Raw genomic sequence first — 126,380 nt, forward strand, 5'->3', positions numbered from 1 at the left:
TGTATTTGGCTGCCTTTAATTTTTCAGGATAATTATCACGCTTGTCCAATTTCTTTGAGTTCAGGTATTGGGAGGAGGGGGAAATCATTCCCAGTGGGTGCACCATAAAAACTCAAAATATTGCTAAATATTAAAAAAAAAAGTTTCAAAAGTCGTATTAAAATTGAGATTTAGGATTTAATTTGCTAAAGCGGGATCCCCACTCTTCTCCGTTTTCACAAGTTTCTTTTCAAAATATCTCCAGATGTTATTTTAATTCGGAAACAACCATGAAGACATTATTCCAAGTCTTCTTGTAACCGCTTACAAACACGAAACATGCTTGGAAAATATCCTTATGTTTTATTATGTTTTGATGCTGGAGAATACGGGATAATTTTAACAAGTCTCCATCGGCTTCAGCAAAATTTCTCATAAACAGATAAGTACAATGGGCTGACAAGTGGACGACACAAAGTCAAATGTCGGCATGGCGTGACCTTCAGAAAATGGACATAAAATAGGATAAAATGAATATTTATGACACGTTAAAACCATTGCACTTTCTTCAAATGAACAGTAATATTTATATTATTTTATTGTTTTTTTTAAATATGGTTTTTTTTAGACGAGGCTCTGTCGAGACCTCTAGCTGTGATCTGCAGGGAAAGTCAACCACAGCTATTCTGTTTTCCTGCAGTGCCTCCGCAGGAGAAATGAAGCATTACAAGCTAATTAACTTAATATCTTTATACACATAAAAAAAATCCCTATGTGTGCAATAAAAAATAATTAGAATGTATTTATTTCTATAAATTATAATTAACCATAAATTTCACCTATAGGACTTACATCTGTTTAAGAAAAACAAGGCCTACTTCTCACCTCCAGGAATAGAGTGTGGGAGTTTAAACCCACTCACGCCTCATTTCACTACCCCCTAAAAGTTCAATAGGATACCAGGGCCCCTCCTAATGTTAGGGTATCCCAGTGTCATTCATTAGAAAATTCATAGTTTTGGTGGAGATATGCCAATTCTTCTCGGAGCCCGTGACGTTTCGTCCTTGTCTCGGAGCTGGTTGGAGGTTCCGGGAAGGCTGACACTGGACCAATATAATAATATGGCGGCATCTTCCTTGGCATGGGTGTACATATAATAGAGGCAAACCATGAGGCCCTTGCAGACAGGAGATAGGGAACCAACTTTGGTTGACCCATTCCCTTTGCTGTTGGGTAATGAGAACCTCTCTTCTCTTGGAATTGGCCCAAGGGTCAAGGAAGGGTAAAAAAATCGAGATCTTCTGCCTTGGTTAGTCAAACCTTACTATGGCGTCCCCTTTCCTTTAAGTCATCCATAGTCATATTTTGTTAAAGTTTCCCCTGTTGACATTCGCTGTCCTTGAAAATCGAATATCAAACATCTTTCCATCCAAAAATGACTGATGAAGAAAGAACACAATTAAAAAGAAGGAATTTATCAATGTCATTTTTTTCCCCCCTTCGGCTAAAAATTGGGAGTTCGAAACAGCTTACCTACGATATGAGAAACACGTCCATTGCCGGCTACGTGTGATTAACAGGCGCCACTTTAAAGGAGAGAATTTCTTTTATTCCACATCCAACATTACAGCATGTGCTCAGCAACGACAGAACCCAGAGCCAGGAAAATGAATTTCCAGAAACTCAGGACTTTAGCGATATTTATACATTTTTATTGGTTGGAAGTTGATGTGTGAGAAAGAAGTCAATGCCACATAGCGGGGAGATGGTTGGTTAGGAAATAGGATACACGTAGATCTCAGTACGGGCATAGAGAACATGGTGCCTGATTCTACAGGACAAAGGTCATGGAAGGGGAAAAAAAACAAACAGCAGCCCCCCAAAGTTCAAGGTGGTTTAAATGGGCACCATAGCATGGGGGTCTATGTTCCTGTCCCCTGTCCATATGTGAATGGAGCAATAGTGCTGATACGTTACCACTGATCCATCTAAAGGAGAGGTGGTCAAGCATGCCCAAAATCATTCCCGTAGACCCCTAGAAGTGAATGAAATCCTGGCCAGGTCACACATGCACACTGCCACTCCATTCACATTGGACATTGGGATGGTCGGGGTTTCAATCGGACCCCTACTAATTATACATTTAGCACCTAACCTGTGGATAATAAATGTTACTTGTATTTACGAGTACTTCTGTCAATACCCATTAATCAAGATAGCAATAACTCTCTAAGAGCATTTACGTAAAAAAAAACGTAGATTAAAAAAAACAGATATAATTGCCAGAAATCTCCTATATATGTGTCCTGAGAAATCAGCTATTTTATCACTCTTACTTCCAACAATCCTGACTCTGGCTGTAAGGCAACTTGCTGCAGCAGAAGCTCTCCCCCACTGCTTTGGCCGAAAGACAACTTACTACAGCAGAAGCTCTTCCACACTGGTCTTGCTGTAAGACAACTTACTGCAGCAGAAGCTCCTCCCCACTGGCCTGGCTGTAAGGTAACTTGCTGCAGCAGAAGCTCTCTCACCCTAGTCTGGCTGTAAGACAACTGGCTGCAGCAGAATCTCTCCCACACTGTTCTGGCTGTAATACAACTTGCTGCAGCAGAAGCTCTCCCACCCTAGTCTGGCTGTAAGACAACTTGCTGCAGCAGAAGCTCTCCCACCCTAGTCTGGCTGTAAGACAACTGGCTGCAGCAGAAGCTCTCCCACACTGGCCTGGATGTAAGACAACTAGCTGCAGCAGAAGCTCCCCCACACTGGTCTGGATGTAAGACAACTAGCTGCAGCAGAAGCTCCCCCACACTGCTCTGGCTATAAGACAACTTGCTGCAGCAGAAGCTCTCCCACCCTAGTCTGGCTGTAAGACAACTGGCTGCAGCAGAAGCTCTCCCACACTGGCCTGGATGTAAGACAACTAGCTGCAGCAGAAGCTCCCCCACACTGGTCTGGATGTAAGACAACTAGCTGCAGCAGAAGCTCCCCCACACTGGTCTGGATGTAAGACAACTTGCTGCAGCAGAAGCTCCCCCACACTGGCCTGGCTGTAAGGTAACTTGCTGCAGCAGAAGCTCTCCCACCCTAGTCTGGCTGTAAGGCTACTTTCACACTAGCGTCGGATTCTCCCCGTCGCAATGCGTCGGGGAGAGATTCCGACGCTAGCGTTTAGCGCATTGCACAATGGAGGCAGCGGATGCATTTCTCCGGCGCATCCGCTGCCCCATTGTAAGGTGCGGGGAGGTGGGGGCGGAGTTCCGGCCGCGCATGCGCGGTCGGAAAAAGCGGTCCGTCAGGAGCAAAAAACGTTACATGTAGCGTTTTTTGCTCCCGACGGTCCGCAGAAGCACGACGCATCCGTCGCTCGACGGATGCGACGTGTGGCAATCCATCGCAAATGCGTCGTCAATACAAGTCTATGGAGAAAAAACGCATCCTGCAAGCACTTTTGCAGGATGCGTTTTTTCTGCAAAATGACGCATTGTGACGGATTGCAGAAAACGCTAGTGTGAAAGTAGCCTAAGACAACTGGCTGCAGCAGAAGCTCTCCCACCCTAGTCTGGCTGTAAGACAACTGGCTGGAGCAGAAGCTCTCTCACACTGGCCTGGATGTAAGGCAACTTGCTGCAGCAGAAGCTCCCCCACATTGGTCTGGATGTAGGACAACTTGCTGCAGCAGAAGCTCTCCCCCACTGCTCTGGCTGTAAGACAACTTGCTGCAGCAGAAGCTCTTCCACACTGGTCTTGCTGTAAGACAACTTGCTGCAGCAGAAGCTCCCCCACACTGGCCTGGATGTAAGGCAACTTGCTGCAGCAGAAGTTCTCCCACACTGCTCTTGCTGTAAGGTAACTTGCTGCAGCAGAAGCTCTCCCACACTGCTCTTGCTGTAAGACAACTTGCTGCAGCAGAAGCTCTCCCACCCTAGTCTGGCTGTAAGACAACTGGCTGCAGCAGAAGCTCTCCAACACTGGTCTGGCTGTAAGACAACTTGCTGCAGCAGAAGCTCTCCCACACTGCTCTTGCTGTAAGACAACTTGCTGCAGCAGAAGCTCTCCCACACTGCTCTTGCTGTAAGACAACTTGCTGCAGCAGAAGCTCTCCAACACTGGTCTGGCTGTAAGACAACTGGCTGCAGCAGAAGCTCTCCAACACTGGTCTGGCTGTAAGACAACTGGCTGCAGCAGAAGCTCTCCCACACTGCTTTTGCTGTAAGGTAACTTGCTGCAGCAGAAGCTCTCCCACACTGCTCTTGCTGTAATGCAACTTGCTGCAGCAGAAGCTCTCCCTCACTTCTTTGGCTATAAGGCAACTGGCTGCAGCAGAAGCTCTCCCATACTGACCTGGATGTAAGGCAAATTGCTGCAGCAGACGCTCTCCCTCACTTCTCTGGCTATAAGGCCACTGGCTGCAGCAGAAGATCTCCCACACCACTCTGTATGTAAAACGAGACTAGGAATGTCCCTCTCAGAAGATCCCACTGAATCAGGAAAAAGTAAAAATTGGAGGGAAAGGTAGTCAATAGAAGTTTGGCTTTTTCCTCTGCTATCAGGTTGGCCCCAGTACATGGAAAGTGGGGGACATATCAGGGAAAATCCTGCACCATAATGCTATGTAACCATATCTTTCAAGCAATCCCATTTTTACAAAAGGGGTAAAATGTAAAAAATATCTAAAGGGGCGTTTTCTGGTGGGAAGGGGTGGTGATCACACACTGTCATTTCGGGTCCAAAATTTTGATAAAAATTACATATGGGAAAAAGAATAAGATCCATGGAGTGGCTATAGTGGCTGCAGGGGTTGCAGTGACATCAGGAACCTGGAGACATTTTTCCCTATATTAGACCATTATTATAGAAAAAAACTTAATTATTGGGGGTCACAAGTTTCAATTTATGACATTGAGAAGGGCAAATGGTAGAAAAAATGCTAAAATGGTGCAATCTATCATTTCGTAACAGTTATATGACTTTTTCATAGGATAGACAAATAATGTCTTGAAGTAACACTGACAAAAATTCTATAAATAAATAAATATATATATATATATATATATATATATATATATATATATATATTTATAAAAATGGCTTTCCCCGAAGCTCCTAGGCGCCATCTTCTTTTTCTGTGGAGTTAATCCTCTTATTTACAGAGCGATCGTATAATAAATGTCTCATTAAACCGGCAACTTGTCCAATCCTCCCTGCCAGGTTGTGGGATTATCTATCAGGATTTTACAGATTTGCATAAATATTTAAACAATTACATTTATGTATATTCCTCTTCAGGTGGCTCAGATGTGTTGTTTCCTTCATGGTGGGGTATGGAAAGATCAGGAATAGGATTCACGGTGGTCAGATCGACAGAATTCCAGGGTTTCCTTCAGACCTGTAATACCTAAGGTCCCCTGCGGGGGCACTGCAGAGAAATTGAGCACTTGCTCTTTGTTCCTCTGCTGACAATCTTTCTGATCATCGAAGATCCCATGATCAGCTATCTGTTTGGATCGATTCTAACAAAAAAAGAGTTTGTCCAAATTGAACAGACCCTTTAAGGGAATTATACTGATAATTTTTATGGCAGGGAATAGCTAGATAAGTAATTTACTTATATTTTATATTAAGAATTTACGGATATTTTTTTAAAACAGCTCTGTGGGTGCTGGTTCGGATTAAGGAGATCTAGGTGAAGTGGTGATCCATGGGAAAAAGTATGCAAATTAGTTTTCTATAAGGCAGAAAACTGTCTCTCTAGTGCCACCTATTGGAAGTAGATGGAACTAGAGGCATTTTTTTCTTCTAAAATGGAATTTTTTTTAAAGGGGCTTCTAGTCTTTAAAAGGATTTTCTAGGCCATCAATATATGAATTATTTGGGTCTGACCCTGAGGACCCCCCTCCTTATTAGCAGAATAAATGGCGGCAGCGTTCACCATGGCTCGCTAAGAAAAATGGTATATCATCCAAGTGAGGATAGACCACCATGTTCCTTCTGCTAATGTGCTCAATAAATGCCCCATTTGAGTTGATAGGTGGAAGTTCAGTCCAATTCACAAAGTAGCCATTTAGAGCAAATGTACACCTTCTACCGCCATGTCGTTGTACAATCGAACATTCTGTGCTAATAAATTTCTTGATCTGTCCTTATTGTGGTCAGAACTCTCTATTTCTGGTACAAAGTTCCAAATCTCCTAAATAGATGTAGAGTTAAATAATAAAAATTCAGCTACCCTCAGCCGCCACTAGAGGGAGCTCATTGCATACTGTTAATACATTGAACTCAGTGATAAATCTGTATGCAGTGGACTCCCTCTAGTGGTGAGAGTAGGAAACCAGAATTTTATCATATAACTCATATAATGTGTCTTTCATTGAACTGAGATTAAAAAAAAAATGAGAAGGTTTTACATCCTGAAGATGACCATCAACTTATGTCCTCTTTAACTTTAAACTAATGTGATTCTTATGAAGACAAGTTAATCAGTACTGAGCTGTGTTCTGTACTCTGTGTGTCAGGGACCTTTCCCGCTGGGAATAGTGTGCTATATATGAGCAGTTTTATGCTTTTTATTGTAAATGTGTATTGTAACAAAATGTATGGTTTTTGGATTATTATTACTATCTATCAGCAAATGAATCTTAGAAAGTGGAAACAATTGGTCTGTGTTTTTATTTCACATTTCACACTACATCCGTGTATTATATTATATTATATAATTCTATTACAGTATATTACATAATATATCATCTAACAGCTCATCTATCTATTATCTATATATTTATTATCTATCTATTATCTATCTATCGATCTATCATCTATCTATCTATATATTTATCTATCTATCTATTATCTATATATTATCCATCTATTATCTATCTATCTATCTATTATCTATCTATTATCTATCTATCTATCTATCTATCTATCTATCTATCTATAGTCCAGAATTCTGTCTTTGAATCCTAAATTGTGTGCTGCTATTTCAGAATTAAAAAATACAGTGGGGCAAAAAAGTATTTAGTCAGTCAGCAATAGTGCAAGTTCCACCACTTAAAAAGATGAGAGGCGTCTGTAATTTACATCATAGGTAGACCTCAACTATGGGAGACAAACTGAGAAAAAAAAAATCCAGAAAATCACATTGTCTGTTTTTTTAACATTTTATTTGCATATTATGGTGGAAAATAAATATTTGGTCAGAAATAAAATTTCATCTCAATACTTTGTAATATATCCTTTGTTGGCAATGATAAAGGTCAAACGTTTTCTGTAAGTCTTCACAAGGTTGCCACACACTGTTGTTGGTATGTTGGCTCATTCCTCCATGCAGATCTCCTCTAGAGCAGTGATGTTTTTGGCTTTTCGCTTGGCAACACGGACTTTCAACTCCCTCCAAAGGTTTTCTATAGGGTTGAGATCTGGAGACTGGCTAGGCCACTCCAGGACCTTGAAATGCTTCTTATGAAGCCACTCCTTCGTTGCCCTGGCGGTGTGCTTTGGATCATTGTCATGTTGAAAGACCCAGCCACGTTTCATCTTCAATGCCCTTGCTGATGGAAGGAGGTTTGCACTCAAAATCTCACGATACATGGCCCATTCATTCTTTCATGTACCCGGATCAGTCGTCCTGGCCCCTTTGCAGAGAAACAGCCCCAAAGCATGATGTTTCCACCACCATGCTTTACAGTAGGTATGGTGTTTAATGGATGCAACTCAGTATTCTTTTTCCTCCAAACACGACAAGTTGTGTTTCTACCAAACAGTTCCAGTTTGGTTTCATCAGACCATAGGACATTCTCCCAAAACTCCTCTGGATCATCCAAATGCTCTCTAGCAAACTTCAGACGGGCCCGGACATGTACTGGCTTAAGCAGTGGGACACGTCTGGCACTGCAGGATCTGAGTCCATGGTGGCGTAGTGTGTTACTTATGGTAGGCCTTGTTACATTGGTCCCAGCTCTCTGCAGTTCATTCACTAGGTCCCCCCGCGTGGTTCTGGGATTTTTGCTCACCGTTCTTGTGATCATTCTGACCCCACGGGGTGGGATTTTGCGTGGAGCCCCAGATCGAGGGAGATTATCAGTGGTCTTGTATGTCTTCCATTTTCTAATTATTGCTCCCACTGTTGATTTCTTCACTCCAAGCTGGTTGGCTATTGCAGATTCAGTCTTCCCAGCCTGGTGCAGGGCTACAATTTTGTTTCTGGTGTCCTTTGACAGCTCTTTGGTCTTCACCATAGTGGAGTTTGGAGTCAGACTGTTTGAGGGTGTGCACAGGTGTCTTTTTATACTGATAACAAGTTTAAACAGGTGCCATTACTACAGGTAATGAGTGGAGGAAAGAGGAGACTCTTAAAGAAGAAGTTACAGGTCTGTGAGAGCCAGAAATCTTGATTGTTTGTTTCTGACCAAATACTTATTTTCCACCATAATATGCAAATAAAATGTTAAAAAAAACAGACAATGTGATTTTCTGGATTTTTTTTTCTCAGTTTGTCTCCCATAGTTGAGGTCTACCTATGATGTAAATTACAGACGCCTCTCATCTTTTTAAGTGGTGGAACTTGCACTATTGCTGACTGACTAAATACTTTTTTGCCCCACTGTATATATAATTCGGGCTACCTGCATCCAGTGTAATAGAGTGCAAGGTAGAGTATGTCACTACGGAACAGACAGACCAACTGTTGAGGGGGGTTTATTAACAGGAGCAATATTCTCCTCGCAGGGAGAAAACAGTAGAATATAAACTGATAAAATAACAGTGGAAAAATATGGGAAGCAGTATAAATTCCCAGACAGTCAAACAGTATAACAGTAATAAACGGAATTTCTGGGGAAAACACTTATCAGTCTGATGAGGACTTGCTTGTAGGGTCTTATTCTCCAATGTAGGCGCCGAGAAACAGTGGCACTTGTCGTCCCTCTGTTATCCGTGGGCTGTGTAGTCTCTAGGAACCTGCAACCTGGGGTTTAAGGGGTTACTGTGGTGGGCAGAGGGGATGCTAGGCACACGGGGTCCCCTGTGCTCTGAGTCTTTTGCTTCAACAGTGCAGCCTATCCCGGGAGAATGATGCTCAGTCTATTTTTGGGTTTCCCAATAGGAATTAGGGGCTATGCACTAATACCATGGGTACTAGGGGCCACTGTCTCTGCACGGGCCACAGTCTCTGCACGGGTCACTGTCTCTGCAAGGGCCACTGTCTCTGCACGGGTCACTGTCTCGGCAAGGGCCACTGTCTCTGCATGGGTCACTGTCTCTGCATGGGTCACTGTCTCTGCACAGGTCACTGTCTCTGCACGGGTCACTGTCTCTGCACGGGCGTCAGGGTGCACCTTTCCAGTCACAGCAGAGTCCACATTCACATACTCACAAGATGCAGTCTTTCTGGACAATCTCCCTGTATCAGTCCTCCGACCGGGAGCTCTCTCTCTCCTCCCTGGAGCGCAGCTGCGTGCTGTTCTGGCCGCTGTATCCGCTGCTCTCTCCACTGCACCCGCTGCTCTCTCCGCTGTGCCCGCTGCTCTGTGTCCAGTATATGCTCCTCTAGCCCTGGAAAGCGCGCCCTTTCTCTCCCTCAGCCCGACTTCCTTCCTGTCCCGGTCTCTAAGTCTGCCCCCAGGGAAACCTGCTGCACAGCTAAGTGGTTCCAGGCACGGAGCAGAGAAGGTAACCCCCTTACACCACCACTAGGGGAGCCCTCTGTATATGAATTAAGGCTGCAAGAAGTCACCACTAGGGGGCGCTAACTGTATATGAATTCTGGCTGCAAGAAACCACCACTAGTGGGAGCTCACTGTATATGGATTGTGGCTAAATGAAGCCACCACTAGGAGGAACCCTCTGTATATGAATTAAGGCTGCAAGAAGTCACCACTAGGGGGCGCTAACTGTATATGAATTCTGGCTGCAAGAAACCACCACTAGTGGGAGCTCACTGTATATGGATTGTGGCTAAATGAAGCCACCACTAGGAGGAACTCCCTGTATATGGATTCTGGCTACATGAAGAAACCACTAGGGGGAGCTCACTGTATATGGATTCTGGCTACATGAAGAAACCACTAGGGGGAGATTACTGTATATGGATTCTGGCTATGTGAAGAAACCACAGGGGGGCTCTCACTATATGTGGATTCTGACTACATGTAGTCACCGCTAGGGAGAGAAAACTATACAGTATATGGTTTCTGGCTTTATGATGTCACCACTAGGGGGAGCTCACTGTCTATGGATTTATGGCTACATGTAGTCACCACAAGGGGGAGATTACTATATATGGTTTCTGGCTTTATGATGTCACCACTAGGGGGAGCTCACTGTCTATGAATTCTGGCAACATGTAGTCACCACTAGGGGGAGATGACTATATATGGTTTCTGGCTTTATGATGTCACCACTAGGGGGAACTCACTGTCTATGGATTTATGACATGGTTTTAACAGTGGCCGTAGAAAATTGTCTTCAGTGAGCTCCCCCTAGTGGTGAATGCAATGTCATAGCAAGAAAGAGAACCAGTCCGATGCTCTCTCTCTCTCTGTGGAAGGTACAACACTGAAACATCAGCTTCTTTCCCCATCTGTCAATCCTCCTCAGCCTCAATTAGTTTAATCCAAATCTTCTTCTTTTTCTCTTTTGAGAACTAACGAGCAGACGGTTATTTCATCTCTGACAAGTTGATAACGTCTCTTGCATTTGCTGTTCCATATTCATGATTTGTCACTTTAGATATAAGTTCAAAAAGCCTACTTGTTTCCCTCAGAAGACGCATTAATATATGTTCATAGCTATTTATACCATTCACAACGTGTGCAGACATTAAAAACACAACATAATTCATCTAACTGTTCACTCTTTTCCGAAATTTGATACAAAATAGTGTTACAAAAATGCAAATTCTTCAAAATTTAGGAGTTTTTGCGCAAAACTTAGAAATTCTCCTCATTTTTGTTTTTCCCCCCTTTGTGACTTTTTAGAGCAAAAAAAGTTGCATGTTCCGCTAAAATTTTGCAATGCCAGGTGATAAGAGAGGGGGATACTGGAGCACAATTGTGCAAAAACTTGGCAATTTTCTGAAAAGTGAACCAGCTGAAAATATCTGGAAATCTGAAATCTCAGTCGTAATGTCGTACATAAAAATAGCAACACAGTAGGACTCGTGAAAAATGGTAAAAAAAACACCAAAAACTAGATTAAAAAAGGTACATATGCCATAATGAATTGGGTACTACATTTTCAAGACAAAGTTGTGGAACCACTCACTCGAAGAGTTTTGATCTCCATGTGGAGCCAACCAGAGGTGCAACTTAGTGTTCCTGGGCCCTAAAACAAAAATCTGTAATAGGACCCCAGCTACCTTGGGCCTTACTGGTGTCTTATATGGCACATGGGATCCGGCATGTCCAATTTAAGCAGTTGATCCTATTGTTCTTCATTAGATTGGCCACCATCAGATGAGTTTGTCACCGACTCTCCTTGAGCAAACAGAAGCGCTAAGGTCAAGCGTCCTTGAGTATGTGGAAGTTGTGATAGATAGCTGTCAGCCAAAACATTTCTCAGCCAACAGCTATCTAATGAGTATAGGGTCTTTAAGCTTCACTTCAGGATTCTGGATCCGATGACTTGCGTTTTAGTACCAAAATGAAGTTGGGACACGTGCCGTTCTAGGAATCGTCTACTAAAAAGGGCCGTCACGTTTGAGTTGGACAAGCATCTTGACCTTGAGGAGAAGGCCATTTGTCCTCACCTCTTCTTCATCTTCTGTACCTTACCTTACTTTTATTCCAAGTGTTAAGAAGAAAAACAAACGTCGGCAGTATTGTCCATCAGACCTTGCCACCTATAGGCTTTCTGATGGTCCATGGGATGTCCACCACTATGCTGTATGTTCAAAGGGACCAAAAGTTGGAGCCAATGGAAAATGATGTGTGTAGATCAAGAATCGGGTATGTTTTAAGGTTTCATTTCCTATCAGGTGAGTATTTTAGCACCAGACTCTCCAAATTTGTACATGGGCAATCAATAATATGCCTACATTTATCTGATCTAGAACCTTCATTTGCCACCATAACTCTGTAGCTTTGATTACGGACATGGCAGAAGAGTCAAGTCCTGTAATGATGACCCGTATATCAAAGAGCAAAAGTTGGGCCACCACTAAACATTTACTCCATTGGCAGTAAAGCAAACATGCCAAATATTTGGCCAAACTCTGTTTCTCCAGACTAGAAGAGTCTTCTAGAACTTGAGTAAAACCATTTATGACATTTCGATGTTCTTCTTATACTCACTTGAGCTTGGCCACGCGCTACAAAATTTCTCTTGTTTCATGGTTTCTTATGGAACTGACTAGGGAGTTAAGGAGAGCAGAGGTAGCAGTCATACTCAGGTTCTGGTGCCTCAAGAGGTCCAAAAAGCTCCTCGACCACATTTAAAGGCACCAATATAATAAATAATATATGTAAATGGGGGGACCCTATTTCACGTATTGCACTAGCTCCACAAAAAAGTCTAATTTTTACATCTTGAATTGCCCCTACTATTTTTCTCCATTTGTCTGGAAAATAAGACTAAATCCAATATGGGCAAACTCCACATACAACGTTGCGGAATATTTTGGAGCTTAGTCCATGATATTCCACAGTGGTACACTCATTTGTAGAGAAGAAAACTTGCAAAATAACTTTCCAGGAAAGAGGAAAACACTGTAGGTGTTCAATAAGCTGACGAGGAGCCAGGGGACGGATCAGCAGAGCAGGCATCTGTCTGAGAAATTGAACATTTTTTGGCTCCATCGCTCTGGACGGACTGCAAAGGAGAAATTTCAAGGCAAGGAAAACGTACGAGCAGTCAATTTAAAATATTCCAGATGTGAGAGGCTGAAAAACAGGATTAACTGCATAGTGATATCAGACACGTTGGGCAAAGCGATACCTTCTGCAATAATTAATATTTGATGGAGTAAGAGACAATGAAGACTTCATTGATTGATTTTTAGATGACTCGGTAATAAAAATAAATAAATAAATAAACACAGCCTAAAATGCCCCCGGGAACAGATTGGATGAATGAACTGTCACTCACACAACCAACAGTCCAGCACACTACATATTCCATAGGACGGCTGAGCTGTCACTCACAGCGTCCCAAGGCCACGGTCAGTTATGAAACCGTGACACATACACAGCAAAAGGGCCATGATGAGATGCCACATAATAAAGTGCAAGTGCAAATACATACATCACAGATAAAGTGCCAATAGTGCTTAGATTGTGAAGGTACCTGTTTCAACGTGAGAAAAAAACCCTGCTAGGTCCAACAGGCAGTTGTCACTTATAAGTAAAGGATCCCATACAGCTACAAATTCACTTTTTCTGTGATGTATATAGTACTTGCACTGGCACTTTATTATATGGTATCTCCTTGTGGCCCTTTTGGTGTGTATGTCTATGCACATGTGTGGTTCATTAATTGCATCTACATTTAATCACGTATGACCTCCATTGGGTCCTCTAGGAACACACGACGGTGAGGGGGAGTGCCACATCTTGCGTACTTTATTTAGGGTGCCAATCTCCGCAGACAGTATTAAGTCTTCCTTAGCCTTGTATCCTGACCTACTCAGTGCTGTAGTTTCATTGGGGATATATTAAAATGGATATAAAGCACATAGTTAAGCTGTCACGAAATACAACGACCCAACGGGGGGGTCGGTCAGCGGACGGCAGAACAAACACACAATGGGATGGTATAGGGGAGAGGTAGGCCCTACCAATAGGGAAAGAGGGATGGTCACCTCCTGCTCAAACCTGAGCCTGTCCCTGAACTCCCCTAACACCCTAACTGGGTCCTTCCCCCCACTGCTGCCAGGAACCTTGTCCCTAGCTGTCACCTCACACTGCCCTGACTAGTGCACTGGCTGGCAAGGGCGCTAGCCTCACCACTGCAGATGGAACAACACAGGGGACAGTGACAAATGCGAGACAGACGAGGAAAAAATATCACACTTAGCTTCTACACTCCGCTGCCAAGCTCCACACCACAGATTACACAGAAACAGGACTCCATCTCCATAGTATAACTCTATCACCAACAGTAAGCTGATGCATCAGGTGACTATTTAAAGGATGATGGGAGTGGTCACCACCCACATCAACTGACCTAGTCACTCTGCAGTTGCAGCAGGCTTCCAGCAAGGGAAACTGACATTAACCCTCGCTGGTCCTGAAAGGAAAAAAGCTACATTTAAATAATAGTGGAACCAGAGCTGCCACGCATCCAAAATTGGATTGTGACATAAGCCATATTAAACATGTCAAAACACTCCAAAGGAAGAATGAGTAGATAATTTACATTACATGTGTATATATGTAAAGTAACCATGATGAATAACAATATAAGAGATTAGAAAGACAGTGTAATTATCAAAATGAAAGTGCAGACAAAGTGAATCTGACAATCCTGAATAACATGATACAACATCAGAAGAGTACACATCAATAGACAAAAAAAAGTAACACACATAAAATAGTTATTACCGATATAGAAGGCGACTGCCCAGTCCCCGACGCGCGTTTCTGTGTTAATGTCTTCTTCTGGGGGAGTGGATTTTTTCTTTTATATTTATTGTCATTTTGATTTTAATTGCACCATTTTGTATATGATTCTCTAAATATTTTGTGCATTGCCATTTATTATTGATTCCATATCGGCTAAGTACATATGAATTCAGACTTTTAATTATTTGTTCCTTTGCCTATAGTGTGTGTAGACAAATCGCCAACTTTTGTTTAGTCTTGTAGTTTGCCTGGTATAGTAGTGGATAACCAAATTCGCTCAGGCCAATATTATTTGTATATTCCAGGAATAAGTGTGATATTTTGTTTTAATTGTGATAAATAAAAGTTACGGTATCTTTTATTGGGGGGAACTTTTCGGATAGTTAGAATAACCGCGTAGCAGATTTAAAAAGACAAACAAAAGTGGAATAATCAGGGGAGGAGAATGAATAAAATAAGAACAATAGTCACTTTAGACTTGGTGACAGGTCCTCTTTAAAGAAGGACCTATGATATAACTATGGTGGCAGTATAATGAAACCGTCTATGGGTATGGGCGATGCCCCAATATTTTATATGTTCGACGCCCCAATATTTTAATCTTGATACGTTCCTCTCTAGATATGAATTTTGGCCTCCTGACATCGGTTTTTCAGCTGCCACCGTTGGTTTCTAGATAAAACTTTTCCACCAGACTGAATTTCGCAGAGAAGTCTGACAAGGATCAGTACATCTGGCAGCGCCGTTACGAGGGATTGGAAAGGCTCAGTCAGATCAATAAGCAGGCGCCAAGTTCATCTGGTTCTGCGGAGAGAAAGCTGTTTTACTTCCAAACTTCACTTAAATCTAGTTAATCACTGCGCCGTCCTGCCCTATCAATTCTCCTCTGGGTTTTCAGTCAGGTCTTAATGGAATTGACGAAACCAAAGACCGAACACATCAATAGGCATTAAGGCAAAGCTGGAAATAAATCAAAGCTATCAATCATCTGACCATAATGGCACTAACGATGATGGCAGCAGAATCGGATCGCCATCGTGTCGTTTTATATGTCAGGTTGCATGATCTCCATCCTAAGCACAAAAAAAAAAGGTCCTTCAAAGGTCCTTGTCTGACTGTAGATAAAACATCTCAAAAATTAAAGATGTCTGGGGAATGAAGAGTTAGTAGTCGCGCCTGGTCCTTGTCCTTAACATTTCTACCATCGATATGATTAATGGCTTGCTTATGAGGGGGATTCACTAAACCTTAGGACCGAATGAACAGCGTGGAGCAGAGGCGTTGGTGCCATGACATACAGCGGAGCAGGACTGATGGACAACATGTAGGACATCAGAATTGGATGGGTGGTGTTCACCTGGAGCGGCATGGAAGCATAAAATCTGAATATGCAGACAGGCAGAAGAACCAAGTGTGTGACAGCACTTGGAAACGGCAGAGTGAAGTATGCATAAAAGCATCTTAATACAGCAGAGCCGAGTGTGTAGAAAGCACCTTAACGCAGCAGAGCTGTGAAAGCAGACAGGCACTTTAACACAGCAAAGGCAAATGTGCGAGCAGCACATTGAAACCGACAGGCATCTTGATATATTAGAAACAAGGTTGGCAATAGCACCTTGGAACAGCAGAACTGAGTATACGGATAGGCACATTGATATATCAGAGGCAAAGGAGCGAATAGCACATTGGAACAGCAAAGTCCAGTATGCAAATAAACCCCTTGATACAACTGAGCCAAATATGTGGACAGTACCTTGGAACAGCAGAGCAGAGTATGTCAAAGGGTAAAAGGAGTACAGAAGTCCAACAAAGTGGTAGGGACATAGATGACCAACTACCTGAATACTCAGGCAATGCTGAACTGCCTAAGCTAGCCTAAAAAGGCACAGGAAAGTGAGGTGCACACTGGGTTAGCAATGGCAAGGCGTTACGCGCAAAACTAGAGGAGCCAACTGCCTGGGAAGGAAGAGGCAGAGAATGGAGCTGGAGCCAAGGTCAGGAAAGTGCTCTCTCATAGCCAGTATCTGACGGTATCTGGCCAGATGAACCAGCAACAAAATAAGGTGCTCCTCCTATATATCTTAAGTCTTCTTCAACTCAACGGTTTGGTCTAAAATTAGGAGGAACTCAAAATCATCTCCATATTTGAGAGACGTCTTCAGATTAAAAAAAGAAAGTTTGTCGCAAGATTAATTGACTTCAAAAACCAACATAATCATTACAAAAAGAGAGCGAGAGTATTGTTCCAGAAAGGAAAAAAACATGTTATCATTTCAATGCCTTGAAGGATAAATAGCCAAAAACAGAACTGGGTTTCAGGTTTCATTACATGTTGTAGAAGATGTCAAGGTTTTAATGAATTTTATCTCGGGTGCAAAAAAAAATTTTTTTTACAAAAATTTGGGTGCAATTTTGGAATTCATCGGTCCCGGCTCAGGTGCCGGGCTTTGCTTCCTTCTGTCTGTGCTGAGTTACAGATAGAAGGTTTCAGTGCCATAAATGTGAGGACATCGTGTGACGTTGCTATCTTGGCATAACATACGGAAAACGTTTTTGAGATTTGCCAACGGTTCTCGGAGTCCTTCAGATCTCCCCATTTTCCAGCAGCTTGCGTGATGTTCCGGGGGAGTTGTCAATTATGCCTAAAAGTAGATATATACAGCGCAGGTCTTAGGTATTTTAGCATTCTCCAATATATGTTGCTTTCCGTAAAGGTTTTGTGAGGGGTGCCAGGGCCGTAGTCGTGGCTGACATGTATTGCTCAATCATGCCCTGGTTCCCCGTCACATAAATAGAATGTCCTCTTTTTAGCATACCTTCTGCTTCACCCTCTGCGCCGTCAGGGTCCCATCGGGGCTGCTAAAGTTCTGCTGCTGGCGCTGTTACGCATAAAGAGACAGAGTCCAAGTTCAACTTATAACATAGAACTTTACTTGTTTTCAACCGCAGCACATCCACATCAGTTACAGCATCAACACAGAGTTCTGCACCGTTCACATCCTTCACTTTCCCTGTGCTCTTCCCTATGTCCTTCAGTTTCTTCCCGGTTCGTCCCATCACTACCAGTACCGCAGCATCCTCCCTGTACAACTTCACTATGTTCAGGTGTTCCCTTGTCTATTTCACCCCAGACATGAGGGCATCTGCCAAAGTAGAAAGCTGCCACATCTTGGAGTCACCTTCTTTCTTTTCTTCAAACGTTACGGAGCTGACCGCCCTGACTGGGCTCTATGTCCCCTACTGACTAGGAACCCTATTTCTAATCCACGTTTAGCTCCTCCTATATAAATTATGCGCACTATTGTACCCCCATCTAGTGTCCATCTTGAGGCAGTATACTTTCCCTATCTACACAACATATCAATATGTGTAGATAGCAGCATCATAAACATATATATCTAATTATATACAATAGTACACTTAGCAGCATTAAGAAACATACAGTGAAATACAGTCAACATTTGACGGTTGAACAGGACGTGCTTGGGGCATAAGACAGTCTCTGCGACCCCTTACAGTTTCATCCCGACAAAATCCATTTCGTAACCATAAAATGGTTTCTCGCAAACCAAAAAAAAATGTGAAATTTACAACAACAAAAAAATCTCTTTTGTGCTTGTATAAAACATAGTTTGTGGTTTCCTTTTTGTAATCATTTTCTCGTTAAGGACCATACCGCTGCCTTGTTCTTTAAATGACCTCACCCCTCCGGTCTGTACCTCAGATGGATCGCGTGATAGGGCAATGGAGGTATTCTATTGAAAATGTCAGCCCGAAAAAAGTAGACGAGCCATAAAACTGATCAAAGGGCCCCGTCTGGCTTCTTCGTGTTCCTTTTAAATAAACACGAAATGACTGATTCGTTTGGGAGCGTCTGGCTATTTATTCTGAATCTGGTTCACATGTAAAAATCATACTTTTCTTTTTTTCATCATTTTTGGAAAATAATATTTCTTCCTTCCAGTATTGCAGGATTACAGTTTTCTCAAATGACAGGGTTATTGGAAGACAAAACAGAGCGGATTTTTCCCGGTGTTATGGCTGTGTAGGACGTTAATGGAGGGTGGGGGAGGGAATGTTCCGCTGGAGAGTGCGGTGTTGGCAGAGACAAGGTTAATACCACATCTACCAGCAGTTTGCTGAGCTCAGGGGTCAGTGTCTGATCTTGATGGAATAGGAAAGGCAAAGGAAAGTCAAAACGAGATTATTAAGATTGCATATAGCACGGAGGCTCTACGACGGCACTTGGGCAGGGTCATGTAGGTCGACTGGTTCCCCTTTATAGAAAGAGGTTAGAGCAATTCACGTCCTTTTTTTTTTCGTTCTTCACAATAGATAGTTGTTTTTACCACTTGAGGCACATACACTTGGTGGTTGTAGTCACTCTCGGTGGCGATACTGCACGAATGTTCCAGTACTCATTAAAGCAGATCTATGTTGAGCTCACAGGAGAGTTAAGGATAAGATTTTTTCACAACAACCCACAGAACAGACAGTGCCATCTTTGCAAACCAATAACTCAACTTTAACTCCACGACACAATTTACAGAATTACAGATTTTAGGGGTTATTATGACTCTGACTTCTAGATGTCCTCCCGTGAAAAACTCTAACAATAACACCTTCATTCGGTCCAATAGTCTTCCAGACTGAACCAACCAAGGCCTTCAACACAGCCAAATTACCACTACCGGATGTCCTTAGTACCCTTCAGGCCACTGTATAGCAGTAGCCCTCCGAGAGAGAGTCTAGCACCACCCAATCCACTCTGGTTCCCTCCCAAGCTCACATTTCCCACAGCCCCAGTGTAACACCTATGCCAGCTACTCCCATCAGCCACAGGTGATTTTAAGTAGTTAGCTGGTCCATCGTTGCCCCATATATTGTAGGCTTTTTTAGGCAGAATAGATGACATTTCAGGACAGGGACCCAACTTTGAAGGACACCTTGACATGGCAGTTGGGCTCACACATATTGGGCAATCTATGCGCTAAGTACCTTCTTTTTTACTTTATTTTTCACAGCAATTTTGCAGATGAATATTTCATATATACACTATATAGCGGTTTTTTTTTTTGCATTTTCTATGGCAGTAATGCAGTTTCAAAGTTCTAGAGTAATCACTCTTGGTAATTCCTGGTGCAACCTTTATAGTTTTTCAAACTAAAGGAAAGCAGTTCAGTACAGCGACCTGCCACTGACTAAAGGCTCGCGTTATTTATCACTAATCTCAAAAGAGGCGCTTTGGAAAAATTATTACCTAGGGAGACCATTCTAGGTTTCTCTTGTGTTTTTCCTCTCTTCTGTTGTCTCATGTTTGCCATTTATGTAATTATCTGAAGAACAAGAAGACTAGAATTTACCGAGACCCGTAAGACGTCACCATTTCTAAACACCAGATAGTCAGGATAGTGGCTGATACTGGGAACAAAGCCCAAAACTTGACTCAAGCCCACATACAAAGACCGGGCCAATTAGGAATAATTCCAGTAAAGCTTTAATCAAAAAGCCAATTAGTGTCCAGTAAAAGTAATATTTCCCTTTCCCTTCTGTAACATACATAATGGAAAGCCGTTTGTTTTTGGCCATTTTTACCCTCCTTGGAAGATTTTTCTATTTTTTTTTTATTGTTGCCATTAATTGTGACTTATTTATGACAAAAAGATTTAAAAAAAAGAATGGGTTTGTGAAATAGTACATAAGTCTCATATCATGAGGACCAGTGATTCTCAAGAGGCAGGCAAAGAGCGAGGGACACCTGTTTCGCCTCCGCCATCGTCATCATCCTCCTATACAGGTCTGTTCAGGGATACGGGGTAGAGGAGATCTGATTTTGGTACAGCCGCTGCAGTTTTCATTTTTTAGGACATATTGTTATGGGGGTCTTTAAACAGAAAGTTTAGCTGATCTGGGTTGTGTAATTTTACGGGGTCTGGTCTTGGGTCTGCAAATAGGGGGGAGACTGGTTTGGGCTCTGTATGTGCAAGATGATCTAACCTGGGGTTTGTATATACAAGATGGATCTAGTCTGCGGTCTAAAAAGGGTGAGTCTGGTCTGAGGTCTGTATATACAGTACAAGGGGGTTTGTATATACATTGTGTGTATATTCTGGGGTCTTTATATACATGGGTGGCCTTTTTTGGAGTGTATATTAAGTTTTGGCCCTTAAACTATAGAGGGTTCACTTGGCACCCAGCCTTGTTGTCTAGAAATTGACTAAAGGCCACCTTGCTGCTTGAGAAGAAATCAGCAGTATGAAGGCCGAAACTTGCCAACTTTTTGAAATTAAGTTCTTGGAGTTTTTGGAGGAAAGACAAACTGAAGACACATTTTGATTTTTATCTTCTGGTATCAATAAATTTCTTCCTCGAAAATTAAAAAACAGACATGGGCATGTCTACATAGATTGTCAGTTCAGCTAATAAGGTCTAGGAAGTCTCTACGGTTCTCCTTGAGGGCACCATAAAGTTATCGTAGAGAGCTTTATTGGACAGGCAATGCTCTCTAGTACAAAGATAGGCAAATTAGCATAGACACAAGTGGAAGAAATCCGTCTCTTTAGCCCCTATAACTCAATGATTGACCCCTTAATAAGTCTTAAGACCTTTCCTTTTGGAGAAGACTCTTGTTTGTCTACAAATCCTAAGTCATGGACACAGCGGACAATCAATACTACGAGCTGATATTCTTCACCCCACATTTAGGTGTTTCCAACTTTTATGGGTTATGATGAGAACCAGGAAAAATTAGATTTATGGAATTTTTGAACTTTAGCGTTTGAGCACCATCTTTTTTCACTTTCTAAGTTAGGAGTCATCTTCCGGTACGTTCTCGTAGATAAATTGTACCCTGTTGTGAAACCTTTCAAGTGATTGATTCACAAGACTTTTGCCTGTCTCGAGGGAGAACGTGATATATGGCGGCTGATGGGTTTTGAACAGGCAAAAATTATAGTAATAAGTCAATGTGCCGAAACGACTCTAGGAGACTTTCGAGAGGCTGGTGAATTCTAAGAAATCATCTAGTGTTACCACGTCCATCTAAATAATGGATTCAGCCATGGGTCTCCTTGGTACAGTGTGGGTAGCAGATATGACATAGTAGAGATTATTTTGTCCTTTGACATAACTCATGATCAGAAAAAATTAAGCATGACGGATTTCGAGGGAGACCTGTCACAACTTATGCCATGTCTATTTTATTTAATATCTGCGTTTCCAATGAAATATCGATTCCGGAACATCTTTTCTTCTAGGTCTGTGTTATACTATTCCTCTGTTATTCCTCTTGAACATACATGAATAAAACAGGGTGTTATCATCCTGTTTGTAAAAGGGGTGTGTCCTGACACAAATCTGAAACTATCAGCACTGATTGGATAGTGTCAGAGGCGCCTCCCGAAGAAGCATTGTGAAACGCGCGTCGGGGCAGAGGGACGCCGAGGAATTTTTCACGTGGCTGACTGCAAGGTATATTACAAACTATTTTCCACCTAATGCATGCCATCTTTATTGTTTGCTATATGTTAGACCACTAGGGGGACAAGCGTTGACTTACCCACACACCATTATAGAGTGACACCTATGGTTGGGAAACATGTATGCACCTTGATAGGTATTATATGTATACTTATTATGCATTAGGACATTTTATAGGTGGAAATTTGGTAATTCCTTTGTCATTGTTCAGCCTTGTTTTTTGATTAATCCTATGGAAGTATAGTCGCTCGTTTCTTGGATTTTGTACCCTTCTTGTTACGTATTAATTTTAAAGATTTTTTTAATCTGATTTACATCAATAAATTACTGATTTTATGCAAGTACCATAGTGGAGATTGTTATATTTTTGGTCATGCTTTGTGTGAGATACAAAGTTATAAGTGGTACAGTGCCCTCTATATGGAAGGGCTTTAGTAGTATTATTCTGAGCAAGTGTCTGTGAATATATTTATTATAGTTTGTTATGCTCATGTCAATACCAAATATGAATATATTATTTTATTTTTTATAAAGTCTCTTTGATTTTATTGATTTTCTATTTTTTTTTTATTAAATTTTTTCTTTTATTGATTTTTAAAAAAAAACATTCTTTATTCATTCCGACATATAAAAAAAAAAATATTCGGCATAGAATTTTGGACAGAATGATGTTGAAAAGTGGATATTTGGGGTGATTTCCTTTCTTGATTGCGTTAAAATATTGACAATTTTTGAATATTACTTAACTCCATTCATACTAATCGTATACTATTATTTTACCTCAAAAGCATGCTTTAAAGCCGATCTTGGAACGGTCCCAAAATAATAAGCTTTCACCCTAAATCTTACCGTGTAGACATGATTACACATAGGATTAAATGGATAGATGAACAGTTCTAAGCCGCTCGCTATGCCGTTTACCGTGGATTAAGGTTGCAATCAGCTTGCCCATTATCATGCGGCATCGGTCAGAAGACCACCTCATAATGAGCAAAATGACGACGCTCTCAACATTAATTTGTTCCTCTGGGAACCGGTGTTCTGCTAGATGGCAATAAAAAGGATTATAAGCACTTAATATTAGTTTAGCTAAAAAAAAAATAACATTTTGCAGGAATTTTTAGAAAATTTTAAGAAATGTTGAACATCTGCTTAAAACGTGCATTTACAGTTAGGTCCATATATATTTGGACAGAGACAACATTTTTCTAATTTTGGTTATAGACATTACCACAATGAATTTTAAGCAAAACAATTCAGATGCAGTTGAAGTTCAGACTTTCAGCTTTCATTTGAGGGTATCCACATTAAAATTGGATGAAGGGTTTAGGAGTTTCAGCTCCTTAACATGTGCCACCCTGTTTTTAAAGGGACCAAAAGTAATTGGACAGATTCAATAATTTTAAATAAAATGTTCATTTTTAGTACTTGGTTGAAAACCCTTTGTTGGCAATGACTGCCTGAAGTCTTGGACTCATGGACATCACCAGACGCTGTGTATCCTCCTTTTTGACGCTCTGCCAGGCCTTCACTGCAGTGGTTTTCAGTTGCTGTTTGTTTGTGGGCCTTTCTGTCTGAAGTTTAGTCTTTAACAAGTGAAATGCTGCTCAATTGGGTTGAGATCAGGTGACTGACTTGGCCATTCAAGAATATTCCACTTCTTTACTTTAATAAACTCCTGGGTTGCTTTGGCTTTATGTTTTGGGTCATTGTCCATCTGTAGTATGAAACGACAACCAATCAGTTTGCTGCATTTGGCTGGATCTGAGCACACAGTATGGCTCTGAAGACCTCAGAATTCATTCGGCTGCTTCTGTCCTGTGTCACATCATCAATAAACACTAGTGACCCAGTGCCACTGGCAGCCATGCATGCCCGCGCCATCACACTGCCTCCACCATGTTTTACAGATGATGTGGTATGCTTTGGATCATGAGCTGTACCACGCCTTCGCCATACTTTTCTCTTTCCATCATTCTGGTAGAGGTTGATCTTGGCTTCATCTGTCCAAAAAATGTTCTTCCAGAACTGTGCTGGCTTTTATAGATGTTTTCAGCAAAGTCCAGTCTAGCCTTCTTATTCTTGATGCTTATGAGTGGCTTGCACCGTGCAGTGAACCCTCTGTATTTACTTTCATGCAGTCTTCTCTATGGTAGATTTGGATATTGATACGCCGACCTCCTGGAGAGTGTTGGTCACTTGGTTGGCTGTTGTGAAGGGGATTCTCTTCACCATGGAGATTATTCTGCGATCATCCACCACTGTTGTCTTCCGTGGGCTCCCAGGTCTTTTTGCATTGATGAGTTTACCAGTGCTTTCTTTCTGTCTCAGGATGTAACAAACTGTAGATTTTGCCACTCCTAATATTGTAGCAATTTCTCGGATGGGTTTTTTCTGTTTTCTCAGCTTCGGGAAGGCTTGTTTCACCTGCATGGAGAGCTCCTTTCACCGCATGTTTACTTCACAGCAAAACCTTCCAAATGCAAGCACCACACCTCAAATCAACTCCAGGCCTTTTATCTGCTTAATTGAGAATGACATAACGAAGGGATTGCCCACACCTGTCCATGAAATAGCCTTGGAGTCAATTATCCAATTACTTTTGGTCCCTTTAAAAACAGGGTGGCACATGTTAAGGAGCTGAAACTCCTAAACCCTTCAACCAATTTTAATGTGGATACCCTCAAATGAAAGCTGAAAGTCTGAACTTCAACTGCATCTGAATTGTTTTGCTTAAAATTCATTGTGGTAATGTCTATAACCAAAATTAGAAAAATGTTGTCTCTGTCCAAATATATATGGACCTAACTGTATCTAAACGCTGGTAAAGAGTCCAGTAGGCGGTGCTAATCAGTGATCGGCAACCATCTGACATGCACACTGATACGAGAAAGGCTGTCAATTAATAGTTTTATTTCTAAAGGTGTTCTACAGCAAGCAAGATTGAGTCCCAAATAGGGATGAGAAGACCCATAGATGTCCGGATTCTGCCCGATTTTTTTAAAGTCCGGTTCCGGACCCGAACTTGATTCCGAAGCCCAAAATAATTCAGTGCTGTAAAATGGCTCTAAAATGGTTGGAGTAAGGGCTATCAAAGAAATGGGGGGTAAGAGCAGGACAATTGCTCTGAAAACAAATGTGGATAGGGAAATGACTTAAAGGGTTCTGTCACCACAGCAATCTTGGTATATAGGAAGTAAATGAATAACATAAAACATTTTAACAGTGCCCCCCACAGAGACTGGGGCTTGGTACCACCAGTCCAGTTAAAAATGTCACCCACAGAGGATGGGGCACAGTACCCTCACAGAAGCTGATTAAAAAATTCACCCACGAAGCATGTTTTCACCTTTCTCCCGCAGATCAAAAATTTCACCCACAGAGCATGTTTTCACATTTCCTACACAGAGCCAAAATTTCACCCACAGAGCATGTTTTCACATTTCCTACACAGAGCCAAAATTTCACCCACAGAGCATGTTTTCACCTTTCTCCCACAGATCCAAAATTTCACCTGCAGAGCATGTTTTCACATTTCCTCCACAGATCCAAAATTTCACACACAGAGCATGTTTTCACCTTTCTCCCACAGATCCAAATTTTCACACACAGAGCATGTTTTCACATTTCACCCAGAGATCCAAAATTTCACCCGCAGAGTATGTTTTCATATTTCCCCCACAGATCCAACATTTCACCCACAGAGCATGTTTTCACCTTTCTCCCACAGATCCAAAATTTCACCCGCAGAGCATGTTTTCATATTTCCCCCACAGATCCAACATTTCACCCACAGAGCATGTTTTCACCTTTCTCCCACAGATCAAAAATTTCACCCACAGAGCATGTTTTCACATTTCCCCCACAGATCCAAAATTTCACCCGCAGAGCATGTTTTCACATTTCCCCCACAGATCCAACATTTCACCCACAGAGCATGTTTTCACCTTTCTCCCACAGATCAAAAATTTCACCCACAGAGCATGTTTTCACATTTCCCCCACAGATCCAAAATTTCACCCGCAGAGCATGTTTTCATATTTCCCCCACAGATCCAACATTTCACCAACAGAGCATGTTTTCACCTTTCTCCCACAGATCAAAAATTTCACCCACAGAGCATGTTTTCACATTTCCCCCACAGATCCAAAATTTCACCCGCAGAGCATGTTTTCACATTTGCCCCACAGATCCAACATTTCACCCACATAGTATGTTTTTACATTTCCCCCATAGATCCAACATTTCACCCACAGAGCATGTTTTCACATTTCCTCCAGAAATCCAAAATTGTATACTCCAATAGCGTACATTACAGCGGCTGATGATGAAACGCTGGTAGTAAGATTTTGGATCGAGCTGGCGGTCCACCGCAAGGCTTACTACTGGCTGTCCCAGCCCATTTGCCTTGGGATACCTCCCCAATTCTGTTGCCTAAGAGACCCGGGGGCCTGAAGTGTTTCCCTTGAAAAAATTATTGTTTAAAGCAGGCAACAACGCCTGAATACTTCAGCTAGGGATAATGGAATTGTACTCTGTTTCTATTTTCTTGTTTGTTGGAACTGGGGCCATGATTAAGAGGGAACACAAAGCGAAGGAACTGGAACCACTCTCAACCATCCAATCTAACACCTTCTGAACATCTTTTGGACTCACCATTCGTGCAGCGGTACTCGGCCCTGTGAAAGGACTCATAATGTCCTGTTGCTAGAGGGAGGTGTTGTATGTGTGCACGTAGCAGGTACAGAATGACTACATCCTGTCCCTGCAAAAGCTACCCCACCACCACCATCAGCAGCTACACCAGCACCACCACGACCAAGTCCTTGTCCCCTATTTGATGCTCCTATTTGATGCTCTCCTTATTTTTGGAAGTTGTTTTTCTGCACACTACTCACAAAGAGATGGCTGAAGAGTAGATTTATTTTTTTTTAGCCACACTACTCATATAGACACAGCTGTATAGTAACAATTTTTGTTTAGCTTACAAATGACAAAGAGACGGCTGCTGAGATTTATTTATTTATTTGTCACACTACTAGAAAACACAGCGATCCAGAAAAATTAATTTTTTGGCCAGCAAATGGTAACGAGACGGCTGCAGAGTAGAATTATTTTTTATGCACACTGCTCATACAGACACAGCTGCAGAGTACACACAGCGGCTTTTATCACAGTAGTCCCACAGGTGGGGTTGCAGAGTACACACAGCGGCTTTTAGCACAGTACTCCCACAGGTGGGGTTGCAGAGTACACACAGCGGTTTTTGGAACAGTTCTTCAACAGGCGGGGATGCAGAGTACAGACCGAGGCTTTTGGAACAGTACTCCCACAGGCAGGGTTGAAGATTACAGACCAAGGCTTTTAGAACAGTACTCCCACAGGCAGGGTTGCAGAGTACACAAAACGGCTTTTGGCACAGTACTCCCACAGATATGGGTTGCAAATTACACAGTGACTTTTTGGCACAGTTCACCCACTGAGTCAAGTGCAGAGCACACACAAAGGAAATATTGCAGAGTGCGTTACCTAACACTTTCCCTCTCTCCACCTACACCCTGTCCCTACATTAAGCAGAGCAGAATGGAGGAGGCACCCGTGATCCGGCATTTATACAGTCTGGATCATGTAGTGCGCCGGCCAATTACAGCCATGCCAATACAAACCTGTATATCATTCTGCTCAGCTTCTCCTTCTCTTCCATTCATTGAACTGTATGTACAATGTGACAGGTTCCCTTTAAGTGTTTCGAGGCAGCTCTTAGTCACAGTCCCCATGAGCTATGGGCTATGAGTAAAAGCCACATTAGGTCGAATGTGTAGGTGGGTTATATCATCCCTGTTTTTAATGGAGTAACTAAATGAAGCCATGCTTTTAGTGTACAGGAGCCGGGTTTTCTTCTACCATTTGGATTCCGCTTAGAACTGCTGTACGACAAGTGGTTCCGTGCACCCTACTCATAAACTGATGTGAACTAAAGTTTTGAGATTTATAAGCTGTGATCTGCATTAATAAATGTGTTTTTCTTTACCTTTATGTTTAAAACTTGCCCATTATGGCTTGATTGATGTCCCGGCGGATAGGGTATGTCATCTCAACCTCATCTCATTCGCCATTTTCCTCTAGTACCAGCGTATGCGCACTGAACCGATGAAGTTGGGTATGGAAGACAACTCCACACAGTTGTCCAAGAGCTTCAGATGACATACCTTGTCTTCAGTGGTACCAATCAAGACACTGACTGGGCTGTTTTTGGGAATGGCCTCTGGCAGACATAGACTAAAGACGGTCCCTGTCCAATATGGGACCGTTGAAGTAAATAGCTCAATTCCACCTGCTTTCCAGGTGGAAATGGACCCCCTTACCACCCTTGGACCTTTGTGCGGCTACACAGGTTCTACCAATGACCTGTCCGCCCCTGGGAATGGCCATCCTTGACTCTTCTCCTGAGCAGCTCCATCACCTTGACTCTAGAAAGATAATTTAAATACAGATGAAAAACCTTCTTTTATCATCCTGCCCCAACTTATGTGGACGCTGGAGTTGAGCAAAAAGATTTGCGCTACCCAGTTCCATAACACCTTGACTAGGTGCGATCTTCTTCTCCCAGATATGGAATGCCGAAATCCATGACACCTCTTGCAACGGACCGATGTGTTCACTAAACAAGGGTCTGTGAATCTTTTTGTTCAACTCTATTGGACATCGTTAAAAACTGGAAAACTAAAATGTTTTTGTGGTGGTTAAGTGATGAAAAAAAAAGCCTCCGAGTTTCCCTCTTAGTCTTAGTACATGTCGTGCACTCAAATAATCATCCAGAAGATACTCACTACCCAATGAATTTATTTAGCTTATTAACTAAATATATCCAATTATCCATCTTGTTACATACATATCAATTCCTTAATACAACCCAGTCTTAGACGATCTTTGTCGAAAGAAAATTTGAAGCCACCATCTCCTTTTTATAAGAAGCCACAAATATACTGAGACAAGAAGCCAAGATCTCTGAACACCTCACAATCACTAACTGCTATTGTTCTACTTCACTAACGAGCCCCCCCCACCACCACCACCACCTCCATCCAGCCTTGGAATTGGAAATGAGAATTCATTGTACCAGCCGAGTCGGAGAAAGAGTAATGTATGGTGTTATTAGGAACCGGTGCTGGGGGCAGCAGGAGGCTTCTGCTGGAAGAATTACCTCGTCGAGATCTAAAAATACATCCACGACATCCTCAGTTTCATCTCAATGTAGTCTCTGTTCTATTAAATCTCACAGGCAGCTGGTGCAGGATCTCCACAGGCTGACAGCAGGCGAAACGTCACTTGCGTGAGAGAAATTGACTTCTCTGAAAAGGTGTGATGTCCCCCACAAAGCATTGTTACCTATATCAACTCAATTACGAAGGTTGGGTAGTGAGAGCCAGGTCATCACTTTGATAGTTTTGTTCCGTTCCCGCTTGCTTTGGTATATACTGATAATTGGATACGATAGGTCCCTAGATGGTCTATTTGGAGGTATACAGAACACACATTTTGTCCTACTTTCTTTTGCTTGACTTTTGCCCAGAAGAAAAACTTTGCATCAAGGGCAAGTTGATGGATGAACGTTCTGTAGGAAGATTGATCTTGGGCAATTCTAGATAGGTCCATCAGGATCTTCTCCACTGTTATCTTGATTGTATGAAGCCATCAGTTTACTGGGCTTCCTCTTCGACTTGTTCCTTCTATTCTTCCAACCATGATGTCCTTGTCTTTGTATGATGTGTCCAAAGTAGGCAAGTCATAGCTTGGTGATCCTTGTTTCAAGTGACATGTCTGGCTTGAATTGTTCAAAGATTGATTTGTTTGTTCTTCTTGCCATCCATGGTATTGATAACATCCTTCTCCAGCACCACATTTCAAAGGCATTGATTCTTCTTCTTCTGTCTTGTTTCTTTATTGTCCAGGTTTCGCATACGTAACTTATGACAAAAAAAAAAGAGCAAACTACAGGTGCTTCTCACAAAATTAGAATATCATCAAAAAGTTAATTTATTTCAGTTCTTCAATACAAAAAGTGAAACTCATATATTATATGGAGTCATTACACACAGAGTGATCTATTTCCAGTGTTTATTTCTGTTAATGTTGATGATTATGGCTTACAGCTAATGAAATCCCAAAAGTCATTATCTCAGTAAATTAGAATACTTTATAACACCAGCTTGAAAAATGATTTTAAAATCTGAAATGTTGTCCTACTGAAATGTATGTTCAGTAAATGCACTCAATACTTGATCAGGACTCCTTTTGCATCAATTACTGCATCAATGCGGCGTGGCATGGAGGCGATCATCCTGTGGCACTGCTGAGGGGTTATGGAAGCCCAGGTTGCTTTGATAGCAGCCTTCAGCTCGTCTGCATTGTTGGGTCTGGTGTCTCATCTTGATCCTGACAATACCCCATAGATTATGGGGTTAAGGTCAGGCGAGTTTGCTGCCAATAAAGCCCAGTGATTCTGTTGTTTGTAAACCAGATATTGGTACTTTTGGTAGTGTGGACAGGGGCCAAGTCCTGCTGGATAATGACATTTCCATCTCCAAAAAGCTTGTCGGCAGAGGGAAGCATGAAGTGCTCTAAAATCTCCTGGTAGACGGCTGCACTGACTTTGGTCTTGATTAAACACAGTGGACCTACACCAGCAGATGACATGGCTCCCCAAACCATCACTGATGGTGGAGACTTCACACTAGACCTCCAGCATCATGGATTGTGGCCTCTCCGCTCCTCCTCCAGACTCTGGGACCTTGATTTCCAAATGAAATGCAAAATTTACTTTAATCTGAAAACACCTTGGATCACTGACAACAGTCCAGTTCTTTTTCTCCTGGCCCAGGTAAGATACTTCTGGCGTTGTCTATTGGTCATGAGAAGCTGACACAAGGAATGTGACACTTGTAGCCCATGTCCTGGATACGTCTGTGTGTGGTGGCCCGTGAACCAATGACTCCAGCAGCAGTCCACTCCTTGTGAATCTCCCCCACATTTTTTAATGGCCTTTTCTTAACAATCCTTTCAAGGCTGATGTTATCCCCGTTACTTGTGCACCTTTTTCTACCACACTTTTTCCTTCCACTCAACTTTCTATTCTCGTTAAATTGCTTATATTAGTTTTACTAGCTCACAAAAATGTAATAACAGGATCAATAGTGGTTCTGAAAATTTCTAGTACTGATGTTTTTATTATTAAATATATTGTCAGATCAATATTGCAAGTCCAAAAACAAAGGAGTCACGGATAAGTAGCCTTTCATTTATTCCCACTTTATTTTATTCCCGCATATTATAAAAGCCAAATACAAAAATGAAAAAAAAAATAGATCACAGTTAATAAAAAGGGAAAGCCACAACAAGAAATAAAGCTAGACCTAAAAAAAAACATATATAAGGTAGTAGATATGCTGCGATGGAGCCCAGAGCTGGTTTATATAGCTGACAAACCTCATGATAAGTGAAATAATTGTCACATAGAGCATAGCAGGTATGTAGTTCACTTAGTGGTCAAGGTCACAACTTTCAATACCTCTACATCGGTTTCGCCCAGCTTCTTCAGGGGCCATATTGTCAGATCATCAGCAGCACATTGTGTTTGTAGTCTGTAAGCATGGAAACACAAAGGTCTGCATAGGAGCTGTAGGCACAAATTGGAAAAAGATATTTGCAAAATTATTATTCAATGTAGAAATATAGTTCCTGCCACCTTTTCACTCTCGTTATACTCGTTCTCTACACTGGCAAACCATATATTCTAACATTGCTGTCCAGGAAAGTTCCCAAACTGTGAGACACTGTCCACCTTTGGCCAGAATTTTCCTAAGGAGGACAGCTCTGAAGTTTCATGGTTTGTATCCGAATAGTCGGAACAGTTCCTGAAAATTCGGGACTGTTGGCAACTATGGGTAAACCTCATTAATGCAGAGATTTTTACACCTACAAAACTGTCGGGAAATCTGAGACCTAATTACTGTTATCAGTGTTATGTATAAACAGTACATGGGAGTAATATTATGGTACAATATGTCATTAATATTTAGGAATGTATAGCTTTATTATTTGGATCCTCCAGAGTATATTTAGCCCTTAAATAGGATCTGTCACCAAGTCTAAGTGGGAAGATTTTGCTTTTATTTTATTCCCGCTGCTCCCCTGAGTCTTCTGCTTTTTGTTTTTTTTAAATCCGCCATACGGTTCCAGAGATACGAGACATTTTATTAATGGTAATTTTCATATTTTTTTTTACCAAGGGGGCGCTGCTCACACAATAATTACCCAGAGAAGTCTAATGACACGCCCCCAGAGTATCCCGTGAGTCACGCCCCCAGAGTATCCCATGAGTCACGCCCCCAGAGTATCCCGTGAGTCACGCCCCCAGAGTATCCCGTGAGTCACGCCCCCTTCGCAAAGACCATGACAATTTAAAAAAAAGGTCTATATCTCTGGAACCGTATGTCGGATTTTAAAAAAACAAACAGCGGATTTCTCAGTGGAACAACGGGAATAAAATAAGCACAAAATCTGGCAACTTTTTACCTGGTGTCATGTCCCCTTTAACTTCTGCCTCCCATGCGAAAACTTGTAATCTTAGGCTTATATAAGAGCACTATTATTATCTTAATACTATGATGTCCTCATCAGTGAAGATCTCTAGATTGCCCTGTAAATGACCTCCCGCGGCCTCATAAAGGGAGAATCGGGAATAAATGATGCATATGTTTAAGCAATAGGCGATTGGAAAGCATTAAGGTCTTAAGGAAGATCTCCCAGTAAAGGAAGGATTTACAAGGATTGTCCTAAGAGGTAGTGGAGCAATTCAAGAAGAAAATCAATAGAGACAGCAAGGTACAGGAAAGGTTTAATTCTGTAAATGCCAGGAAGCACATGGAATACTAAGATGATTATGTGAGCACTTAGAAATAATAAGTTACTCCTATACCCCAGAAAAGTCTCAATTATTCCTGATAAGCCTTTTTTTCCTTTATTTATTTTTCTTACAAAATGGATAAAAATTCACTTGCCTTGAATATATGACAAAATTGAATCTGCTTTTGTAGCAGCTGCCTGACGCTGGGTGCTCACACTCAAGGAATAGTCTATCTAATATATAAAGCTGAATGTGTGTGTGTGTATGTAATAATAATAATAATAATAATTTTTATTTATATAGCGCCAACATATTCCGCAGCGCTTTACAAATTATAATTATTATTATGTATGTGCGTATGTCCGGGATTGGCATCTGCACCGTCGCAGCTACAGCCACAAAATTTTGCACATTCACACGTCTGGACCCCGAGAGCGTCATAGGCTATGTTGAGAGGCGAAATTTTAACCCCAATTCACCGAACAATTTTGCCCCTATCTACATAATGGGGAAAAAGTGAAAGGAAAAGTGTTGGAGGCAAATTGACAGCTGCCAGATATGTAGAGAATACGAAAGGCTAGCACTCGACTATTCAGGATGTGACGGTGCAAGTGAACGGAACCATAAGTCCCACGCAATATACAGATATATAATCACTGCACTCGTACTATGAAAATGCTTGTTGCAGGTGAAAAAGTTTATTGAAACCAGTGTTGCAGTAAAAAACAGTGGTGATGCGATAGGCATAAATGACGTTTCGGCCAGCTCGTGGCCTTGATCACAGTATCGCTGAAACAAATGACATAAAAACAAAATGAATAACTATATACAGAACATATTTACATATATACAGTTCACGAACACATGTCAGAGAACCAAGATCAGAGTGGAACATATGATGTCAGTGCTCCTAATTCTTGAGGACGAAAAAACGAACAATCGGGAGGCATGGAGATAGATATGGCATGCACTGAAGCTAGAGGATAAGACGATGATGATAATGCAACATACCCTAGTAGGAAAATTCCGTGTTTACTGCTGCACTACAGTGTTGCTAAGCGTATCAGCCAGAGAATGCGTACGGTAGTCCTAAAAAGTGATGAAACATGGAAGGTAATAGGAAATAATCAAGAGTATCACCAGAGGCTAAGATATATCTAGATGGAAAAAGACCATGACATACTTGCCAATCTATGTTTCTACTGCTCCTCATAAAGATATAGAAAATTAATTGATGCTGTACCATGGAGCATACATATAGTTGTGGCTGTAGGAACAGAAAAGAGTGAATTATCTGTTGGATCCGTATGAGGTGGATAGGACAAATGGACTATGGTATACTTGCCAGTTTAGTGCTCCTAATGTATAAAGTGTACCGGGCCGGTCGGCGTAGTATGGAGCGCACATATGGGGCTGGCTATGGGGGATATATAAAATATATATAATGGGTTAAGTCCATATTAAGTCCATACTGGGTATAAATAGGTAACCATAATGTACTTGCCGATTTAATTGTAGTACTATTCAAGCTATAATACACCGGATGTCCCCAGTATGTGGATGGTGCATAGGGATATAGCTGTGGGGACAGACGTATACAGGGTAAGTAGATTGTAAGGTAGGCTTATAACAGGTAATTTTGTAATATATGCGCTACCTGCCAGTATGTAGATTCCGTCCCAATACAACTGTATAGATCCTGTGTTCTGTATGCAATGAGAGCAGTAGTGCACATAGATTTAGCTGTAAAAGAAACTGGTATAAGGGTAAAGTGTAATGGGAAGCCCGAGTAACTTATCTGGTAAATGGGGTCCTCACATCCGTAGTCCGCTGGTAGCGTTTGTGGTAGGGGGGGCCTAGTGGTGGATGCAGACACACACCGGGTCTTTGCAGAGGAGCGGCTGCCATGTCGGTTCTGGCAGCACTGTATATAGCCCCAGCCGGTCAGGTGACCGGATATACCTACTGGCGCCCGCATCTGCGCAGTCAGTGTGGAGCTAGGTGAAAGAGCCCAGGGCCGCCGACGCATGCGCTGTGACTAAAGGGCCATGATGCCGAGGGGGACGCCAGCAGCTGTGTTCTGTACCTCAGAGCTGCAAGATGGCGCCCGCGCCTGCGCAATGTGAAGCTGGATAGAGATCCAATTTTCTATATCTTTATGAGGAGCAGTAGAAACATAGATTGGCAAGTATGTCATGGTCTTTTTCCATCTAGATATATCTTAGCCTCTGGTGATACTCTTGATTATTTCCTATTACCTTCCATGTTTCATCACTTTTTAGGACTACCGTACGCATTCTCTGGCTGATACGCTTAGCAACACTGTAGTGCAGCAGTAAACACGGAATTTTCCTACTAGGGTATGTTGCATTATCATCATCGTCTTATCCTCTAGCTTCAGTGCATGCCATATCTATCTCCATGCCTCCCGATTGTTCGTTTTTTCGTCCTCAAGAATTAGGAGCACTGACATCATATGTTCCACTCTGATCTTGGTTCTCTGACATGTGTTCGTGAACTGTATATATGTAAATATGTTCTGTATATAGTTATTCATTTTGTTTTTATGTCATTTGTTTCAGCGATACTGTGATCAAGGCCACGAGCTGGCCGAAACGTCATTTATGCCTATCGCATCACCACTGTTTTTTACTGCAACACTGGTTTCAATAAACTTTTTCACCTGCAACAAGCATTTTCATAGTACGAGTGCAGTGATTATATATCTGTAAGCTGCCAGATATGAACAAGGGGGACTTAAAGAGTGAGAGCGATGGCGCCAAAGAGTATATACCGTACAGTTGCTAAGGTGGGGCCCCGACATGAGATACTCACCACACACGGGGATATGAACACACACACAAAATGCGCCACACACTACCACGTGCTTGAACACATATCACCCTCAGCACACATTTCACCACACATACACCAACCTCACCACATAAAAGTCGAAACACAAGTCACCGCTCAAAACTCGCCACGCGCAAAACTCGCCACATGCAAAACTAGGCTCACACAAAACTCACCACACTTGCAAAACTCACCTCATGGAAAACTCGCCACACGCAAAACTTGCACACGCGAAAAAATTGCCACATGCACAAAAGTTGCAACACATGCAAAAGTTGCCTCACACAAATATATACTATATGCAGGGGAGATGACACACAGGTATATACTTTATACAGGAGAGATGACACACAGGTATATACTATATACAGGAGGAGATGACACACAGGTATATACTATATACAGGAGGAGATGACATACATGTACATACTATATACAGGAGGAGATGACACACAGATATATACTATATATAGGAGAGATGACACACAGGTAAATACTATATACAGGAGGAGATGACACACAGGTATATACTATATACAGGAGGAGATGACACACACATATATATTATATACAGGGGAGATGACACACAGGTATATACTATATACAGGAGGAGATGACACACTGGTATATACAATAGACAGGGGAGATGACATACAGGTACATACTATATACAGGGGAGATCACACACAGGTATATGCTATATACAAGGGAGATGACACACAGGTATATACTATATACAGGGGAGATGACACACAGGTATATACTATATATAGGAGGAGATGACACACAGATATATACTATATATACAGGAGGAGATGACACACAGGTATTTACTATATACAGGGGAGATGACACACACATATATACTATATACAGGAGGAGATGACACACAGGTATATACTATATACAGGGGAGATGACACACACATATATACTATATACAGGGGAGATGACACACAGGTATATACTATATACAGGAGGAGATGACACACTGATATATACTATATACAGGGGATATGACACACAGGTATATACTATATACAGGGGAGATGACACACAGGTATATACTATATACAGGGGAGATGACACACAGGTATATACTATATGCAGGAGGAGATGACACACAGGTATATACTATATACAGGAGGAGATGACATACAGGTACATACTATATACAGGAGGAGATGACACACAGGTATATACTATATACAGGGGAGATGACACATGTATATACTATATACAGGAGGAAATGACACACAGATATATACTATATACAGGAGCAGATAACACACAGGTATATACTATACAGGAGGAGATGACACACAGGTATATACTATATACAGGAGGAGATGACATACAGGTACATACTATATACAGGAGGAGATGACACACAGGTATATACTATATATAGGAGGAGATGACACACGTATATACTATATACAGGAGGAGATGACATACAGGTTTATACTATATAAAAGAGGAGATGACACATAGGTATATATAGGAGGAGATGACATACAGCAGGTATATACTATATAAAAGAGGAGATGACACATAGGTATATATAGGAGGAGATGACATACAGCAGGTATATACTATATACAGGGGAGATGACATACAGGTATATACTATATACAGGAGATGACATACAGGTATATACTATATATAGGAGGAGATGACATACAGGTATATAGTATATACAGAAGATATGACATACAGGTATATACTATACACATGAGGAGATGACACATAGGTATATACAATATACAGGAGGAGATGACATACAGCAGGTATATACTACTTACAGGGGAGATGACATACAGGTACATACTATATACAGGGGAGATGACACACAGGTATATACTATATACAGGGGAGATGACACACAGGTATATACTACATACAGGGGAGATAACATACAGGTACATACTATATACAGGAGATGACATAAAGGTATATACTATATATAGGAGGAGATGACATACAGGTATATAGTATATACAGAAGAGATGACATACAGGTATATACTATACACAGGAGGAGGTGACACATAGGTATATACAATATATAGGAGGAGATGACATACAGCAGGTATATACTATTTACAGGGGAGATGACATACAGGTATATACTATATACAGGAGATGACATACAGGTGTATACTATATATAAGGGAGATGACAAACATGTATATACTGAGGGGAAAATGAGAGGTGTGAGGTGAAAATGAGGGGTGTGAGGTGAAAATGAAAAGGTGTGAGTGCAAAATGAGAGGAGTGAGGGAAAATAGTGGAGTGATCGGAAAATGACAGATGTGAGGTCGAAATGACAAGTGTGAGGGGGGAATGAGAGGAGTGAGGGGGAAAATGAGAGAAGTGAGGTGCTATAACTAATCACAGATATTTATTATGCCCAGGCAACGCCGGGCTCTTCAGCTAGTTTCTTCTAAAATCTCCTTGTCAGCCTTATTTCTTGAAGACAAAGCTGTGATGGTTGATGAGGAGGAGGCAAGGTATTCACCTCTAAGGAGATTTTTTATCCCCTACTAGGGAATAAGTCACAAAGCGGTAGCTTGAAAACAATGTAACTTATACTTAAAGGGATGAAGTGAAATGTTTTCAGTCACTCTATGGCTGCAGATTGTCAAAGTGAGATACCGTGCGTGCAATGTTCGTGACGCCACCTGTGGTATTCTGTCAGGGTGACCGACGCTGCTTAGGGGTCCGCTGGGATGATAGATGGTCTACCTTCCCACAGGTGAAGTATGTCCCCAGGGCTTCCCAGTGTATAGATGGTGGATGGTGTAAGGCGCAGTGAATAACAAGGACACAAGGTTGCAGTCTCTTTACCTTTACTGAAGGCTTCAGCATCCTCAGTCCAGAGCACCAGATCACAGGGCAGGCAGAGTCCGGCCGGTCTGAAGGCAAATCCAGAGTCCCCTTATCCAGGTGGAAATCAGTAACCTTCCTCTTGTGCCTGGGTGTTGTAGTGCCTTCCTGCTGAGCTTCTCAGTAAGGTCCTCACAACTGTTGTAGGTGTTATGTTTCTCTCTGTCCCACGGATGGATAGGACAAACCCGTATGACTGGTGGCCTGAGGCTTTTTACAGGGACTCTAGCATGCCCCAGCCTCCACAAGTTGCCACCGTGCCTCCTGGGTGTAGGTGCGAACAGGTAACTTGCAATTAGCTGTCCTGCCGGTCTTTGGAGCAAGGCATGGAGACGATTGCTCCCTCGGTGTTCCGGCTACCGGATCCTGCGCCTCAGAAGGAGGCAGCCTGTGTAGGGCAGAACTCCTTCTGATTTCCTCTCCTTTTGCTATGACTTCGTTTCTCACCCTCTACAATACAATTCGCTGTTCGTGTCTCTTTCTTAGGATGCTGCCGCATCGGTAGGCAGGCGCAGCTCCGTGTCCTTTTATCTAGGCCTCTGACAGGATCCCACCCCTGTCAGGGACCCTCTGTCAGCAACTGCTAGATGTTCCTCCTTTCTTCTGTTTGCCTGACAGGTACTGCCTGGGTGAAGCCCAGTCAGCTTTTGATTAACTTCCTATCCAGACCACCAGTTTTACCTAATTGTGAGGAGTGCCCTAATAAATTGGAACATAGCTCCCCCTGGTGGGCTAGAGTGTGAAGTGTGTTGTGTGGTTTGTGATACCTGGTAAAGTGATCTCCTTTATTGCCCTCAGACGTAACATCACTCCCCCCTATAGGAGAATGATATTACTGCAACGACCAGGACCCTGGGGCGCTGCATGTCCCCCATCCTGGGTTTATCCTTGTATATATGTCCCCCATCCTGTGCCCTTTCCTATTACATATGTTCCCCATACTGATATATATATATACGTCCCCAGTTCTGCCACTGTTCTTTAATGCATAAAAAAATAAATTATTCTACTCACCTTCCCTCCCGCTCCGAGTAATGTCCTCTTCAGAAGCTGGCAGCTGACTTCTGTGTGCATGCAACGGGCATTGCGTGACGTCCCTGCCATGCGCAGCCTGTCTGACTGGCTTGCCAGCCAACAGCTGGCCTATGATTGGCTGTTGGTGTGTATTGCAGTGCAGGGACCCGACGAGTCTGTGCGCCGCAAAAACCTTTAGCTGAATGTGCGTTCTTGGACTCACATCCAGATGAAGTATGTTCTGGCATCGATTGGTCTTACTCCTACATGGGCCCGGCCATGATCACAACCTCTGCGACTGCGATGGTTACGCCCCTGCCTAGACACCATTCTACTATATATAATGGGGACCACGCTAGTGACAAGATGAGACGTTTAATGGCACAACGCGTTTCACATCAGCCATTTTAGAGCCCTTTTCTCAGGACCTTCCAGGGTCTCATTACTCAGAATCTCAGCAATCAGCAAGTTCTTACCTATTCAGTGCTAACTTGATACCAACACAAGATAATGGGCGCAGTTTGACTTTCGGCAAGGTCATACCTGTGGTGGGTATTGGGATTAAAGTTGCAACTAGGCCCAGAAGCCAGAAGCCAGAAGCCTAAGGGAGCCCCAAGGGAAGACCATATAAGTTGGCCAAAGCTTTTAAAGACCTATGATAGTTGTGGGACCTTTTTGAAAGATCTCACTGGGGCCTCCAATCTTAAGGTTATGCCACTGACTTTTGGCCTGGTGCCCCCTGGTTGTGCCGACTCGCCCAGCAATGCGCAGATACTCGAATTATTTCACACTACATTTTGCAGTTCATCAGTTTTCCAGTTGAATTCGGTTTTCCTGGCGCCAGTGTCTGTTATAAATACCCAATGTGTGAATTAAGTATATTTTATTCTTGACTGAGAAAGAAACCCGGAGGGACAGAAGGCTCAGGGCAGGATTGTGTTGACATTATATCGTGAGAAGCCGCTTCACAGCCAGTAATAAAAGCCAATCCGTAATAAAAACGTAACGTGATTAAATTACAGATAAGGAAAATGAAAACAGATTCTGATGTTCGGCGGCTGATATAATTATTCACTACTGTCAGGGGTTAACAGCTGTCAACAGAGGTGTAACTGGAGTCTGATGGGACCCGGTGCAATATTAGGACCTGGCCCCCACCTGTATGTTGGTCAGATGTATGGGCAATTGTAAATCCTATAAAGACACACATACCCCCCTCATAATGTAATGATGTCCCCGTCCTGGGCCCCTTCCAGCAATAATGTCCTCCATTCTGTGCCTTGTCTAATAATAATTTCCCTCATCCTGAGGCCCTTGCAGTAATAATGTCAGACATCCTGTACCCCTTCCATTAAGAATGTTCCTCATTCGGGGCCTTTCCTGCATTAATGTCCCCCATCCTGAGCTCCTTCCAGTAATAATTTACTCCATCCTTTGCCCCTTACAGCAATAATGTTCATCCTCCTGTGCCCCTTCCAGTAATAATGTCCCCCATCCTGTGCCCCTTCCAGCAATAATGTCCAACATCCTTTGCCCCTTGCAGCAATAATATCCAACATCCTGTGCCCCTTCCAGTAATAATGTCCCTCATCCTGGCCCCTTCCAGCAATAATGTCCAACATCCTTTGCCCCTTGCAGCAATAATGTCCAACATCCTGTGCCCCTTCCAGTAATAATGTCCCCCATCCTGTGCCCCTTCCAGCAATAATGTCCCCCATCCTTTGCCCCTTGCAGTAATAATGTCCAACATCCTGTGCCCCTTCCAGTAATAATGTCCCCCATCCTGTGCCCCTTCCAGCAATAATGTCCCCCATCCTTTGCCCCTTGCAGTAATAATGTCCAACATCCTGTGCCCCTTCCAGCAATAATGTCCCCCATCCTGTGCCCCTTCCAGCAATAATGTCCAACATCCTTTGCCCCTTGCAGCAATAATGTCCAACATCCTGTGCCCCTTCCAGTAATAATGTCCCCCATCCTTTTCCCCTTGCAGCAATAATTTCCCCCATCCTGCATCCCTTCCAGTAATAATTTCCCCATCCTGTGTCCCTTCCAGTAATGTCCCCCATCCTTTGCCCCTTACAGCAATAATGTCCCCCATCCTGTGCCCCTTCCAGCAATAATGTCCCCATCATTTGGCCCTTGCAGCAATAATGTCCAACATCCTGTGCCCCTTCCAGCAATAATGTCCCCCATCCTTTGCCCCTTCCAGTAATGTCCCCTATCCTTAGCTCCTTCCAGCAATAATGCCCCCTTCCAGCAATAATGTACCCCATTCTTTGCCCCTTTCAGCAATCATGTCCAACATCCTGTGCCCCTTCCAGTAATAATTTCGCCCATCCTGTGCCCCTTCCAGTAATAATTTCCCCCATCCTGTGCCCCTTCCAGTAATGTTCCCCATCCTTTGCCCCTTGCAGCAATAATGTCCTACATCCTGTGCCCCTTCCAGCAATAATGTTCCCCATCCTTTGCCCCTTCCAGTAATGTCCCCTATCCTTTGCCCCTTACAGCAATAATGTCCCCCTTCCAGCAATAATGTTGCCCATCCTGTGCCCCTTCCAGCAATAATGTACCTCATTCTTTGCCCCTTGCAGCAATCACGTCCAACATCCTGTGCCCCTTCCAGCAATAATGTCCCCCATCCTTTGCCCCTTCCAGTAATGTCCCCCATCTTTTGCCCCCTACAGCAATAATGTCAAACATCCTGTGCCCCTTACAGTAATAATTTCCCCCATCCAGGTGTCCCTTCTAGTAATAATTTCCCCCATCCTGTGCCCCTTCCAGTAATAATATCCCCCATCCTTTGCCCCTTACCGCAATAATGCCCAACATCCTGTGCCCCTTCCAGTAAGAATGTTCCGCATTCTGGGCCCCTTCCAGTAATAATGTCCAACATCATGCGTCTCAATACATTTCGGTTGAATGTGCATTCTTGGGTGCGCGTGAAAAAGTCACTGGCGTTGGCGGGTTCCCCTCCCGCACGGACCCGGTCGCACATTCTGCGTCCGTGATCTGAAAGAGAGACCTACAGGGTTATTAGGGATATCAGACTTATAGCTCAATCTATTCCCAATATGGCATCCAGTTAAAGGGAATGTGTCATCAGAAAATGACCGATTGTTCAAATCATAAAATAAGATTTTTTTGCGATATATCTTAGAGAATTTCTTTCTCATCCTGGGCTGATCATTTATATTCAAATTTCTCAATTCACGGGTAAAATGATCTGTTAATGAAGACAGATTTCCCCATTACTGAGATAGGAGATGACAGTTGGTGCTTATGACATTCTATGGAGAATTTTAACTGTCATTTAAAGAGAACTTGCAGCAGAATATCTGTATCTGCCTGTAGCTCCTCCCCTCTCCATAGAATCTTATAAGGACCAACTGTTATCTCCTATCTTAGTAATGGGAAAATCTGTCTTCACCGAGTACAGATTTTACAAATTTTACACATGAATTGAGAGTAAAAGATCAGTCCAGGAGGAGGAAAAGGCAAATTTCTCTGAAAAGATTTATTAAAAAGTTGCTTATTTTTATGTGTACTATTGATTTATGAAAAAAAAAAATTAAAAGAAAGGTTACTCTTTAAGGACCACCTGTCCATCTCTCATGGACCTTCACAAAAAGGAAGTCCATGTTCCAAAATGCCAGCTAATCCCATTATAATCCTTTGATCACCAACTTCACGTTCACCCTAGTGCTAACCGATTTCCAGCGCACTCGAATAAAACTGAATGGCACAGCAGGAGAAGTCAACCGATTGAGTGTCCACCCGGTTCATCCTCTCGGATCCAGCATCCCAACTTCTTCTTAAGTAGCTTCACATTCACAAAACAAAGCATCGGCTTAACGCTCGGAATCTTTAAGAAACAACAGTTCTATCGCCATAGTAACGCCATCTCCAGTTAAATCGCTCTTCACCTTTTTAGTCTAGCCCGCCGTTCTCCAGCATGTCCTCCTCCCCTGCCCCGTGACGCTGCTGCACACCTTCCTGCCAGGATTAGATTTCAATGAGAAGATTAAATTACCTTTTTAAAGGCCGAGAATGGGAATTGTCTTTGCTTCAATCTGATGCATTTCTTGAATGTAAATGCAAAACGTAACATACAATCCTACAGAGGCATTAGGATACTGGATCGGTAGCCGATTTTGAAGTCTGAGGATCTAAAAAAATGTACTGCATGTATGGAGATGGTGTAAAGTCAGGAAAAAGGTCCAAATAGTGAAACTTTTCCTATCCACTCAGAACTCTTATGGAGGGATGGGAAAAACCTTAAGGGCACTCTTTTTGTTAAGTCTACTTAAAAAAACAACTCTATTTGACCATTGGTGTTTGCGTTTCTCCACTATCCTTTTATTTCAATTCGGCCCCTTTCATATTTATTCCTCCTTAGTGGCTATCTCAGTCGTATTGATCATCTACCAAGAAATTGCAGAAGGTCCCAGAAGCAGGATCCTACTCAAGACCTAGATGCAATGGGACCTGTTTGATAGGCCACCAATATTTTTCCATCTTTTCATCTAATGACCTTTAGTTTAGCCACAACCATTGTATATGGTGTATCTGAACTTCAGCATGTGTCTTTGTCTCTAAGGTTTAAACACCGGAAGTTGAAGGCAACATTTTTTTTTGTATCGCAAGCAATAAATATGTCTTATCTAGGTGTCTACTAGACCAAACAAGAAAAAAAGGGCTAAAACTTCCAACGCCAAGATAGATCCCCTCAATCTTCCTTCACCCAATCAATATGGTCAACTGGTTTATCCATATTCACAAATAGGGATAGGCCTAACAATGTGAATGAGTCCGGCGGGGAAAAGACATCAAGGAACCACCACGTGGACACTCCTTCTTTAGCCCAGCTGATACCGTAAGTCATGCTACCCATAGTTGATTGGTTGCGTGTGTTATAGATGAGAAGTATTGGCCGTCAATGTCTATATAGCAACCATGAAGGAGTCCACGTTCCATAGTTATAATTTTTCATATAACATATTATATAACTCTTCCATTCGTTTTAGTTGTGAAGTCTTCTCTATCTTCCAGCCTTGAATATACTACTATAGAAAAACGACTGTATTTACTTTTGTAGCTCTCTGTAATCCCCGAAATCCTCCTGAATTTCCCTCAGGGAAAAATACAATTATTTTTAAAAGTTGATGTAACAGCGGTACAAAGATTTGATTCTGTGCGGAATTATGACCTTGTCTCAGGCTGAGTAAGTTGTTCCGAAATCTATCACGAAAAACAGATTAACGCCTTTCTGAGCCTACAAAGTGATTCTAGTACGTGAGGTTGTAAACTGCTGATTTATTGGATTTCGGTATTCTTGCACTCTGCCGTATTCTAGGAGTTGAGAAGGTGCTAAACTAGAAAGAATACAGATTTTCGTAGCAGTCTTATAACAAGCGAAGAAGAGGAATGTCAAGGTAAGGAACTTCAAGTTCTAGAACTTTCAAAATATAGAACCTTTTTACCTGTGGTCCAGATGTTTCACGGTCTAGACGTTGGGCCAATGGAAAGAAAGATTGGATCAGCAATTCGAAAAACCTTAAGGTAATTCCATTACCTGACCAAACCCTTCCTATTTCCAACCCATACTTTGACAAATTGGTGGATCACTGCGAAGGTTCACCTACCATTAGTACTCCTAAAGGTGATCATTCATAATGATGTCCTGCATTTGACCATAGATAAATGAATTCATCTGCCACCATTCCGTTCCTAGGTCTAGCATACTTGTCGACAGTCCCAATTTTGTTGGACAGTTCTGAAAACTTGACCACCAAAAGGGGCCTGGTTTAACAAAACCATGCCCCAATGTGGCATTTCTGAGAGCATTTCCTTGAGGAAGGCTAAAATGTCCTAAGTTTTGACCTGGTAAATATTGGAGAGTATGGTCTTGGTCTACTTTAATTTGATAATTTTGCACCTGCTATGGTCACCATAGTTTTATGGGTTAGGTTTTTGCTATAAGTAAAACTTTGGACAAAGGCGTTCTTGAGTATATTGAAAAGTGCCGTCTAGCTGGAACCTCCAGTGATCAGCTGTAATCTGTAGGAAAATCTTGCAGTAAGTGTTCCTAATAAAGTATCTGAAAATGTTTTTTCTAAAATGGCCAAACCCTTAAGGAGCTTGAAATATTTGGCCTCTACCTTCTTGGCAAGATATGCTCCTATCTAGAAGACATGACCACCCAATAGTATTTCGAATGGATGATCTTAATGCAGGAGCTGCTACAGATAGTTTTTTTGCTTCTGCAGAAGACATGATTACTTAAGACTTTTTCGAAGGCATAAACTACAGTTCTGGGAAGATGTTCATAGCGGAGTTTCATGACATGGGTTGACCCCTTGGTGAACACAGGGTGGTCTATTGACAAGAGGAAAAAATAATTCATATTTATTGTAACCAATGAGTATGAGAAAATGAAAATCAAGAAGGGGAGAACATTCTCCAGATCTCCTTAAAATTGAGGCTACAAAAATCTGTAAGCGATTAGTATAGGAAAATAAGGGGAGAGCTCTGCAAAAAATACAACCATAAAAACGGAAAATCCCCCTTGTAAAAATAACATATTTCTTGTATTTTGTGTACATTGGCTCATTGATACGTTTCACATCCTTCCCACAATGCAGACACCATCCAGGGTGCGGTGTAGACCCCGGAGCAAGTGCCTCTTTGGCCTTCAATTGGATCCATTTAAAAGATACGTACCTGGGATTAGAGCTTTAATTGGGTTTGTGTTGGAGAAGCTGCATGGAGCTGGTTAGCCACAGGATCCTCTGAAGATTTCTGAGGAACATTTCTGGAGGCCCGAGCCAAAGGAAACATTCCCTCTTCTGACATATGAAACAACTTGTGTTATTATACATTTTTCTACTTGTTGATCTGCTTCATATCTATGATCCATTTTTTTTTAAATTATCGGTCAGGTTTTATTCATCGTTGGACTGGAGTTCTGTCTGGAACAGTGTCATGACATTATCAATAGGGCTTTGAAAAACTCATTCTTGAATGTCTGAAGTAGGATGAAGATGGAAAAACAATACCTCATCGAGCCAAATAGTCTGCTCTAAGGGGAGACAATGTGTAAAAAATAATATCTGAGCCTGTAATTTGTGCTAGTAGGATCTGTCAGCAATCGTCCTTTTTTGAAAGTTGTGATGGAACATATCAATACGTACCACCAGCCCTTGACTAGTAGAAGTGTCCCCAATTGCTTTCTAAAACAACACTGAGATAAGGCACATTTGTGACTAAATAGTGGTCAGGGTCAAACTGGACCATCAAAGAACCCACGGTTGGGTCTACATTTTGGCTTAATAACTCTACAGGTTCATCAGAGTTCACTTTGGAAGATTACTTGGCACCTGAAGGGCTCCTGATGAAAGAAAGAAAGCTGCAAAATGGTTATTATAATCCAGTCTTCTCTAAATCCTAAAGCAAATGTTCCAAGACATCGGAAATGATATGCCCTATATCGAATATTCTCAAACACCAAAAATATGATCAACAAGTGGCCGGTTGGCAAATTGTTATTTATACTTATATAGTCAATATCAGCTCTATAATTATCACGGGACAGCAAATTTTTTTGGTTGTGACTATTTATGAGCGAACGTGCTCAGATAAGTTCTTATCCGAGCATGCTCGGGGGCTAACCGAGTGTCTTCGAGTCCCCGCGGCTGCTTGTCTCCCGGCTGTAAGGCAATCCCGGCATGTGTTGCGTCTGTCGAACAGTCACGATACATGCAGCCAAGGGGACTCGAACATATTTTTTTGAAATTGGGCTTCATTAAAAATGTTGCACTGTTTGTCTTTAATTAATTCTTTGTTTTCCATAACAATGCTGGCTAACAAATTAGGTAACTGAGAATCCTTCATCGAACTTGTTCTGATGGGGAGTGTGTAACTCTTGTATTGCATCTGTTTTTTTTTCAGTCTTATCAAGGACTTAGTCAGTCGTCCAGGCTCGTCGGTCTGATCTCGGACAGCAATGACGGACTGGCCGTAGGTCTCCCGACTGGGGCGTGACTGCTTCATATATTTCTATGAGGCTTTGATGCTCTGATCAGATCATTTGTGGCCAGTACTTATCTTGCAGTCCCAGGTCAGACCGATTTGCACCAAAGTCTGCACGAGCTCTTGTGAAAAGTTGAGTTGAGCTTTGAGGAGGTCAAAAATCAGCTTAAAAGAGCTCAGACAAGACAGATCGAAGAGTTGCAAGAACAAAATGGAGTCTCAGTTAACTCATTCTGCAGCCAAAGTGTAAGATAACAAAATGCCCGTAAAAGCCAAACAGTGCAAAATTTTTAATGAAAATTTTTTTTAGCCCTAAAAACTTGCATTTATGTAAAAATAAGGAGTCCATATTCTCAAGAATTTGGAAGAAAGTTGCCATGTTTTAATGTAATCCTTTATTGAGGCAAGAGTAGTTTCCAACCACTTAATTGAAGACTTCTTGAATCTAAAGTGGCCATCAGGTCGGATGAGCTCAGGTTTGTCATAAGCCTCTTCCTTATCGTCAGTGAAACCACAAACCCACATCATTTGTGGAAGCATCCTACCTAGAGGAACGTTGTACTGGACTCTACAATGTCTGGATGAAGAAGTATTAACATGGAACAAGGGCACATTTTTCAACTTTTTCCATTTGGCGCCCTTAGGGGACCATTCCAAAAACTTACATAACTTTTATGCCAGAAAATGAAAGAGTTAATAGGGTTAATGATCTTCTAGTGGACAGATTTTGTAGGATCCTTGGAGGATTTCCTCCAAAACCAGACCTAGCACTTGAGAAACCCTAATGGCACGAAGCACGAAAACATAATCACATTCAGAAACTCCCTTCACTTTTAATACATTCGGAGTAGAGAATTCCATCTGTTTTCCAGGAGACGTAACGTGATCGTTTTTAACAGGGCTGTAAAAGTCTCAAGTTTTCAACCTGATTTTTTTATTTTTTTTTCAAGTTCTGAAGTAATATTAGATTGATGTGCCAGAAGCTCTGGTCTCCATTACTGGTCCTGCCAAAGAAAAGACCTCGAAGATCCTTTCTTTTTTTTTACTTCTAAACTCCTCAGCCAAAACCCATCCACCGCATCCAAGTGGTAATACTGAATACACAGCGCGCAGGAAAAAACTTGGAAACCGGATCTTTTAATGTACTTTGCAGACAGGAAGGGGATTGTATGGTATAGCTTCTGCTATAGAACCCGATACGACACATGGTCAATAAAAACAGGCCCATCTGGCCGAGTGACATCTTGGAAGCATGTAAATACTTGGAAATTATTAAAAGATGTGTTTGTCTTTCAAATTAAGAAATATCACTACAATCTCCGGGAAAGAAAAGCTACTGCCTACACGACTCCAACCTCATAAAGTAATAAATATGGTGGATATTGAAAAAAGTCAATTATTAGTTACCTATTGGATGCCTTTTGGGGCACTACATTGTGTCCAAAGGGTACAGGAGGAAGAAATAAATTACCAAGCGTTGCACCAAAAATACCAAAAAAATACAGACATAAGGGGTCCAAATATTACTGTTGACAGGCCGTCAGGACCCGTGGTGCCTTCTTCAGTAGTGTCAAGTCGTAGAGCTTTAACCAGCTGGAGATATTCATTTATAATGTAGAGTACATGGCGTAGATGATTCCAGGCAATTAATCCTTTGGATGCTACAGTCAAATTGAATGCAGCATCTAAGCGGTTAGACTGGAGAAAGTTACTTCCTTCTTGAACTTAGCTGGTCCTGATGGGTGTCTGGCAGTTGGGGGCAAAATGAGGGTCATCAGGTCTGCCATCTTTGCAACCTTAATTTTAAAAATTTACCATGCAATCCACACATATAGGGCCCAAATAATACTTCCAGACAGGTCACCAGCACCAGTGGTGCCTTCAGAGGTGACAAGTCGTAGACCTTTATGGTTTAGATGGATGAAAAAACTTACCATGCATTACACAAATAATACAGCCATAAGGGTCCCAAATAGTACTGTCGATATAGGCCATCAGGACCAGTGGTACCTTCTTCAGTAGTGTCAAGTCGTAGACATTTATGGAACAGATGGACAAAAAAAACTTACCATGCATTACACAAATAATACAGCCATAAGGGGCCCAAATAGTACTGTCGACAGGCCATCAGGACCAGTGGTACCTTCTTCAGAAGCGTCAAGTCATAGACCTTTATGGTACAGATGGACAAAAAACTTACCATGTATTACACAAATAATACAGCCATAAGGGGCCCAAATAGTACTGTCGACAGGCCATCAGGACCAGTGGTACCTTCTTCAGTAGTGTCAAGTCGTAGACCTTTATGGTACAGATGGACGAAAAAACTTACACACATAATTCAGCCATAAGGGGCCCAAATCATACTGTCAACAGGCCATCACGACCAGTGGTGCCTTCTTCAGTAGTGTCAAGTCGTAGACCCTTAACCAGCTGTTGACATCCACCGTACATTTGTACATTGTGTAGATGATTCCAGGGAATTAATCCTTTGGATGCTAGTCAAATTGAACGCGGCATCTACACGGTTAGATTGGTAAAACTTACTTCTTTCTTCAACCTATCAGTGCCCAGCTGGTCCTGATGGGTGTCTTTTACAGCCAAGGGGTCAATGAGGGTCCTCAGATCTGCCATCTTTGCAATCCCATGTGACTGAGCCTAATAGGATGACTGTGAGTTGTACATTGACGGGAATAATAAACTTTGACTTGTAGGCAATGCAGTGTATTATATCAGTCATCGAGAAGAAAAAAAAACCTGAAAAAGTGAACTAAAATATATAAAAAATGTTAATGACAAAATGCCAAAAACCTTAAAAGAATAAAAACGTACGTATAATTGATATTTCTGCAACCCTATAAAACTAACGTATTGTTTATTCTGCCCAGTAAGCACAAAAAAAGGTTACTAATTCTACGTACGTCAAAATATTGTCAGTGAAAACTATAAAAGTTGTCCTGAAAAACGCAACCCCAACACGACTCCATTGAGGTAATAATAAAAAACTCTTCAGACTGGGACTGAAAAGTGACTCTACATGTGAATTCATCCTTCCTGGTGCTCTCCGCTCATCTACCGATGGCTCCTCTGCTAACATCGGCTATCCTTTCATCATGCTTCCAAAAATGGCCAATGTAGTGGCACGGGGAGTGCACTGGTAAGCCTGAACCACACCTTCTTTGCCCTGCCTGTGCAGTGACGGTGTGATTTAGGCTTACCATTTTGCTTCCCATGCCACTGTGGCAGCCATTTTGGAAGGAGGAGGAACAAGAGGCCTAACAGAGCTGAGGAGACATTGGGAGACAAACGAAGGGCACACGGTAGGATGATCATACATCAGGAACATATAATGGCTTTTTAGGCCCAGTTTGGAGAGCCACTTTAACATTCGGAAGACAGGAGTTACCTCCAGAATCTGCTGTGACTCTGATGGTCTCTGTTGAATCGGAAGAGAAGAGGCCCTCACCACGCATTTGATCAATGGCCTCTGCGAAAACTGGTGGTCGGGACATCTCTTCCAGTCCAGCTTGAGTGGAGGGCAGATTCTGGTGATAAGCATGACATATTTTTTCTTTTGTAAGATTAACTTTCCTTTCAAGGTCAACCATCTTTATGCCAAGAGCGGTATAACTCTAAGCTACTAAGCCCAAATGCAAATCTGTAACAGGGCCTTCTGAAACTTACATGGCAGAGGAACCCTTGAGACTCCTAAGGCACCGAAGACCAGTTATCGAATTTCACATCTTGGTTTAGGATTCCAAAATTCCGAATCTTCTTGGAGACGAGGGTCAGCCAAGAGGGAGTCCAACCCCACCTCAGTACAGAAGGATATCCTGCTCTTCTGTCCTACAAAAAGTTTGAAGGCCAGTTCAAGCCTAAGTAGTCATGCAGTACAAAGGTGACCGCGCAGAACCCAGATGGCTTTACAACAACAGGAAAATTGATGCTTTTCATCGTCGTTACCAACCAAATAAATAAAGACTTCTGTTTTGTCAGAGCGAATTTTAATATAATGGAGAACAGATGGGGACGTCTTCCTCTCTGGCATGTGTAGCGTTCCACATGTAAATGTCACTGGTCTATTTTTATTCCCTCAACACGTAAAAACACCCCCGGAGTAGCGAGAGTCGCAGGACTGTCTTTTGTCTGCGTTCCATGAACCATGAATGTGAAGTTGATTGTTGTTAGTGGCCGCAGACCTCCTCTGGATTTTATGCTGCATTACCCAACAGAATTAAACATGATCCGTGCTGTCGAGAGCTGGCACACTCCTAATGTTTTCCGTTAGGGAAACTTATCCTTACTGGTTGGGTTATCAGAAGAACTTTCTATCTTGTACATTAAGTAGTGAAGGATTTATCGCTCCTTGGGTACTTTTGACTGGTGGGGGTCTATCAAGGGAATGGAGCTATATGGAACTTCCCTCCTCTTGGCTGAGGTCATATGCAGGGGTTGTCCTATCCCACTATATACAGCGAGCTGGAAAGAGACGCCATAACCACACATCTCATATCACACTGTTTATTGAAGGGAACGAGTGATCAGAAGATTAACTATTTTTTTAAAAATCAGATCTTAGGGTAAATGAATTTTTTAAATCTCACGGTTAGTCTTCTTCACTGGTCTCTGATGGTCCCTGCTTAGTTTGCGAAGCGATCAATTGTTCCCCTTCACCTCTGCTTACCACTGGTCTCTGATTATTTCCTGCAACAAACACTGCTTGCATAGTTAGTAAAGGAGCAAAGTGGCTCAGTGGTTAACACTGCTGTTTTGCAACTTCGGGGTCCTGGGTTCAAATCTCACCTAAAACAACATTTGCAAGGAGTTTGTATGTTGTCCGCGTGTTTGCGTGACTTTCCTCCCACACTCCCACTTTCAGACATACTGAAAAGGATTGGGACAGCGATGATGATGTCTGTACAAATTGATGGTGCCAAATAAGCGAGTAAAATAAACATTGCACTTTAGGGACACTTTAGTCCTACACCAGTCCCAATCATGGAAACTGACCAAAAAAAACCACTTCTTTTCAGCCAGCAGATTTGCCATGACTGTTTCCCAAAAAAAATCAGGACAATCCAGGAACACTCAGGACAGTAGACATACTGCTTTCTTGTCCATCTATATCATTCAAGTGACCACTGCAGCCAATCACTGGCCTTATTGGTGATATAAGTCTGTAGCACATGTGCGCTGCGGCCAGTAATTGGCTCCAGAGGTCACATGGATGATGTACATGGTCACCGCAGAAACCAGCAGAGACCACCAGAGCAGAGACCCTGCAACAACAGGGAATTAATTGGTAGATATCCATACTAGATTGAAAAGCAGGAACTTAATACCTTGAGAAGTGGAAGGAACCACGGAAACTCAATCACAAAGTGGAGACCACAAAGTTACAGAGCAGGGGGCCGGGTGCTGAGGAGCAGAGGACAGAAAAGTCACCAACACTCTGCTGAGTCCATAACTAAGTCCAGACCTCCTCCTCTCTCAAAACACGTCTCTATGGAGGAGATGTGTTCTGTGCAGTGACGGATCAAAATTCTATATCTGGCATCTGCTGGACGAGTCTGGATTTGGTGAATGCCAGGAGAGCGTTATCCCCTGACTGCATTGTGCCTACTTTACTGGTTGGTGGAGGAGGATAATGCCATGGGCTGTTATCAGGGGTCGGCATTGGGCCCTTAGTTCCAGTCATGGGAATTCTTAATGCTTCAGTAAAAGACATTGTAGACAACTGTAGCTTCCGGCTTTGTGGAAACAGTTTAGGGAAGACCTTTTCTTGTTCCCCAACACTGTGCCCAGTGCACAAGGTCCATACAGACATGGTTGGAGATAGTTTGGTGGGAAGTATATGACCGGCAGCACAGACCCTGGACCTCAGACCATCCAACAGCTATAATGGAGATTGTGAGCCCAGCCTCTCCCCAACATCAAGGTCTGACCTCACAAATGCTCTTCTGGATGAAGGGGAAAAAATTCCCACAGACACCTCCAAAATCTTGTAGAAACCCTTCCCAGAAGAACGGGAGCCGTAATATCTGCAGAAGGGCCAACTCCATATTAATGTCTATGGATGTAGGATGGGAGGTCAGAAAAAGTCCTGGAGGTGGGATGTGGAGGCAGGGCCGGCTCCAGGTTTCCGTGGGCCCCATGTGGAGGGGGCATAATCCTTGTATATAAAGTCTATACCTAGACAGCTAGTTATATCAAGGACATGAAGGGAGTAAAAATAGATTTATTTCTTGGAAATGGGGCATATGGAGATGTTTCGTGCTGTCTTACTTGGTTTAACAAAATATATTCTGTTTAGGCCCCTGAGCTATAAACCAGCAGCTCATTTATCACCCAGATTACAATGTCTTTCCATCTCTTGAAGGAAATCATCACCATCTTCCACGTGTTTTATAAAAAAAAAATTGAAATCAAAATGCAAAAAATAAGACGATCTCATCCCCGGCATCAGTTGACGAGACTTTATCCAAAATCCATCTTCAAGACGGTTTTGAGGCTTTTTTATGCTTGAGGAACAGGCTGTACAGGACTCGGAGGGTGGGTTTTAAATCTCCGTTTACAATCTCTGGGGAAACAGGAAGAAAAAGGAAAAAAGAAGAGATTAAAAAATAGCTTTATAATTCAGAGTAAAATGTCAGCAGACGCCAGGATGATAATTCATCTTCTTAGGCCAGATTTTCATAACTTGGATGATTGTGTATACTGTTATAGGAGATCTTCAGAAAATTGTATTGTTCTTAACTTTTTGTGTGTTTTTTTTTATGATGGCTCTATTAATCCTTTACATAAAAATGATGTAATAAAAATTATGGTATTTCTCATCTGGAAACCATCAGCAAGTTGCTGTTGACAGATCTTACTATGGTAGGAGAATTACAGACAATCTGAACGCCCTCATTTAAAAAAGTGTTTCCTAATTGTCTCCTCAGTTGCGAGGGCCACCTCAGGACCCTCAACTGTGATGTGAACGCGGCTCACTGACCCCATCCTACAATTCACAGACGCCGTAGGATTGAAAAGAGAGACGGCTTCCTTCTCCTCGAGTCCACGGGAGAGACGAAAAGAGCAGAGCATTGAGAAGACCTCCAAACAGTCTGATTATCCAGACCATTAACGTGTTTAGAGCAAAGTTGACCTACAGAGCAGTCGCATCAGAGCATCCATGGGTACTCAAAGTACTAAGAAGATATTAATAATAGGTTGGTCAACAGCAGCTTTTGACAGTTTCCAGAAGACATTTTTTTTATAAGAACATTAGGAATATTTATATGTATCCGCTATTATTAGAGATGAGTGAATCCATTTGATGGTATTCACGTTCTTGTCGAAATTTTAGGAATTCACAGAACCCGGAAAATTTGAACAATTTGGATTTGTTTTGTGCAAATTATCTAAAAAGGCCACCACAGAAGATCACATCAACCAGAAAAGACGTACATGACCTCAGGCAGGATTACAGTTATCACATCAAATACAGTGGTACTGCATAGCCAAATAAGGGGATAATGTGATAGCCAGTATAAAACCAGAAGCAGAGAATGCAGCAGCCGTTTTGTGACGAATCTGGATAGTGAAAGAACGTCACAGCACAGCCAAAGAGATAGCAGAAGAAAGCCATAAAACAGTGAAAAAACTGTACAGATAGCTCTTGACAGCCCTGCCATGAAAAAGATTAGTGTGTGACAACACAGCAGTGTTTATCCATGGTCATATTTGTTGAGGTCATTTTGACAGTACGAATTGCCATGAATCCAATCTTTAAGAAATATTTATTGAAGCTGGTGAATTTGAATTCTAAAAAATACATCAAATACATTTATCAGTAATTGAAATGCTAACCTGTTGGATCAACGGGGTTTTCTAAGGTTCCTCCATCTACGAGGAGGTCCAGGGCAAGTGAAACATTGTGAAGCTGTGGATACAAATACATAAATATACTGTATTAACAAAAAAAACTCCGCCATAGACTGCAACTATAAAATATATAAATGAAACCTAAAGCAAAAAAAAAACATTTTTGTGCAAATCTGAAGTAGGTGTGTCAATCTGTAGACAGGGTGTACGTCCTCCTCGAAGGGCCAGACATACGGGTGTGTAACCTGGGAAGAAGATGTATCACCTCCAATCGTCAAAGACCAAATCCATAATGCGTTGACCCCTATGATCAGTGAAGTAAAATAAGGAGAATCTGAACTTCTTCAGTATAGTGTATATCCCACTTGACACCAGGGCTTTAACCCTTCGAAAGAAGCTTCCCATCCTAGACAGTTATAGCTACAAGATCACAGGAACATACCGACCATTTTCCTTTGGCCATCAACTCGGCATCAAGAAATATGTCACCAAAAAGCCATTGTCCCTATAGCCCTTTACTACTTTAGGCCACCAGGGATAATATAATTTACACTTCGACAACTCCAGTCCTCCAGCACCCCCAGAAGGCCATATTTTCATGGATTGTGCTGAAACCACTCCTCATTTTACAGGTCTCAACCCCTACATTGCCCACTTACCGCACCATGAATGTTCTCCAGGGCTCTGTCTGAAGATGAAGCTCTTCGCCATTATGCATAGAAAACCTACATACTCTGCTTCTTCTGATGTTTTGGGAGGATTTTAAGGCACCTAGGAGATTTCCTAAATGTTTCAAGACTAGAGGTTCTCCCCTTTTTTGGTGAGCCACCTCTACATTGTAGGTCTACATACTTTTGCCCAGTGTCGAAACTTGAGCTTTGTGGGCCCCAGTGAAAAGTTTCTAACAGAGCTCCAACTATCACAGGTCTTTAATAGTAATGGTCTTCTTATGTGGGCCAAAGTTACCTTATGGACCTCCGAAACTCCAGGGCCAAGGTGCGACTGCAACCCCTGCACCCACTATAGTTACACCTATGCCTTTGCCCTAAGTCATGTAAGGGGTTGTCACTAAATCTGGATGTCAGGCACTCGACCAACAGACCAAAGGTCTCTTATTGTGTGTACAATAATTTAGCCGTTCTCTGTGATGGGAAACTGTGAAAGGTGGGAGATCCAGGACATAAGCCACCTAAAAAATCTGGAACATCTGTGTCCAAGGAAGTGCCAGTATGTAAATTTCTGGTGCAAATTTTGTTAAATTTTTAAGGCCCTTCAACTAAACCCCATTGATTTTTTTAGAAAATGCCAAGAGCGGTGGAAAAAGTTCAACAGGGTAACGGCTTCTCTTCTGCTTTGTTCTGTTCACAGGGAATGCATGACTGCTGATGTGATGCTGATTGTCAGCTGGCTTCCCGCATCCTAACTGCGGGGAGTCAGCTGTCAATCAACATGACATAAGCAGTCACGTTTCGCCAACAGAGCAGCCTGGAAGAAGAAGGGCTGCTCTGTGGACGTGGAGCAGTTGAATCGCTGGCAGGAGAGGACTGCCTCTGCCTAGGTTTTGGGCCAATAGCAAAAAAAAAGTTATGGACAACCCCTGAAAGCCCTAACCGGAAGAGATGTACATTAAAATAATAATCGAAATGGGCCTCCAGGTTTTTGCCACCCAGGGCGGGCCTCCAGGTTTTTGCCACCCAGCTCAGGTCTCCAGGTTTTTGCCACCCAGAACGGGCCTTCAGGTTTTTGCCACCAAGCGCGGGCCTCCAGGTTATTGCCACCCAGGGCGGGCCTCCAGGTTTTTGCCACCTAGCGCGGGCCTCCAGGTTTTTGCCACCCAGCAAAGGCCTTCAGGTTTTTGCCACCAAGTGCGGGCCTCCAGGTTTTTGCCACCCAGCAAAGGCCTCCAGGTTTTTGCCACCCAGCAAGGGCCTCCAGGTTTTTTGCCACCCAGGGTGTTAGGGGTCGAGTTCCCGCCTCTGCATAGGGGGAATCTCGAACCATCTCTGCTGCAGTCTCCCATTCTTTTCCAGCCGCAGTGGAGCCTGCTCAGCGGAGACGTCGGTCCCAGCGTCTGGCTCAGCCTGATACTGTGCGGATGGTTACCGCTGCCATTCCAGGCTCAGCCATTGTAGCCAGTACTGGTCAGCGGCAAGCAGACGTCTGTGGAACAAAGTCCTGCTTTTCCTCTTCTGAGCATGTCCGGGGTTAGACCTCTCATTGGAGGTCGGGAGTCACATGCTCAGGTACTGCGGCAGCTCCCATTGGTCCTCTAGGAAGGTCCTGAAGTTGCTCAGGTACTGTTGCATCTCCCATTGGTCCTCTAGGAAGGTCCTGAAGTTGCTGCCGCTATAAAAGGTTCGCATGGCCGCACGGCCATGCGCTAGTATCAGCTTATGTTATGAGCTTTAGCTACTCAGTGGTCTTGTCTGCTTGTGGTCAGGGTCCGGCTGAAATAAGCCACTAGAATACCGGCACCTCCGGTGAGGAGTTTATATGGTGAATTCAGGGCTGACGTAAAGCCATTAGAATTCCGGCTCCACCGGAGAGGAGGTGTTTGTGTGCTTTCTACTCCCTGACCACTGATTGCTTTTGCTCTGTTAGGCAGCTGTGTTCCCCTGTGACTCTAACAGGCTACAGCGTTTTCCCTTCTGTTCGACTCTGTGAAGTAACAGAGTTCGCTTCTACCGCCATATTGTGCCGCCATTTGCTTGCAGCAGGTTGGTCTCTGGCACGATGGACCCCGGGCTGCGAACGCACCAATAATAATATCTAAATATACTCGGTGCGTTCCGCCAGCCCTAACACAGGGCTTGCCCCTCGGTCTTTTGCTCCTGGGAATCTATTAGTAAGGTCTAATTTTTCTATGCGTCTGGAAGAAGAGACGTTGCAATCAGATATCACTTGAGTCATCCTAATCATTGTGATTACTGACAAGCATCAGTCACGTCGCTCAATCAGTACCGATCCTCGCGACTCCTCTAGACAAAGAGCTTTCCTTCTACCTCCCGCCTGATTATATGATCTGCAGTCAGGCAATGAGCGGCTGACAGCTTGATTTGAGGTTTCGAACTCTTCCATCGGTGATGACAGACGGGAGGAAGCTGAAGAATATTTAGATCCGCACAAATGTTTTGATTTTGAGCGACAGAATAAATAAAATGTTTGTTCGGGGAAGGCATCGAGTCAGGAGAATCACAGTTCCTCGCCAGAGGCTCATGAATATTTCATCAATCAGGTGGAAATATGTAATTTATGTAAATTCCCCTGAAGAAGTCATCGGTGGCGCGCAGAGAGTGTGTCTCAGTCTGAAGTTGAAGTGCCGTTCCCATATGACAACCTATTGAGGCATTATTTGCACAGCATTACATAGACTTATGTTCATCAGCGAGATGGTCAAAAAAAAAAAAAAGAAAGACTATAATTGTCCCTTAAAGGGACTCATCTTTTTTTTTTTCCTTCACATTTTTATTTCAGAAATTAATAGTACATATGGAAATATGCAACTTTGTAATATATATTATCAGAGAGATTTGCTCATTTCTCCTCCTGAACTGAACTTTCAATATCGATTCATGGGAAAAATCTGTATTGAGTGAATAAAATTTGCCCCTTAATGAGATAGGAGATGAGAGTTGGTGCTTATTACAGTGCCTTATAAAAGTATTCACACCCCATGAACTTTTCCACATTTTTTATGTATTTCCACATTTTTTATGTATTTTATTGGAATTTTCTGTGACACTAATACTTCACAAAAGCAACAAGTATTTGTGAAGTGTAAAGGAAATGATACATAGTATACTAAATATTTTAAAAATAGAAATCTGAAAATTGTGACGTGCATTTGTATTCAGCCCCCCGAGTTAATACTTCGCAGGACCACCATTCCCTGCGATTACTGTTGCAGTCTTTTGGGGTCTGTCTCTATCAGTTTTGCACATCTAGAGGTGACATTTTTGCCTATTCTTCTTTGTAACACTCACTTTGTGAGATTGGATCGAGGCGTCTCTCAATGGGACTTAGGCCTGGACTGTGACTGGGCCGTTCACAGACATGAATATGCTTTAATCTAAAACATCAATTGTAGCTCTGGCAGGATATTTAGGGTCATTGCCCTGCTGGAAGGTGAACCTACACCCCAGTATCAAGTCTTTTGCAGCCTCTAACAGGTTTTCTTCCAGGATTGCCATGTATACAATCATCTCTGACCAGCTTCCCTGCCTCTGCTGAAGAAATGCATCTCCCCATCATGATTCTCTCACCAACATGTTTGATGGTGGGGATGGTGCTTTCAGGGTGTGGCGCAGTGTTAGCTTTCCTCCATTCATAGCGTTTTGCATTTAGCACAAAAAGTTCTACCTTGGTCTCATCTGACCAGAGCATCTTCTTCCGTATGCTATGTAATAGACACAGTGAGCATGTGGTAGAAGATTCTCTGGTCATATGAGACCAAGGTAGAAATGCAAAACACTGTGTGGTGGGAAAATAACACTGTACATCACCTTAAAAACACCATCCCCACCGGTAAACATGGTGGTGGCTGACCGTGTGGTGGGAAATTAATACTGTACATCACCTTGAAAACACAATCCCCACCGGTAAACATGGTGGTGGCTGATTCATACTGTGGGGAAACTTTTCTCCAGCAGGGACAGGGAAGCTTTGTAATTAATGGGTAGCTGGAGCTAAATACAGGACAATGCTGGAGGAAAACCTGTTAGAGGTTGCAAAAGACTTGAGACTAAGATGTAGGTTGAACTTCCGGCAGGACATTAACATACTTCCAGAGCTACAATGGATAGTTTAGATCAAAGCATATTCATGTGTGTGAACGGTCCAGTCACAGTCCAGACCGAAATCCCATTGATAATCTATGGCAAGACATGAAAATTTTCCCGGAAGACTTAAACGGGTTTTTCAGGCATATCATATTGATGGTCTATCCTTTACATAGGTCATTAATATCAGATTAGAACAGCTCCATTTACTATGTAGTGGCCATTCTCAGGTACTGCAGCTCAGCTCCTATTGAAGTGAATGAGAGATGGGGTTGCAATCCCCAAAATATCCACTACATAATGAATGGAGCCTTGTTTTGTCAGCTCCATTCACTGTGGCAGCTGAGTGGTTGGGGTACCAGAAGCCAAGCCACCAACAATCTGATACTGAGCCCAACAAATGATCTGCAAAGAACACAGCAGCAAAATATTGCCGAAAATGTCCCCTAGTGGTTATATGGAAAACTGACAATCTTTATGGCATAATGTAAACTCCAAAAAATGTAGACATGTGTAACCTACTGTTCAAAAATTACAGTACTCATTGTAACAGATATATTTACCTACATAAATATTCCCAGACAGAGAAAAAGGAAATTCTGCTCACTGTACCTTGTCTTCTTGTGTGGTCGGTGTCAGGAAAAATGCGGAGAGATTGATAAAATAGCCTTCAAGTTGTCCAATCAACAGCAGGAGAATGACTCCGCCTGCAAACTACAGAAAAGACAAAGCAGAGTCTGCAGTGACAAAGGAGCTCGGGTCCAATACACTCAACCATTCCCCGACTCCAAACTCTAATCCATAGGGGGCAGTATTATAGTAGTTATATTCTTGTACATAGGGGGCAGTATTATAGTAGTTATATTCTTGTACATAGGGGCAGTATTATAGTAGTTATATTCTTGTACATAGGGGCAGTATTATAGTAGTTATATTCTTGTACATAGGGGCAGTATTATAGTAGTTATATTCTTGTACATAGGGGCAGTATTATAGTAGTTATATTCTTGTACATAGGGGGCAGTATTATAGTAGTTATATTCTTGTACATAGGGGGCAGTATTATAGTAGTTATATTCTTGTACATAGGGGGCAGTATTATAGTAGTTATATTCTTGTACATAGGGGCAGTATTATAGTAGTTATATTCTTGTACATAGGGGCAGTATTATAGTAGTTATATTCTTGTACATAGGGGCAGTATTATAGTAGTTATATTCTTGTACATAGGGGCAGTATTATAGTAGTTATATTCTTGTACATAGGGGCAGTATTATAGTAGTTATATTCTTGTACATAGGAGCAGTATTATAGTAGTTATATTCTTGTACATAGGAGCAGTATTATAGTAGTTATATTCTTGTACATAGGAGCAGTATTATAGTAGTTATATTCTTGTACATAGGAGCAGTATTATAGTAGTTATATTCTTGTACATAGGTGCAGTATTATAGTAGTTATATTCTTGTACATAGGGGCAGTATTATAGTAGTTATATTCTTGTACATAGGGGCAGTATTATAGTAGTTATATTCTTGTACATAGGGGCAGTATTATAGTAGTTATATTCTTGTACATAGGGGCAGTATTATAGTAGTTATATTCTTGTACATAGGGGCAGAATTATAGTAGTTATATTCTTGTACATAGGGGCAGTATTATAGTAGTTATATTCTTGTACATAGGAGCAGTATTATAGTAGTTATATTCTTGTACATAGGAGCAGTATTATAGTAGTTATATTCTTGTACATAGGAGCAGTATTATAGTAGTTATATTCTTGTACATAGGGGCAGTATTATAGTAGTTATATTCTTGTACATAGGGGCAGTATTATAGTAGTTATATTCTTGTACATAGGGGCAGTATTATAGTAGTTATATTCTTGTACATAGGGGCAGTATTATAGTAGTTATATTCTTGTACATAGGAGCAGTATTATAGTAGTTATATTCTTGTACATAGGAGCAGTATTATAGTAGTTATATTCTTGTACATAGGGGCAGTATTATAGTAGTTATATTCTTGTACATAGGAGCAGTATTATAGTAGTTATATTCTTGTACATAGGAGCAGTATTATAATAGTTATATTCTTGTACATAGGGGCAGTATTATAGTAGTTATATTCTTGTACATAGGTGCAGTATTATAGTAGTTATATTCTTGTACATAGGGGCAGTATTATAGTAGTTATATTCTTGTACATAGGGGCAGTATTATAGTAGTTATATTCTTGTACATAGGGGCAGTATTATAGTAGTTATATTCTTGTACATAGGGGCAGTATTATAGTAGTTATATTCTTGTACATAGGGGCAGAATTATAGTAGTTATATTCTTGTACATAGGGGCAGTATTATAGTAGTTATATTCTTGTACATAGGAGCAGTATTATAGTAGTTATATTCTTGTACATAGGAGCAGTATTATAGTAGTTATATTCTTGTACATAGGAGCAGTATTATAGTAGTTATATTCTTGTACATAGGGGCAGTATTATAGTAGTTATATTCTTGTACATAGGGGCAGTATTATAGTAGTTATATTCTTGTACATAGGGGCAGTATTATAGTAGTTATATTCTTGTACATAGGGGCAGTATTATAGTAGTTATATTCTTGTACATAGGAGCAGTATTATAGTAGTTATATTCTTGTACATAGGAGCAGTATTATAGTAGTTATATTCTTGTACATAGGAGCAGTATTATAGTAGTTATATTCTTGTACATAGGAGCAGTATTATAGTAGTTATATTCTTGTACATAGGGGCAGTATTATAGTAGTTATATTCTTGTACATAGGGGCAGTATTATAGTAGTTATATTCTTGTACATAGGGGCAGTATTATAGTAGTTATATTCTTGTACATAGGGGCAGTATTATAGTAGTTATATTCTTGTACATAGGGGCAGTATTATAGTAGTTATATTCTTGTACATAGGGGCAGAATTATAGTAGTTATATTCTTGTACATAGGGGCAGTATTATAGTAGTTATATTCTTGTACATAGGGGCAGTATTATAGTAGTTATATTCTTGTACATAGGGGCAGTATTATAGTAGTTATATTCTCGTACATAGGGGGCAGTATTATAGTAGTTATATTCTTGTACATAGGTGCAGTATTATAGTAGCTATATTCTTGTACATAGGGGCAGTATTATAGTAGTTATATTCTTGTACATAGGGGCAGTATTATAGTAGTTATATTCTTGTACATAGGGGCAGTATTATAGTAGTTATATTCTTGTACATAGGGGCAGAATTATAGTAGTTATATTCTTGTACATAGGGGCAGTATTATAGTAGTTATATTCTTGTACATAGGGGCAGTATTATAGTAGTTATATTCTTGTACATAGGGGAGAATTATAGTAGTTATATTCTTGTATATACGGGCAGTATTATGGTAGTTATATTCTTGTATATAGGGGCAGTATTATAGTAGTTATATTCTTGTACATAGGAGCAGTATTATAGTAGTTATATTCTTGTACATAGGGGCAGTATTATAGTAGTTATATTCTTGTACATAGGAGCAGTATTATAGTAGTTATATTCCCGTACATAGGAGCAGTATTATAGTAGTTATATTCTTGTACATACGGGGCAGTATTATAGTAGTTATATTCTTGTACATAGGGGGCAGTATTATAGTAGTTATATTCTTGTATATAGGGGCAGTATTATAGTAGTTATATTCTTGTACATAGGAGCAGTATTATAGTAGTTATATTCTTGTACATAGGGGCAGTATTATAGTAGTTATATTCTTGTACATAGGAGCAGTATTATAGTAGTTATATTCTTGTACATAGGGGCAGTATTATAGTAGTTATATTCTTGTACATAGGGGCAGAATTATAGTAGTTATATTCTTGTACATAGGGGCAGTATTATAATAGTTATATTCTTGTACATAGGGGCAGTATTATAGTAGTTATATTCTTGTACATAGGGGCAGAATTATAGTAGTTATATTCTTGTACATAGGGGCAGTATTATATTAGTTATATTCTTGTACATAGGGGCAGTATTATAGTAGTTATATTCTTGTACATAGGGGCAGTATTATAGTAGTTATATTCTCGTACATAGGGGGCAGTATTATAGTAGTTATATTCTTGTACATAGGTGCAGTATTATAGTAGCTATATTCTTGTACATAGGGGCAGTATTATAGTAGTTATATTCTTGTACATAGGGGCAGTATTATAGTAGCTATATTCTTGTACATAGGGGCAGTATTATAGTAGTTATATTCTTGTACATAGGGGCAGTATTATAGTAGTTATATTCTTGTACATAGGGGCAGTATTATAGTAGTTATATTCTTGTACATAGGGGCAGTATTATAGTAGCTATATTCTTGTACATAGGGGCAGTATTATAGTAGTTATATTCTTGTACATAGGAGCAGTATTATAGTAGTTATATTCTTGTACATAGGGGCAGTATTATAGTAGTTATATTCTTGTACATAGGAGCAGTATTATAGTAGTTATAGTCTTGTACATAGGGGCAGTATTATAGTAGTTATATTCTTGTACATAGGGGCAGTATTATAGTAGTTATATTCTTGTACATAGGAGCAGTATTATAGTAGTTATATTCTTGTACATAGGGGCAGTATTATAGTAGTTATATTCTTGTACATAGGAGCAGTATTATAGTAGTTATAGTCTTGTACATAGGGGCAGTATTATAGTAGTTATATTCTTGTACATAGGGGCAGTATTATAGTAGTTATATTCTTGTACATAGGAGCAGTATTATAGTAGTTATATTCTTGTACATAGGGGCAGTATTATAGTAGTTATATTCTTGTACATAGGAGCAGTATTATAGTAGTTATATTCTTGTACATAGGGGCAGTATTATAGTAGTTATATTCTTGTACATAGGAGCAGTATTATAGTAGTTATAGTCTTGTACATAGGGGCAGTATTATAGTAGTTATATTCTTGTACATAGGGGCAGTATTATAGTAGTTATATTCTTGTACATAGGGGCAGTATCATAGTCAGGGGCGTAACAACTGCGGTCGCAGGGGTCACGACTGCGACGGGGCCCGCAGTGCTTTCAGGGCCCGCGCAGTCCAGCAAACAAGTAGCAGGGGAAACAAAGGAGACGCATCCTGCTGGCCACGCCCACAGCTTCCCCGGACTTTCAGCAGTGTGCGGCGAGTGGGCGTGTCCGTGAAGGACATGTGACCTAGCAGAACGGCTGGGCTGTCACTGACTGAAGCTGGAGAGATGGAAGAAGGCAGCAGCTGGTGAGTGATGTGCTGCTTACACCTGACACACACACACACACCTACCTGTTGTATGCGCACAGGACCTGTGATGAGGTCACAGGAGGGGAGGAGTCAGGGGTCACATGATCAGTGGCCTCAGTGTATGCACTATGCAGGACTCTGCTGTGCTTGATTGTCATGGTGCTGAATGAGGGGAAGTTTATGTAACAGAGCCGTGTGTGTACAAGGTGTACGGAGCAGAGCCACGTGTGTACAAGGTGTAGGGAGCAGAGCCGCGTGTGTACAAGGTGTACGGAGCAGAGCCGCGTGTGTACAAGGTGTAGGGAGCAGAGCCGCGTGTGTACAAGGTGTAGGGAGCAGAGCCACGTGTGTACAAGGTGTAGGGAGCAGAGCCGCGTGTGTACAAGGTGTAGGGAGCAGAGCCACGTGTGTACAAGGTGTACGGAGCAGAGCCGCGTGTGTACAAGGTGTACGGAGCAGAGCCGCGTGTGTACAAGGTGTACGGAGCAGAGCCGCGTGTGTACAAGGTGTACGGAGCAGAGCCGTGTGTGTACAAGGTGTATGGAGCAGAGCCACGTGTGTACAAGGTGTAGGGAGCAGAGCCACGTGTGTACAAGGTGTAGGGAGCAGAGCCACGTGTGTACAAGGTGTAGGGAGCAGAGCCGTGTGTGTACAAGGTGTACGGAGCAGAGCCGTGTGTGTGCGGGCTGTACATGGCTGTGGGCAGAGCCCAGCATGTGCACTGTGGGGGAGTATTGCGTGTACTCGCCAGCATCAGAATGTGCAGTGCGCATGCTCCGGAGCCGACCAGTACACCCAATACACCCCCACACTGCACAGGTCCGGAAATGACGCACTGCAGCGTCATACCAGGAAGAAACAGCACACAGATTTCAAACGCCGGGAGTGCGCTTGGAATTAGAGCGAGGGAGGACATATTACTATAGGGACATGTTAGTTATAACATCATTTTTCTCAGCGAGTACAGGGCAGTATTAGGTCAGACTACACAACATTGCAACACAACTATAGTGTGCGAAATTAATAGGGAAAATGTGAATTTCGGTGGGAAATATTTTGGCGCAGGGGGGGGGCCCATTTGAAAGTTCGCATCGGGGCCCCTCACTTTGTAGTTACGCCACTGATCATAGTAGTTATATTCTTGTACATAGGGGCAGTATTATAGTAGTTATATTCCTGTACATAGGGGCAGTATTATAGTAGTTATATTCTTGTATATAGGGGCAGTATTATAGTAGTTATATTCTTGTATATAGGGGCAGTATTATAGTAGTTATATTCTTGTACATAGGAGCAGTATTATAGTAGTTATATTCTTGTACATAGGGACAGTATTATAGTAGTTATATTCTTGTACATACGGGGCAGTATAATAGTAGTTATATTCTTGTACATACGGGGCAGTATTATAGTAGTTATATTCTTGTACATAGGGGCAGTATTATAGAAGTTATATTCTTGTACATAGGAGCAGTATTATAGTAGTTATATTCTTGTACATACGGGGCAGTATTATAGTAGTTATATTCTTGTATATAGGGAGCAGTATTATAGTAGTTATATTCCTGTACATAGGGGCAGTATTATAGTAGTTATATTCTTGTACATACGGGGCAGTATTATAGTAGTTATATTCTTGTACATAGGGGCAGTATTATAGAAGTTATATTCTTGTACATAGGAGCAGTATTATAGTAGTTATATTCTTGTACATACGGGGCAGTATTATAGTAGTTATATTCTTGTATATAGGGAGCAGTATTATAGTAGTTATATTCCTGTACATAGGGGCAGTATTATAGTAGTTATATTCTTGTATATAGGGGCAGTATTATAGTAGTTATATTCTTGTATATAGGGGCAGTATTATAGTAGTTATATTCTTGTACATAGGGACAGTATTATAGTAGTTATATTCTTGTACATAGGGGCAGTATAATAGTAGTTATATTCTTGTACATACGGGGCAGTATTATAGTAGTTATATTCTTGTACATAGGGTAGTATTATAGTAGTTATATTCTTGTATATAGGGGCAGTATTATAGTAGTTATATTCCTGTACATAGGGTGCAGTATTATAGTAGTTATATTCCTGTACATAGGGTGCAGTATTATAGTAGTTATATTCTTGTATATAGGGGCAGTATTATAGTAGTTATATTCTTGTATATAGGGTGCAGTATTATAGTAGTTATATTCTTGTACATAGGAGCAGTGTTATAGTAGTTATATTCTTGTACATAGGAGCAGTGTTATAGTAGTTATATTCTTGTACATACGGGGCAGTATAATAGTAGTTATATTCTTGTACATAGGGGCAGTATTATAGTAGTGATATTCTTGTACATAGGAGCAGTATTATAGTAGTTATATTCTTGTACATAGGGGCAGTATTATAGTAGTTATATTCTTGTACATAGGGGCAGTAATATAGTAGTTATATTTTTGTACATAGTAGCAGTATTATAGTAGTTATATTCTTGTACATAGGAGCAGTATTATAGTAGTTATATTCTTGTACATACGGGGCAGTATTATAGTAGTTATATTCTTGTACATACGGGGCAGTATCATAGTAGTTATATTCTTGTACATAGGGGCAGTATTATAGTAGTTATATTCTTGTACATAGGAGCAGTAATATAGTAGTTATATTCTTGTACATAGGGGCAGTATTATAGTAGTTATATTCTTGTACATAGGGGCAGTATTATAGTAGTTATATTCTTGTACATAGGGGCAGTAATATAGTAGTTATATTCTTGTACATAGGGAGCAGTATTATAGTAGTTATATTCTTGTACATAGGGGCAGTATTATAGTAGTTATATTCTTGTACATAGGGGCAGTATTATAGTAGTTATATTCTTGTACATAGAGGGCAGTATTATAGTAGTGATATTCTTGTACATAGGAGCAGTATTATAGTAGTTATATTCTTGTACATAGGGGCAGTATTATAGTAGTTATAGTCTTGTACATAGGGGCAGTAATATAGTAGTTATAGTCTTGTACATAGGGGCAGTATTATAGTAGTTATATTCTTGTATATAGGGGCAGTATTATAGTAGTTATATTCTTGTACATAGGGACAGTATTATAGTAGTTATATTCTTGTACATACGGGGCAGTATAATAGTAGTTATATTCTTGTACATACGGGGCAGTATAATAGTAGTTATATTCTTGTACATACGGGGCAGTATTATAGTAGTTATATTCTTGTACATAGGGCAGTATTATAGTAGTTATATTCTTGTATATAGGGGCAGTATTATAGTAGTTATATTCCTGTACATAGGGTGCAGTATTATAGTAGTTATATTCTTGTACATAGTAGCAGTGTTATAGTAGTTATATTCTTGTACATACGGGGCAGTATAATAGTAGTTATATTCTTGTGCATAGGGGCAGTATTATAGTAGTGATATTCTTGTACATAGGAGCAGTATTATAGTAGTTATATTCTTGTACATAGGGGCAGTATTATAGTAGTTATATTCTTGTACATAGGGGCAGTAATATAGTAGTTATATTTTTGTACATAGTAGCAGTATTATAGTAGTTATATTCTTGTACATAGGAGCAGTATTATAGTAGTTATATTCTTGTACATAGGGGGCAGTATCATATTAGTTATATTCTTGTACATAGGGGCAGTATTATAGTAGTTATATTCTTGTACATAGGGGCAGTAATATAGTAGTTATATTCTTGTACATAGGGGCAGTATTATAGTAGTTATATTCTTGTACATAGGGGCAGTATTATAGTAGTTATATTCTTGTACATAGGGGCAGTAATATAGTAGTTATATTCTTGTACATAGGGAGCAGTATTATAGTAGTTATATTCTTGTACATAGGGGCAGTATTATAGTAGTTATATTCTTGTACATAGGGGCAGTATTATAGTAGTTATATTCTTGTACATAGAGGGCAGTATTATAGTAGTGATATTCTTGTACATAGGAGCAGTATTATAGTAGTTATATTCTTGTACATAGGGGCAGTATTATAGTAGTTATAGTCTTGTACATAGGGGCAGTAATATAGTAGTTATAGTCTTGTACATAGGGGCAGTATTATAGTAGTTATATTCTTGTACATAGGGGCAGTATTATAGTAGTTATATTCTTGTACATAGGGGCAGTAATATAGTAGGTATATTCTTGTACATAGGGGCAGTATTATAGTAGTTATATTCTTGTACATAGGAGCAGTATTATAGTAGTTATATTCTTGTACATAGGGGCAGTATTATAGTAGTTATATTCTTGTACATAGGGGCAGTATTATAGTAGTTATATTCTTGTACATAGGGGCAGTAATATAGTAGTTATATTCTTGTACATAGGAGCAGTATTATAGTAGTTATATTCTTGTACATAGGAGCAGTATTATAGTAGTTATATTCTTGTACATAGGAGCAGTATTATAGTAGTTATATTCTTGTACATAGGAGCAGTATTATAGTAGTTATATTCTTGTACATAGGAGCAGTATTATAGTAGTTATATTCTTGTACATAGGGGCAGTATTATAGTAGTTATATTCTTGTACATAGGAGCAGTATTATAGTAGTTATATTCTTGTACATAGGAGCAGTATTATAGTAGTTATATTCTTGTACATAGGAGCAGTATTATAGTAGTTATATTCTTGTACATAGGAGCAGTATTATAGTAGTTATATTCTTGTACATAGGAGCAGTATTATAGTAGTTATATTCTTGTACATAGGAGCAGTATTATAGTAGTTATACTCTTGTACATAGGGGCAGTATTATAGTAGTTATACTCTTGTACATAGGGGCAGTATTATAGTAGTTATATTCTTGTACATAGGAGCAGTATTATAGTAGTTATATTCTTGTACATAGGGGCAGTATTATAGTAGTTATATTCTTGTACATAGGGGCAGTATTATAGTAGTTATATTCTTGTACATAGGAGCAGTATTATAGTAGTTATATTCTTGTACATAGGAGCAGTATTATAGTAGTTATATTCTTGTACATAGGAGCAGTATTATAGTAGTTATATTCTTGTACATAGGAGCAGTATTATAGTAGTTATATTCTTGTACATAGGGGCAGTATTATAGTAGTTATATTCTTGTACATAGGGGCAGTATTATAGTAGTTATATTCTTGTACATAGGAGCAGTATTATAGTAGCTATATTCTTGTACATAGGAGCAGTATTATAGTAGTTATATTCTTGTACATAGGGACAGTATTATAGTAGTTATATTCTTGTACATACGGGGCAGTATAATAGTAGTTATATTCTTGTACATACGGGGCAGTATAATAGTAGTTATATTCTTGTACATAGGGGCAGTATTATAGTAGTTATATTCTTGTACATAGGGGCAGTATAATAGTAGTTATATTCTTGCACATACGGGGCAGTATAATAGTAGTTATATTCTTGTACATAGGGGCAGTATTATAGTAGTTATATTCTTGTACATACGGGGCAGTATAATAGTAGTTATATTCTTGTACATACGGGCAGTATAATAGTAGTTATATTCTTGTACATAGGGGCAGTATTATAGTAGTTATATTCTTGTACATAGGGGGCAGTATTATAGTAGTTATATTCTTGTACATAGGGGCAGTAATATAGTAGTTATATTCTTGTACATAGGAGCAGTATTATAGTAGTTATATCCTTGTACATAGGAGCAGTAATATAGTAGTTATATTCTTGTACATAGGAGCAGTATTATAGTAGTTATATTCTTGTACATAGGGGCAGTATTATAGTAGATATATTCTTGTACATAGGAGCAGTATTATAGTAGTTATATTCTTGTACATAGGGGCAGTATTATAGTAGTTATATTCTTGTACATAGGGGCAGTATTATAGTAGTTATATTCTTGTACATAGGAGCAGTATTATAGTAGCTATATTCTTGTACATAGGGGGCAGTATAATAGTAGTTATATTCTTGGACATAGGGGCAGTATTATAGTAGTTATATTCTTGTACATAGGGGGCAGTATTATAGTAGTTATATTCTTGTACATAGGGGGCAGTATTATAGTAGTTATATTCTTGTACATAGGGGGCAGTATTATAGTAGTTATATTCTTGTACATAGGGGCAGTATTATAGTAGATATATTCTTGTACATAGGAGCAGTATTATAGTAGTTATATTCTTGTACATAGGGGCAGTATTATAGTAGTTATATTCTTGTACATAGGGGGCAGTATTATAGTAGTTATATTCTTGTACATAGGGGGCAGTATTATAGTAGTTATATTCTTGTACATAGGGGGCAGTATTATAGTAGTTATATTCTTGTACATACGGGGCAGTATTATAGTAGTTATATTCTTGTACATAGGGAGCAGTATTATAGTAGTTATATTCTTGTACATAGGGACAAGTATTATAGTAGTTATATTCCTGTACATAGGAGCAGTATTATAGTAGTTATATCCTTGTACATAGGAGCAGTATTATAGTAGTTATATTCTTGTACATAGGGGCAGTATTATAGTAGTTATATTCTCGTACATAGGGGCAGTATTATAGTAGTTATATTCTTGTACATAGGGGCAGTATTATAGTAGTTATATTCTTGTAAATAGGAGCAGTATTATAGTAGTTATATTCTTGTACATAGGAGCAGTATTATAGTAGTTATATTCTTGTACATAGGAGGCAGTATTATAGTAGTTATATTCTTGTACATAGGGGGCAGTATTATAGTAGTTATATTCTTGTACATAGGGGCAGTATTATAGTAGTTATATTCTTGTACATAGGGGCAGTATTATAGTAGTTATATTCTTGTACATAGGAGCAGTATTATAGTAGTTATATTCTTGTACATAGGAGCAGTATTATAGTAGTTATATTCTTGTACATAGGGGGCAGTATTATAGTAGTTATATTCTTGTACATAGGGGGCAGTATTATAGTAGTTATATTCTTGTATATAGGGAGCAGTATTATAGTAGTTATATTCCTGTACATAGGGGCAGTATTATAGTAGTTATATTCTTGTACATACGGGGCAGTATTATAGTAGTTATATTCTTGTACATAGGGGCAGTATTATAGAAGTTATATTCTTGTACATAGGAGCAGTATTATAGTAGTTATATTCTTGTACATACGGGGCAGTATTATAGTAGTTATATTCTTGTATATAGGGAGCAGTATTATAGTAGTTATATTCCTGTACATAGGGGCAGTATTATAGTAGTTATATTCTTGTATATAGGGGCAGTATTATAGTAGTTATATTCTTGTATATAGGGGCAGTATTATAGTAGTTATATTCTTGTACATAGGGACAGTATTATAGTAGTTATATTCTTGTACATAGGGGCAGTATAATAGTAGTTATATTCTTGTACATACAGGGCAGTATTATAGTAGTTATATTCTTGTACATAGGGCAGTATTATAGTAGTTATATTCTTGTATATAGGGGCAGTATTATAGTAGTTATATTCCTGTACATAGGGTGCAGTATTATAGTAGTTATATTCCTGTACATAGGGTGCAGTATTATAGTAGTTATATTCTTGTATATAGGGGCAGTATTATAGTAGTTATATTCTTGTATATAGGGTGCAGTATTATAGTAGTTATATTCTTGTACATAGGAGCAGTGTTATAGTAGTTATATTCTTGTACATAGGAGCAGTGTTATAGTAGTTATATTCTTGTACATACGGGGCAGTATAATAGTAGTTATATTCTTGTACATAGGGGCAGTATTATAGTAGTGATATTCTTGTACATAGGAGCAGTATTATAGTAGTTATATTCTTGTACATAGGGGCAGTATTATAGTAGTTATATTCTTGTACATAGGGGCAGTAATATAGTAGTTATATTTTTGTACATAGTAGCAGTATTATAGTAGTTATATTCTTGTACATAGGAGCAGTATTATAGTAGTTATATTCTTGTACATACGGGGCAGTATTATAGTAGTTATATTCTTGTACATACGGGGCAGTATCATAGTAGTTATATTCTTGTACATAGGGGCAGTATTATAGTAGTTATATTCTTGTACATAGGGGCAGTAATATAGTAGTTATATTCTTGTACATAGGGGCAGTATTATAGTAGTTATATTCTTGTACATAGGGGCAGTATTATAGTAGTTATATTCTTGTACATAGGGGCAGTAATATAGTAGTTATATTCTTGTACATAGGGAGCAGTATTATAGTAGTTATATTCTTGTACATAGGGGCAGTATTATAGTAGTTATATTCTTGTACATAGGGGCAGTATTATAGTAGTTATATTCTTGTACATAGAGGGCAGTATTATAGTAGTGATATTCTTGTACATAGGAGCAGTATTATAGTAGTTATATTCTTGTACATAGGGGCAGTATTATAGTAGTTATAGTCTTGTACATAGGGGCAGTAATATAGTAGTTATAGTCTTGTACATAGGGGCAGTATTATAGTAGTTATATTCTTGTATATAGGGGCAGTATTATAGTAGTTATATTCTTGTACATAGGGACAGTATTATAGTAGTTATATTCTTGTACATACGGGGCAGTATAATAGTAGTTATATTCTTGTACATACGGGGCAGTATAATAGTAGTTATATTCTTGTACATACGGGGCAGTATTATAGTAGTTATATTCTTGTACATAGGGCAGTATTATAGTAGTTATATTCTTGTATATAGGGGCAGTATTATAGTAGTTATATTCCTGTACATAGGGTGCAGTATTATAGTAGTTATATTCCTGTACATAGGGTGCAGGATTATAGTAGTTATATTCTTGTACATAGTAGCAGTGTTATAGTAGTTATATTCTTGTACATACGGGGCAGTATAATAGTAGTTATATTCTTGTGCATAGGGGCAGTATTATAGTAGTGATATTCTTGTACATAGGAGCAGTATTATAGTAGTTATATTCTTGTACATAGGGGCAGTATTATAGTAGTTATATTCTTGTACATAGGGGCAGTAATATAGTAGTTATATTTTTGTACATAGTAGCAGTATTATAGTAGTTATATTCTTGTACATAGGAGCAGTATTATAGTAGTTATATTCTTGTACATAGGGGGCAGTATCATATTAGTTATATTCTTGTACATAGGGGCAGTATTATAGTAGTTATATTCTTGTACATAGGGGCAGTAATATAGTAGTTATATTCTTGTACATAGGGGCAGTATTATAGTAGTTATATTCTTGTACATAGGGGCAGTATTATAGTAGTTATATTCTTGTACATAGGGGCAGTAATATAGTAGTTATATTCTTGTACATAGGGAGCAGTATTATAGTAGTTATATTCTTGTACATAGGGGCAGTATTATAGTAGTTATATTCTTGTACATAGGGGCAGTATTATAGTAGTTATATTCTTGTACATAGAGGGCAGTATTATAGTAGTGATATTCTTGTACATAGGAGCAGTATTATAGTAGTTATATTCTTGTACATAGGGGCAGTATTATAGTAGTTATAGTCTTGTACATAGGGGCAGTAATATAGTAGTTATAGTCTTGTACATAGGGGCAGTATTATAGTAGTTATATTCTTGTACATAGGGGCAGTATTATAGTAGTTATATTCTTGTACATAGGGGCAGTATTATAGTAGTTATATTCTTGTACATAGGGGCAGTAATATAGTAGGTATATTCTTGTACATAGGGGCAGTATTATAGTAGTTATATTCTTGTACATAGGAGCAGTATTATAGTAGTTATATTCTTGTACATAGGGGCAGTATTATAGTAGTTATATTCTTGTACATAGGGGCAGTATTATAGTAGTTATATTCTTGTACATAGGGGCAGTAATATAGTAGTTATATTCTTGTACATAGGAGCAGTATTATAGTAGTTATATTCTTGTACATAGGAGCAGTATTATAGTAGTTATATTCTTGTACATAGGAGCAGTATTATAGTAGTTATATTCTTGTACATAGGAGCAGTATTATAGTAGTTATATTCTTGTACATAGGGGCAGTATTATAGTAGTTATATTCTTGTACATAGGAGCAGTATTATAGTAGTTATATTCTTGTACATAGGAGCAGTATTATAGTAGTTATATTCTTGTACATAGGAGCAGTATTATAGTAGTTATATTCTTGTACATAGGAGCAGTATTATAGTAGTTATATTCTTGTACATAGGAGCAGTATTATAGTAGTTATATTCTTGTACATAGGAGCAGTATTATAGTAGTTATACTCTTGTACATAGGGGCAGTATTATAGTAGTTATACTCTTGTACATAGGGGCAGTATTATAGTAGTTATATTCTTGTACATAGGAGCAGTATTATAGTAGTTATATTCTTGTACATAGGGGCAGTATTATAGTAGTTATATTCTTGTACATAGGGGCAGTATTATAGTAGTTATATTCTTGTACATAGGAGCAGTATTATAGTAGTTATATTCTTGTACATAGGAGCAGTATTATAGTAGTTATATTCTTGTACATAGGAGCAGTATTATAGTAGTTATATTCTTGTACATAGGAGCAGTATTATAGTAGTTATATTCTTGTACATAGGGGCAGTATTATAGTAGTTATATTCTTGTACATAGGGGCAGTATTATAGTAGTTATATTCTTGTACATAGGAGCAGTATTATAGTAGCTATATTCTTGTACATAGGAGCAGTATTATAGTAGTTATATTCTTGTACATAGGGACAGTATTATAGTAGTTATATTCTTGTACATACGGGGCAGTATAATAGTAGTTATATTCTTGTACATACGGGGCAGTATAATAGTAGTTATATTCTTGTACATAGGGGCAGTATTATAGTAGTTATATTCTTGTACATAGGGGCAGTATAATAGTAGTTATATTCTTGTACATACGGGGCAGTATAATAGTAGTTATATTCTTGTACATAGGGGCAGTATTATAGTAGTTATATTCTTGTACATACGGGGCAGTATAATAGTAGTTATATTCTTGTACATACGGGCAGTATAATAGTAGTTATATTCTTGTACATAGGGGCAGTATTATAGTAGTTATATTCTTGTACATAGGGGGCAGTATTATAGTAGTTATATTCTTGTACATAGGGGCAGTAATATAGTAGTTATATTCTTGTACATAGGAGCAGTATTATAGTAGTTATATCCTTGTACATAGGAGCAGTAATATAGTAGTTATATTCTTGTACATAGGAGCAGTATTATAGTAGTTATATTCTTGTACATAGGGGCAGTATTATAGTAGATATATTCTTGTACATAGGAGCAGTATTATAGTAGTTATATTCTTGTACATAGGGGCAGTATTATAGTAGTTATATTCTTGTACATAGGGGCAGTATTATAGTAGTTATATTCTTGTACATAGGAGCAGTATTATAGTAGCTATATTCTTGTACATAGGGGGCAGTATAATAGTAGTTATATTCTTGGACATAGGGGCAGTATTATAGTAGTTATATTCTTGTACATAGGGGGCAGTATTATAGTAGTTATATTCTTGTACATAGGGGGCAGTATTATAGTAGTTATATTCTTGTACATAGGGGGCAGTATTATAGTAGTTATATTCTTGTACATAGGGGCAGTATTATAGTAGATATATTCTTGTACATAGGAGCAGTATTATAGTAGTTATATTCTTGTACATAGGGGCAGTATTATAGTAGTTATATTCTTGTACATAGGGGGCAGTATTATAGTAGTTATATTCTTGTACATAGGGGGCAGTATTATAGTAGTTATATTCTTGTACATAGGGGGCAGTATTATAGTAGTTATATTCTTGTACATACGGGGCAGTATTATAGTAGTTATATTCTTGTACATAGGGGGCAGTATTATAGTAGTTATATTCTTGTACATACGGGGCAGTATTATAGTAGTTATATTCTTGTACATAGGGAGCAGTATTATAGTAGTTATATTCTTGTACATAGGGACAAGTATTATAGTAGTTATATTCCTGTACATAGGAGCAGTATTATAGTAGTTATATCCTTGTACATAGGAGCAGTATTATAGTAGTTATATTCTTGTACATAGGGGCAGTATTATAGTAGTTATATTCTCGTACATAGGGGCAGTATTATAGTAGTTATATTCTTGTACATAGGGGCAGTATTATAGTAGTTATATTCTTGTAAATAGGAGCAGTATTATAGTAGTTATATTCTTGTACATAGGAGCAGTATTATAGTAGTTATATTCTTGTACATAGGAGGCAGTATTATAGTAGTTATATTCTTGTACATAGGGGGCAGTATTATAGTAGTTATATTCTTGTACATAGGGGCAGTATTATAGTAGTTATATTCTTGTACATAGGGGCAGTATTATAGTAGTTATATTCTTGTACATAGGAGCAGTATTATAGTAGTTATATTCTTGTACATAGGAGCAGTATTATAGTAGTTATATTCTTGTACATAGGGGGCAGTATTATAGTAGTTATATTCTTGTACATAGGGGGCAGTATTATAGTAGTTATATTCTTGTACATAGGGGCAGTATTATAGTAGTTATATTCTTGTATATAGGAGCAGTATTATAGTAGTTATATTCTTATACATAGGAGCAGTATTATAGTAGTTATATTCTTATACATAGGGGGCAGTATTATAGTAGTTATATTCTTGTAAATAGGAGCAGTATTATAGTAGTTATATTCTTGTACATAGGAGCAGTATTATAGTAGTTATATTCTTGTACATAGGAGCAGTATTATAGTAGTTATATTCTTATACATAGGAGCAGTATTATAGTAGTTATATTCTTGTACATAGGAGCAGTATTATAGTAGTTATATTCTTGTACATAGGAGCAGTATTATAGTAGTTATATTCTTGTACATAGGGGGCAGTATTATAGTAGTTATATTCTTGTAAATAGGAGCAGTATTATAGTAGTTATATTCTTGTACATAGGAGCAGTATTATAGTAGTTATATTCTTGTACATAGGAGCAGTATTATAGTAGTTATATTCTTGTACATAGGAGCAGTATTATAGTAGTTATATTCTTGTACATAGAGGCAGTATTATAGTAGTTATATTCTTGTACATAGGGGGCAGTATTATAGTACTTTTATAGTTACAATTTATTCTTTATTTCAGGCATCATGATGGTAACTTTACTATACTACATATGTTTGTCAGCCCAATTATAAAATACAGAACTTCTCCACATTATAGAACACGATAAACCACACTCACTTTCCCCATGTGCTGTTTTTTTATATTCAGTATAGGTTGATCAATGAATTTCAAACATTTCCTGAAAGGTCCTTCAGGAAATCTTGCATAATTGATGAGTTTCTCACTTCTCTGAATTAATTTGTAATTTACTGAGATCTCATCTACAAGGGACTTGGCCTCACTTTGAGTTGAAATTGTTGGCAATTTTAATGCATTACATATAATAAATAAATATTTATGGAGACATAAAACGCCTTGATGCCAGCGCAAACTTTTTTTTGTAAAAGATGCCTATTTATATTTAATGTAAAATATTTCCTGGACTGAAAAGATTGAATAGAACAAAACACTATTGAGTTTGTACAAGGTTCTTTAAAAAACTCTGCTAGGAACAGCGCCACTCTTAAGCAAATTTGCAAAAAAAAAAAAACCTGCTCTGCGTGGGCAGAACTAGGGCGGGGCTTAAACTATCCACTGGTCCAAATTTTTGGAGGGATGTGTTATGTTTCTGCTGTGAGTTTTATAAAAACGGATGTACCTGCAGGTGCATATTTACCTGGTTATCAAGATCTGTCACCGTAAGACTCAAATTAATCAACTGCTTATTCACGAAATTCAGCATTGCCTGAAAGCGAAGGAAATCACATTGATGTAATGCTTACAATATATAGAGCCTGCATATTCTGCAACCGAAATGCCCCAACATGGAGTCTTATCAGACTTTCCTCTAAATTTGCCATTTTAAGGGGAACCAGTCACTTGATATAAATATATATATATATATATATACATATATATATATATATATTTTTTTTTTTAATTTTTTTTTTTTTGTGCTTTTTTTTTACCTGGTGTAATTTCCTTTGTTCTCCTGAATCCGGCGATGTCTTTCTTTTTTTCCTGCGCCTCTTCGTTCCTGAGATATGGCCTCCTCTTCCCTGTATATAAATCTTGACTGTTTTCCAAGTGGGTGTTGCCCTCCAAAATAAACCCAAAGAAGAGTTGATGATCACACCCACTTGGCTAAAGAGACTTGGTCTATATATAGATTATATACAAACAAGAAGGGGCCATATCTCAGGAACAGAGAGGAGCAGGAATAAAAGAAAAACATTGCAGGATTCAAGAAAACAGCGGCATTTACAACAGGTAAAAAAAAAACATTACGTGGTCTTCTATAAGGGGGTATAAAACACATTCTGACAAATAAAAGTGATGTTTCAGGACCTGATTTGAAATACATATGTTTACTATAGTTAGAGCGCCACTTTTCTTAAACAGAGCACCAATATCCATAAATCTAAATCATAAAATTCCGGCTGCATGCTGCCACCACTAGAGGGAGCTAAGGAGCTTGATGTATACTTATACCGCAAGTTCCTAAGCTCCCCCTAGTGGTGACTGAAAAGAGAAGTTTTTCATGTATCTCTATGGTTATGCATTGGATTTGTAGCTTTGCATAAGAAAAATGGATCTGGAATCCTGTAAGGATGTCGTAAGAAATTAATCAGGACTTATTTTTATTTATTAAAGAAAAATGTATATTCACTTTAAATCCTGAAATGCATGATTGCTATAATTTTAACTTGCAGTTCCAATTCCCCAGTGTAGAGGAGTAGTATGAAACAATTCTACCTGTTTGACATCATTTACTTTTTCTGGGTTGAGTTCAAAAAGTTGATCGAATCCGTCCTTCTCTAGAAAAGACGGAAAAAAATGTCTATAAATTCAGTATAACAATGGTAAAATGTATTGCCATGGATTGAAATTACAGGCCCAGTGGCTAGAGCAACAATTTCAGCAAAAGATGATTGTCCCAGAACATAAAAGTGTGAGGTTTATCCACGCTCCACCCACAAATGGGTGGAACTTATGAGTTTATGGATCTACTTAATCGATTTCTGTTTACCATGATCAGAGGTGAAGTCTACTGCCTAATTATAATTTCTGTTCAAAGCTTCACTTTAAAGGTGACCTGTCAACAAATCTAAAGTGTCCAGAATTTGTTCTTGCTTTATTCCCTATGTTCCCCTGAGTATTCCATTTTTTGTTTTTTATAAATCCGACATACGGTTCCAGAGATATGGACCTTTTTATGCAGTGCTGATTTTTATGGGTGTGGCTCACATGATCCTCGGGGGCGTGTGCTTAGGATGATCTGCATAATTAGATAATGAGCCACTCCCTCTTTTTTCAAGTCCCTAAAAATTATAACTAAGTAAAAATGGCCATATCTCCGGAACCGTATGACGGATTTATAAAAAACAAAAAGGGGAATACTCAGGGGAGCTTCGAGAATAACATAAAAACACAAACTGCTTACTTTTGACCTGGTGACATGTGTTCTTTAAGCTTAAAGGGGTTGTTTCACAAAAATAAACTGTTTAAAGTGAAGCAAGTTGATTTTCATGGCCTCAGCTTTTCTTATCAACATGGATCGATTATCATTGACGGAGGGAGCTTATTCTAAGTACTGGTTTTCCCTACAGTGGCCTCTACAGGATAAATGTTGCATTATATGACTACCATTCACATGTCATGCACATAAAGGCATGCCTGGAGCATGGAGCTCTCTCCATTTTTAAATTTTTTTTATACAGTTCCCCTTTAAATGTCACAAGCCGCCAATAATACAAGTTCTATTTTTTTTCAAAATGACTCTTCTTATCTGTACCTGTTCTCTAAGTCCTTGTCATTGCTCAAAAAAGCAGAGAGACATGGCAGCGTGACAGCTTAAATATGTTCTCCGCCACTTCTCACATCTGTGCCAATTATTGTCTATTCCACTCCGTACCCAAACCGCATTCTTTTTTTTTTTAGCATTCTACAATCGTTGCCAAGGCAACCACGGTCCGGTCAGTCGTCTCACAACGAGACGCCGCTCTTTCCTGCAGGGTCAACGCATTATAGTTCTACCCAATCCTAGAGCTTGTAAGGAGAAGTAGCGGGGGCCATGAATTAAACATAATATCACTTACTGGGAGTCGCGTCTTCGTCTCTGAAATGAGCCGTGCGAAAGCGTTCAAATGCAAAACGCGATTTAATGAGAAGAAGAACAAACAGGTGGAAAAGATCAGTCAACAGGTGAAAAGCTGAAAACATCCTGCACATACAGGTATCAGAAAACAACGACGTAAGGCACCGCCGATACAGGGAGACTGAATATTCTACAAGGGCAAGCGCACTGTCGAAAAACTTTGGACCCAATTCATAATTTGTAAAAAAAAAAATTTTTTTATATATATATTCATTTAATTTTTTGGGGCACCAAATTCTTCCAAATTTGCGCCCCTCGTGATTCCCAATTTTCGGCACAAAATCCAAAATGCTATATATATATATATATACAGTTAGGGCCAGAAATATTTGGACAGTGACACAATTTTCGCGAGTTGGGCTCTGCATGCCACCACATTGGATTTGAAATGAAACCTCTACAACAGAATTCAAGTGCAGATTGTAACGTTTAATTTGAAGGGTTGAACAAAAATATCTGACAGAAAATGTAGGAATTGTACACATTTCTTTACAAACACTCCACATTTTAGGAGGTCAAAAGTAATTGGACAAATAAACATAACCCAAACAAAATATTTTTATTTTCAATGTTTTGTTGCAAATCCTTTGGAGGCAATCACTGCCTTAAGTCTGGAACCCATGGACATCACCAAACGCTGGGTTTCCTCCTTCTTAATGCTTTGCCAGGCCTTTACAGCCGCAGCCTTCAGGTCTTGCTTGTTTGTGGGTCTTTCCGTCTTAAGTCTGGATTTGAGCAAGTGAAATGCATGCTCAATTGGGTTTAGATCTGGAGATTGACTTGGCCATGGCAGAATGTTCCACTTTTTGGCACTCATGAACTCCTGGGTAGCTTTGGCTGTATGCTTGGGGTCATTGTCCATCTGTACTATGAAGCGCCGTCCAATCAACTTTGCAGCATTTGGCTGAATCTGGGCTGAAAGTATATCCCGGTACACTTCAGAATTCATCCGGCTACTCTTGTCTGCTCTTATGTCATCAATAAACACAAGTGACCCAGTGCCATTGAAAGCCATGCATGCCCATGCCATCACGTTGCCTCCACCATGTTTTACAGAGGATGTGGTGTGCCTTGGATCATGTGCCGTTCTCTTTCTTCTCAAAACTTTTTTCTTCCCATCATTCTGGTACAGGTTGATCTTTGTCTTATCTGTCCATAGAATACTTTTCCAGAACTGAGCTGGCTTCTTGAGGTGTTTTTCTGCAAATTTAACTCTGGCCTGTCTATTTTTGGTATTGATGAATGGTTTGCATCTAGATGTGAACCCTTTGTATTTACTGTCATGGAGTCTTCTCTTTACTGTTGACTTAGAGACAGATACACCTACTTCACTGAGAGTGTTCTGGACTTCAGTTGATGTTGTGAACGGGTTCTTCTTCACCAAATTAAGTATGCGGCGATCATCCACCACTGTTGTCATCCGTGGACGCCCAGGCCTTTTTGAGTTCCCAAGCTCACCAGTCAATTCCTTTTTTCTCAGAATGTACCCAACTGTTGATTTTGCTACTCCAAGCATGTCTGCTATCTCTCTGATGGATTTTTTCTTTTTTTTCAGCCTCAGGATGTTCTGCTTCACCTCAATTGAGAGTTCCTTTGACCGCATGTTGTCTGCTCACAGCAACAGCTTCCAAATGCAAAACCACACACCTGGAATCCACCCCTGACCTTTTAACTACTTAATTGATTACAGGTTAACGAGGGAGACGCCTTCAGAGTTAATTGCAGCCCTTAGAGTCCATTGTCCAATTACTTTTGGTCCCTTGAAAAAGAGGACGCTATGCATGACAGAGCTATGATTCCTAAACCCTTTCTCCGATTTGGATGTGGAAACTATCATATTGCAGCTGGGAGTGTGCACTTTCAGCCCATATTATATATATAATTGTATTTCTGAACATGTTTTTGTAAACAGCTAAAATAACAAAACTTGTGTCACTGTCCAAATATTTCTGGCCCTAACTGTATATATATATATATATATATATATATATATATATATACATATATATAATTTATATATATATATATATATATATATATATATATATATGTGTGTATATATATTAAAAAGTTTCATCTCTCACTAAAATGTTTCAGAGTTTCCCCCATATTCAAAAGCTAAAAAACTAACAAGCAAATACGTAAAAAAAATAGGTAAAAAAAAATGGCAATCTACGGTAAATTCTAAGAATTGTTGGTGAAAAATACCAAAAATTAGACAAAAAAAAAGGCAAAAATGAAATAATGAATGGGGTCCCTTGAACTTGCTACAATTTTGACCAGTGAGATTCCGGGTTCCGAGACACCCACTGATATCCAAAATTAACTTTTTCCCCTTCATTTCAGTGATCAATGGCTACGAATAAGCCATGTGTTAAGAGTAACAGATCCAACAACAGCAACTCCTTGATGATTTCTAAAATGCTGCCTATATGCTAGCCACCTTAGGGAGAGACCCAAGTTGGGCTAAATGTAGCGGGACGAAAGAGACCGAAAAGCCCTCTACTTAAAGGAAATACATAGTGGATGCTTTCCTAAAACGGAAAGTACTTGCAAGCAGCATAATACAAAGAATAGCAGGTTTACCCAGAATCCTTTGCAGTAGGCGGAGCTATGCAAATCATCTCTTTCCACCCCAGTCTAATCCACAGCGCTTGGAACCGCCAAGCGTGCAATGCTGCGGATTAGTTTCTAAATTTACACAGCCAACCAATTCCTACCTGTGGACACTTGCTGCTTGCAGGCTCGGACTGGCCCACCGGGGAACCGGAGGATCCTCCGGTGGGCCCTGGCACCTGCCGGCAGGGCCTCCCCCCGCTCCAGGGCCTCCCCCCGCTCCAGGGCCCCCTCCCCCGCCGCCGCCCGCCTTGAATACTTACCCTGCCTGCTCCAGCGATGGTCTCGGTGTCTGCACTGCAGGCGCAGCTCGTCCTGAACGAGCTGTCACGTGACACCGCTCATTAAGATCATGAATATGCGCATATTCATGATCTTAATGAACGGTGTCACATGACCGCTCAAGCAGGAAGAAGGTGCTGCGCCGGCGCCGCCGCCTGGAGTCGGGACAGAGCGCGAGGGATGTCGGCACGGCCGTGCAGTGGGACAGGTGAGTATGAGGGACTGGGGGACGGGGGGGATGGAGGACATAAGCCGGCGCGCCGAGCAGGAGCGGGTGCTGGTGCAGAGAGATAAGCCGCCATGCAGGGGGGAATATATATGAGCCATGCAGGGGGGAATATATATGAGCCATGCAGGGGGGAATATATATGAGCCATGCAGGGGGGAATATATATGAGCCATGCAGGGGGGAATATATATGAGCCATGCAGGGGGGAATGTATATAAGCCATGCAGGGGGGAATGTATATGAGCCATGCAGGGGGGGAATGTATATAAGCCATGCAGGGGGGGAATGTATATGAGCCATGCAGGGGGGAATATATATGAGCCATGCAGGGGGGAATATATATGAGCCATGCAGGGGGGGAATGTATATGAGCCATGCAGGGGGGAATGTATATGAGCCATGCAGGGGGGGAATGTATATGAGCCATGCAGGGGGGAATGTATATGAGCCATGCAGGGGGGAATGTATATGAGCCATGCAGGGGGGAATATATATGAGCCATGCAGGGGGGAATGTATATGAGCCATGCAGGGGGGGAATATATATGAGCCATGCAGGGGGGAATGTATATGAGCCATGCAGGGGGGAATGTATATGAGCCATGCAGGGGGGGGAATGTATATGAGCCATGCAGGGGGGAATATATATGAGCCATGCAGGGGGGAATATATATGAGCCATGCAGGGGGGAATGTATATGAGCCATGCAGGGGGGAATGTATATGAGCCATGCAGGGGGGAATGTATATGAGCCATGCAGGGGGGAATATATATGAGCCATGCAGGGGGGAATGTATATGAGCCATGCAGGGGGGAATGTATATGAGCCATGCAGGGGGGGGAATGTATATGAGCCATGCAGGGGGGAATATATATGAGCCATGCAGGGGGGAATATATATGAGCCATGCAGGGGGGAATGTATATGAGCCATGCAGGGGGGAATGTATATGAGCCATGCAGGGGGGAATGTATATGAGCCATGCAGGGGGGAATATATATGAGCCATGCAGGGGGGAATGTATATGAGCCATGCAGGGGGGAATGTATATGAGCCATGCAGGGGGGAATATATATGAGCCATGCAGGGGGGAATGTATATGAGCCATGCAGGGGGGAATGTATATGAGCCATGCAGGGGGGGGAATGTATATGAGCCATGCAGGGGGGAATATATATGAGCCATGCAGGGGGGAATATATATGAGCCATGCAGGGGGGAATGTATATGAGCCATGCAGGGGGGAATGTATATGAGCCATGCAGGGGGGAATGTATATGAGCCATGCAGGGGGGAATATATATGAGCCATGCAGGGGGGAATGTATATGAGCCATGCAGGGGGGAATGTATATGAGCCATGCAGGGGGGAATGTATATGAGCCATGCAGGGGGGGGAATATATATGAGCCATGCAGGGGGGAATATATATGAGCCATGCAGGGGGGAATATATATGAGCCATGCAGGGGGGGAATGTATATGAGCCATGCAGGGGGGAATGTATATGAGCCATGCAGGGGGGGAATATATATGAGCCATGCAGGGGGGAATATATATGAGCCATGCAGGGGGGGAATATATATGAGCCATGCAGGGGGGGGAATATATATGAGCCATGCAGGGGGGAATGTATATGAGCCATGCAGGGGGGGAATATATATGAGCCATGCAGGGGGGAATGTATATGAGCCATGCAGGGGGGGAATATATATGAGCCATGCAGGGGGGAATATATATGAGCCATGCAGGGGGGAATATATATGAGCCATGCAGGGGGGAATATATATGAGCCATGCAGGGGGGGAATGTATATAAGCCATGCAGGGGGGAATATATATGAGCCATGCAGGGGGGGAATGTATATAAGCCATGCAGGGGGGAATATATATGAGCCATGCAGGGGGGGAATGTATATGAGCCATGCAGGGGGGGGGGAATGTATATGAGCCATGCAGGGGGGAATATATATGAGCCATGCAGGGGGGAATGTATATGAGCCATGCAGGGGGGAATGTATATGAGCCATGCAGGGGGGAATGTATATAAGCCATGCAGGGGGGGAATATATATGAGCCATGCAGGGGGGAATATATATGAGCCATGCAGGGGGGGAATGTATATGAGCCATGCAGGGGGGAATATATATGAGCCATGCAGGGGGGAATGTATATAAGCCATGCAGGGGGGGAATATATATGAGCCATGCAGGGGGGAATATATATGAGCCATGCAGGGGGGAATATATATGAGCCATGCAGGGGGGAATGTATATGAGCCATGCAGGGGGGAATGTATATGAGCCATGCAGGGGGGAATGTATATGAGCCATGCAGGGGGGAATGTATATGAGCCATGCAGGGGGGAATGTATATGAGCCATGCAGGGGGGAATATATATGAGCCATGCAGGGGGGAATATATATGAGCCATGCAGGGGGGGAATGTATATGAGCCATGCAGGGGGGAATGTATATGAGCCATGCAGGGGGGAATGTATATGAGCCATGCAGGGGGGAATATATATGAGCCATGCAGGGGGGAATATATATGAGCCATGCAGGGGGGAATGTATATGAGCCATGCAGGGGGGGAATATATATGAGCCATGCAGGGGGGAATATATATGAGCCATGCAGGGGGGAATGTATATGAGCCATGCAGGGGGGAATATATATGAGCCATGCAGGGGGGAATGTATATGAGCCATGCAGGGGGGAATGTATATGAGCCATGCAGGGGGGAATGTATATGAGCCATGCAGGGGGGAATGTATATGAGCCATGCAGGGGGGGAATGTATATGAGCCATGCAGGGGGGAATATATATGAGCCATGCAGGGGGGAATATATATGAGCCATGCAGGGGGGAATGTATATGAGCCATGCAGGGGGGGAATGTATATAAGCCATGCAGGGGGGAATATATATGAGCCATGCAGGGGGGAATATATATGAGCCATGCAGGGGGGAATATATATGAGCCATGCAGGGGGGGAATGTATATGAGCCATGCAGGGGGGAATATATATGAGCCATGCAGGGGGGAATATATATGAGCCATGCAGGGGGGAATATATATGAGCCATGCAGGGGGGGAATGTATATGAGCCATGCAGGGGGGAATATATATGAGCCATGCAGGGGGGAATGTATATGAGCCATGCAGGGGGGAATGTATATGAGCCATGCAGGGGGGAATGTATATGAGCCATGCAGGGGGGAATGTATATGAGCCATGCAGGGGGGGAATGTATATGAGCCATGCAGGGGGGAATATATATGAGCCATGCAGGGGGGAATGTATATGAGCCATGCAGGGGGGGAATGTATATAAGCCATGCAGGGGGGAATATATATGAGCCATGCAGGGGGGAATATATATGAGCCATGCAGGGGGGGAATGTATATGAGCCATGCAGGGGGGAATATATATGAGCCATGCAGGGGGGAATATATATGAGCCATGCAGGGGGGAATGTATATGAGCCATGCAGGGGGGGAATATATATGAGCCATGCAGGGGGGAATATATATGAGCCATGCAGGGGGGAATGTATATGAGCCATGCAGGGGGGAATATATATGAGCCATGCAGGGGGGAATGTATATGAGCCATGCAGGGGGGAATATATATGAGCCATGCAGGGGGGAATGTATATGAGCCATGCAGGGGGGGAATATATATGAGCCATGCAGGGGGGAATATATATGAGCCATGCAGGGGGGGAATGTATATGAGCCATGCAGGGGGGAATATATATGAGCCATGCAGGGGGGAATATATATGAGCCATGCAGGGGGGAATGTATATGAGCCATGCAGGGGGGGAATATATATGAGCCATGCAGGGGGGAATATATATGAGCCATGCAGGGGGGAATGTATATGAGCCATGCAGGGGGGAATATATATGAGCCATGCAGGGGGGAATGTATATGAGCCATGCAGGGGGGAATATATATGAGCCATGCAGGGGGGAATGTATATGAGCCATGCAGGGGGGGAATATATATGAGCCATGCAGGGGGGAATATATATGAGCCATGCAGGGGGGGAATGTATATGAGCCATGCAGGGGGGAATGTATATGAGCCATGCAGGGGGGAATATATATGAGCCATGCAGGGGGGGAATGTATATGAGCCATGCAGGGGGGAATGTATATGAGCCATGCAGGGGGGAATATATATGAGCCATGCAGGGGGGGAATGTATATGAGCCATGCAGGGGGGAATGTATATGAGCCATGCAGGGGGGAATGTATATAAGCCATGCAGGGGGGGAATATATATGAGCCATGCAGGGGGGAATGTATATAAGCCATGCAGGGGGGAATATATATGAGCCATGCAGGGGGGGAATGTATATGAGCCATGCAGGGGGGAATGTATATGAGCCATGCAGGGGGGAATGTATATGAGCCATGCAGGGGGGAATGTATATGAGCCATGCAGGGGGGAATATATATGAGCCATGCAGGGGGGAATGTATATGAGCCATGCAGGGGGGGAATATATATGAGCCATGCAGGGGGGAATGTATATGAGCCATGCAGGGGGGGAATATATATGAGCCATGCAGGGGGGAATGTATATGAGCCATGCAGGGGGGGAATATATATGAGCCATGCAGGGGGGAATATATATGAGCCATGCAGGGGGGGAATGTATATGAGCCATGCAGGGGGGAATGTATATGAGCCATGCAGGGGGGAATATATATGAGCCATGCAGGGGGGGAATATATATGAGCCATGCAGGGGGGAATGTATATGAGCCATGCAGGGGGGAATGTATATAAGCCATGCAGGGGGGGAATATATATGAGCCATGCAGGGGGGAATGTATATAAGCCATGCAGGGGGGAATATATATGAGCCATGCAGGGGGGGAATGTATATGAGCCATGCAGGGGGGAATGTATATGAGCCATGCAGGGGGGAATGTATATGAGCCATGCAGGGGGGAATGTATATGAGCCATGCAGGGGGGAATATATATGAGCCATGCAGGGGGGAATGTATATGAGCCATGCAGGGGGGGAATATATATGAGCCATGCAGGGGGGAATGTATATGAGCCATGCAGGGGGGGAATATATATGAGCCATGCAGGGGGGAATGTATATGAGCCATGCAGGGGGGAATGTATATGAGCCATGCAGGGGGGAATGTATATGAGCCATGCAGGGGGGAATATATATGAGCCATGCAGGGGGGAATATATATGAGCCATGCAGGGGGGGAATGTATATGAGCCATGCAGGGGGGAATGTATATGAGCCATGCAGGGGGGAATGTATATGAGCCATGCAGGGGGGAATATATATGAGCCATGCAGGGGGGAATATATATGAGCCATGCAGGGGGGAATGTATATGAGCCATGCAGGGGGGGAATATATATGAGCCATGCAGGGGGGAATGTATATGAGCCATGCAGGGGGGAATGTATATGAGCCATGCAGGGGGGAATGTATATGAGCCATGCAGGGGGGAATGTATATGAGCCATGCAGGGGGGAATATATATGAGCCATGCAGGGGGGAATGTATATGAGCCATGCAGGGGGGGAATATATATGAGCCATGCAGGGGGGAATGTATATGAGCCATGCAGGGGGGGAATATATATGAGCCATGCAGGGGGGAATGTATATGAGCCATGCAGGGGGGAATGTATATGAGCCATGCAGGGGGGAATGTATATGAGCCATGCAGGGGGGAATATATATGAGCCATGCAGGGGGGAATATATATGAGCCATGCAGGGGGGGAATGTATATGAGCCATGCAGGGGGGAATGTATATGAGCCATGCAGGGGGGAATGTATATGAGCCATGCAGGGGGGAATATATATGAGCCATGCAGGGGGGAATATATATGAGCCATGCAGGGGGGAATGTATATGAGCCATGCAGGGGGGGAATATATATGAGCCATGCAGGGGGGAATGTATATGAGCCATGCAGGGGGGGAATATATATGAGCCATGCAGGGGGGAATGTATATGAGCCATGCAGGGGGGAATGTATATGAGCCATGCAGGGGGGAATGTATATGAGCCATGCAGGGGGGAATGTATATGAGCCATGCAGGGGGGGAATATATATGAGCCATGCAGGGGGGAATGTATATGAGCCATGCAGGGGGGGAATGTATATGAGCCATGCAGGGGGGAATGTTTATGAGCCATGCAGGGGGGAATATATATGAGCCATGCAGGGGGGGAATGTATATGAGCCATGCAGGGGGGAATATATATGAGCCATGCAGGGGGGGAATGTATATAAGCCATGCAGGGGGGAATGTATATGAGCCATGCATACAGGGGGAACATGAGCCATGAATACAGGGGGGGGGGGAATATGAGCCATGAATACATGGGGAGATATGAGTCATGCATACAGGAGGGGGTAATATGAGCTATGTATATGGGATAGGAGGGAGATGAGCCATGCATACAGGAGGGGGGTCATTATACAGTATTGAGCATCATGTGTGGCCATTATACAGTATGGAGCATCATGTGTGGCCGTTATACAGTATGGAGCATCATGTGTGGCCAATGGACATTATACAGTATGGAGCATCATGTGTGGCCATTATACAGCATGGAGCATCATGTGTGGCCATTATATAGTGTGGAGCATCATGTGTGGCTGTTATACAGTATGGAGCATCATGTGCGGTCATTATACAGTATGGAGCATCATGTGTGGGGTCATTATACAGTATTGAGCATCATGTGCGGTCATTATACAGGATGGAGCATCATGTGTGGGGTCATTATACAGTATTGAGCATCATGTGCGGTCATTATACGGGATGGAGCATCATGTGCGGCCATTATACAGGATGGAACATCATGTGTGGCCATATTTTTGTTTGCTTATAATTATTGTATATAAAACAGTGTGATCAGCAGTGCTAAATGGCTGTGGTTGGGACGTGGATATGGGTGTGACTAGTTGTGAAATGGGTCTGGTCAGAGGCGTGGCCTAAAATTTGCCGTGGCGCACTACGCGCGCCGCAAACTTAATACCTCCTTCCCTTCAAAAGTTGGGAGGTATGGTACCACATTTGCCAGATCACGGCAAGTGCCGCAAATCCCATAGGGAATGAATGAGGCCGAATGCAGTGTTGGTGTAAGGCTACGTTCACATTAGCGTTGCGCCGCCCTGCGTCGGCGACGCAACGCGCGACGCATGTTAAAACGCGCGCAAACGCGCGCAAAAATGCGCGCGTTTTGCGACGCGTGCGTCGTTTTTGACGAAAATCGGACGCACAGAAAATGCAACTTGTTGCATTTTCTTGCGTCCGACGCTAGCGTCGGAAACGACGCACGTGGCGAAAAACGCCACCCAAAAAACGCACGCGTCCCCTATGTTAAACATAGGGGCGCGTCGCCGCTGCGTCGCCGCTGCGTCGCCGACGCAACAGCGGCGCAACGCTAATGTGAACGTAGCCTAAGTGATCCGTTACGCGGCAGATGCAGAAAAACTGCCGGATCTGCTGCAAAAGGCGACTTTCACATCAGCGATTCTTGCCAAAGTCACTGCCGATAGTGTCATACTCACCAAAAGGGAGGCAGCGCTAAAAGTGCCTAGGGCAGCAGAAACTCTAAATACGGCCCAGGGGGGCTACATTATATTCTGTGTGGGGACTGCATTATACTCAAGGTACTACATTATATTATGGGGGCTACAGTATACTCTATGGGGGGCTGCATTATATTCTGTGGTGGGGCTGCATTATTCTCTCAGGGGACTACATAATATTATGGGGGCTACATCATACTATATGAGGGGGCTACAGTATACTCTATGGGGGGGCTGCATTATATTCTGTGGTGGAACTGCATTCTCTCAGGGGACTACATTATATTCTGTGGTGGGTGGCATTACACTATATGGGGGGGGCTGCATTATACCCTATGGGGTGCTACATTATATTCTATGGTGGGGACTGCGTCATACCTGAGAGGGTTGCATTATATTTTGTGGGGTGCTGCATTATATTCTATGAGAGGGGACTGCATTATATTTTATGAGGGGGCTACATTATATTCTGTGAGGGGGCTACCCCAACCCTTGCTACATTATTAAGACGTGAACTACCTTATATTATACCCTGATATTAGCGCTTTTTACCGCACAATTGTTGGTCTTGTATCTATTTCTATGTAGCTACATAGTGGGCCCCAAGAATGATTTTCTCTGGTGGGCCCAAGGTGCTCCAGTCCGACGCTGGCTGCTTGCAAGTACTTTCCGTTTCAGGAAAGCATCCACTATGTATTTCCTTTAAGTAGAGGGCTTTTCGGTCTCTTTCATCCCGCTACATTTAGCCCAACTTGGGTCTCTCCCTAAGGTGGCTAGCATATATGTATCGCTTGCTCACCGAGCCCCACTCCGTACAGCCAACCAATTCCAGCCCTGTGCTGATGAGGGCCTAAAGCCCGAAACACGTGTCCACAGGTAGGAATTGGTTGGCTGTGTAAATTTAGAAACTAATCCGCAGCATTGCACGCTTTGCGGTTCCAAGCGCTGTGGATTAGACTGGGGTGGAAAGAGATTATTTGCATAGCTCCGCCTACTGCAAAGGATTCTGGGTAAACCTGCTATTCTTTGTATTATGCTGCTTGCAAGTACTTTCCGTTTCAGGAAAGCATCCACTATAAAATGCTGCAGTCATGGGAGCCTTGTGTCCTGATCGTCAAGGATCCCCTGTGGATGGGTGGTGAGGGGTAGACCATGAGGATCCTCTGGGACCCATGGAGAGAGGGGGACGGCACCTTTTTGGTCCCTCTTTTTTTACTACTGGGTGGGACTGTGCTCTCATCTCTGTAAATGAGGTTTTCGTTAGCACTCATATAAGCCAGTAAACCTGCTTATTGATGGTTTCCAGAAAAAAAACCCAGGGATTTATTTTTACACTGCACAGATTAACTTGCTGAGAGCAGCTAAAAAGTACTGATGAGAGAACAATAGAGATCGATAGAGAAAAAGAGATAATGTGCAAGAGAGATGAAAGGTCACCAGACAACGAGGAATAGAAAAAGAAAAAAGTGGAAAGAAAGAAAGAAAGAAAGAAAGAGAGAAAGAAAGAAAGAAAGAAGGAAAGAAAGAAAGAAAGAAAGAAAGAAAGAAAGAAAGAAAGAAAGAAAAAGAATGAATGAAAAAATGGAAAAAAAAAGGAAAAAAGTGGAAGGAAATAAAAAAGGAAGAATAGAAAGAAAGGAACAAAGAAAGAAAGATAGATGGAAGGAAGTAAAGAAGGATGGAAGCAGGGAAGGAAAAAAGGAAAGAAAAAGAAAGAAGGAAAAAAAGAAGGAAGAAAAAAGGAAAGAGAATGAAAGAAGGAGAAAAAGAGGGAAGAAAGGAAAGAAATAACGAAACAACAGGAAGGAAGGAAAGAAAGAACAAAAAGAAAGAAAAAAATGGAAGGGAGGAAAAAAAGAAAGAAAGAAGGAAAGAAAGAAAAAAAGAGGGAAGGAAAGAAGAAAGAATAGATAGATAATTCTCACCTGCTTCTTGTAACAAATTCAATAGCTTTTTCGGTCTTCATTCCGCTTTTTGTTGGCTATAATATTGGACACAGAACATCGGACCGCTCAGTGTCAGCCAAAGAAAATGTCAAATTTAATTGGCACAGGAAGAAAATGCCGTCGCCAATGACACACAGGATCCTTACTAAAACATGACCTTTAAAGGATCGGCTAACTATCACCACATGGAAAAAGGAGTTTGGTATAATAAAAGTTCTGTATGTATTGTGAGTGAGCTGAGCACAAAGTCCTATCTTGGGAACGATGGGTGACGATCATTGTGCCCTCCGTTACAGCTTGTAAAGAGGGTGGTCCACCAGGTTTCCCAGACACCTGAATGGCCAATGTGGGAGAACTAGAGGTGGGAATAGGGATAAAAAGTAGGTGTGAAAAGTCGCGCAGTTTCGGTTTGATTGAAATGTGACTTGATCCAAGCCAGGTCAAGATGCCTTTAGCGCATGCACCAGGTGTAGATGCAGCCAGAGCCAGAACATTTCTTTTATCCGCACATGTGCTATAGTCAGCTTGTAATGTCATATCCAGGCTTGCTAAACAACACACTTGACTGCATGGCTCCTCGGGAGACTTGGACCACCTACATGACTGCTCAGAAGACTGGGACCACCTACATGACTCTTCGAGAGACTGGGACCACTTACATGATTCCTTGGAAGACTGGGACCACCTACATGACTCCTCGGGAGACTGGGACCACGTACATGACTTCTTGGGAGACTGGGACCACCTACATGACTCCTCGGGAGACTGGGACCACCTACATGACTCTTCGAGAGACTGGGACCACCTACATGATTCCTTGGAAGACTGGGACCACCTACATGACTCCTCGGGAGACTGGGACCACGTACATGACTTCTTGGGAGACTGGGACCACCTACATGACTCCTCGGGAGACTGGGACCACCTACATGACTCCTCGGGAGACTAGGACCACCTACATGACTCCTCGGGAGACTGGGACCATGTACGTGTCTCCTCGGGAGACTGGGACCACCTACATGTCTCCTCTGGAGACTGGGACCACCTATAGGACTCCCTGGGAGACTGGGAACACCTATATGACTCCCCGGGAGACTGGGACCACCTACACGACTCCTTGGGAGACTGGGACCACCTACATGACTCCTTGGGAGACTGGGACCACCTACATGACTCTTCGGGAGACTGGGACCACCTACACGACTCCTTGGGAGACTGGGGCCACCTACATGACTCCTTGGGAGACTGGGACCACCTACATGACTCCTTGGGAGACTGGGACCACCTACATGACTCCTTGGGAGACTGAGACCACCTACATGACTCCTCGGGAGACTAGGACCACCTACATGATTCTTAACAGATTAGTTTTCGAGGTTAGTTTGCGGAGTAGCCTCACCACCCCCTCTTTTCATTGGTCCGATTTCTTTAGCAGATATCATCCAGTATCTTGGAAAAGTAGTAATGTTGACTTACCTCCACAACGATGACTTCTACAGACACATTGGGAGGAAGAGGCAGGTCTGGCCGAAAATGACGGGCGAGGGCAACAAGCAGATGTAATGTGGCAAGGAGGTCTTTGCTGTGGATCGCTGGAAGAAAGAAATATATGTCGATCACCTGTACACCTGTTTGGGGTGATAATAAGAGCACTAGTACGATCTATAGGTATGGATGAAGAAAATTCAGAATTCATCAAATGGCTTGTTTACAAGCACCATAAAGAGGTTCTCCATTTTAGACAATCCCTACTCATTAGAACGGTCCCTTTACAATAAGTGCTCACAGAAGAGTCTCTGTTGAAAATCCCACCGATCAGGTGTGATCGGTAAGTAGAGCTGGCTGTAAAAGTATAATTTTCCCACAGTGCCACCACTGGAGGAATTAGGTATTACATGCTTCCAAAACAAATCAATTGCTCTGTGTGATGCCGTGTGGTATGGGTCCTCCAGAGCGAAAGACGCTCTTTGTAACTGGTCTCCACCTTGGCCAAAAATTGAGGATCCTGAATAAAAGATCACTCTGTATTAACTCAGTTGCAGTAACAGATTGGTGTGAAATTGCATAAAGATCTCTCATGACCTCCTAAGATCCCACCGGATAGGTGGGAATTTTTGCCCCATAATCCCACCCTTTTAAGATCACACCCCCTACACCTTTTCTGTGCCGCCTCTACTGAAGAAATTTTCCAAAAAGTGACACTTTCCGGGAAAATTTTGTGGAGCTGGTAGAGTTGCCAACTCTTCTGGAAGTCCTGAAGGTGTCCCCTTTTTTTCTGGGAATCTCTTGTTTCAGGAGAAGTTGTATGTGTGGTTAAAAGTTCAGGTAACTTTTGGATTTAGGATATTTTGGATTCTGAGGAACTGCTCCTGCCCAAAAACACCATCTAGTAATCAACACAAAGAGCTGAAGGCTCCATTGAGGCCAGGGATGAAATTCCGAGGACTTATTGCACTAGGTCCCTCTGGCCCCATATGAAGAGACCATTAGAGTCCGGTCATAGATTTTGCACTGGGGACTCTGGATGAGATGGTGGGAGGTGCGGTGCCTTAATATTTGTTTAGCTAGATGGATGATATTTTTGTCTTTCTTTCACAATATTTTTGAGTCGAGATTTGCTTGGGGCTGACGACGAGGCTGCTCGGTTGTCAGGGAAACTATAATTATCCTCTGCTCTATTGTATAATATCCCATGCTCTTTTTTTTCTGCCCGGTTTGATGTGACGGCGCGGCGTTCACATTACTGGGTGAAGTGAGCCATCTGTTGATCTGGATTTTGATTCATCCTTCATATGTCTTTCCTCAGTTACATGTTCATTTCTTCTAGTCTGGAGTTGGCCGACAACATTTCACAAAGATGTTTGCCGTCCGACCGGTCTCACTCCCAGGAAAATAGGAAACTTACAGAAGAGTCCCGCAGGACCAACTTCCCGCCACTTAGGGTCATTTGCAGAGGGCACAAGGAGAAGATGGAGCTCTACTCCCGAACTCAAGCAACTTAGGCGGAGAGGTCTACATGTGATATAAGGTAGGCAGGCAATTTAGTCATGGCCCAGGTTACTTAAGAGACAACTTCGCGCCACTCTGGGTCAGTACCAGCTTGAGCACAACTCCCCCAACACAAGACAGTTGGGCGTAGATGTCTGCATGAGGGATAGAGTAAGAGTGGAAAACGATCTACGAATAAACCTGCTGCATTGCTGGTCAAGAAGATATGCAATGTTGATGATGGTGTTGAACAAAGAGCAGTTTTATTAATCTACGCGTTTCACAGTTGAACAAACTCCTTCATCAGGAAAAAAAAACAACTTCTCGCCACTGAGGGTCAATCGCAGAGGGCACATATAGCAGGTGGAGCTCTACTCCAAAACACAGGTGGCTTGGGCAGAGATGTCTGCATGAGGTATAGAGTAGGCAGGCACTGTTGTCATGGCCGAGGTTACATAAGGGACAACTTTTCGCCACTCAGGGTCAGTCACAGAGGGCACAAAAAGCAGCTGTTGCTCTATTCCCCAAACACAAGTCATTTGGGCAGAGATGTCTCCATGACGGGCACCGTAATTATGGCCTAGGTTACTTGAGGGCCAACCAATCATTCAGGGTCAGTTGCAGAGGACGCAAGAAGCAGATTGGAAGTGGAGCTCTACACAATCCTACAACTTGTAGTTGAGGGACAGACACTCCATGTTACACGGTCTGCAGCCTCAGACTGCTTCCGAGGAGATGAGACTGTCTGTGTGACCTTCCCTGCTGGGAGGTTTTAGCTGTCCATAAGGAGGATGATGAGTGGCGCCCTAGGTAAGAGCTACCAACGTCGTGAGTCAGGAACTATGGAAGAGTACAAACCCGTGGGTCAATTCCCAGTTCAACGCCCAACTAGCAAATATCCACAATAGGAATCACCATCCATCAAGTGGGGGTCCCCTACATGCCCTAACAGAGGCTCATACCTTGGTTTCGTTAGCAAGTTAGAACCAACATTCACAGGCTGATAGGAAGATAAAGGAAGACCCCCTATCTTTTGTTTGCATTGAGCTAATTTAAAAGCCCAAATCAGAGTTTTCAACAATCCTGGATGTAAGAGCTGGGAGAGTGGCTGTCAATCATAACCATCCTGAAGAAGTTCTTCCTACAACATTTCAGGTACATGATAATACAAGACGGGGGTCCACAAAAAGTGGTTAAAGTTGTGTGTGCCTCACCAGCACCTCATTTTTTAAAATAGGTCACAAAGGGGTGGACCTTAAGTAAATAAGTGTGCTCTTCTGAGGTTCAGTGGCTCCTCATGGGTGTGGCTTCAAATGTACAATAAATGGATTTTAAGATGTTAAATAGGTGTGGTAATATCATGGGGCCAAATATCAATGTTGACTGTTATACCCTCATCCCTCTATATTATACCCTCCGTGCCCATTTTCTTCTTTAAATTATACATTTACATTGCTGCTGACAAGTAGGCAATAATCTATAGGGTTTCCCCATATAGGCGATAGTACCGGCAAGCTTCTTCCGAATTCACATTGACCGTTTAGTGCCCGGCCTACTGTTCTCTTCTCTGGGGCTGATTTATTTAAAAAAAAAATGTAAATTGCTAAAATATTTAAAGGTCTAAAACCACAGGGCCCCTTTAATTAGAAATTATGTAAATGTTGGAAAGGAAATAACAAGGGCCTGGTGGGAGTCAGAGTTGTTTTTTTTACTTAAGTATCTGCCAATGTATGCTGTAAAATCCAAGAAATATACAGAATTTTTACCTCCTGGTCTCTGTTTATTTCCGATATCATTTTAATGTACCGTTTTTTCTGGCAGGGACCATCTTGCCATACGTGCGCCAGCAATTAACGTGAGTTTATGTGGGCATCTGCTGGGATCCAATTTACTGGGAGTTACTATTAAATATTATTACTGCCATGAAGCTTTTTAGCCCCGTAAATGGAGAATTGTGAAGCTCTAAAGGCGGTAAAATGTCCATTTGATGTTTCTCGTCCATTTACGGCTTTTACCGTTCAATAGTCAAGGAAAGTACAAACAGTTCTACCTCCGTAATAACATATCTCAGACATTTCTCAGCTCTGCTTCCAAAGCAATTTACATAGAAATCAGCAGCACTTTGGTAAGACGCAGCACACACGTCTTCAAGTCTTCTTTCTTCAGAAATTCAGAAGGTATAAATAGATGACTTATAGTCGGGCTGGGGGAGAGGCTGGTGCTGATAAGGGGAGAGGCTCCTGCTGGTAAGGGCAGTGGCTCCTGCTCAAGAGGGGAGAGGCTCCTGCTGATAGGGGGTAAGGCTCCTGCTGGGTAGGGGGGTGGCTCATGCTCGAGAGGGGAGAGGCTTCTGCTGATGGGGGAGAGGCTCCTGCTGGTAAGGGGGGTGGCTCCTGCTGGTAAGGGGGTGGCTCCTGCTCAAGAGGGGAGAAGCTCCTGCTGGTAAGGGGGGTGGCTCATGCTCGAGAGGGGAGAGGCTCCTGCTGATGGGGGGAGAGGCTCCTGCTGGTAAGGGGGGTGGCTCCTGCTCGAGAGGGGAGAGGCTCCTGCTGATGGGAGGAGAGGCTCCTGCTGGTAAGGGGGTGGCTCCTGCTGGTGAGGAGGGTGACTCCTGCTCGAGAGGGAAGACACTCCTGCTGATGGGGGGAGAGAGGCTCCTGCTCGTAAGGGAAGTGGCTCCTGCTCGAGAGGGGAGAGGCTCCTGCTGGTAAGGGGGTGGCTCCTCCTGGTGAGGGATGTGGCTCTTGCTCAAGAGGGAAATCACTCCTGCTGACAGTGGGAGAGGCTCCTGCTGATAAGGGGACAGGCTCCTGCTGATGTGGGGAGAGGCTCCTGCTGGTAAGGGGAGAGGCTACTACTGGTAAGGGGAGGAGAGGGGAGAAGCTCCTGCTGGAGGGGGGAGAGGCTCCTGCTGATGGGGGGAGTGGCTCCTGCTGGTAAGGGGAGTGGCGCCTGCTGGTAAGGGGAGAGGCTCCTGCTGGTAAGTAGAGTGGCTCATGCTTGAGGGGAGAGAGGCTCTTGCTTGAGAGAGAGAGGTTCCTGCTGATGGGGGAGTGGCTCCTGCTGGTAAGTGGAGTGGCTCCTGCTGGTAAGGGGAGTGGCTCCTGCTTAAGAGGGAAGAGGCTCCTGCTGGTGAGGGGAGAGGCTTCTGCTGGTGAGGGGAGAGGCTCCTGCTGGTAAGGGTAGTGGTTCCTGCTCGAGAGGGAAGAGGCTCCTGCTGATGGGGGAGAGGCTGCTGCTGGAGAGGAGAGAGGGTCCTGCTGAAGGTCAAATTTGTATACAAATACAATAAACACATGTATTTATATGTAAATTATGGGCGTTAATTCATACTTGCCAAACATGCACTCTACATGTAGAGTTATCCATTTTTGGTTGGTGGCAAATTTTAGCCAAAGACATGCCCACTTTTTTTTAAGCCGCACATTACACTCCTGGCTTCCCTTGAATGAAGACACTTTCCAAAGTAGCAGGTAAGACAATTCCCAGGATATTTGCTGACTTCTCTGAAACTTTAGGAAGTCTCCCCTTATTTCAGGTGGCTTCTGTTTGTTCCGGGTGTGTTGTCAGGTCTACGATAGTAGGTACAGTAGTGCTATGGGAGTGACAGGAGCACACTCCGGAAGAACAATAGATCGTGCAAGAGCAGAGAAATATTTTATAGGGGTTTTCCGTGACTTCTGATATTGATGGCCGAACCAATGCTTTCACCAATCATTCAGAAGACAACCACATCACCCCGATGATCAGTTTGCCGGTGGCTACATACACATTAGAGTATTGGCCAAACCTTTTGAGATCCGCAGGTTCAGCCAGGAAGTCTGTGCTTACAGGTTCCTAATACCTACTGTCGGCCATATTTACTGCCATGTAACTGCTTTTTTTGTCACCCGGTCACCAAAACAATCCTCCATTCCTGGCAACAGTGACAAAAATGTATCTGCCCATCAGGGATGTGTCAGACGGACCAGTGCCATCAACCCACCCGGTTCCTTAACATACTGACTTGGAACTGTAGGGCAAAACTTCTTTAACTGGGGAGGAAGTAGCTATCTTCTCCAACTCGCATTTCCAAGGAATTCAACACAGTGACTGCTTGGGATATAAATGCATAAAAAAGAAAGCCATTTTTTGATTGGTACCTACAGCTCACATCCCACTTCGGCTGGCTTTCCACCAGATGCAGACATGAGGACATGGCTTCCAGTATCACTCCGAGCTTCCGTTTCTGGTTGATAGCAGTTAATGTGATTTCTTCCACTTCTATCTTGACGTTTGCCATTTTTTCTGCGAGAAGGAAATAAATTGTCAGATTTCCTATTTGCAGCTCCCCTTTATTATGAATGAGGCTGAGCTGCAATACCAGACACAACCCACGGACCAGAGTGGTGCTCTAGATTGGTGGGGGTTCTTGGTGGCAAAATTGGCGTGGTAGCGTTCCATCGTGAGGATGGTACCCCAAAAATTGTGACTTCTGTTGGGTTTTGGGCTGGTGAGGTTTTGGGGCTCTTTAAGGGTGGGATCAATGGTAGCTGCTGGGGGTAATGATGGGAAATTGCGAAATGGTGGTGGTTGATCACTAGGCAAGGCCGCCATCCGAAAAGAGTATCTTGGTCTTATTTTATTGAGAGCAGGGTAAGGGGCACATCGGAAAAATGTAGCCAGCTTCTACAATACCAGAGTCAGGTAAGATGTAGGAGAGTGGTCTAGCTGTTATTACTGCTCCCTTATTACACTGAATTTCTGAGTTTCAACCCTACAGGAGGAGCTTCTACATAGACTTTGTATGTTCCATTCATGATACCCAAACTGGTCCTTCCTCTAGTCCCCCTTAGACCTCAATCAAAGACCTCCTATCCGCTAAACTTTTCCTTGCTCTGCACTAATGAGGGGTAAAAAACCCGAAACAGCAACCTAGAGTTAAGTGTCTTCCTTTTGGTTTGGCCAAGCATCCTTAGTCACATTGCAAAAATCCAATAGGTGGCGCTAAAAAGTTTGTTGTTTTTTTACTCCTAGAAGATAACTAATTTGCATATTTATTTCCCAGGGAGCAATGCCTGTCTTCTAAGTCTCTATAAGGAGTAACAGTATTCCCCTAGACTTCCTTTGTTGGTGACATGAGTTTCTTTCAACTTTCCCAAAACAGATCACTTCAATTGCTATCTGAAACATTGGCCGCGTAGAGAAATTAAAATCTAGGATTCTGAGCCACACTGGGAATAACGACGTCTGTGTATAGTGTTACAGTTTGAGAGCCCGATACATTATTGCATTTGTGCCTATTTTAGTTTCTAGCTTTTGGGGGGGGGTTTTTGCATTTTTTATTTGCACCAAAAAATTGTAATTTGGGCCTTTCTAAGTATATTTTATACATGTTCCCTTTATTTTTTTAAGTTATTTTTTTGTCCTTTATGCTTGCCACTGGGGTTTTGTCTTCCAAATGTATAAAAAATAAAATAAAAAAAAAATCACAAAAACTTTTTGCAAATGTACTCCAGTTTTGCCTCATACTTACCCCAGTGTTGATTTTTTTTGCAAGCCTAAAATTTTTGTGAACGTTTTGTGACATTTTTTTTAATGCAACTTTCTGCTCTAAAAAGGCATAAAACAAGATAAAAGGCAAAAATAAAGAGCATTTTTCTTGATATTTTGAGCAAAATTCTGCAAGCAAGTGTTCTATTTTGAAGAATTGTTTTTGGGGGATGAAAAAAGGCAAAAAAATAAATAAATAAAAAAATAATTTAAAAAAAAAAAAAGCAATCTTATTGGATTGGATCCTTGGTCTGTGAGGGTTATATAAAGTGTAAGGGAGAGAGAGGAGTTAAAATCCCGGCAAAAATACATCTTCCGAGGCGCCAGATAGACGGTAAAATTAAAAATGAAGCTTTCGCTGGCAAGAAAAGCCTCTCGTAGATTGTGTTTGACACATAGCGAGCGTACTTAGCATTCTACATGGTAAACAACTTGAAAAACGGAATCGCGGCCAACTCCTTCATTTAATCTATATCAACAGCTTGAGCACTTGATTTCTGGCAGACAATAAGACGGTATAAAAATATCTTACGCAAAAGGTGATGAAGAATTAAACCATCGAAGAGGTCCTCTTCCAGGCTCTTCACCACGATATGTTCCTGCTGTAACTCATTGTTGATCCAGTCGATCAGGAACTGACGTGTAGAAGAAGAAAGTCAATATAAGTCAATGAGAAAAGTGATCTTCAGACCCGTCACACTGCATAACATCTGTGTCTACTTTGCCAGAAAGTCTACAACATTTTTGGCAGAGTAGGACACATCTTCTGCAAAGTTTGGGTCTGGATAGTAGATTTTTACTTCTTTCAGACTTTACATTCTTATGACGTGACTGGCGACTGCAAAAACTAAGGAATTTTATCATTTAAAGAAATCTGTCGCCAACCATAAAGATCTCATTTTATTTTACTTGGTGTGAATGCCTCTGTTCTCCTGAATCCGGCTTTGTTTTTCATTTGATTCTGCGCCCTTCCGTTGCGGAGATATGGCCTCATTTTCCCTGTATGCAAATCTAGTCATTTGTAGCCAACTAGGCGTGTCCTTCAAGAAGACACCCAGTTGCCTTAAAATGCTAGATTTCTATACAGGTGGAAGGTTGAATTTGGAAGTTTGGTTATAAAGAATTTTTAGTTCTTTTTCGACTGTATCCATACATTCAACACGGGACTGGATAGGGTAGACAGGGGGATTTTTTAAGATAAAGTCAAGAGCCTGATTAACGTCATATAATTTTGGAGAACTATTGTCTAAGTCTTCCAAACATAAAATAGACAAGTGTTCTTGGAAGTTAAAAGTGTGTTATGTGTTGGGAAAACAACGGAATGATCTTGAGTAGTCTGATCTGCATCGTTGTTCCAAAGATGTCTCTTGATTGTCAGATTGCGGATAAACTGGTTGTCATCAAGGATGGTTGAAAACAGGTCAAAATTTGGATCCGGAATGAAATTAAGTCCATAAGAAAAGTTTATTTTGATCAGACGTAAAAATATGTGATGATAAATTGAGAACGTTGAATTCATTTGCTTAGAATTGAAGATTTCTCCTGTATCGAGTGGTCATTCCTTGAGTTTCCGTCCTCCACATCTCTTGCATTTTTTGGAAAGGTATTTTTGATGATTTGTAATAACGAGAACTAGTGATGAGCGAGTATACTCGTTGCTCGGGTTTTCCAGAGCACGCTCGGGTGGTCTCCAAGTATTTGTTAGTGCTCGGAGACTAAGTTTTCATCCCGGCAGCTGAATGATTTACAGCTACTAGCCAGCTTGATGACATGTGGGGGTTCCATAGAAACCAGGCAACCCCCACATGTACTCAGCCTGGCTAATAGCTGTAAATCATTCAGCTGCCGCGATGAAAACATAGTCTCCGAGCACTAACAAATACTTGGAGACCACCTGAGCATGCTCTGGAAAACCCGAGCAACGAGTACACTCGCTCATTACTAACGAGAACTATTGTAAAAATTGTCGGAATCAGAACCATCAGTGTCAGAAGATCCCTATTACAGAACATTTGAACGATATTACTAACATTAAAATAGTTGGGGTCTTCATGTTTTTTCCGCAGCCAAAAATTTGATTACCGTGCATCATAGACAAGTTTTATCCTTGCAAATTTTCGGTCTCGAAAATTTGAGGAGATGCCTGTTACCCAGAGAAGCATTCTGGATATCTAATCTTGGCACTCGTTTTCACTACAGTCTAAATTTAAGGAGCAAAATTGCATATTATTACTGAGATTAATTGTGTTTTCTTCTTGCTTGTCTCTTTTTCATGAACTTATCCAACCGATTGATTTATTTGCAATTTTTTTCATTTACAATTCCGTTTTTTGTTTTTTATTCATTCCCGTTTTGTACATTTGATTTGCTCACCGGTGTATTTCGGGCCGGCATTTGCTCACTTTGAACAAGCTTTGAAAAAGAACGTTTCGAAACGCGTCGCTTTGCACACCTTTGCCTTGGATGTACTTTTTAACTTTATATGAAATAAAAAAAAATTTTTTTTTACCAGGAGCTGGAACATTTTTCGAATGTTCCTATCTTAAAAAGTAAAAGGGGCTATGGCATTCAACGCAAGTGGTCTTGGAGGTCCTAAAAGTTGGACCTACCAATCCCATATTGAGGGCATACCCTATTAATATGTCATCAGCTCCTCCTGAGTCTTCACATTCTAATATACCAGATGATAAAGCCCAGAGCGCGAGCTCAATCTGAGCAGAACGTGATAGGAAGGTCACATTGAAGTGGCGGAATGGCACATTGAAGGGACGGAAGGTCACATTGAAATGGCGGAATGGCACATTGAAGGGACAAAAGGTCACATTGAAGGGACGGAAGGTCACATTGAAGGGACGGAAGGTCACATTGAAGTGTCGGAAGGTCACATTGAAGTGGCGGAAGGGCACATTGAAGGGACAGAAGGTCACATTGAAGGGACGGAAGGTCACATTGAAGTGGCAGAAGGTCACATTGAAGTGGCAGAAGGGCACACTGAAGGGACAGAAAGTCACATTGAAGGGACGGAAGGTCACATTGAAGTGGCGGAAGGGCACATTGAAGGGAAAGAAGGTCACATTGAAGTGGCGGAAGGTCACACTGAAGGGACGGAAGGTCACATTGAAGTGGCAGAAGGTCACATTGAAGGGACGGAAGGTCACATTGAAGTGGCGGAAGGTCACATTGAAGTGGCGGAAGGGCACATTGAAGTGGCGGAAGGTCACATTGAAGGGATGAAAGGTCACATTGAAGTGGCGGAAGGTCACATTGAAGGGATGGAAGGTCACATTGAAGTGGCAGAATGTCACATTGAAGTGGCGGAAGGTCACATTGAAGAGATTGCATTCTCATTCCCGGCTACTATGAGGATATGAAAGGTCAATCACTTCCCGGATTCATTTACATTTTCATTTCTTATAATCTGCATTGTCCAAATTTTGATTAAACCACAGAACAGAAGTCTGGATAATGAGACGTAGATTATAACATTGTTTTTTAAGCCTCGTGATGGAGCAAAAGTTGCAATCCGAAGGCGTTGTGCGGAATCACATCTTCATCACAGACCCTGAATGAATATGCGGCGTACCTATCAAATTATTTGGCGCTCCTGCAGTCACTTGGTTTGCCGCCGTATGGTGCCTCCATGTAGTAGACCATAATTTTGCCATTCATGTATTGTGCGACAAGTACATAATGGGTCTTTAAGGAGTAACCCTGCCTGGTGATGACCTGGATTTGTCCCGACTACTTCTTCAGCCTAGTCTGCTATCAATTGTCAGACTGTCTATCCTGGGAAAAGCTATATGGGTAAGAAAGGAGTAAATTCCGAACCTATGTGCAGAGGTTAAAGGGCTTCCTCACCTCCCCCCCCAAAAAAACTTTTCCCCAATCAATAGAATAGGTGATAACTTGATGATCGCTGAGGTTCCAGAGATCCTAAGATTGAGGCTCAAGCTTAGATGCGTATGCTCAACTTTCGTCTCATTCATTGTCAACGGCACTTCCGAAAAAAAGCTCAGTGCAGCATTTGGCTTTCTCTATCACGCCCGTAGACAATGAATGGAGCATAGATTGGGGATGCCCACCTATGCTGCGTTCAAGACTGGGCTGCAGAACATCAATCTTAGGCTATCTGGAGCCTCAGTGATCGAATCTCATGTTTATGGCCAGTTTTATACTTTGTGTATCAAGCTGTACCAACTTAACTCCAGTCTCCTGGAACTGGTCTCTGCCTTGCTGCCAACACTCACTGTAATACTACGCCCCCTGGTCCAACCAATAGGGTGAGATAATAACTGAGTTCAATGATCCACTGCTCCTCCTAGTGGTTCTCTAAAATAACCGTTATTTCAATCTGGGTGGAGCTTAAATAAATCCCACCCAAAAGTGGGCAGGTCTATATGTTTTGCAGTTGGTTTTAAACAGTCCCAGGGGAGGGGCTTAAATATCCCAAGTATGCAAAATATCACACAAGCTGTGATCTAAATACTGAATATACAATATACATACACGACACATACGTAAATTACACAACCTACCGTCTTCAGCTCCTGAAGCTTTGCATCGTTCTCCGAGGTGGGCTGCAAAATCTTTCGTGCTTCACCTACCCGAAGATAAGATTTTAACGACTGTGGTGATCAACATGTCTTCCAAGGTAGATCTAGGCTCATTTTACTAAAGGTTCCATTACATAAACTAATAAGTACAAAATTTTCCAGCCTCCTTAACTTAACGCCTTAAGCCTTCCCCTTCATCATGTAACCAATCATTTCATTCACCAAACCCTCTTTAATGTTTCCAAGCTCCGCCCACTAGACTTGGCCACAAATAGACACGCCTCTTGGACTTTTTGTACTTTACCAAAAAGCAGCTATTAGTGAGATGCTAAAATAAGCATAAAAAAATTGATAAAATTGATCATTTAATCATTTATATATTATATATTATAAATTAAAACAGACTTTGATTCATAAAACAGTGATGGGTGCCCTTTAAATATTACCTATGGGTGCTTCATCGAAAATAGTTTCCTGGGAGCTTCCATACTGATTTACTGAGTCCATTTGGTCTATGGAAAAAGAATGTTAGAATCATCTCTACTGCAATCTTTTTCAAGCCACATTTAAAAGGGGGTCATATATTAAAAATGTGTGCAACATTTAGAATGAGTGGCCCAATTAGCCAAGTTTTCAGCTCAGGGAGGGTCAATAGGAAATCCAGACATTTAGTTCCGGGCTCGACAGTTAAGAGGAAGCACAAGTTTTGAGGGGTTCTGTGGGAGTGGAGAAATACGATGAGGGGGAGTCAGCAACAAGGGATATAAAAGATGGATGAGGCTCTGTGGAGCAATGGGGAACTCAAAGTGGTAGAGTAGAAAATGTGGCTGTAGTGTACAGGGGATAGAAAGTGACAGGGTCCTGTGATGTACCGGTCAATTTCTTTTCCCTAAGGAAACGTGTTTGGGCCCCAAATTCATCAGGTCTGTCACGGCCTTTTGACTACGAATACTACTCTGATAGCCGTCCAGCAGACAACCCCTTTTGAATTAAGACTATGAGATAATACACAAAGCTAAAAATACATGACTTTAACTAGTAAGCCCCTTTCTCTTACCAAAAGGAGCACATTAAAAGGGTTCTCAACTTTTAAAAATCACTTTTTGTCAGAGAAAAAAAAAAAAAGTAGACTCATAGTGATCACTTTATAATTCACTGGAGAACCTGGTAGCAAGTGTTTAATTCTTCTGCAGCACTCCCACAGGTCAGAAGAGGTATTACATTGCACTATTGAAATCAATGGACTGTGTAATGCACGAACAAGTAGGGGCTTCCACAGTGAGATACACTCTTTACAGGCACTCTTCACTCTGGCTAACATATAAAGGTCCTGAATGGAAGTAATTACCTCTCTTTAGGGCAGTGAGAAACTCTCTTTAGCAGGTTCATAACGATCGCGGATGCAGAGGGTGGGGGACCTGCCGACTCCAGTATATATATATATATATATACATACATACACACACACACACACACAACAGTATGGGGCCCAGAATAAGGGACATACAGTATATACCAGGTGTTAGGGGTCGAGCTCCCGCTTCTGCACAGGGGGAATCTCGGGCCGCTTCTGCTGCGGTCTCCCATTCCTCTCCTGCCGCAGGTAAACCTGCTCAGCAGAGACGTCGGTCCTTGCGTCTGGCTCAGTCTCACTCTGTGCTTAGGCTTGCTGTTGCTTCTCCAGCTTTTGCCATTAAAGCCAGTGCTGGGCAGCAGCGAGCGGACACTTTTGGGACTAAGTCCTCCTTTTTCCCTTCTGAGCATGCCCAGGGTGAGATCTCCCGTTGGAGATCAAGGGTCACATGCTCAGATGCTGCAGTGTTTCCCATTGGTCCTCCTGGCAGGTCCTGAAAGGGCTAACTTCTGTGGCAGCTGCCCATTGGTCCTTTTTTGGAAGGTCCTGAAAGTACTACAGCTATATAAGCTTCGCATGACCGCACGGCCATGCGCTAGTGTACAATTGCATACGTGTGTTTGTTGTGAGTGCAAGTCGTTCATTAAATACCCCTACCCTATTGTATGACTGTTCGCGTATGGAGTATGGCTGCCATCTAGCGCCTGACTAACCACTCAACGTGTCACACACGTATCAGCGTCTATTGCTGTGACCGCCAGTGCGGCGCCACGTGCCAGTAGTGCGCTTCCTGACTCACGTCTGGGTGCTTAGTGGTGTCTGCCAGCACGGCACAGTTTGCACTTCGGTGCTCTAATTATTATAGTTACCTAACACACCCAGTTGCGGTGTTGTGTCAGCAAGTGGTCTAATCGGACTTCAATCCTGAGTCTTGGGGTTGTGTTCGCTGACTCCTTGCTTGCACACTTTAGTGCGGTATTGCGGACCTGTGGCTTTACCGGGTTCGCTTCCACCGCCATATTATGCTGCCATTTACTAGCAGCAGGTTTTCACCTGCACGGTGGACCCCGGACTGCGAACGCATCTATTACATCTTTCTTGGTGCGTTCCGCCAGTCCTAACAGAACACTAGCGCCAGGGTCTGGCTAGTAAATGGCAGACGATCAGCGTTTACAGCGGTACATCCAGCAGCTGGAGGGAAGGTTGGCGGCTCTAGAGCGTTCAACCTCAGCTGTGGATGTCACTGCTGTCGCTGTTCAGGCTGCAAGTGTAGCCGCAGCCAGTTTGTCCGCTGCCACCTCTGCCCTGACTTTATCCCGTCTCCCGCTTCCTGACAAGTTTGCTGGTGACAGTAAACAATGTCGCGGATTCGTGAGCCAGTGCTCCATACACCTCGAGCTCCTGGCGGCGCGTTTCCCTACGGAACGGGCGAAAGTGGGATTTATTTTATCTCTCTTGTCGGGCAGGGCGTTGGAGTGGGCAACGCCACTTTGGGAGCGTGATGACCGTGTGGTACAGAGTGCTCCGCTCTTTCTGGACGCTCTGAAGCAGGTCTTTTTGGGACCCCGTATTACACATGATACCGCGCTCCAGTTATTGACAATTACTCAGGGCTCGTCAGTGGTCAGCCAGTTTGCCATCCAGTTCCGGACTCTAGCCTCGGAGTTAGAGTGGTCGGATAAAGTTCTAATTCCGGTGTTCTGGAGGGGACTGGCAGACCACGTGAAGGACGCCTTAGCCACCAGGGAGATACCCGCCACACTGGAGGAGCTTATTTCTCTATCTACCCGCATCGACCTCCGTTTTCACGAACGAAGGTTAGAGCAGACCCAGTGTAGGCAGAGGTTTAGACTGGCTCCCACCTTCGCCAGACCTCTTGAATCTTCCGTTTTGGCGTCCGACTCCCATGAGGCCATGGAGGTTTCTCGAGCGGGACCTAAGTCTCAGGCCGCTCGAGTACCTGTGGTGTGTAAAAATTGTCTCCAACGAGGACATTACACTAATAAATGTCCACGGCGGTCGGGAAAACGATCGCGTCTAGTAACCTTAGGGGGAGGTTCACTAGACACAGCGGCTTTTTCCTCCAAACTGTCCTTTAAAGGGACAATCCTGTTTGACTCATCCACTCTAACAGTCGAGCTTTGTGTGGACTCAGGAGCAGAGGGAAATTTCATGGCCTCTGCTTTTGCTCTGCGCCACGCTGTACCACTTGTTATGCTCTAAACCTACAACATAATGCACAACTCAAAAAATCATAATCAACATATTTTTTATTAATATTAGAAAAGAAGATACATAACATATACGAAAGGGAAAACAAAAACCAGGTGGAAAAAAGTGTTCCTTATCAGTCTGCCGCATGAGCACTAGGTGCCCATATTGTGTTATCATGCTATCTGATATGCATTTCTCTCACTGCATTTACATTGTGTTGTGACTTATACTACTTTTGTGGATTGATCTATTTTGTCCATTTACTACATCTATGTGTTGCCATTTAATTCAGAGTGCACTGTTTTACACCGTGTTGCCATGTAAACAATTGTACTTGACTATATTACTGACCTGTGCACACGGTTTGAAACTTTGACACTCTGCGTCCGTTATGTGGTGGCCCTTTTTCAGATCTGACAGGCACTAAAAAATACTTTGTGGATGCTAATATAGAAATTTTGTGATATTTATTGGGTACATACCCTTATTTTCATCTGACTTTAGTAGTCTGATTGTATAGTGATATTGGTCCTTTGTGATATCCCGCACACTTTTTTCCACCTGGTTTTTGTTTTCCCTTTCGTATATGTTATGTATCTTCTTTTCTAATATTAATAAAAAATATGTTGATTATGATTTTTTGAGTTGTGCATTATGTTGTAGGTTTAGTTATTCTTTAATGCACGCCATATACTTATTTGTGTATATATGTGTATTCACTTGTTATGCTCGCCAAACCTGTAACTGTTAGAGTTGTGAATGGGTCGACACTTCCACAACAAATCACACACCAGACTGTTCCATTCCCGTTGTCCATGTCCCCTTCCCACCAGGAGATTATTTCCCTTCTAGTCCTTCCGAGGGAATGGATGAGATTTTACTGGGAATACCCTGGCTCCGTTACCACTCCCCACATATTGAGTGGTCCTCAGGGAGAATATTGGGTTGGAGTAAGTCTTGTATGGGCAGGTGTGTGAGTGAGTGTGTACAGGTCTCTGCTACCGAGGTACCCGCAGACCTTTCATCTCTTCCAAGGTGCTATTGGTGCTATGCAGATGTATTCTCTAAAAAGGCAGCAGAGACTCTACCGCCTCATCGCCCCTATGACTGTCCTATTGACCTCTTGCCTGGAGCTGAACCTCCTCGGGGAAGGGTATATCCCCTTTCTCTCCCTGAGACGGAGGCTATGTCTCAATACATCCAGGAGAATTTGGCAAGAGGGTTCATTAGGAAGTCGGTGTCTCCTGCAGGGGCGGGATTCTTCTTCGTACAGAAGAAGAACGGGGAATTACGTCCTTGCATCGATTACAGGGGTCTCAATGCTATCACCATTAAAAATAAGTACCCGTTGCCCCTGATATCGGAGCTCTTTGACAGGCTAAGGGGAGCAAAGATATTCACCAAACTAGATCTGCGGGGTGCCTACAACCTGATTCGCATCCGTGAGGGGGACGAATGGAAAACGGCTTTCAATACCAGGGATGGGCACTATGAGTACCTGGTGATGCCCTTCGGGCTCTGTAATGCCCCAGCCGTTTTTCAGGACTTTGTCAACGATATCTTCCGGGATATGCTTTCCACCTCGGTCGTAGTCTATCTGGATGATATTCTCATCTTCTCTCCAGATATTGACTCCCACCGGAGAGATGTTGGCAGAGTCTTCGAACTCTTACGGGCGAATTCTCTTTATGCAAAGTTGGAGAAGTGTGTGTTTGAGCAGGAGTCTTTACCTTTCCTGGGCTATATCATCTCGGCCCAGGGATTGGCTATGGATCCTGCCAAACTACAGGCTGTGATGGACTGGCAAGAACCCCATTCTCTTAAAGCGGTGCAGCGCTTTATGGGGTTCATAAATTACTATCGCCAGTTCATCCCCCACTTCTCCACTTTGGTAGCTCCCTTGGTATCCCTCACCAAGAAGGGAGCGAATCCCAAATTGTGGTCGGAAGAGGTCTCCAAGGCCTTCACTTCTATAAAGTCCCATTTTGCTAGCGCTCCCATCTTACATCGTCCCGATGTGGATAAGCCATTCCTTATGGAGGTGGATGCCTCATCCGTTGGTGCTGGAACAGTCCTCTATCAAAAGGATGCTCAAGGTCGGAAGCATCCATGCTTCTTCTTCTCAAAGACCTTCACACCAGCGGAGAGAAATTACTCCATCGGGGATAGGGAGTTGCTAGCAATGAAGTTGGCCTTTTCGGAGTGGAGACATCTTTTGGAGGGTGCTCGGTTTCCATTCCAAGTCTTCACGGACCACAAAAATTTGGTCTATTTGGGTACAGCCCAGCGGCTGAATTCTCGTCAGGCCAGATGGTCCTTGTTTTTCTCCCGGTTCCACTTCACTCTACATTATCTCGCCGGGGAGAAGAACATTCGTGCTGACGCTCTCTCTCGCTCCCTTGTGTCAACTGAGGAGGAGGAGCCTCGGCTTATTGTCCCTTCGGAGAGTCTGAGAACCGTAGCTCCGGTTTCGCTTGAGTCTGTGCCTCCGGGCAAGACTTTTGTTCCCATCAATTTGTGACCGGAGGTTCTCTCTTGGGCTCATTCGTCCAGAGTGGGTGGACACTTTGGGGCAAAAAGGACATCTGAGTTGCTGGCGAGAATGTACTGGTGGCCACATATGGTTCGTGACGTCGGAGACTAGGTTCGGGCATGAGTCTCTTGTGCCAAAAATAAGTCTCTCCGTCAACGGCCAGCTGGTTTGTTATACCCTCTGCCGGTGGCAGACAGGCCCTGGGAGATGGTCGGGATGGACTTTGTGGTGGGTTTGCCCAAGTCTCGTGGCTGTACCATCATTTGGGTAATCACCGACCATTTTTCTAAAATGGTGCATTTGGTGCCGCTTCCTCGGCTACCTTCTGCACGGGCCTTGGCAGCGTTGTTTATTAAACACATCTTCCGCCTTCACGGTATGCCAGACAAAATTGTCAGTGATCGGGGTCCCCAGTTTGCGTCTCGGTTCTGGAGAGAGCTTTGTCATCTTCTCAGTATTGAGTTAAATCTCTCTTCGGCATATCATCCCGAGACGAATGGGTTGGTGGAGAGAGCCAACCAGACCTTGGTCACATATCTGCGACATTTTGTCTCTGCTAGGCAAGATGACTGGGCATCTTTGCTACCGTGGGCGGAGTTTGCTCTGAACAATGCTGTAGCTGACTCCACTGGACAGACCCCATTCCTCCTTAACTATGGTCAGCATCCGCGGGTACCTGTGCCCATGCCCGTGTCTTCTGCCGATTCCAGGGTGGCAGACTGGGCTGTGGAGGCACGGGACATTTGGGATCGCACTCAGGATGCCATTCGGGCTTCCAAGGAGAGAATGAGGTCCTCCGCCGACGCACATTGGCGCCCCGCTCCAACCTTTGCTCCTGGCGACTTAGTGTGGCTCTCCGCCCGTAGCATCAGGCTGCGAGTTGAGTCCACTAAGTTTGCTCCTCGCTACTTAGGTCCTTTTAAGGTCCTCGAACAGTTTAATCCTGTGGTTTACCGTCTAGCCCTTCCTCCACGCCTAGGTATCACCGACACCTTTCATGTGTCCCTCCTTAAGCCCGTGTACATGTCCCGGTTTTCTGAGTCATCTACTGGGACGTCGGGTTCGTCTACGGACGATTACGAGGTGAACGCTATCTTGGGGTACAAGGTGGTTCGTGGCAAAAAATTTTATTTGGTGGACTGGAGGGGTTACGGTCCTGAGGATAGATCCTGGGAGCCTGCTGAGCACATTCGGGCTCCGCAGCTCATTGCTGCCTTCGAACGTGGCGAGGCCCAAGGGGGGGTGGGGTGGTGTTAGGGGTCGAGTTCCCGCTTCTGCTGCGGTCTCCCATTCCTCTCCTGCCGCAGGTAAACCTGCTCAGCAGAGACGTCGGTCCTTGCGTCTGGCTCAGTCTCACTCTGTGCTTAGGCTTGCTGTTGCTTCTCCAGCTTTTGCCATTAAAGCCAGTGCTGGGCAGCAGCGAGCGGACGCTTTTGGGACTAAGTCCTCCTTTTTCCCTTCTGAGCATGCCCAGGGTGAGATCTCCCGTTGGAGATCAAGGGTCACATGCTCAGATGCTGCAGTGGTTCCCATTGGTCCTCCTGGCAGGTCCTGAAAGGGCTAACTTCTGTGGCAGCTACCCATTGGTCCTTTTTTGGAAGGTCCTGAAAGTACTACAGCTATATAAGCTTCGCATGACCGCACGGCCATGCGCTAGTGTACAATTGTATACGTGTGTTTGTTGTGAGTGCAAGTCGTTCATTAAATACCCCTACCCTATTGTATGACTGTTCGCGTATGGAGTATGGCTGCTATCTAGCGCCCGACTAACCACTCAACGTGTCACACACGTATCAGCGTCTATTGCTGTGACCGCCAGTTCGGCGCCACGCGCCAGTAGTGCGCTTCCTGACTCACGTCTGGGTGCTTAGTGGTGTCTGCCAGCACGGCACAGTTCGCACTTCGGTGCTCTAATTATTATAGTTACCTAACACACCCAGTTGCGGTGTTGTGTCAGCAAGTGGTCTAATCGGACTTCAATCCTGAGTCTTGGGGTTGTGTTCGCTGACTCCTTGCTTGCACTCTTTAGTGCGGTATTGCGGACCTGTGGCTTTACCGGGTTCGCTTCCACCGCCATATTACGCTGCCATTTACTAGCAGCAGGTTTTCACCTGCACGGTGGACCCCGGACTGCGAACGCATCTATTACATCTTTCTTGGTGCGTTCCGCCAGTCCTAACACCAGGATGTTGTCATGAGTGTGTTACGTCCTCCTGGGAGATATGAGGTTGGAAAATCATTACGTAGTGTGAATCGCAGGTCTTCTATTTAACCTGTGTGTTTCCTGTCCCATATTAAATAGATTTTGTTTCCTTTGGTGCTGAAGAAGTTAACGACCCTTTCTGTGCAGGTTGTAAACATGCAGCTCCATCTCACAGTTGCTCCTGACCTGGTCATTTCCTCTCTCTATAAAATCTGGACAGACCTTCTCCTCCTCACCAGTGAAAGTTTACTTCCTGGTTCCCTGGAGTTACTGTGCTGAGTTGGAGATCATTTTTTGCTGTTTTGGAGTGTATGCTTTCCTCTTTGTACTATTCCCGATTGGTTAGCTCATTCCTACCCTTCCCTGTATACCTCTCTACCTTTTGTGAGCGTTTTGTGTTAGCTGCTTTTTGTTATCTCTGTTTGTCTTACGTGTTTAGACACTAACATTTCTGTCTCAGGCCTCCTGAGGGAGGGAGAGGGGACAGTTTAGGGCAGTGTTCCCCAAGTTCGGTCCTCAAGAACCACCAACGGGTCATGTTTTCAGGATTTCCTTAGTAATGCCCAGGTGAGAACTCCATACTCTAGACAGGCCTCAATTCCATCACCTGGGCCATACTAAGGAAATCCTAAAAACACGACCTGTTGGTGGCTCTTGAGGACTGTAGTTGGGGAACACTGGTTTAGGGTGTAACAGGATAGCTGTAAGGCACGTGGCCCAAACCTCCTCACCATCAGAGGTACCTTTCCCTAATCAGGTGCAGTCACTGAGTGACAGAAGTGGCCAGAATGAGGGACATATACAGCACATACCAGGATGGGAAACACCAGGATGTGCCCAGGATGGGGGACATATACAGTATATACAGAGGTGATATGTACCAGGATGGAAAATATATCAGAAGGGAGGACATTATATATATATAAATATGGTATATATTATAGAATATCAGGATGGAGCCCAAGATAACGGGTACAAGATAAGGGACATTACTACATAATTGGGGAGGGGGTGCAATGTGTATGTCCTTATAGGATTTAGAACACAAACTGTCCATATATCTGATCAACATAAGGGGTGGAAAGGGGCTCAGGTCCAGACCCTGCACAGGGACCCATCTGACTCTAGGTACGCCACTGCCTTTAAGTTATCATCAGTCTATTCTTGGATAAACCTTTCTCGGAATGTCTTACCTCACCAGCCCAAAACGTTTACATCAATCTCAGGTCAAAATCTTTAAGCAGCTGCAACCTCCGCGCCGGAGGCCAAATATCTAGGAAATAAAAATGTGACCCGAATAAAAGCTGCAAGCCGTCACTTCCTCTTCCTGTGCGACAAGTGACAGTGAAAAAAAAAATCGTGTTTGAGGCAAGAACACAAACTTCCCCATTCGGCTGTAAACGAGAAGCACAAATCTGATGTAATGTCTACAGAAAAATGACCAAAAAATAAAGTGAAAATTCCTTTAACCTGACATCAATAGGATTTAAAGAGAGTTGGATTATCAGATATTCCAGATTATCAAATTAGTCATAGAAAAGGATAGAAAAGATCCAGAAGGACAAGCGCGATATAATATGTCATCATTCTAGAAAATGTGGTGGTCTTGGCTCAGACTTCTGCTTTTGGATTTGGGAAATTCCAGATTTTGCTTCAGATCTAATCTGGTAACAAATGTTGGATTATCAATGTCAGAATGGTGGGGATCTGACGCCATCACCACGATCAGCTGGTGCCAGGACCCACGGCCGGAGCAAGAACACAGCGCCGTACACCGCGTAGTGGCCATTCTCGTGTACTGCAACTCAGATTACATTCACTTTAATAGGAGCTTTCAGGCACCGTACAACTTGTACTTTTTGGCAGTCATGGTAAATGATGACAATTACAGTCAAAATTATCTACATATTTTTCTTTAGCATTAAAAATAAATAAATCACAGATGTTTTGTTGGTTTTTTTTTTACGGACAGCCTCTGAGGCTCTGTTGAGCAAAGGGGAACTCAAAGTGGTAGAGTAGAAAATTTGGCTCTCCATAAAATTCTGTATGGTTGGCAACCCAGGTCCATCCACAGGTCGCGGGCAGAGACAGGGAGAGATATGATACAGATAATGTTTGGGACTAGCCCACATTGGGAGAGGTTAGTGCCAGGAAAGGCAGATTACTTCCTGAGTAGTCAGCGAGAAGTTGGCGAGTGAGGAGTGTGCAGTGCTGTCAAAGGGTGATCCACAGCTAGAAGGAGATGGGAACTGACAGAAGAGACCGAGTGGCCTCCCACCTTAAGGGGGTCCTTGGATAGGACGACGTGTAACAAGAAACCCCGAGCTTGATGAATGCCGAAGGTACAGACCTAAAGAATATATTATTTATTGATATAGCACCATTGATTCCATGGTGCTGTACATGAGAAGGGGTTACATACAAGTTACAGATATGACTTACAGTAAACAAACTAACAATGACGGACTGATGCAGAGGGGCGAGGACCCTGCCCTTGCGGGCTTACATTCTACAGGATGGTGGGGAAGGAGACAGTAGGTCAGGGGTTGCAGGAGCTCCGGTGTTGGTGACGCGATAGCTCCGGTAGTGGTGATGAGGCAGCAGGGTCAGTGCAGGCTGTAGGCTTTCCTGAAGAGATGGGTTTTCAGGTTCCGTCTGAAGGATCCGAATGTGGTTGATAGTCGGACGTGTTGGGGCACAGAATTCCAGAGGATGGGGGATATTCGGGAGAAGTCTTGGAGGCGGTTGAGTGAGGAGCGGATAAGTGTGGAGGAGAGAAGGAGGTCTTGGAAGGACCGGAGATTACGTGAGGGAAGATATCGGGAGATTAGTTCGGAGATATATGGAGGAGACAGGTTATGGATGGCTTTGTAGGTCAGTATTACTACTGTAATTTGAACTGGATACGCTGAGGGAATGGGAGCCAGTGATGAGATCTGCAGAGGGGAGAAGCGGAGGAGTAGCGAGGAGAGGGATGAATTAGTCGGGCAGCAGAGTTAAGGATGGAATGGAGAGGTGCAAGGGTGTTAGCAGGGAGGCCGCAGAGGAAGATGTTGCAGTAGTCAAGGCGGGAGATGATGAGGGCATGCACAATCATAGTAGATTGACGGTTGAGGAAAGGACAGATTCTGGAGATGTTTTTAATCTGTGGAAGTTGTTGGTCCTGGCCAGTCAATACCATCGGCTACTGGTGGCCTGTACTGGCACAAAGCCCTCACAACACTAACACCCAGCCAGGACCCACAATTGAGAGTAACACGTCGGGGTGTTGGACACTCACCAACGGCTACCACCCTGGGCACCGTCACATATAAAATAATCTATTATAGTATTGCAGCATTTTATTCAAGTGATATAGGCTACGTTCACATTTGCGTTGTTTGCCGCAGCGTTGTCGACGCAACGCACAACGCATGGCAAACGCATACACAACACAGCATTTTTTGACGCATGCGTTGTGCTATGCAATTGAAGATCCAAAACGCCCCCAAAAAAATACATTTAGTCAAAAGACGCACGCGTCAAAAAACGCGGCTCAGCGCAGGCACCTGCGCCCTATGCGTTTTTCATAGACACTAATGTGTTTTTTTTGGCGCATTTACGACGCAGGTGCGTTGCATGCGTTTTTCTTCGGAAATGTGATGCATCAAAACTGCAACCTGTAGCGTCGTCCGCGTCCTGTCAGGTGCGCCAAAAAAACACATGCGTCATGAAACGCATGACAACGCATACGGCGCATGCCCATGCGCCCCCCATGTTAAAGATAGGGGCGCATGACGCATGCGTCGACGACGCTGTGCCCCACGGCGCAAATGTGAACGTAGCCTAAAAGGTTTAAATCTAGTGATGAGCGAGTATACTCATTGCTCAAGTTTTCCAGAGTACGCTCGGGTGACCTCCGAGTATTTATAACTGCTCGGGGATTTAGTTTTCATCGCTTCAGTTGAATGATTTACAGCTACTAGCCAGCTTGAATACATGTGGGGATTCCCTAGCAACCAGGCAACCCCCACATGTACTCAGGCTGGCTAATAGCTGTAAATCATTCAGCTGAGGCGATGAAAACTAAATCCCCGAGCAGTCATAAATACTCGGAGGTCACCGAGCGTGCTCTGGAAAACCCGAGCAACAAGTACACTTGCTCATCACTATTTAAATCCTCGGAGTATAAAGAAAAATGTAAAAAAAAATAAAATAAAAAAGGAGAAAATGGCATAAATAGAAAAGGGATCCTGTGGAGTCAGAAAATCTAAAATCCAATCCTGTACTTGAGATGCCCGCCAGGTCCGTGAGGTACTCGGTATCGGGTCCGGTCCTTTAAGGATGTGTCATGGCGGCGACGACCCGGTCCGTGGCCCTGGGCGCCCATGTTAAAGGGAAGGTCTTTAAAGGGATTTGTGAAATAATAAAAAAAAGTTAGTTTTTCCAAACAATTTTATTAACATTTTCAACCAAAACAAGACAGAGAGAGCAAGGTTAGCATAAATGCAATGGCATGAAGCAATAATAAAAGTTTGTGACGCAACCTGGGGTATTCGGTCAGGGATGACTGATGCTGCTTAAAGAGGTCCATTGGGGTGATGTTATGGCAGCTGGGATGGTGTAGCTTCCCACAGGTGAAGCTGGGTCCCCAGGGCTCCCGATGTAGTAGATGATGATGGTAAGTGGTGCGATAAAGAACAAAGGACACAGGTTTGCAGTCTCTTTACCGGGTTTACTGATGGTAGCAGGCAGCCCCAGTCCAGGGCACCAGCTCACAGGGCAGGCAGGGGCCAGTCAGCTTAGAAGCGAGTTCAGAGTCCCTTTAACCAGGTGGAAATGAAAGCCTTCCTCTCAGCACAGTGGTATTGTAGTCCCTGACTAAGGCTTCTGGCAACGTCCTTTCAGTTCTCTCTGTCCCCCTTTAGGTTAGGACACAAATCCGTATGGCAGGTGACTTGAGCCTTTTTACAGGGTCTCTATCACGACCCGGGCTCTATGTGTCACTGTGTCTCCTGGGTGTTAGTGCAGACAAGTTACATGTAGTCTAGCTGTCCTATCGGTTTCTGCTGTGCCTCCCAGAGTATGACACAACCTCGGTCTTCCAGTTACCGGTATCTGCGCTCTGTCAGGGAGGTAGCCCAGTCTCTGCTATTCCCCCTTATTGTCACTCTCCTGTGCTTTGCTCTCCGGCACGTTTACTACAAGCTGTTCTTCTTTCTGTATCTCGCTATCTAGGAGCTGCAGCAACTCTGGCCTCAGACTGCTCCCATCTGCTGTCTGGCACCAACTGCCTACTCTTCCCAACTGCCTAGCAACTGACTCCTCCTCTCGACCGGAGAGAGCAGCTCCCCTGAAGTTGGGTGTAGAGCTCCCCCTTCTGGCCTGGAGTCAGAATGGTGTTGTATGTGCTGATTACCTGTCAAAAGGAATCCTTCATCGCTTCCAATCGTGACATCACTCTCCCCGTGAGGAAAGCAATGCCACTGTGACAACCAGGACCCTGGGGAGTCACAAAGAAAAGGGATCCTGTGGAGTCAGAAAACTCTAAAATTCAACCCTGGCTCCTGCACTCATGTGTCTTATCTCTAGTATAGGTCTGAGGAATTAATATAGTAAGTTGTTGGTTAGTTGCTAAGCAACCTGGAAACCAACTAGGCCCAAAGCCTGGCAATAAACAAAGCATAGTAAATCACTAACCCAACCTGGCTTATAAATAGGATTAAAGTGATTAATCATTTCTCAAGCAGCAAACTATGTCACGGATTGACTAAAGCCTATACGGGGCTCTCTTTTTGATGTGCGACGATTTTGATATGTCTTCCGTGTATTCACAGAGAACACATCTAGGAGAGTCCATGATCCCTAGAACCGTCTCTTAATTTTTCTTTCCCAACTATATATTTTCTTACAAATACAATTTTTTTTTTTTTTAGATGTTACCTCCATTACCATAAAATGTCACTTTTTCACAAGTTGTTCTAGGTCACAGTTGAAAACGTATTTTACGTAACGCTGAGATGCTGCGTCATCGGACAGAGCCCCGGCATCCAAACGAACATTCAGGACCATGAGCTGAAAGAGACACAGTCTGGGGAAAAATTCTTACAGATTATCCAGCTGTTAATACTAGAAACCTTGCCATTTTTCATTTTTGTTTTTTCCTCCCCCTCTTCCAAGAAAACTTTTATTTTTCCATCAATATAGCCGTATAAGGGCTTGGGTTCTTTTTTTGCAGGACGAGTTCTACTTCTGAATGACACCATTGGTTTTACCATACAGTGCAGAAGAAAATGGGAAAAAAAATTCCAAGTGCGGTGAATTGGAACAAAAAAAAACAACAACAAACAAACAAAGAAACAAAAAAAAAAAAAAAGTACAATTCCACGATTCATTTTTTGTGTTTTTTATTTATTTATTTATTTTTTTTTATCATGTTCACTATATGGTAAAACAGACCGGTCCGTATGATTCCCCAGGTCGAAAAAAAATAAAATTGGGAAATTTGTTAAAATAAATAAATAAATAATTAGGAGTAGGTCTTTATTTTCCAAAACCTGTAGTGTTTTTCATTTTTCAGGATCTGGGGCTGGGTGAGGACTTATCTTTTGCGCCCTGAGCTGTCGTTTTTATTGATATCATTTTGGGGTTGATAGAATGTTTTGATTGCCTCTTATTGCGATGGCTAAAAAACAAAAAAAAAACAATTCTGGCTTTTTTTTCTTGTTCCGTTGTTCATGTGACAGGGGCACCGATGGGCGGGATTTGTGGCACGCTTCCGATTGGACAGTGTTAAATCCCGCTGTCAATGATTGACAGCGGGATTTAACAGGTCAAGAGCTGCGGGTGGAGAACCGGGTCGTTAAAGGCACTTGATGGCTGATCAAATCAAGTGCGGGGAAAGACGCGGGCTCAGCGTCGGGGACATGGACACGACCTTAGATGTCAATATACTTCAAAGGTTATGAAAGGGTTAAACACACAGTCTCCCATTAAGGTGCCTTCAAACATAGCATTTTTGGTGAAAAAAAAAAAACCAAACAAATATATTTTAAGTGGTGGTTTGGGTTTTATTGGGGACGAAAAAAAAAAAAAAAAACTGTACAACCACGATTTTTCAAGCCATTTTTTTTCCCCATATGTGTTTTGTGTTCGTGCCTTTTTTTTTTTCCAAAATCACACGTTGTTGGTATAGTGGGGAACTTTTTTTTTGGGCGGGGGGCTCCTTGAAGCTTTTCTTTCATATGCCTTCTTATTGTTCATTGTTTTTCCAGTATAATAAAAAAAAAAAATAATAAAAAAAAAGATAAAAAAAAAATAAAATTGCTTTTTGAGAGAAGATAAACAGACACCGCTTATGACAATTAATGGCAGGTGGAGCTTTGCCGTCACGTCGCCTAATAAAAAATTAAAAAAAGGAAAAATAATGCTCCTTATAATCTGTCTCCCACATCATATTTTATTATATTTAACATATTTCCAGTGAATAAATACATGAACACAATACAAAAAAAAAAAAGCGAGAAAACCCTCCCCAACATAAATAGCTATGGAAACAAAGGAGGATCCACACAGGAGCGGAGCTCTTCTTTGTGGGCTTCCATCAGGCACACAGGGTAATTATTAGTAATGCATTACAGGTATTCAGTATTACATGGCTCTTTGGTATAAATTAGCAAAACACCAGTCCTGATATCATCTGTAATTCAGTATTAATAAAGCAAAAATATTTGTAGTGACTGCAGAAAAAAAAAAAAAAAAAAAAAAAAAAAAAAAAAAACACATTTAAAAGTATTTACTTTTTTTTATATTTTCACAAAACAGCGCCACTCCAGTGTATGGGCTGTGTCAGGTATTGCAGGGGGCAAAAAAAAACACCATGGTTTCTCATAAAATAAATAACTCATTTTCAAGTAATTTCTTAGCAATAGATATGTCTATGAGGTATTAGCACACTCTTCTATCAGGTGTCTCTGCCATTGCAGCTCAGTTACACTGAAATGTAGTTGATCTCCAACACCACACATGCGATTTTGGAAGAAACTAGCTATGCTTTTTTTTTTTCATTAAGTACAAATCCCTTTAACGGGTAGCAAGTTTGTCATCCATGAACTAATGTGGACATCCACCATCTGTATTTTCTCATAGTTTTGTTTAGTATTACATGCTACCAATGAACAGGATAGCACAATCCATATAAAGGATTAATCTCTACCAAAAGCGGAGTCCCTTTGTATATACCGGTACATTACTGATCCTGAGTTACATCCTGTATTATACTCCAGAGCTGCACTCACTATTCTGCTGGTGCAGTCACTGTGTACATACATTACATTACTGATCCTGAGTTACATCCTGTATTATACCCCAGAGCTGCACTCACTATTCTGCTGGTGCAGTCACTGTGTACATACATTACATTACTGATCCTGAGTTACATCCTGTATTATACTCCAGAGCTGCACTCACTATTCTGCTGGTGCAGTCACTGTGTACATACATTACTGATCCTGAGTTACATCCTGTATTATACCCCAGAGCTGCACTCACTATTCTGCTGGTGCAGTCACTGTGTACATACATTACATTACTGATCCTGAGTTACATCCTGTATTATACTCCAGAGCTGCACTCACTATTCTGCTGGTGCAGTCACTGTGTACATACATTACATTACTGATCCTGAGTTACATCCAGCAAAATAGTGAGTGCAGCTCTGGGGTATAATACAGGATGTGACTCAGGATCAGTAATGTAATGTACAGTCATGGCCAAAAGTATTGACACCCGTGCAATTCTGTCAGATAATACTCAGTTTCTTCCTGAAAATGATTGCAAACACAAATTCTTTGGTATTATTATCTTCATTTAATTTGTCTTAAATGAAAAAACACAAAGAGAATTGTCTTGAAGCCAAATTGGATATAATTTCACACCAAACATAAAAGAGGGAGTGGACAAAAGTATTGGCACTGTTAGAAAAATCATGTGATGCTTCTCTAATTAGTGTAATTAACAGCACCTGTAACTTCCCTGTGGCACCTAACAGGTGTTGGCAATAACTAAATCACACTTGCAGCCAGTTGACATGTATTAAAGTTGACTCAACCTCTGTCCTGTGTCCTTGTGTGCACCACATTGAGCACGGAGAAAAGAAAGAAGACCAAAGAACTGTCTGAGGACTTGAGAAACCAAATTGTGAGGAAGCATGAGCAATCTCAAGGCTACAAGTCCATCTCCAAAGACCTGAATGTTCCTGTGTCTACCGTGCGCAGTGTCATTAAGAGGTTTAAAGCCCGTGGCTCTGTGGCTAACCTCCCTAGATGTGGATGGAAAAGAAAAATTGACAAGAGATTTCAACGCAAGATTGTGCGGATGTTGGATAAAGAACCTCGACTGACATCCAAACAAGTTCAAGCTGCCCTGCAGTCCGAGGGTACAACAGTGTCAACCCGTACTATCCATCGGCGTCTGAATGAAAAGGGACTGTATGGTAGGAGACCCAGGAAGACCCCACTTCTTACCCCGAGACATAAAAAAGCCAGGCTGGAGTTTGCCAAAACTTACCTGAAAAAGCCTAAAATGTTTTGGAAGAATGTTCTCTGGTCAGATGAGACAAAAGTAGAGCTTTTTGGGCAAAGGCATCAACATAGAGTTTACAGGAGAAAAAAAAGAGGCATTCAAAGAAAAGAACACGGTCCCTACAGTCAAACATGGCGGAGGTTCCCTGATGTTTTGGGGTTGCTTTGCTGCCGCTGGCACTGGACTGCTTGACCGTGTGCATTTCATTATGAAGTCTGAAGACTACCAACAAATTTTGCAGCATAATGTAGGGCTCAGTGTGAGAAAGCTCGGTCTCCCTCAGAGGTCATGGGTCTTCCAGCAGGACAATGACCCAAAACACACTTCAAAAAGCACTAGAAAATGGTTTGAGAGAAAGCACTGGAGACTTCTAAGGTGGCCAGCAATGAGTCCAGACCTGAATCCCATAGATCACCTGTGGAGAGATCTAAAAATGGCAGTTTGGAGAAGGCGCCCTTCAAATATCAGGGACCTGGAGCAGTTTGCCAAAGAAGAAAGGTCTAAAATTCCAGCAGAGCATTGTAAGAAACTCATTGATGGTCACCGGAAGCGGTTGGTCGCAGTTATTTTGGCGAAAGGTTGTGCAACCAAGTATTAGGCTCAGGGTGACAATACTTTTGTCTGGCCCATTTTTGGAGTTTTGTGTGAAATGATCAATGTTTTGCTTTTTGCTTCATTCTCTTTTGTGTTTTTCATTTACGACAAATTAAATGAAGATAATAATAACAAATAATTTGTGATTGCAATCATTTTCAGGAAGAAAATTAGTATTATCTGACAGAATTGCAGGGGTGTCAATACTTTTGGCCATGACTGTACACAGTGACTGCACCAGCAGAATAGTGAGTGCAGCTCTGGAGTATAATACAGGATGTAACTCAGGATCTGTAATGTAATGTATGTACACAGTGA

The 126,380-nt window shown here is 42.1% G+C and overlaps 1 protein-coding gene across 3 annotated transcripts; it reads right to left on the reverse strand.

Moving 5' to 3' along the window:
* Positions 1-52,208: 52,208 nt before the first annotated feature.
* PARVG (parvin gamma) lies at positions 52,209-117,235 on the reverse strand. 3 transcript variants are annotated; one of them, XM_069763348.1, is made up of 13 exons: positions 117,101-117,235; positions 108,050-108,115; positions 107,586-107,650; positions 103,583-103,685; positions 101,665-101,805; positions 96,007-96,122; positions 94,510-94,565; positions 81,804-81,823; positions 80,479-80,522; positions 79,382-79,450; positions 60,961-61,062; positions 55,556-55,628; positions 52,209-54,281 (listed from the first exon to the last, which is right to left on the reverse strand). In XM_069763348.1, the coding sequence occupies exons 2-13, from the start codon at positions 108,108-108,110 to the stop codon at positions 54,196-54,198; spliced, it is 936 nt and encodes a 311-aa protein (XP_069619449.1). In that variant the 5' UTR covers positions 108,111-108,115; positions 117,101-117,235; the 3' UTR covers positions 52,209-54,195. The 3 variants fall into 3 exon arrangements, with proteins under 3 accessions (XP_069619449.1, XP_069619448.1, XP_069619450.1); XM_069763347.1 differs by having other exon boundaries at positions 80,461-80,522; XM_069763349.1 differs by lacking the exon at positions 101,665-101,805 and having other exon boundaries at positions 80,461-80,522.
* Positions 117,236-126,380: the final 9,145 nt, after the last annotated feature.

The sequence above is a fragment of the Ranitomeya imitator genome, chromosome 4 (genome assembly GCF_032444005.1).
Source record: "Ranitomeya imitator isolate aRanImi1 chromosome 4, aRanImi1.pri, whole genome shotgun sequence".
Taxonomy (NCBI): Eukaryota; Metazoa; Chordata; class Amphibia; order Anura; family Dendrobatidae; genus Ranitomeya; species Ranitomeya imitator.

Coding starts and splice junctions, on each gene's coding strand:
- PARVG (XM_069763347.1), bottom strand. CDS start 108,110: ATGGACTCAGTAAATCAGTATGGAAGCTCCCAGGAAACTATTTTCGAT. Junction 103,686..107,585: donor AGCTTCAGGAGCTGAAGACG/GTAGGTTGTGTA, acceptor TCTACACGTCAG/TTCCTGATCGACTGGATCAA. Junction 94,566..96,006: donor TAGAAGTCATCGTTGTGGAG/GTAAGTCAACAT, acceptor CCAATATTATAG/CCAACAAAAAGCGGAATGAA.